The sequence below is a fragment of the Ursus arctos genome, unplaced genomic scaffold (assembly GCF_023065955.2).
Source record: "Ursus arctos isolate Adak ecotype North America unplaced genomic scaffold, UrsArc2.0 scaffold_18, whole genome shotgun sequence".
Taxonomy (NCBI): Eukaryota; Metazoa; Chordata; class Mammalia; order Carnivora; family Ursidae; genus Ursus; species Ursus arctos.
In genome coordinates, this window is record NW_026622852.1 from 33,520,630 (window position 1) to 33,664,808 (window position 144,179).

General features: G+C 37.8%; 1 protein-coding gene across 1 annotated transcript; it reads left to right on the forward strand.

Moving 5' to 3' along the window:
- Positions 1-16,499: 16,499 nt before the first annotated feature.
- On the forward strand, positions 16,500-83,776 carry SMC2 (structural maintenance of chromosomes 2). The gene is made up of 25 exons (XM_057313631.1): positions 16,500-16,693; positions 17,537-17,765; positions 18,386-18,535; positions 20,678-20,800; positions 21,853-21,891; positions 25,049-25,159; positions 25,343-25,387; positions 26,621-26,854; positions 27,065-27,214; positions 29,887-30,120; positions 31,564-31,723; positions 45,049-45,166; positions 46,080-46,218; positions 46,577-46,696; positions 48,405-48,609; positions 54,184-54,319; positions 56,685-56,809; positions 61,469-61,662; positions 62,630-62,773; positions 66,140-66,334; positions 68,383-68,583; positions 70,564-70,680; positions 73,677-73,837; positions 77,678-77,825; positions 78,831-83,776. The coding sequence occupies exons 2-25, from the start codon at positions 17,598-17,600 to the stop codon at positions 78,987-78,989; spliced, it is 3,576 nt and encodes a 1,191-aa protein (XP_057169614.1). The 5' UTR covers positions 16,500-16,693; positions 17,537-17,597; the 3' UTR covers positions 78,990-83,776.
- The last annotated feature ends 60,403 nt before the right edge of the window (positions 83,777-144,179 follow it).

Consider the following 144,179-nt stretch of genomic DNA (forward strand, 5'->3'; position numbering starts at 1 on the left):
AACATAACACCTTCGAACTTCACTGCTCTCACCACAGACATGGTGAGAATGCGTTCCTGTGAGTTTTACTTGTTGAAATAAAGCACACGTCGGGTTTAGTAGCCAAACAAATGTGCTGACTTTACTTACAATTTTAGAAGCTACCTTTTCTTGTCAAAGAGCTTGGAAACAATAATCTGAAAAAACCAATATGTCAATTTTAGAAATGGATAAATTACAGAAAATTGAAATACCTGTGCTTATATGTGTGGTAAAACTCGGAGCCGGAATATGAGTCATACAAATGGATAAAATTTCTTGCATTCAATAAGAGGATAAAATCCTCAGCAATAATGAAACCCATAATTTCCCTAATTTATCTCCTCTTACAGGTTCATATGTTTCTACAGAATCCGGAGGTGATAATTCAATGTTTGTAACATTTGATTGGCGTCTTATCTTTTATACATGTCAAAGGCAATTTTTTATACCCATTAAAAAATACACAAGTTTGAATATGCCATATATAATGTTTAAGCTTTTTAAATTAGTGTTTCAAGATTAAGTAATTTAAAAAACTCAGGCAACGAAATCGAATACCGTGATAAAGACCCTCTGCTCAGCATCTAGTTTTATCATCCTTTCACATTATTCCATATTGGCTTGTGTTATTGTTGGGGTTCTCTCTAAAATCCTTGGTATTTCCATGACCTTTGCTCCTTCTCAGAGGTAGTCTCATTAATCCAATGTTTATCAATTATGGTTAGGTGTTCTGCTATTTCTACACTCGCATTTATCTCTAAACAATACATATCATAATTTTGCAGAATCTTAAACTTTATATAAACAGTGTCATATTATGGGTATTATTTTGCAAAGTGCTTTGTTTTATGTAACATTATGTTAGCGAGCGTCATCCATATTAATACACGTGTTGCTCTGGTTTGTTTATTTTGACAGCTTTATATTTGTAGCCTTCTATTTCATGACTAAATCACACAATTTATTTTTACCCTGTTGATGGACACTTTGTTTCTAATTCTTTCCCTTTCTCAACCAGTGCTGCCATAAAATCTTGAACATATCTCTTTTTATACACATGGAAGAGTTTCTCCTAGAAAAGAAGGTGCTGAATTGTAGGGAATATACACCTTCAACAGCACTAGATATTACCCATTTACAATTCATCCACTGTGTATGAGAGTTCCACATTTTTTTCCCTAAAGTAAGTTACGTGCTTTCTTGTTATCACGTAATGTGCTGTGATCCCTTTTTCCTCTTTGACCTCAGGGTGTACTCAACTATGTAACTGTTGGACTCTTTCTTCATCAAGGTCATGGATCATCATTACGCAGTAGAGAGGAGCCGTATCAGTCCCTCCACCATGATTTGCAGTAAGGAAGAGGTTTCATTCTGTGGGAGGAAGAAATGAGGAATGCTGAGTAGGGGCTCCTCTCTTTGCTCCCATATGGAGGGAATGTTTGATTAAAGGCTGACTATCTCCAAGTGAGTCCTCTGAAAATAAGCATACAGATCTCACAGGATAAGCCTCTTGATATTATGTAGCCTGGGAATCACAACATCCTTATAATTTCCGCCCCCAGATTCTCCTAGGAAGTCTTATATTGAAAAACTCATTTTGTCTTTGGAATGAGGCACCTCTGGTATGTGTTGTGTTACTGTCCAAGAGTCTGCAGTGTTTGCCTTCCTCCCTCCACCCCCCAGAAAGTCATAAACCCCCTTTGCTTGCTGCTCTGATTCTGGTGTTCCATGCGGCATCAAGTTTGCCTGATATTACAGCAAAACATTAACTTCTTCAATTCCTGATTGCCTCACTTATGGTGGGAAAGGCAATTGGGAATCAAAGCATTTTTCCAACACAGCCAGAAAGTGGCAAATCCTGAAATGTAACTCGGTCCTGCTTCTTAGAAAAATGCTTTTCTATTATACCTTTCTTCCAAAATGATTCCCTTTACTTTCTCTAGTTTTTCCTCTGAGGGTTTTGTTTGGTTTTGTGTTTTTTTTTTTTTTGTACTTTCTAGAGAAAACTGAGTTTTATAATGTATTTCTAGAAATAATATTATTTAAACATGAACTTTAGTCTCAACATTATTTAGGTCCTCTGCATGCAATATTCTATCTCCTGTCAAGTCTTACAAGCCACAGAATTTCAGAGCAAGAAGGAACGGATCCTCAAAAAGTTGTCTCAACACTCTCAATTTCCAGATATGACAAAGACGAAAAATTAAATATAAAGAGCGTATTTGCCCAGTGTCGTGCTGCGAGGAACAGGCAGAGCCACAGTCATAGTAATTTTTCCTCATTGTAACAGTAAAGAATAAAAGTAAACTGTAAAATCCTAGCAAACATAGATAACAACTATTAAAATATCACTGTTTCCCCAATCGAAATATCCATTAACAGGAGAATAGGTAACCAAATTGGGTATTTATTTAATACCACAATAATTACTGTAATCCACTTGGTTTTTTTTTTTTTTTTTTTTTTAAGATTTTATTTATTTATTTGACAGAGAGAAAGACAGCCAGTAAGAGAGGGAACAGAAGCAGGGGGAGTGGGAGAGGAAGAAGCAGGCTCCCAGTGGAGCAGGGAGCCCAATGCGGGGCTCAATCCCAGGATCCTGGGATCATGACCTGAGCCGAAGGCAAACGCTTAACGACTGAGCCACTCAGGCACCCTTCCACTTGGGTTTAATTTCAGTCTAGGCATTTCTTAGATATGTGGCCTTGAGCAGATTATTTAATCTCCCTGAGCCTCAGTTTCCCCATCTGTAAATACTGGGAAATAGTTTTCAGGATTAGTCGTCATACATGAGAAAACTGAGAACAATATCTGCCCATTATCAGTGCTCGATAAAGCATAACTATTATTCTTAGTGAAAACATAGATGTGTGCTTCATTATAATAGGAAAGATACTTTGTATTTCATGTGTATTCTATTTGGCTATATACACACAGTTCTAGTTCTACATGGGATACTCTATATTCTTTATATGTGTGTGTGATTCTCTCTCCTTTTTTTTTTTTTTTTTTTTTAATAGGCTCCATGCCCGGTGTGGAGCCCAACATGGGGCTATAACTCATGACCCTAAGATCAGGAGTCGTACACTTAACTGACTGAGCCACTTAGGTGCCCCCTCTCTCCTTTTTTATAATGTCATCTATCAGATCAATCAGAAACTTGAGCTATGTTAACCATGATTTTACCTTAGGAGTTGGCATCCTACTGGGTCACACCCAAAAAGTAATTATGTCCTGGAACAATCATTTCAGTGGAAGCATTTGCATCACACACGCAACCACCCCTTCGTCTGGAGCAGTTAGATTTATATGTAAATTACAGATGAGAAAAAAGTGACAAGGTCTATAAAATATGACCTTAGCTATACATAAAAAATTGCATATTAATATTAAGAATATATGCACAATACACACAAATATACTTAAATTAGGAGAAAATATGCCAGGATGTTACTGTGTACTTTTCTTTATTTTCTGAATTCCCAGGATGAATTATGGTACTTTTATAATAAGAAAATTCATAAAAGAAAAATGAAGGGATGTCTTCTCCCCTCTGTAATTTGTTTATATCTGAAACATAATGCATTTTTTTAATTGAAGACAAAGACAAACCTGCAGGTGTCCACCTTAGACTGATTTAATACTTTATGTCATGAGTTAGGCTGCCTCTTCATGGCTTTACCTGTGCTTGTTCCGACTGCCTGTATCCCGTTTTCTCCTTTTGCCTCCAACACTCCATTATCACCCTAAAGAAGAAAACTTAACCACATCTCCAGATACAACTTGCTTCTCCTTCTGAATTAAGATCTTATTAATTACTAACAATCGGTCTCTCCTATCTTTGTGACCTACTGTGGCTTGAACGTGTATATATCCCTCATGAACCTGAAATATTTTTTTTGCACATTTCCAAAGATATGTCTGTACCTTGGGATTACAGACTCTAATTCATCTGTTTGCCCAGTATTTAACAGAGTAGGTGCTCTGTGAATATTTGTTAAAGGTAAGTAGGAAGGAGAAAGAGGAAGAAGGAAAGAAAGTAGGAAAGGTGGATTGTGTTAAATTGGAAGAAGGCTGTTGCAATGGACAATAGGGCTTCTGCCAAGAGAAGTCTCTTTAAGAACGGCAGGAATTAGTCTGAAAAGAGACTGGCCCATTTCAGTGTTAAGTTTTTATTTGTATCCATCCTAACCCAGCTACGATTGTGTATAGGTCCAGGGAGAATAAAAGGGGCTATGTATCAATTGAAAGGTCTGTTTCACTAGACTCAGTAATGATTTGGGACTCAAATAATCTCTGCTGTGGTATACTTCTTTTTACAACTGAACATAACATACGTCACAAATGCCGTGGTATTAGCATAGTGGCCGCAGTAATGCTGGCTGATGCCATCATAGGCCCCTGGACACGATGCCATTAAAATAAAGGCAAAACTGTTTTGGAGGCAAGCACCTGGGAAATCTTCATATTAGTGATCCTGGCTGTGACATCAGCAAATCTTGAGAGTGGCTGGTATTCCTTAAGTAGTGGTGGTAGCGATGGCCTGATTCTAAGGCCACTAAGAGCTATCTCTGCTTAGAGCAGATGTATCTTCTTGGGGAAGCATCTCTGTACAATTGTTGAGGCTTGTGGCTGTGGATTCCTGAATTAGTTAAAAGAATGTAATTAGTTAATTTCTTCACCAATTTATTTTTCATATATTTACCTAGTGCTTACTCTATGTAAAATGTAGACCTAAGTTTTTACAGGTGCTGAACACAGAATAGGGAATGTAATATATGAATTTTCCACTCTCGTGGAGCTGAAATTTGAGGAGGAAACAGGAAATAAATAGATGAGGAGATAAGTAATATAATTTCAGGTATTTACATCCAGGATGAAAAAGAAAGGAATCAAGGATGACTTCTAGCTTTTGAAGAATGGTTAAGCAATTTACTGAAATATAGAAACATAGGGTTTTCAGTGGGCAAAATCAGGTGTTTGGTTTTAGACAAGTAATTTTGGAGATGCTGACTCAATAGTAATGAAAATGTTGATTAAGCACTTGAATAAAGGAGTCTCTGGAGCTTGATGGATAGGCTGGATCACAGCAGTGACTCTCCACTGGAGCAAGCCTGGAATCAGGGATAGGAGCAAAGGTAGTGCAGCCTGGAGGAGTAAATAAAGGCTGACAGCCACTGGCCCCCTGGACTGACGTGTAGTCCATATATCCCATCTAGGGGCATTCCCATGCATAGTCAAGGATGGTTACTCTGGAAGGAAAGGAGCTGGAACTGTGGGAGGAGTATGTGGGAGCTTGAAGCGAGCAAGATTTGAGGCTAATGCTGATGTGATCTCATCGATAACTTCAAATTAGTAAGGTATGGCATGTTCTGGTAATAGATGTACGTGCAAAGTGCTATATAATTGTTAAAGTGTCCCACTGTGATTATATATTTTCACTATATAATTAATTCACAATTAACATTTATTAAAGTCTTCAGATTAGTGATGTGGCATTAGTGGAGACAGTATGGTATAATAGGAGGGTACTAGATTTGGAGCCAAAGCAAGTTAATTCTCCTTCTCAGTGGCTGGGAGTCCTGTTGGCAGATGGTCTTCAGCCGTCACCAACTTCAGGGATTGCTTCAGCCGCAGAGAACCATGTTTGCTAAGTTCATACCCCTTCCTGGGGTGGTCCACGTCTAAATTAGAAAGAGTGTGGGCAGGCCATAGAGAGAGCTAGACCTGAGAAGCCCCAGCAGTTCTCATACAGCATGTTTGAGTCTTCCCAGCCCAGGCATCAAACATGTGAGTGAAACCTTTGAGGTGACCTCAGCCCTAGTGGTCATGTGTAGTCCATGACCCCAGCGCGTGATCCCAAGTGAGGATTGACTAGCTGAGCCCAGTCAGCCCTCAGACGAGCAAAGTAAGTGAGTGCCATTGTTTTAAGCCACCATTTGAAGGTGGTTTGTTCACAGCTATAAATAACGCAACTATAATTAAATTATTTTCTTCCAGCCTCAATTTCTCTATCTATGATACGGGAATAATTTTATTAAAACTTCCCGAACCTATCTCATGAGCTTGTTGTGGAAATAACTTTAATAGTATATGTAAACTTGCTTTATAAGCTGTAAGAGGCATTAGAGGTGCAATTTATTGTAATTACCACCATAAATTATCATTAACTTGAAAGACTGTGTACAGAATACCAAAAAAAGCATGGCTCCTGATTTCAAGGGGCAACGATATTAGCTTTCAGTTCATTATAATTTATCCTAAGCACATGAAGATTTGTGGTGCTATATATGGAAAAAAATTTAAATGTAAATAGAAGGGTCTTTAAATAGCAGGGGGAAATGAAAATCAGGAAGTGGGTTTAAAAACATTAATATAACATTCACTTTTCCTTATCTAGCTCTTCTGTATAGCTCAAATCAGAAGAGTATTTTTTCCTTTTTTTTTTTTAAGATTTTATTTATTATTTGTCAGAGAGAGAAAGAGAGAGAGAGAGCACAAGCAGGGGGAGTGGCAGGCAGAGGGAGAGGGAGAAGCAGACTTTCTGCTGAACAGGGAGCCTGATGCGGGGCTCCATCCCAGGACCCTGGGATCATAATCTGAGCCAAAGGCAGACGCTTAACCAACTGAACCACCCAGGTGCCCCAGAAGAGTATTTTCAAGTGTCCTTATAGAGGGTACAGTTTTGTCCTCTCCAGCTTCAAACATAGAAACCAGGAACTTAGCACTTAACAATTTCCTCCTTTGCACTCACTTAACATTGCCCCTATCCTGTCTTTGTTCTCTCCTCCCATATACTTCAAATGGCTATATCTCCAACTAGATACAAATTTATTTAAAGAAACATTCCAGAGATACTTCATAGTTACGTTCTAAGAGTAACAATCATAGCACTTTTTAAATAGAAGGTGCCAATGGGGCGCCTGGGTGGCGCAGTTGTTAAGCATCTGCCTTCGGCTTAGGGTGTGTTCCTGGCATTCCGGGATCGAGTGCCACTCCCACATCGGGCTCCTCCGCCGGAAGCCTGCTTCTTCCTCTCCCACTCCCCTGCTGTGTTCCCTCTTTCACTGGCTGTCTCTCTGTCAAGTAAATAAATAGAATCTTTAAAATAAATAAATAAATAGGTGCCTAACACATTTATAAATGTAAAATCTAAACAATGCAAATATGATTTGAAAGATAATAAAAGATCAATGATTGCTTACTACCAAGCTGTTTAAAAATTTCATTGAAAATTGAGAATTCAACTACCACTTTAACCAGATTTTTCAATTTTTTTTTTTTTATGTTCTAGGTTCCAAGATTTTTCTCCGAGTCTTCATTAATGCAGCCTGCCAATTATTCCAGTCCCTGCTCCTTTCTTGATTTTCCAGGCACCTTTGGGATTGCACTTCCCGAGCCCCTTGTGGTAAATAGTTGTGGTAAATTGTGAGTATAAATAATATTACTTGGGGTGGAGCATTTTAAATTCTGGTTTTGGACTATTCCAGAGCTCATGTTCCCTCTGGAAGAGATCTGTAAGATTCTTTTTTTTCTTTCCTTAAGATTTTAAAATTTATTTTAGAGAGAGAGCAAGAGAGTGAGCAAGGGGGAGGGTAGAGAGAGAATTTCAAGTAGACTCTGCAATAGCTGAGCCTGACACGGAATTCGATCTCACGACCCTGAGATCATGACCTGAGCTGAAACCAAGAGTCAGATGCTTAACTGACCAAGCCACCCAAGTGCCCCAAGATCTGTAAGGTTCTAAGGGAGGGACGGACTACTCCATTAGACTGTCTCCCTCAGTGACTATGATAAGCAGCAATACCGCTTCCCCTTGCAGACCTACAGCAGATATATGGCATGAACAAGAAATAAACTACTGTTGCTTCTTTTTTTTTTTTTTTTAAAGATTTTATTTATTTATCTAACAGAGATAGCCAGCGAGAGAGGGAACACAAGCAGGGGGAGTGGGAGAGGAAGAAGCAGGCTCATAGCGGAGGAGCCTGATGTGGGGCTCGATCCCATAACGCCGGGATCACGCCCTGAGCCGAAGGCAGGCGCTTAACCGCTGTGCCACCCAGGCGCCCCACTACTGTTGCTTCTTAAGCTATGATACTCTTTGTTTGTTTTTGGTTTTGTTTTGTTTTGCCGCAGCATAACTTCCTGATACAATCTTACTGATAGAGCTCCTAACACTTAGTGGCCAGAACTGATTGGTGGGCTTGGCAAAGCTTGAGGATAGCCGAATCACAGCTCAAGTACAATTTCTCTCCTTTCCAGTTGTTGTCAGTGGAATATAAATTGGTTTAGTAATTCAGCACTTAATCTGCGATGCCAATTTATTACCACAGTGACCACAAGCCAGCACTTCAAATCATATATACGGTTTAGGCTTTCCCAATTTTGTGTTAAATGTTGTTAAAATAGCCTATAGTGTCTCAAATTATATCTGGAGTTTTCTTAGGGGATTCCCCAGAGAATACAGTGAGACCAGAGATTGCTATGCAGAAAGTCAGTTCGAGAGTGCTGACCAAGTGTAGGAAACAGAACTGGCCCTAGGGAGAAGCTGAGCTGCAATGCAATCACAAGGCTCCTGCTGACTGTAGGGGGAACTGTTCAGATGACCCTTTATATTTGTCCTGGGTGAAGCAAAGGGGATTTTGTGTCCTTGCATCAACCAGTCATTGGATGCAGCTGATCACAGAAGAGGAGGTGCAATTTCAGCCAGGAAGCTTGCCTCAGGGGAGAGCAGGGCTGGGAAGGGGCTCAGCTGTGCGCTATCAGCAGCCACCACTCCTGGCAGCCGAGGGAACTTCTGCCTCTGACCCGAAGGGCATTGTGTGGGGGCCAACACATCACCCACGACAAGAGTAATATAAATTCCTAATAACATGGTACCTGGTTATCTCCTATGGAAACCGTCACCTCTTAGTTTTTGTCTACAATGATCTGTCCACTTAGACTGTTGTTTCCTGACCTCCAGCTGTCAAAAGCATATTTACCTTTAAGGATTCAGCTCAAATGCCATCTGGGGAAACCCTACCAGGAAATGATGCTGTTTTCAGTCATAATTTTTTTCCTGGACTCTCTTGGCACTCTACACCAGTCCTGCGTTACATTTGCTTTGAATGGGGAAAAGGTCCCCTAAGTGAATGGCTATGAAGCTACTCCTCAAACCTGAGTCATAGAGAAACTAAGATGGAAGATGGTAGGGCTGTGAGGGGGCAGGGGGATAACATGAGAAATTCGGATAGGACATTCTAGTGCCATTTGTTTCTCTGGGGTCTCACACAGATGACCCTAAGCCTGGGAGTCCCAGAGTATCCACTGTCCCATGTCATGACTTGTATGCTAGGTTCTTCTTTCAGCATAGTCTATGGACCGTTTCCTATTATTCTAAAGCTTCAGTAGAAGATTGTTTAAATGTTCCATTCTTGACTTGGCCTTGTTTCAGAGACTTAAAGGGAGAGCAGGTAATTTCAAGGCCTTCTGTTCCCATTCCCCACCCCTGATCCCCTCGCATTCATGGCTGCATCATGCGTGGTGGTTGTGGTAAGTACTGAGGAATTCTGCTGAGGGTGAGGGAAATGCCAGAGAGTGAGAATCTGAGCTGTCAGGTCTAACTGTTCTTTTCCAAGCAGAATTCCTCTCTACAGAGTCAACCTCTGATTATCTGTTTTAATTTTTATTTTGTAGGGAAGTAATTTATTTATACTTTGAATTAAAATTATTCATATGCATGTTTTATTTCTTCATTAGACCTTAATTTACTTGAAATAAAGAGTAAATTTAGGAAAATCACTAGAAGATTTAATTTTCCCATTGGCAAAATGAGTGGTTATAATTCTTCAATGGCTCTTCCATCTGCAGAACTTACTAATTTTATGTGAGTCAGCCTAAAATGATAGGATGTCACAATTCTAGAAAGGTTGAGAATACCTTATCTCTGGTTTCCATATTAGTTTGCTGGCAGATATGCTGCCTACATCTCCTCGTTACTGTCTAGTGAAATAACTGCTCTGGAACGGAGGGTGAGAATAACACAAAGAAAGTAAAACAAAGAAATTTCACAACAGCCATCATCAGGAACTCAGGGGCAATTTGACTTAAAGCAGCTTGAAATTTTAAAAGAAAAACAGAAAATGCAATCTTTTCTCATCTGCTTTCTGTTTCTTCTTTAAACAAGCACATTCTACCTCCCCAAAGTTTCCCCTAAAAAGAAAACACACTGCACAGCTTGACCTGTAATTTAAATCACAATTAAGATTCCAGTTAGATTGTATCTTCATCATAAATCGGCTATAAATCCCCCAGTGTTCCGTTAAATTCCCTTATCCTCTTAAACAGCATGACCCCAGTTTTATTTTCCCTAGACATAAAATGTTGAATTATAGCTTATTTATGAGTTTCATGAATAAGACTAATCTGATTGCCATTTGTAGAGAAATTCTCACCAGGTTATTACACTCCTAGATCCCATTAACTAATAAAAAATATTCAAAATAAAAATTACTCCAAATTAGTCTAAGTAGAATTGCTGGCAACATTTCTTTGTATAAAAAGAAGATGCCACTGACCAGCACCATGAACATTTCCTCCAGTTGTCCCTGCTCCGCACTACGATCTATGCTAAATCCAACCTGCTTTTTATAAACATTTACAAATCTACCTTTCTAGCCTGTCATTTATTCTTAGTGAGATATTACTTCTTCACTAAGACTCCACTTCCTGTGAGCAGTGGTTCAAGTTGTTCCGATTTTATGTTTTTGACCTAACCCTGGGTACCCACTGTAAATCCAAACTTGACTGAGACTGTCCAGCATCTGGTGAAATAGGTCGGCTGGGGTTTCAATGACTTGATGGCTTCAGTAGTCACATGGAAAGGAAAATTACTGGAGGCATTAAAACTGCTAGCTATTTCTAGGGCAGTATAAGATTATTGCAAAAAGTTATGCTATGTAATCAATAAAATAAGAACTGATATCCACTACAATCTAAGCTCCATAAGGCAGAAATTTTTGTTGTACTGTTCACTGACATTGTAAGCACTCAAGCATTTGTTGAATAAATGGATGGACTTTAGTCCTGGCTTCTCTCTGTGATCAAAGTCTAGTTCTGTGATCCTGCTTCTTCATCTATAAAATGGAGATAATAAAAGGATTCTTGGGGTGCCTGGGTGACTCAATTGGTTAAGTGTCTGGCTCTTCATCTCAGCTCACGTTTTGATCTCAGGGTTGTGAATGCAAGCCCCAAAGTGGGCTCCATGCTGGGCACGGGTGTACTTTAAAAAATAATAAAATAAAAAAAATAATAATAAATACATAAATTAATAATTGTTGAGTTACATAAAGTAACTTAGGAAAAGTGTTTGGAACTTGGCACAGCACAAATATACATCAATATTTTAAGCAATAAAATTATTTAATAACAATAAGATGACTCAAGCTAAGTCTGAAATAAGATTATTTTAAATCCTTGAAGGGTAGTGATAGGCAAAACTGTTGTTTAAAAGTTGCAAGCCCTGTTTTTTTCCCCTAAAATGTAAAGGATTAAACTTTTAGGGATAAAAAGCCTTTGTTTTTGGAGAATCATCTGAATGGGTACTCAAGTTTATACAAATGTAGAGCAATGGTTCTCTGCTAGACTAGAAAGATTTTAGATATATAGCACCAAGAAAATAAACAGCTTTGCTTAACATTGTAACATATATTACTGTAGGCAAAATCTGTTTCATTTAAAAACATGTTCCTTTACTATATATGGATCTAGCTTATTCTATGCTGTACATTACTGCTTGTCCTTACAGAAGTCAATAAACAATTTCTTTTTTCCAAGCAGTGACCCATAGAAATTGGAAGAGGAGAAGTGGAAATGGCAGAAAAGACTGGGAGACATGATTTTCATTGCCCACTGACAAGGGATATAAAGAGAATTAGATCTGGATTGCTGAAGCCCCAAATGAGCTCTGCCATGAATTTCCCACAAATGCTGTATTTTGGAGGAAAAAACCCTCAAACTCTTAGAAATGCATTGATGTTACATTATTCTGATCTGAAGTCCCTTGGGAAACAAAGGCCAAACCCCACCCTTATGGTTAGAGGTGGGATTTGGGGAGAATGGGGTAGAAGCAGAGTGGAGACTGAAAGGGAATAGCCAGAGATACCATATTTCTGATATAGAAACATAAGTATTTTGTAGAACTTTAGAGAGGGCAGAGACTGGTACTAATATGTAATGTTGAAGTAGGAATTTAAGTCAGAATTCAAAGGATAACAAATACTTGTGACTCTAGAGGACTGAAGAATGATGTAGAAGACTAAAGAGAAAATGTTAATTTTCATAGACCCACAGACTCAATTTCCAGGAGCCCTACCAATCCATAATGATGTGGGAAACAAAGATAGAAGGGAATGTAAATAAAATAAAATTTCCTTATAATCTGCAGCCCATTGACAAGGACTAGTGATCGGCAGAGTAAAACATTCTCCAGGAAACTCCCAACTGTCTTAATGTTAATGGTTTGCTAGAGGGAAAAATGACCTTACCTTGACAATGGCACGACGATGGCACAGTCTCCAATATCTTGTAGGTCCTCTTTAGCATACAGAAGTTCTTTTGAAAACCTCCCTCCTCCTTTACCTCCCCTCAACTCCCAAGAATATAATCAGCCATTCCTCACAACCCCAGTGCCCCTACTCTTTCTGCCCACGGGTCCTGTCCCGGTGCTTTAATAAAACACCTTTTTGCACTGAGGAGGTCTCAAGAATTCAAGAATTCTTTCTTGGTCCTTGCTCCAGACCTCACCCCACCAACACCAATTCACCTACATTCAAAAACTCCCTCAAGAAGACCTCCTCTAATATGGTTGGAACTTCCCTTTATATAGTAATACTGTATAAAATATGATAATAATTATTATATAAACGATATGCCAAGCTGAATAACAAGAAAACAAAACAAAATAAATGACAGGAAATTCTCAGTGCCAGAAACAAACTGAAAAATTGCAGCCCTCCCACATTTTATTCTTGGCTACCAGGCTCAGGAGCCAGGGGCTAGGTTTCAGCACACAAGCATAAGGCCTAGAGCCTCAGGCAGAGAAGCAGGAACTAAGCCCTTAGGTAAAACTTCGAGCCTTAAACAACTGCCAGGCACTGGGACTGGAAAAATTCCACCTGCTAGTCTGGGGAAGAAGCGAAGAAGTTTGTTCTTTGCTTGGGGCTTTGGATAGGGGTTAAAAACAAAAGGTACCTGTGAGAAATAAAAACCCCAGGCCTGCAAGATATAAATTTACAATATCTGCATAATTCAGGAACCACAAACTGAGAAATAATCATTCACAAATGCCCCAGGATATTTAAGAGCCAAAAAACCCTGGCAGAAACAAATACATAACTGTTCTGAAGGGACTCTTTCACAACTCAGGGCATGAGAGACTCCCATAAACAAAACAACCCCATCCCAGAACAGTACCCGGGGAGGATATAAATCACTATGAGTAAAACTCAGCAAATGTTGTAAACAGTAGAGTTAGGAACTCAAAAGCTGGAAGTACCTGAAACAGAAGATATATTTGATTAAAGGGGCAAAATAATAGAAATTATGATGAAAGAATATAGGCAGATTTCACAAAGAACCCAACAGAACATGTAGTACTGAACAGTTTTGTCATGGAAATGAAAATGCATGGGTCTAACCAGATCCCATCGGTGAATGAATAATCACCTCCTTTGCTATTCCTTAAATTATGCTCAGCTGTATTTCTTGTCAAACGGGTTATACTTGGTGTATTCAAAATGTGCTGTGCAATAGTTTTACAATATGAACTTCCCATCATTATCAATTCATCCCTTTAAACCCCAAATTCGTCTCTCAACAAAATGAATCAACCTTTCCTTATGTCTGCAGGGAAGGTAAAGTCCTTTCATTTTTTCTTCTGTCCTAAGTTGCAGGGAGAGAGGATTCATCTAGGTCCCAAGAAGAGCTACTTTAAAACTCTAAAATTAGAAATGTGCACCCAGGGAAAGACTGTCCTTCCCAGTGCCCTGGAAGAGTAGACCAAATCTTTTTCCTAGCTCCCCCTTATGGCTTTATCGGTGCCTTTGCTGGTGCTGCTGCCTTGTACATAAGGACTAAAACTCCACCAGCCTGCCAATCTTGAACCTTTCAAAAGATTTTGATCCATGGTGATGAAACAAGAACAGTGCTTTATTTTTACTACATTTACCCTATGGTCTATCTTTACTTCCAGCCCTTCCCTCTCCAAATTAGGGGAGTATTAGTGGCTTTGTGCCTTGATCTTCTCCACTTCCCTGTGATCTCAGGGGGCAGTTGTAAGCCAGCCATTAGTTATTTCCTCAAGTCCATCTGTACTAATGGAAATTCCTTACTATTCCTGGCATGCTGGAAGACTAAAATTGATATAGATCTCTCCTTTAATAAGTAATTTTCATTTTAGTAAATACTTTCAGTGTAAGTAGATAGGCATATTCTTATAACAACTCAGAAGTGCTCATCCAGCAAAAGTGCATTTGCACCTGTTTTCATCCATCTGACTTAAATATATAAGCTAATTATTAATCTATTAAATAAGTGCAAGGTGAATAGCGTCCATTTTCACCCCCAAAGAAATGTTTATCTCACAACTTGGTAAAACCCACTTTAGGGTTTGTTGGCAAATTAAAATTCTTTACTCACAAAGTGATAAAGGGGGCATTGTTGAAAATAAATGTATATTAAAATTGAATAGACCATTTGCAATGACATGGATGGAGCTAGAGAATTATGCTAAGCTAAATAAGTCAGAGAAAAACAAATACCACATGATCTCACTCATATGTGGAATTTAAGAAACAAAACAAGCAAAGATAAAAGGAGACAGACCAAGAAACAGACTCTTAACTAGAGAAAAAACTGTTTTACCAGAGGAGAGGTGGGTGTGGGGCTGGGTTAAACAGGTGATGGGGATTAAGCGGAGCACTTGTAAGCACAGGGTGTTGAATGGAAGTGTTTAATCATTATATTGTATGCCTGAAACTAATATAACATTCTATGTTAGTGACACTGGAATTAAAATAAAAAATGGAATAAAAAATTGAATAGAACCAATATATGTGAGTTGTAGAATGTAGCGGATGCAGGAATCAAAGCCGACAAAGATAAACAACTAAAAGATGTTAGGCCAGTAACCACTGACAGAACAGAAGGGGGTGGGATAGGAGAGTAATTAATTCTTTAGTAAACAAACCAAAAGCACCCAAAACTTATTTTCTTCTTAAGAAGAATTTCAAAACATAGGCCCATTCTTGGTAATTCTTGGTAGTTCGAGAGGTGTCCAATGCTGCAAAGCCATTCCGGGGGGAAGAAAGAAAATTTGAAATATATGGTTTAAAATAGTATACCGACTGCAACATCTTTTTATACATCAGGTAGGGATAGCACCGTGGTGCACTCTGAAGCGGCCCTTCCTAAATTACTATCAGTGTGCTCAACTGTAAGTAAATTGGTCAGTTTTGTTTAAGAACAACACACACTAATAAATGCAGAATCTATTATTAGTGATCCTGGATTCTGAACATGAAGAGTAACAGTATATAGCAATTTAAAAGTACGCGCTATGGAGCTAGACTGCTTGGGAACAAATCCCAGCTTCTCCGCTTATTACTCGAAGTTCGTTCATCTATAAAATGAGAACAATGACACGGATTTCACAGAGTTGCTGCAGGATTTTAAAGCCCTTGGGACCCAGCCTGGCACACAAAACTCAATATATATTAGCTGTCGGGTTTCCAAAGAAATTCTCTGAAATGTTAGTTCTGCCATTGCTTTATTGAAGTGCAGGGAGGGCAACACCTGTTTGTCCACCTCCTGCTGCCGGCCCCACACAATTTCTCCTCTGGCATCAGCACAGCTCTCGGCAGCCGCAGCGAGTACTAACGTCCCTCCCCATAGCGAAATTTCAGATGGAAAAGCCCGCCAGGGTCCGGAGCCGGGAGGGGCGGAGCCAGAACACGCCCCATAGTCCTCCCAAGTCCCGCGCCTCCCATTTTTGATAAATCCGAGCCAAATCGGGTAAATTCTGAGGCTTCTAAAGTACAATGAAGACACCGGCAAAAAGCTCCCCGCTTCTCTACCTCCACAATTCTAAGACTACAGCAGTCCGCACCGGAGAGTCCCGCGGGGCCCGGCGGGGCGGGGCCTCCGGGAGGACCCGAGGCTGCTGGGGCCTGGCATGGGGCGGGGCCGGCGAAGCGCGAGGCCCCGAGGCTGAGGTGCGTGGCTGCCCAGGGAGTGCCGGACGCTGAGCTCAACACATGCCACTTGCTTCTTTAGTCCTCAGGCCCCACCAGTCTCATTCCCGGAGCTGCCACTGTCGTGACGCTCTTTCCTATCTCCCTGTCACTTTGATTATTCGATAGGAGGGAAAAATGGAACCTCTACGTCAGGCATCTCCTAGGCACCGGCCAATGAAACAGGCGGTGGAAGTGGGGTCCTTTGCTCGCGCCGAAATTCAAAGGTATAAATATTTCCGGCCCGGGTACCGAGCGCGGGGTCGGTGTCTTACGCGCTATGCTGGAGTTCTCTTGGTAGCGACCGAAGCCCGGCAAAGTGGGCCGGCTTTCTGCTCTTGTAACCAGGAGTAGCTTCTAGGGCGCCTCAAGCCCGGGCGGCCTGGCGCAGCGGTGAGGCGGTGCGTGCGCGCGGCTGGTTGGGCCTAGTCTGGGATTCCTTGGCTGGAGAGCAGGACAGGTGGTTTTTTTGCTGGGGCGGGGGGAGGAGAGGAGTTAGCATGAAGGGACCGCAAACTAAAATCAGTCCTAGGGGGTTTCCTGGCAGAATGGCTACTTCCTATCCAGCCTTGGCGTAGAGCGTACAAGCGTTTATAGAAACACCTGGTGGGGCGAGGAAACAGGCAGAGTGAAAACAAGCTGGAGAGTATTATGGGATTCATCTATTTAGTGAATATTTATGTCACTCCCCTTTCCTAGGGCCAGGGAGTCAGGCACTAATCGGGCACACGGCGGTGGACGTAGGCAAAGTTTCTACAGGAACTTGCATTACGATAGTCTGGATAGACGAATAAATAAATACTGTTTAGTGTCATCTTTAAGTACGATGAAGGAAAAAACAGTGAGGGGATGGGGACAGGTGCGTTTTTAAATAGGAAGTCAGGAAAGACCCCAGTAAGGTGACGTTTGAGCAAAGATTTGAATGTAGTAAGGAGAGCGAGTCATGTCAGTATTGCGGAGCAAGACATTATGGGCAAAGGGAGTGGGATATGAAATAATTAGTTTCTGTTAGAGTATGATAAAGATGGAAGGTAAGCCTAGAAAAGGAAGTCGTTGACTTCCAGGTTGAATTACTGGTTTAATTAACTTCCAGTTAATTAAGTTGGAGAAAGTGTCTTTACATCAGAGGAAGTAGTTCGGCAAGTGGCTTTATTTCTATTAAGCTATCATTCTTATTTTTTAGTCTTTTACATACATTATGATTACAGATTTCTGTCCCGCTTATGTATCTCTGTTTTGTACAGAGCTGCTTTGTGGCCTGTTTGATTACTAGCGGAAGTTTACCTGTCCAAGTCAGTAGTGAAAATGCATGTTAAGTCAATCATTCTTGAAGGATTTAAGTCCTATGCTCAGAGGACTGAAGTCAATGGTTTTGACCCCCTCTTCAATGCTATCACTGGTTTAAATGGTAGTGGGAAATCCAACATATTGGACTCCATCTGCTTTTTGCTGGGCATCTCCAACCTGTCTCAGGTAAACTTTCTGATTTACATGAATTATAAGTTTGGGGAATCTCAAGGGAATCCACATTGACCTTAGAGACTATTGCCAGTATTCTCTTCATTTGCATATTTGTTTATGTAAATTTTCTTACACCTCACCACAATCCTTTAGAGGTAAATATTGTTACTCCATTTTTCCGGTGAGAAAACAGAAACTTAGGGTTGCCTAAGGTTCATCCGTTTATGATGTTTGGAGCAACACTCAAACTCAGGCATTCTTTAAGGCAGTCTTCTTCCAGAGTCTGTATTCCTACCCACTCACCCTGCATTATAATGCCTTTCAGGATCTAAAGGAATTGGATGAACAGTGAAATTCTTAGATGCTGTCTTTCTAAATCTTTCCAATGAACTTCAGTTAAGAAATGAGTAGAAAACAATTCAGTGCAGGGGAGGAAAAGACCTGTGGAGAAAGGCACTCATTTTAGGTGGTTTCCCATTTTCCTTGCTTTCCGTGGTTCTGAATGCAACTGTCTGTCCTTGGCTACTTAATGGATACTACATGGGTGGTTTTCCAATATCAAGAAACCCATTTTTAGTGCCATTTTGTGCAGTATGGAGTTTTGTAATTGATAAACTTTTCTTTTGTTTTAGGTTCGGGCTTCTAATTTACAAGATTTAGTTTACAAAAATGGGCAGGCTGGTATTACCAAAGCCTCAGTGTCAATCACATTTGATAATTCCGACAAAAAGCAAAGCCCTTTAGGATTTGAGGTTCATGATGAAATTACAGTAACAAGGCAGGTAAGTGGCTTCGAAATATTTGGATACCTAAGAACTTTGGTCTGAGGTGTTTTTTGGCGATATGGCTTTCCTGGAGAGAGAAAGTTTGTGAGCAAAATTGATCAAATATTGACTAGATTTAAGAATGTCTTCCTTATGTTAGAAATTTGATCATGCAAATTCCACCATTTACCAAGAAGATTGAAAGAGATCTGAAAAGCCATCGATCAGTATAGGTACTCAGCCATGCTTAAATCTTGAACCATATTTGTATCTTCTCTGTGCTGGAATACCTATACTTGGAATATTGGTACCTTCTGTGGTAATCTAGTCTGTTATTGGACGGGTCTAATTAAAAAGTTATTCCTATAAAATGAGCCAAAGTATTGTCATCAACTTTTACACATTAAATCTGGTTCTTTGAGAGCATCGAAAAGCAAATCTAATGTGTTCCATATTTTAATATTTAGGTTTAATATTTAGGTATTAATATTTAATATTTAAGCTAAATCTCTCTAGGTCTTTCAACTAATAATTGTTTCTATATCCTTCACTTGTCTAATCACACTGAATACAAATTTGCTGTAGTTTTTTATGCCTTTATTATTTTTAATGCATGGCACCTTAAATTGCATTTACTAGGTTTCGTCTCCTTAGGACAGGATTAAGCAGAATTGTCATTTCTTTCATTTTAAGTGCCCTTCTGTTTTCTCCTATAGGACATTGGAGAGTTCACAATACATTATGGATTCATATCCGATTTACTTAAAATCACCCTAATTTTTAAAATATATGTTATCAATTGTGTTACAGCCATTTCTGTATGTAAGCAGGTTTTTAAAACCAGTGCAGGACCATATGTTTGTCCCTTTGTCTTATAGTCATCCAGTGTTACTTTGTCAGTTTTATTTCTTAAAATTCTGTTAAGTCCTGTTTACTCTCCATTTTTGCATTATGTAACATACAAGTCCCCTTTCTATTTTCATAAAAATCTCTAGTTAAAAAAAGGCATTGACTAGATTAGGATAAAATCCTGTTGTGTGTCATTTAGCATCCATCAAATACCTTTTAGGAATTTTCAGTAAGTCTGCTACTAATCTACCTAAAATTCCTGTCCTCATGCAGTCCATATGCCTGTTTTTTCACTGAAATTTTGTCATAAGGACTTTGTTAAAATATTTATGTATATTAGGTCTGTTGTTCAAATATATTAATATATGATCAGCTTAATACTCCTGTCAAGAAAATAAATGAATTAACACTCATTCAGTATTTTATTAAATGTTTGCTGTGTGCTGGGCATTCTTGAAGGCACTGGGAAATACAGATAGAAGAAAGAGAAACATCTTTTTAAGGACCTCAAAATACTGTGGGTGAGATGATTATGCCCATTAAGTGACAATTGCTAGAGTATGAACAAGCTGGTGTCTGGTAGAAGTTGTTCTTTGAAGCTCTATGATTACTCTTTTGCTTTCAAGATTTCACAAGTCATGTCTTTATTAACCCCTTTTAGACTCTTGTCAAGGATTGTTATCAAATTGCTTGTCTTTCGGGCACCTGGGTGGGTCAGTGGGTTAAGTGTCTGACTCTTGATTTTGGCTCAGGTCTTGATCTTGGGATTGTGAAATCAAGCCCACTTGTGGGTCTCCACGCTGGGCGTGAAACCCGCTTAAGATTCTCTCTCTCCCTTTCTCTCTTAAAAGAACAAACAAAACCCCAACAAACAACAACAAAAAACCCAAAACAAAACTGCTTGTCTTTAGTTTTTAGTATCTCACCTCTGTTCTTTGGAGATTAAAAAGTGGAAGAAAGAGGGGTTAACCTCGGAGAGTGAAAAAATTGCAGAAAGAGCGATCAGGGATACAATATGTTTTACACATACTTGGAAACATAAAGTCAAAAGTGATGTTAGAGTTCTAGTCCAGTGCAGGGGAGGTTAGGAGGATTGTGCATGGTTATATAACTAATTAGCAATAGTCTTTGGATTGAGTCAGGACAATTGACTTCTAATCTATATTCTTTTTGACTATCTCACACTTCCTCCATTATTTACTCAGGATTGGTTTTATTCAGTGTTAGTTGAACAGAACAAACAAGTGAAACATATTTGGGAATTCAAGATGTGTATGTTCATTTATATTTTTTAAAATACTTCCCTTTTAGGTGGTTATTGGTGGTAGAAATAAATATTTAATCAATGGAGTAAACGCAAACAACACCAGAGTACAAGATCTCTTCTGTTCTGTTGGCCTTAATGTTAACAACCCTCACTTTCTCATCATGCAGGTATTTTGTTTATGGTCTTTATATAATGGTTTTGACATCATTTATTTTTTAAGTTATTATAATAGGAGAAGTGCTTCTTTTTGGGTTTTCCATTTTTTGTTTTCTATTGTACTGGTATTTGGGTGCCTATTAAGAGTATAGGTTGGTTATATGTACGGATATGTTCTAACATACACATTTGAAGTTTGAAGAATGTCTACAAGTAATTTTCCTTGACTTATTTTGTTATTATAAGAATAATACATGGTCACTATAAAAATTTACAAAAATATATTGTCATAATGTATCCTTTTAAACTACTGGATTCAAGCATTTTATTATTTCAAATATATATAAAGTTTTAAGTAATTTTCTTCCTAGAGACTTATTCAAATGAAAATAAGTGCTAATATTATCTTGCCCTTATATTATCTTACTTGCCCCAACCATCTGTCCTCTTAGAAAGTCACAGCAAGGCCAATGGCAGGATTCTGATGCAACCAGAATAACATTTATTTTTACCACATCACAGCCTCAAAGCTGAAAATTTATTTCAAATAAATCTAAATCCTAAGTAATATGATGCTCTGAGTGTTGGGTAGTGGGGTTTTGTTTTGTTTTTTGGTACTGATATTCTGGTGTTGAAAGAAAAGATTTTACTATTTTATTTGAGGCCCAGAAGTGTGCAATATATTTTTAGAAATTATCTTGGAGCACAGCCATTAAAAGAAAAAAAAAATCAAGAAGTGTTCAATAATATGCCAACATGTATATGTTTATATACTTGTTGGAGACTTCTATATCATTAATATTGTCTCAGAAATATGGTCTCAGTTAACTTTGTATTATTTAGTAACAGTATATCACTGGTAAGTGAAAAGGTAAATAGCAAAATTCTGGAATTGTAAGGTACCTTTGGTCTCAAATGTAATAAAAGAAAGATCTTTTCATGTAGGTAAAAGAACTCCCAAAAGATTTGTATATTAGGATGGAACAACTTCAGTGCAGATAAACATGTATGCCTTTAAAAGACTCTAATTTATCATTGTAGTAACTGCCATTTTATTTTTCAGGGCCGAATTACGAAAGTATTGAATATGAAACCTCCAGAGGTAAGGATACTATTTACGGGCAGTAAAAATTATAATTGTAGATATTATTTTAATCTTTTAAATCAATTTTTTAAACATAATTTCTTCAATTAAAATCCTTGGAAACATTATTAAGAGTGATTAGTAAAGAAAGTCATTTTTTGTTTTTTACTATTTGGTACTATGTCACTCCACCTTTTTAAAGCTGTAAACATAACCCTTCTGAGCCTTTGTTTCCTCATCCGTAAATTAGAGTCGAAAGTCCTTACCTCAGGTCTTTTCTGAGGATTAAATGAGAATGTGTAAGAAAAGGCACAGGATGTTGTTGAGCAAATTTTTTTTAATGGAGGTGTAAGTGACATTAGTTTCAAGTGTGCAGCATGGTGATTAAATATATGTAGACATTGCAAAATGATCCTTATAAGTCTAGTTAACATCCACCACCACAGTTAACAATTTTCTTTTTCTTATGATAACTTCAAGATTTACTCTCTTAGCAACTTTAAAATATATATAGTCACCATGCCGTACATTATATCCCCAGGACTTTTATAACTGGAAGGTTGTACCTTTGATCGCCTGTATCCATTTTGCCCCCCCACTAACCGCCGTCTCTGGCAACCACTAATATGTTCTCTATGAGCTCAGTTTTTTTTTTTTCTTCTCTTTAGATTCCATATACAAGTAAGATTATATGGTATTTATTTTTCTCTGTTTGACTTATTTCGCTTAGCATAATGCCCTCAAGTTCCATCCATGTTGTCACAAATGGCAAAATTGTATTTTTTTTAATTAACATATAATGTATTATTTGTTTCAGGGGTACAGGTCTGTGATTCATTAGTCTTAAACAATACACAGAGCTCACCACAACACATACCCTCCCAAATGTCCATCACCCAGCCACCCCATCCCTCTCACCCGCTTCCACTCCAGCAACCCTCAGTTTGTTTTCCTGAGATCAAGAGTCCGTTATGGTTTGTCTCCCTCTTTGGGTTCTTGTTCCATTTTACATAGCTGAATAATATTCCAGTGTGTGTGTGTGTGTGTGTGTGTGTGTGTATGTATGTGTATGTGCGTATGTGTATGTATATATATATATCACTTTTTTTTTTTTTTAATCCATTCATCTGTCAGTGGACACTTAGATTGTTTCCATGTCTTGGTATCATAAATGAAGGTGCAGATACCTTTTCCAGTTAGTGTCTTTGTATTCTTTGGATAAATACCCAGAAGTGGAATTGCTGGATTATATATGGTAGTTTTACTTTTAATCTTTTTGAGGAAACTTCATAGTTTTCCGTAATGGCTGCACCCAATTTACATTCCTACCAACGGTATATAAGGTTTCCCTTTTCTCCATAGCATCACCAACACTTGTTATTTCTTGTCTTTGTGATAATAGCCATTCTAACAGAAGGAGTAGCTCATGGTTTTAATTTGCATTTCCCAGATGATTAGTGTTGTTGAGTACCTTTAATAGATACATTAGCCATCTGTATGTCTTTTGTGAAAAAATGTTTGTTCCCATACACACGGTCCTATGTATTTGCATATTAACCCCTTAGCAGATTTATGACTAATAACTATTTTCTCCTGTTCCGTAGGTTGCCTTTTCATTTTGTTTGGGGTTTCCTTTGCTGTGCAGGTTTTCAGTTTGATATGATCCCATTTGTTTATTTTTGCCTTTGTTGCCTTTGCTTTTGGTGTTAAATCCAAAAAAATCCTATGACCAGTGTCAAGGAGCTTAAGCTCCTGTGTTTTCTTCTAAGAGCTTTATGTGCCCAATATTAAAAGAAATTTGTATCAAGCAGCCTTTCTTAACCAGTGTTCCATGTCAGAATTAAGCCTTGCAGAAAAAGATTTGAGTGAAATTAATTGATTTCATACAGCGGGTTATTTAGGGTTTAATTTTTTTCTTGGAGCCGCCTTGAAAAGAGTTGGTATGATGGAATGAATGTTTCATATAAGAACAAAGGCTCTATAGTTATTCTTTTCTATTGAGAAGAACTAAGAAGAAAACTGATAATTGGTAACACCAGTCTGGTTTGAACATAGGTCATGCATATCTTCTTTAGATAACATCTTAAGGGAAACTTCTAATTTGAAACCTGCCAAATACATAGAAATCAAAATGGTTTCGAGAGAAATAATTCTCTTGAGATAAGGATTGATGGTGAGTAGAAGCTTCTGAAAAAAGAGTGCTGGAGAAATTGTTCTACTTATAAAATCATAATTGATTAGTGTTTGCCTTTTTCAGAGTGCTTTTCACATGAATTACTTTGTGTAATTCTCAACAGTGTTGTGAGATATTAAGTACCCTTTGGATGAAGAAACTATGGCACAAAAAATTAAGTTACTTGCTGAAGTTCTTAAAGCATGTGCCATGGTTGGAATGCATGTGTTATGTCATGCTTCATCCCGTTGGCAAAAAAAAGACTGAAATCTCTTGGAACAATTTTATTTATTTTTTATTTATTTATTATTTTAAAGATTTTATTTATCTATTTGACAGAGATAGAGACAGCCAGCGAGAGAGGGAACACAAGCAGGGGGAGTGGGAGAGGAAGAAGCAGGCTCATAGTGGAAGAGCCTGATGTGGGGCTCAATCCCATAACACCGGGATCACGCCCTGAGCCGAAGGCAGACGCTTAACCGCTGTGCCACCCAGGCGCCCCTCTTGGAACAATTTTAATTAGAAACTTCTAAAGTGACAACTGAGTGTTGTTAGTCTTTACTTTTTTTAGACTTATATTTGAAGGAAAAGAGGAGGGAGGAATTATTGGCTTCAATTTTATTATTTTTAAGTTTTTATTTTTAGGTAATTTGTATACCCAACGTGGGGCTCGAACCCACAACCCCAAGATTGAGAGTCACATGCTCAGCTGACTAAGCCAACCACACACCCCTGGCTTCAATTTTAAAAAAGATTTACTCTGCAACCTCAGTGTAGCATGAAGTTTGATTTTAGGATTGGAGTAAAGGCCAGAAATGTTTCTTGAATGTTAGGGCGATGGGTAATACATGCATTTTTATGTACTTAACTTCTCCGATCCATTTGGGACATTATTTGGTAAGATGCTTAGTGAAGTTAAGACCTTAAATTATATACTTGATGTAAACTCCAATGAAGTTCTTTTATCTTGCATTCTTAAAACATTAATATAATTCTTTTCAGATTTTGTCCATGATAGAAGAAGCAGCTGGAACGAGGATGTATGAATACAAAAAAATAGCTGCCCAGAAAACTATAGAAAAAAAAGAGGCTAAGTTGAAAGAAATTAAGACGGTAATTAAATTTATATAAAATGTTTTTAAAGATGAGAGTAATTTTATTTTCTCTCCTGTAAAGAGGAAATTCTCCCTCCCCAGTTTTCCTTAGATTTCATGCTTCTTTTCCTTTGTTTTTCTTTTTGTTTTTTTTTAATGGTACTTTATATACTGAAAAATTTGATTTTCCTTTATTTTCCAGATACTTGAAGAAGAGATTACTCCAACCATTCAAAAATTAAAAGAGGTATATACTATATAGAGGGTAGCCAGCTAGGACATCTCTCAAAGTTGGTGATGTATTCAAGATCATACAAATAGAAATGAAATGTTTACCACAACTCAGGAATTTTTCTGTGGAATGAGATAGGAGTTAAGAGTTAATACTTGATAATCAGCCTTCTGCTCGTAGAGGATGTGTTCTTCATATCTATTAATCATAATGATTTTGGAAATTTCTCTTCATAATCTCAGAAAATGATATGCCAGATTGTAATACTTTGTTGAAGTCTACATTTTCCTGGATAATTAGAATTGAGTGGAACATTTCTTGAAGATATTGCAGTCCTAGTAACCCTGTTGGTAGAGCGAATAACTTCTAGGATAATAGGGGCTATCACTGTAATTACTGCTGTCAAGACGATTGGTAAGTGAAGGGTACTGAAACAGATGTCCAGATTTTTTCTATAATCTTTGTAGTTTCTGACATCATCAATGTTTCAGTGGAAAAAATGCACTTAGAGCACACTGACTTTAAAGTTATGCATTTAGGAATTCTTAAATGCTCATTAAAATTTGATACTTCTCCAAGTTGTCTTCTGAATCCATACAGTAGTGTGGATGTTATTGGGAAAACTGAAATGATCTTGAAGGTATCCCGTTTATGTGAACGGTTAGTAGAAAACACTAGATCATGAGTTAAACCTAGGTTTTTACCTGATTTTGCTAAATTCTTTCTAAATCTGACACCATTGGAGAGGTTATTTAACCACACTGGATTCATTTCTTCACCTGCAAGTTGGAGGTTTTAATTATTCTGTCTGCCCTCTCAGATCCTTACTGGAATCAAGTTTAGTAATGTATGAGCCTATGTTTGTAAATAGTTACGTGATTGAATGTTGGGTAGGCATCTTGGTAATACTACAAAATACATGTAATAGTGTATCATTGGTGGTTGTATAAATCGTATTTATAGACTACTTACTACCCCCAGTTGATGAACCTTATAGCTATATTTCTTGTTAATCCCAACTGCCTGGTTATATATTAGATGAAATCGCCACATGGGATTCACTGGAGGTGGTATAACGCCATCTGAAAAGCCAGAGGTCTAATGTTAAGATTTCTATAATCCATGATCACTAATCTAAGACAAAATCTATTTTGTGATGGGAAATTTTATACATGTTGCTATAGTTTGAGTCTTTCTAAATTTGTTGAAAAATACGGAGTTATACTTTATTGGTGATTTCTTTTCCAGGAAAGATCTTCCTACTTGGAATACCAAAAAGTAATGAGGGAAATAGAACATTTGAGTCGTTTATATATTGCCTATCAGTTTTTGCTGGCTGAAGATACGAAAGACCGCTCAGCTGAGGAGTTAAAAGAAATGCAAGATAAAGTTGTAAAGCTTCAAGAAAAATTGTCTGAGAATGATAAAAAAATAAAAGCACTTAATCATGAAATAGAAGAGTTGGAAAAAGGAAAAGATAAGGTCAGACATATACGTAAGAATAGATAATATACTGTGAAAAAATTATATACAATAACTAATATTCACTGGACATAGTCTTCCATGTTGATTTGTTAATCTTAATGTATGATAATAGCTTATAAAAAGTAAATCTTCTAGAAGTCATAAGAGGAAATGATGATATGAGTAAAAAATAAGTACTTTGATTGAATTGGGTGCATTCGATTATAGGAACTTGGAGGTATACTCCGATCTTTAGAAGACGCTCTTGCAGAAGCTCAGCGAGTTAATACTAAATCTCAAAGTGCCTTTGATCTCAAGAAGAAAAACCTGGCAAGTGAAGAAAACAAACGCAAAGAGCTAGAAAAAAATATGATTGAGGTAAGTAAATACAAAATTCAGTTTAATTCCACTAGTGTACATTTGTCTGTTACATTAATATTTATTGAGTGTGTGCTATGGACCAAGTACAGTTGTTTTAGGCTAGGAATATAGCAGTGGACAAAATGATAAATATGGATGAATGCCTTTTGGGCTTTCCTTCCAATGAGGAAAATGATGATAAAATAGGTGAAATATATAGCATATTATATAGTGATAACTGATTTGGAGAAAAAGCTGAGGGAGGTTTTAGGAATATAAGGAGGTAGGTACAGTTTGGGATTTTAAATTGGGTAACCACTGGAGGTCTCATTGAGAGGGTGATATTTCATTAATAAGACTTGATGGAAGTCAGAGAACCATGAAAATAAATTGGCTGTGGGGGAAGATGTACCAGGCAAACAGCAATTGTCCCAGGTACCTAAGGTATTGGAAATGCAAGGAGACCAGTGTGGCTGGTTAGCACTAAGTAGTAGGAATGCAGAAAGGTGAAAGGGGTGGGATCAGGGATCAACGTGATTTTATAAGACATGTGAAGGACTTAACCTTTATTCTGAGTGACATGGAAGTTAGTGGAGTTGGTTGCTCAGAGAGAGGAACAACATTTCATATATATATATATATATATATATATATATATATATGTATGTGTATATATATGTATGTATATATATGTATGTGTATATATGTATATATATATGAACATTTTGTATGTATATATATGAAAAAAAATTTTTTTTACGATTTTATTTATTTGATGGAGAAGCAGGCTCCTTGCTGAGCCGAGAGCCCAGTACAGGGCTTGATCCCAAAACAGGGCTTGATCCAGGACTCTGGGATCATGACCTGAGCCTAAGGCAGTTATTTAACCAATAAGCCACCCAGGTGCCCCCATTTTTTTACATTTTAATAGTACTTTTTTGGTGTTTAGAGAATAACCTAAAGAAAAAGGGAAGAAGCAGGTAATTCAGGTAGTGGATGCCAGTCCGAATAATAGCTCTTGGATAAATGGGTGTATTGCGAGAAGTAGGATTTTATGAGTATTTTAAGGGTAGGTCCAATAGGGTAGACCTGACAGATTGGTTGTTGAATGTGAAAGAAGGGACTGAAGGATACTCCAGATTTTTGTCTTTGACAATTGGAAATATTGTTACCATTAGACTAGTAGAGAATAGAAAAAAGTATAGTGTGAACATAATAGGCTTGAGGTGCCTGCTAGACATCTAAGTAGAGGTGTTGATTAGGTAGTTGAATATAAGAGTACTGAATCCAGTCGAGATAGACAAATCAAAACACAAAATGTTGGCATGCCCCAGGGCTAGTGCTCAGACTTATATGCACTCATTTCTTAGGTAATCCCATCCAGCCTGGTAGCCCTGAAACACCATCTGCAGGGTGATGTTCAGATCTATAATTAACTTGACTCCTTCCCTGAATTCTAGATTTATTTGTCCAGCTATTGGATTGACGTTTTTACATAGATTATTAACAAAAAGTCTAAAACTTAATGTATCCAAAATAGAACTCTTAATTTTTCTCTACCTACCCAAACGTCTTTGAGTTGCTGAATTTTCTCCATGTTAGAAAATGGCACCACTGTTAACCTAATTGTTAGTTCAGAAATCCTGGAGTCCTCCTGCATTCCACCTTTTTTTTCAAACTCCATATCTAATCCATCACACATTCTCTTGATTTTAAAAGTACATCCTGAATACAGCCACTTTTCATCACCTCCATCACTGCTAACCTGCAGGCCATCACTGCCCATGAGGGATGCTGTAATAGTGTCCTTATCAGTTGCCCTGCTTTTACTCTTGCTGCTCTACAGTCTGCTCTTTACAGAAGCTAAAATATAAATTGGATCACATCACCCTTGTGCTTAAAATTCTTTAATGGTTTCAAAGTCATATGTGTAATTAAATCCAGCCTTTACTGTGGTCTATAAGACCTAGGACACCTGGCTCCTTTCCACTTGTTCACTGTGCTCCAACCACAGTTCCTTGAACACCCAAGCATATTCTGCAGAGCTTGTCTAGTATGTGTTCCCCTAGTATCAGCATGGTTACTCCTTTTATTTCATGTAGGTTTCTGCTCAAAGTGTCATCACAAAAAGGCCTTCCCTCATTGTTCTCCTTAAAATAGTAGTTCCCATCACGTTCTCTGCTGGTATCTTAGTGTATATGATGTTACAGTGCATATAACATAAAAGACGTTAAGTATTAGTAATTGCTGTTCCCACAGGTATTTAATATTTAAGTTTTATGGCCTTTGATAGTTTATAAATTTTCACGTACACGCTCTTAATCCTACAATCTCTACTCTGAAGTTTAGGGTAGAATGGTTATTACTTCCATTTTAAAGCTCTGGAAAGTGATTTTTAGTTTCTTCAAATGGTTGGTTTGCACTATAATATTTTAGCTAATTTATAGATTAGACTATAACATATGGAATGAAAGTATTTCTGGTAGTATAAGGGCACATATATCTTAAAAACAGGGTGAATTTAAAAATGGAAATAAAGTATTTAAAGTTATGATGGTTAAATTATCTTCCTTTTAACCATGCCCACTTCAAAATGCTATGAAATTTGATGACCGAAGGGTATAGGTATATAAGAAAAAAATGGATGTCTTTCCTAAAACATATTTTCCAATCTGAAACTCTTCCTGAAGGATTCTAGAACTTTAGCGGCAAAGGAAAAAGAGGTTAAAAAGATAACAGATGGGCTGAACGCCCTTCAAGAAGCAAGTAATAAAGACGCTGAAGCTTTGGCAGCTGCCCAGCAGCACTTCAATGCTGTTTCCGCTGGGCTGTCTAGTAATGAAGACGGAGCAGAAGCAACTCTTGCCGGTCAAATGATGGCCTGTAAAAATGACATAAGTAAAGCTCAGACAGAAGCCAAACAGGTAAATACAGACATTAACGATTGTGGGATTGCTTTTTTTTTTTTTTTTTTTTTTTTTAAGAAGCTCCTTCACATTATGCTTTGGCAGTTGTTATAAAACGTTGACAAGAATCAGATCAATGTCAAGGTATTTGTTATTTTGCCACCCTATAGCACCTAAGACAATGAAATTCAAATATGTTAACTGCTAAATATTGATGACGATAGTTACGATGCTATAAAACATTAAATAGCTTTCGTAGGTTAGTTGAAAATGTAAATGCAATAAATGCTTTTTTCTGTTTGTAGTATTGTATAGAATATTTGAGGTTAATTTCTTCTCCTTTTTTTTTGTTTTTTGTTTTTGTTAGCAATGTAAAGTTGCAGTCTTAAGCTTTAACAGGAAAAGAAACATCCTGTCTATTTCTGTGCCCACTGCACTTAGTCCTTACCTTTCGTCCTTGGGAGTACCTCTGCCTCCCTCTTACCCCCATTCTAGTCTTCCGTTTTCCTACACTGATTTCATCATCTTCAAGGCTTGTCAGTCAAGGCTTTCAAATTTGTTTAGATAGTTGTTCAGCTTTGAAAGTCCTATGGATGCAAGAGTTTCGAGGGCAGAAAGAAAAAATATATACATTTTTTCATGCATTTAAAAATTTTTTTAGAGGAGAACTCTTTAAAAATACATATAGATGGTTGTGTTTGTGTTGACATTAATCCTGTTCAACATTTTCTGTTACACATTTGCAACTTTTCAAAGATGACGGTCACAAAAAATCTGGAAGAAATCAATAGCAGAAAAACTTCAGGTCCTCTCAGTTTTTCTGTTAACTTACTGTATATTGGGAAAAGTCCACCATTATTCAGTTTTAGATGGAGGTGATATCCAGCCATATCTCAGAATACTGGTTCATGCTTTTAAGGAATAGTGTACTCAGTTATATAAAATAGCATTTGAATATCAGACTCTTAGCACTGATATTTCTCTTGTCAGTTTAGTTTCCCATTCCAGTGTAATTTTCTTATTGCTCAATACAGTTTCTCCACTGTTAATTGAACAACATTCACAAATACAGAGATACAAATGTGCATACCTAAGTGGAAAGGAAGAGAACTAGAGTTCTGATTACTAGCTTTCTGTTGTGTTTTTAATTTAACCAACTAATGGCAGTTATTCTTAGATATAATTTTTTGAACTCAGTAATGTCATCTTTTATAAATATTAAAAAATATGGACTTAAATTATAAGCTATTTGACGATTTATGTTAAGCATATATTATTTAGACTCTGAGTAGTTTTCTGAGGAGAAAATACTTGGAAATGATTCATCTCTTGACATATTAATGCAAGTGACCTAACAGTTACATTTTCAAAGCTGATGTTTCTTAAACCCCAGTCTGCATCTGTGGCCATTGAATCATTAGCACTGTCTGCCCACATAGTCTATTAAATTTTCAATAACAGGCTCAGATGAAGTTGAAACATGCCCAGCAAGAATTAAAGACTAAACAGGCCGAAGTTAAGAAGATGGATAATGGCTATAGGAAGGATCAAGAAGCTTTAGAGGCTGTGAAGAAACTTAAAGAAAAACTTGAAGCCGAAATGAAAAAGCTAAATTATGAAGGTATGCATTTAAACACTTGATATTAAATCATTAGGAGGTAGTGATTGTCGATAGAAACTAAGTAAAGGAAATAGCAAGAAGGAATTTTTTTTTACTCTATTAATGGGTGTTAGTGTAAGAAATGTTTATAAATACAGTTGATACCTGAACATAAGCTTGAACTGGATGTGTCTGCTTACTTGAGGCTTTTTTTGTTTTGATAAATACTGTTTAGTACTGTAAATGTATTTTTCTTAGGATTTTCTTTAGCTTATTTAATTGTAAGAACACAATACGTAATATAGAAAACATATAAAATATGTGTTAACCATTTATCTTCTCCATAAAGCTTGTCAACATTTGGCAATTAAATTTGAGGGTCCAAAGTTAAACACAGATTTAGGGGTGTCTGCTTCAGTGGGTAGAGCATACAAACTCTTGATCTCAGGGTCATGAGTTCAAACCCTATGCTGGGCATGGAGGTTACTTAAAAAATAAAAAAGTTAATCACGGATTTAGAACTGTGTGGGGAAGGGTGTCAGTGCCTCAACCTCCCCCCACCCAAACCATTGTTTAAGGGTCAATGAAGTATAAAACAGCTGTTTTTTTTTTTTAATCCCACTATAGTTAACATAGTGTTATTTAGTTCCAGTGTAGTGATTCAACAATTCTATACATTACTCAGTGCTCATCATGATAAGTGGACTTTTAATCCACTTTACCTGTTTCATTTCACCCATCCCCCACCACGTCCCTCATCAATTTGTTAACTATAATTAAGAGGGGTTTTTTGGTTTGTCTCTTTTTTTTTCTTTATATGTTTCTTTTGTTTCTTGTAATTCCACGAGTGAAATCATATGGTAATTGTCTTTTTCAACTTATTTCACTTGGCATTATACTCACTCGATCCATCTACATTGCAAATGGCAAGATTTCATTCCTTTTTGTGGCCGAGTAATATTCCATTGTATATCTGTACCATATTTTTATCCATTCATCTACTAATAAGACACATGGGCTGCTTCCGTAATTTGGCTATTGCAAATAATGCTGCAATAAACATAGGGGTGTATTTTTTTTTTTTTTCCAAATTGTGTTTTCATTTTCTGTGGGTAAAAATACCCAGTATTGGAATTACTGGATTGTACGGTAATTGTGTTTTTAATTTTTTGAGGAAACTCCATATTGTTTTCCACAGTGGCTGCATCAGTTCGCATTGCCACCAACAGTGCACAAGGGTTCCTTTTTCTCCACACCCTTGCCAACACTTGTCTCTTGTGTTTTTTGATTATAGCTATTTTGACAGGTGTGAAGTAATATCTCATTGTGGTTTGGATTTGCATTTCCCTGGTGATTAGTGATGTTGAGCATCTTTTCATGTGTCTGTTGGCTATCTCTGTCTTTTCAGAAATGTCTGTTCATGTCTTTGGCCCATTTTTAATTAGATTATTTGTTTTTTTAGTGTTGACTTGTATAAGTTCTTTGATATTTTGGATGCTAACCCTTAACAGATACGTCATTTGCAAATATCTTCTCCCATTCTAAAGGTTGTCTTAATTTAGTTGGTTGTTTTCTTTGCTGTGCAAAAGCTTTTGATTTTGATGTAGTCCCAGTAGTTTATTTTGCTTTTGTTTCTCATGCCTCAGGAGACCTATCTAGAAAAATGTTGGTATAGCGGATATCAGAGAAATTATTGCCTTTCCTTTCTTCTGGGATTTTCATGGTTTTAAGTCTCACGTTTAGGTCCTTAATTCATTTTGAGTTTATTTTTGTATATGGTATAAGAAAGTGTCCAGTTTCATTCTTTTGCATATAGCTGTCCAGTTTCCCAAAACCATTTGTTGAAGAGACTTTTTCCCATTGTATATTCTTTTCTGCTTTGTCAAAGATTAATTGACCATATAATCATGGATCTATTTTGGGGCGCTCTCTTCCATTGATCCGTGTGTCTACTTTTGTGCCTGTACTATACTGTTTTGATTACTGCAACTTTATAGTATATCTTGAAATATAGGATTTGTTCTTTTTTAAGATTGCTTTGGATCTTCAGGGTCTTTTGTGGTTCCATGCAGATTTTGGGATTGTTTGTTGTAGCTCTGAAAAATGAGACTGGTATTTTGATAGAGATTGCATTAAATCTGTAGATTGTTTTGGGTAGTATGGAGAGTTTAACACTATTTGTTCTTCTAGTCCATGAACCTGGACTATCTTCCCATTTGTTTATGTTATCTACGATTTTATTCATCAGTATTCATAGTTTTCACAGTGCAGGTCTCTTACCCCCTTGGTGAAGTTTATTTCTAGGTATGTTATTATTTTTGGTGCAACTGTAAATGGGAATATTTTCTTAATTTTTCTTTCTGCTGTTTCAATATTGGTGTATAGATCTTTCTGCTGTTTGATTATTGGTGCGTAGAAGGCAACAAGTTTCTGTACGTTGATTTTGTATCCTGCAACTTTACTGAATTCATTTATCAGTTCTAGCAGTTTTTTGGTGGATCTTTCGATTTTTCTATATTTAGTATCATGTTATCTGGAAATTGTGAGAGTTTTACTTCTTCCTTACCAATTTGGATGCCTTTTATTTCTTTTTGTTGGCTGATTTTTGTGGTTAGGACTTTAGTATGTTGCATACAAGTGGTGAGAGTGGGCATCCTTGTCTTCTTGTTCCTGATCTTAGGGGGAAAGCTCTGTTTTTCCCCATTGAGTATGTTGTTAGCTGGGGGTTATTCATATAGGGCCTATTATGTTGAGGTATGTGTCCTCTAAACCTAGTTTGTTGAGGGCTGTTATCATGAATGGATGTCGTACTTTGTCAAATGTTTTTTCTTAATCTATTGATATGATTGTATGGTTTTTATCCCTTATTTTGTTGATGTTGACTGCTTTGCAAATATTTAACCACCTTTGCAACCTAGGAATAAATCACACCTGATTGTGGTGAATGGTTTCTTGTAATGTATTGTTGGATTTGGTTTGCTAATATTATTTTGATGATTTTTGCATTTATATTCATCAGAGATACTGCCTTTAGTTCTCTTTTTTTTTAGTGTCTATATCTGGTTTTTTATCAGGGTAATGCTAGCTTCATAGAATGAATTTGCAAGTTTTCCTTTCTTTTCTATTTTTTGAGATAGTTTGAGAAGAATAGGTATTAGCTGTTCTTTAAATGTTTGGTAGAATTTGCCTGTGAAACTGTCTGGTTCTGGACTTTGGGTTTTGGGGAGTTTTTATATTACTGATTCAGTTTCATTTCTGGTTGTCAGTCTGTTAAACTGAAGCAAAATTTTTGTTAGGTTATATGTGTCTATGAATTTATCCATTCTAGGTTGTCCAATTTGTTGATATATATTTCTTCATAATATTCTGTTACAGTTGTTTGTATTTCTGTGGTGTTGGTTGTTATTTCTTCTCATTTCTGATTTCATTTATTGAGTTCTCTTTATTTTTTTTGCCGAGTCTAGCTAAAGGTTTATCAATTTTGTTGATCTTTTCAGAAAACCAACTCCATGATTGTTTGTGCACGAACATAATGTAATAAAAAAAATTTAAAAAAAACCTCCTAGTTTCTTTTATTCTTTTAGTTATTTCATTTATTTCTACTCTACTCTATAGAGTAGATTCTTTCTTTCTGCTGGTTTTGGGTTTTGTTTTTTCTTTTTCTAGCTTCTTTAGGTATAACGTTAGGATGTTTGAGGTATTTCTTGCTTCTTGAGGCAGGCCCGTATTGCTGTAAACTTCCCTCTTAGAACAGCTTGCTGCATCCCAAAGATTTTGGACCGCTGTGTTTTCATTTTCGTCTCCATGTATTTATTTCTGTTTTTTTTCTTGGTTGACACATTCATTCTTTAGTAGCATGTTTTTATCCTTCATGTGTTTGTGCTCTTTGCAGACTTTTTCTTGTAGTTAATTTCTTAGCATTGTGGTTAGAAAAGACGCATGGTATGAATTTGTTGAGACTTATTTTGTGGCCTAATACGTGATCTATTCTGTAAAATGTTCCATGTGCACTTGAAAAGAATGATGGCCTTGCTGGATAGAATACTCTTGGCTATAGGTTTTGTTTCTTTCAGCAATTGAATATAGCATGCCATTCCCTTCTGGCTTACAAGGTTTGCACTGAAAAATCAACTGATAGCCCATGGAGTTTCCCTTGCTTACAAGTGTTTTCTCTTGATGCTTTTAAAATTCTCTGTTTAGGGGTGCCTGGGTGGCTCAATTGGTTGGATGTCTGCCTTCGGCTCAGGTTATGGTCCCAGAGCCCTGGGATTGAGCCCCGAGTCAGGCTTCCTGCTCAGCAGGAAGCTTGCTTCTCCCTCTCCCTCTGCCTGGTGCTCCCCTTGCTTGTGTTCACTTTCACTCTCTCTCTCTGTCAAATAAATAAAAATTAAATAAAATAATATCCTCTCTTTATTACTACTTTTTGCCATTTTAATTACTATGTGTCTTGGTTTGGACCCTCTTGGGTTAATTTTCTTGGGCTATCTGCCTCCTGGATTTAGATTTGTTTCCTTCCCTAGATTCAAGAAGTTTTCAGCTGTTATTTCTTCACATTTTCTGTCCACCTTTCTCTCTCTTCTTCTGGAATCTCTGTAATGGGAAAGTTATTACACTTATTGGTAGTGCTGAGTTGCCTAAGTCTGTTTTCATTTTTTGTTATTTTTTCTATCACCTGTTCAGCTTGATTGCCTTCACTCTGTCCTCTAGGTTGCTGGTCCGTTCTTCTGCTGCCTCTAGTTTACTGTTTGTTCCATCTTGTGTATTTTTAATTTCAGTTAGTGAATTCTTCATCTCTGATTGGTTCTTATGTTTTCTGTCTCTTTGCTAAGGGTCTTACTGAAGTTCACTCTTTTCCAAGTCCAGTGAGTATCTTTATGAGCATTACTTTAAATTCTTTATCAGGCATATTACTCCTCTCTGTTTCATTTAGCTCTCTTGCTGTGATGTGGTCCTCTTCTTTCCTTTGGGATATATCCCTGTGTCTCCTCATTTTGTCTGTCTGTTTCTTCGTGTTAGGAACATTAGCTACGCCTCCTGCTCGTGAAGGTAATGGCCTTATGAAGAAGAGTTCCCGTAGTGCCCTGCAGGGCAGTGTCCCCTGTTCTCCAGAACCTGATGTTTTAGTGGTATCTCCTGTGTGATGCGTGTACCCTGCTGCTGTGGCTGAGCCGCTTTTGCCTTCAGTCTAGTCGCCTGGAATGTCCCTCTTTGCCTCTCATGGACAGGGTTTGGGCCCTGTGTTGTTAGTGGGCCAGTCTGGGGCTGCCTCGGGCTTGAGTTGAGTCACCAGGTGTTTGCCAGAGATGCGGTAGCACAGAACTGCTTGTTGTTTTCCCCTGAGAAACTCCTTGGTGGATGAGGCCTACAGTCAGACCAGATATCCGACCCCAGCCTATTGCCGAGGCCACAGTAGGACTGGTATATATAGTTATCTTCCCCTCTCTGCAGTGAGTTATTTTAGAGGGGTGCTGGTCCCTGTCGGGGCTGCTTGTACCCTGCCTGGCTTGTGGTACTGCTTTGGATGGGCTCTGACCCGGGGTGTATTGGAGGGGTAGGTCCACAGGAGAAAGAGTAGGGCAGCAGTTTTATCAAGGTTTGCACAGGGCTGTTGTGGGAAGGGACATGTCTGCAAAACTTGGGTGAGATGCACTGTTAGCAAGCTAGGTGGAGAGCTGTGCTGGTTCCTGCAAGTGTCTGTGTGTCTGGGATGGGGGGCAGAGGAGGGAAATAGTGCCTGCCAGCTCTTTTGTTCCCGGAGAAGTCTCCCAAGGATCCCTGCCCCTCCAGCACATGCTCTGAGATTGGTAAACAAATCTCCCACCAGAATATTCCGGGCAGTTTTTCAAACTGCTGCCTTTATGCTGTGTCTCTGTGGGGCTGTTTGTCGTGCTGTCTCTTTAAGGACAGGAAGTCTGTTTCCTCTCACCCTCTTGGCTCTCTTAGTGCTGAGCCTGCTGAGTTTTAAAGTTCAAGTGTTAGGCCCTGCAGGTATTAGAACTTGTGAAATTATTACCCTCTGGTTTTCGAAGGCAAATGGTTTTTTTGTTTTGTTTGTTTGTTTTTTAAGATTTTATTTATTTATTTGAGAAAGTGAGTGAGAGAGAGCACAAGCAGGCAGAGGGAGAAGCAGACTCTCTGCTGACCAGGAAGCCCGATGTGGGGCTCGATCCCAGAATCCTAGGATCATGACCTGAGCTGAAGGCAGATGCCTGACTGCCTGAGAGTCACCCAGGCGCCCCTGAATGGGGATTTGTCTTCCCCTTGCGGTTCCCTGTGCTTGGGGTGCCCGGTGTGACTGACAGTCCATTTCTCTCCCATATCTATGCCCTCGGTGTCCTTCCCTCCCATTGACAATCCCGTGAGTCTGCTTGGCTCCTGAGTGTGTATCTGCCCTTCCTCCCCTCTTTCATGTGGTGTTTTCTCTACATTTAGCTGTGGAGAGTCTGTTCTGCTGGTCTTTGGGCCATTTTCTGGGTTATTTACACTGATGTAGGTGTTATCTAGTTGAATCCATGGGACGTGGTGAGGTTAAGATTCTCCTACTTTACCATCTTCCTAGCTCTTTGAATATTTGAAAACTCACTACTGACAGTTTCCTGCTGCGGTCACCAAAGTGCCACTTGAAAACTCCTAAAATGTCATTTGTATATTTCCACATTCATATTCAATTCATATATTGTTTCTGGAATGAAAATTTTTTTTTATTTTAATGTTTTTTTTATTATGTTAGTCACCATACAGTACATCCCTGGTTTCTGATGTAAAGTTTGATGATTCATTAGTTGCGTATAACAACCAGTGCACCATGCAATACGTGCCCTCCTTACTACCCATCACCAGTCTATCCCATTCCCCCACCCCCCTCCCCTCTGAAGCCCTCAGTTCGTTTCTCAGGGTCCATAATCTCTCATGCTTCATTCCCCCTTCTGATTACCCCCCTTTCTTTATCCCTTTCTTCCCCTACCGATCTTCCTAGTTCTTATGTTTCATAAGATGAGAGAAATCATATGATAATTGTCTTTCTCTGCTTGACTTATTTCACTTAGCATTATCTCCTCCAGTGCCGTCCATGTTGCAGCAAATGTTGAAAACTCGTTCTTTCTGATAGCTGAGTAATATTCCATTGTATATATGGACCACAACTTCTTTTTTTTTTTTTTTTAGACTTTTTTTTTCTTTTTTTTATTCGACAGAGATAGAGACAGCCAGCGAGAGAGGGAACACAGGCAGGGGGAGTGGGAGAGGAAGAATTAGGCTCATAGCGGAGGAGCCTGATGTGGGGCTCGATCCCATAATGCAGGGATCACGCCCTGAGCCGAAGGCAGACGCTTAACCACTGTGCCACCCAGGCGCCCCTGGACCACAACTTCTTAATCCAGTCATCTGTTGAAGGGCATCTCAGCTCCTTCCAAGATTTAGCTATTGTGGACTATGCTGCTATGAACATTGGGGTGCATATGGCCCTTCTCTTCACTACGTCTGTATCTTTGGGGTAAATACCCAGTAGTGCAATGGCTGGATCATAGGGTAGCTCAATTTTTAACTTTTTAAGGAACCTCCACACTTTTCCAGAGTGGCTGTACCAACTTGCATTCTCACCAACAATGTAGGAGGGATCCCCTTTCTCCACATGCTCTCCAACAATTGTTGTTTCTTGCCTTGTCTATTTTTGCCATTCTAACTGGCGTAAGGTGGTATCTTAGTGTGGTTTTGATTTGAATTCCCCTGATGGCTAATGATTTTGAACATTTTTTCATGTGTCTGTTAGCCATTCGTATGTCATCATTGGAAAAGTGTCTGTTCATATCTTCTGCCCATTTTATGATTTGTTTATTTGTTTTTCGCGTATTGAGTTTGAGAAGTTCTTCGTAGATCTTGGATACCAGTCTTTTATCTGTAGCATCATTTGCAAATATCTTCTCCCATTCCGTGGGCTGCCTCTTAGTTTTTTTGACTGTTTCCTTGGCTGTGCAGAAGCTTTTTATCTTGATGAAGTCCCACAGGTTCATTTTTTCTTTTGTTTCTCTTGCCTTTGGAGATGTGTCATGAAAAAGGTTGCTTTGGCCGATGTCGTAGAGGTTGCTGCCTATGTTCTCCTCTAGGATTTGATGGATTCCTGTCTCACATCGAGGTCTTTCATCCATTTGGAGTTTATCTTTGTGTATGGTGTGAGATAGTGGTCAAGTTTCATTCTTTTGCATGTAGCTGTCCAATTTTCCCAGCACCATTAATGAAGAGACTGTCTTTTTTCCACTGGATGTTTTTTCCTCCTTTATCAAAGATTAGTTGCCCAAAGAGCCAAGGGTCCATTTCTGGGTTCTCTATTCTGTTCCATTGGTCTATGTGTCTGTTTTTGTGCCAATACCATGCTGTCTTTGTGATCACAGCTTTGTAGTACAGCTCGAAATTCGGCATTGTGATGCCCCCAGCTTTGTTCTTCCTTTTCAACAGTTCCTTGGTGATTCGGGGCCTTTTCTGGTTCCATACAAATTTAAGGACTATTTGTTCCAGTTCTTTGAAAAATGTCATTGGTATTTTGATCGGGATAGCATTGAAAGTCTAGATTGCTCTGGGTAGCATGGACATTTTAACTATGTTAATTCTTCTGATCCATGAGCATGGAATATTTTTCCATCTTTTTGTGTCTTCTTCAATGTCTTTCAAGAGTGATTTGTAGTTACTAGAATATAGATCCTTTACGTCTCTGGTTAAGTTAATTCCAAGGTAACGTATGTTTTTTGGTGCTATTGTAAATGGAATGGATTCCTTAATTTCTCTTTCTTCAGTCTCATTGTTCGTGTATAGAAATGCAACTGATTTCTGAGCATTGATTTTGTATCCCGCCACATTACTGAATTGCTCTATACCTTTTAATAGTTTGGGAGTGGATTCTTTTGGGTTTTCCATATAGAGTATCATTTCATCTGCGAAGAGAGACATTTTGACTTCTTTGCCGATTTGGATACCTTTTATCCCTTTTTGTTGTCTGATTGCTGTTGCAAGGACTTCTAGTACTATGTTGAATAATAGTGGCGAGAGTGGGCATCCTTGTCGTGGCGAGAGTGGGCATCCTTGTCGTGTTCCTGATCTTAAGGGAAAGGCTTCCAGCTTTTCCCTATTGAGAATGATATTTGCTGTAGGCTTTTCATAGATAGTTTTTATGAGATTGAGGAATGTACTCTCTATCCCTACACTCTGAAGGGTTTTAATCAGGAAAGGATGCTGTATTTTGTCAAATGCTTTTTCTGCATCTATTGAGAGAATCATATGATTTTTGAATTTTTCTTTCTGGATAAAATCTAAGACACTGATAGATTTGTGAATGTTGAACCACCCTTGCATCCCAGGGATGAATCCCACTTGGTCATGGTGGATAATCCTTTTAATGTACTGTTGGATTCTGTTAGCCAGGATCTTGTTGAGGATTTTGGCGTCCATGTTCATTAGGGAAATTGGTCTGTAATTCTCCTTTTTGATGGGGTCTTTGCCTGGTTTGGGGATCAAGGTAATATTGGTCTCATAGAATGAGTTTGGTAGCTTTCTTTCTGTTTCTGTTTTTTGAAATAGCTTTAGGAGAATAGGTATTATTTCTTCTTTGAATGATTGGTAGAATTCCCCAGGAAAACTGTCCGGGCCTGGAGTTTTGTTATTTGGAAGGTTGTTTATCACTGACTCAATCTTCATAATTAATTGGCCTGTTTAAAAAATCAGTTTCCTCCTGTTTCAGTCTTGGTAGTTCATAGGTTTCCAGGAAGGCCTCCATCTCTTCCAGATTGCTTAATTTATTGGCATAAAGCTGTTGATAAAAGTTTCTAATAATCCTTCTAATTTCATTGGTGTTGGTGGTGACGTCTCCTTTTTCATTCATAATTTTATTAATTTGGGTCCTTTCTCTATTCTTTTGGATAAGTCTTGCCAGTGGTCTGTCAATTTTATTGATTCTCTCAAAGAACCAGCTTCTAGTTCTGTTGATCTGCTCTCCTGTACTCCTGGTTTCTAATTCATTGATTTCTGTTCTAATCTTGGTCAACTGCTTCCTCGTGCGTGGGTTCGGCCTGTTCTTCTGTTGCTGTTCCAGCTTCTTGAGGTGAGAATATAAAAACTGCATTTTAGATTTTTCTATTCTTTTGAGTGAGGCTTGGATGGCTATGTATTTTCCCCTTAGGACTGCCTTTGCAGTATCCCATAGGTTTTGGACCTCGTTCATTCTCGTTGGTCTCCATAAATTGCTTAAATTGATTTTTGATTTCCTGGTTTATCGAGTCATTCCTGAGCAAGATGGTTCTTAGTCTCCAAGTGTTTGAGTTTCTTCCAAATATTTCCTTGTGGTGAATTCCAATTTCAGAGCGTTGTGGTCTGAGAATATGCAGGGAATAATTTCAGTCTTTTGGTATCAGTTGAGACCTGTTTTGTGTCCCAGAACATGGTCTATTCTTGAGAATGTTCCATGGGCATTAGAATAGAATGAGTATTCTTTGGTTCTGGGGTGTAGTGTTCTATATATATCTATGAGGTCCAACTCGTCAAGTATGGCATTCAAAGCTCTTGTTTCTTTGCTGATTTCTTGCTTAGGTGATCTGTCTATTGCTGATAGTGGAGTGTTGAGGTCTCCTACTATTAATGTATTTTTATCTATATGTCTCTTTATTATGGTTAAGAGTTGGCTTGTGTATCTTGCTGCTCCCCTGTTGGGGGCATATATATTTATAATTGTCATATCCACTTGTTGGATACATCCTTTAAGAATAATATAGTGCCCTCTGTGTTTCTAACTGTAGTCTTTAGTTTAAAATCCAATCTGTCTGATATGAGAATTGCTACCCCAGCTTTCTTTTGAGGTCCATTGGCGTGAAAGATGGTATTCCATCACTTCACTTTCAGTCTGAATGTATCTTTCGGTTTAAAAGGAGTCTCTTGTAGATAGCAAATGATGGGTCATGTTTTTTTATCCAATCTGCAACCCTGTGGTGTTTTATGGGAGCATTTAGGCCATTTACATTGAGACTGATTATTGAGAGATATGATTTTAATGAAGCCATGTTGCCAGTAAAGTCTTTGTTTCTATAGATTGTGACTTTCTGTTCTGTATCACTCTTGGGGCCGTTTTACTTTAATAGAACCCCTCTTAATATCTCCTGTAGGGCTGATTTCGTGGTTACAAAATTGGTCAATGACTGACGATTCTGGAAGGTCCTTATCTCCATCACTTCTGAATGACAGCCTTGCTGGATAAAGGATCCTTGGCTGCATGTTTTTCTCTGAAAGAGCTTTAAAAATGCTCCCCCAACCCTTTCTCTCATTCCAGGTCTGTGTAGACAGGTCTGACGTAATTCTGATAACTTTGCCTTGGTACATGAGAAATTTCTTTGCCCCGGCCGCTTTCAGTACTGTATCCTTGGATGTAATATTTGCGAACTTCACTATGACGTGACGTGGTGTAGGTTTGTCGTGGTTGAGCTTGGGAGGGATCCTCTCTGCCTCTTGGACACGAATGTTTGTTTCCCTTGCTAGATTAGGGAAGTTTTCAGCTACAATTTGTTCAAATATCTCTTCTAGACCTCTCTGTTTCTCCACCCCCTCGGGGATGCCGATGATTCTGACATTGGGACGTTTCACTGAGTCAGTAATCTCCCGTAACCTAAATTCCTGAGCGGGGATTTTTTTGAGTCCAGATTCTATTTTAGCTTTCTCCTCTACTAACCCATCGTCCAATTCGCTGATACGTTCCTCTGCCTCGTTTACCCTGGCTGTCAGAGCCTCTATTTTTGATTGCATTTGGCTCATAGAATTTTTAATTTCTGCCAGATTCGCTCTCATTTCCACCCTTAGAGATTCTATATTCTCATTAACATTTTCATTAATACTTTTTTTCAATTGTACACATCCTTTTGACCGTTGTTACTCTGAATTCCATTTCTGATAATTTAGTTATATCCATATCCATTAGTTCTGTGGCAGAGGCCACAGACTCATTGTCTTTTCTTTGCTGGGCGGGATTTCCTTCTCGTCATTCTGATAAGGAGAGGGTGCAGGGTTGTCCAGAGCCCAAATTATTGACCGGGACCCAGGCCATGCACCCTTGTTTAATAGGGATCTTAGGGATGTGGGCTTCTTCATTTTTCAGCCTGCCTTCTGGGGGAGAGGCCTGCTGCTCTGATACTCAGGTAACCCTGTTTGGGTAGAGTCTCCGTGTCCCCTGCGAGGGGGGATGGGGATGGGCACTCTCTGAGCCAGTATTTCCAGGCTTTTGTTCTCTGGCGGCTTTCCCTGGCGGTTTGCTGTGCCTCTTCTGAGACTCAGAGCAGCAGTAGCCGAATCTCAGCCTCTGTCTCAGAACAGAGGGATCGCAAACCATTCTCCTCTGATGTTCTGGCCACTTTAACTCTGTTACTGTTGGTGCTGCTCAACCCTGCAGCGTCCCAGGATGTGCGCCCCACACCCGGCGTCCCAGCCCTCACTTCCAGGGCCGGCGCATCTCTGTCCTTTGTGTTTCTCATGCCGCCAGCCGCCCGCCACCCCAGTGCGCTCCGGAAGCTCCCGGTCTCAGTCTGGATCCAGTGAGCGCACCGGAGCTCCGGTTTTTCAGTCTGGTGGTGCGCGTTCCCCGGCTCACGGTCTCAGTCTGCTCTCTCTCGCGGGTGCCGGTCCGCGAGTCTGCCCGCTCCCCCGTGCAAGTGGCTACCGCTTCCCGGCGCCCCAATGTGGCGGCTCCCTCCCCCTTCCGTTTATCTTCCGATATCTGTGCGCGGTTTCACGGCTCCTCGCTTCCTACCTCAATACTCAGCGCTGGAGATGTTCATTTGTAGAGATCCAGATGTATCTTCCTGCGTCTCAGGCTGATTCCGTGGATGTTCAGGCTGGTCTGGTACCTATCCAGCTCCACTCAGGGGACCGGCTGAAAAAGGGGTCCCCTACTCCTCCGCCATCTTAACTCAGGAATGAAAATTTCTGTTATTTGTTGGTAATAATGTCTACCTGATCTTTCATGTTAAGTGTGCTTTTTATTTAATACCAGAAATTTGTATTTTGCTTCTAGGAATGCTTTGGAAATAGAGGTTACTGATGGTTTCTTTAAAACTGTAGAATAGGGGTGCCTGGGTGGCTCAGTCGTTAAGCGGCTACCTTCGGCTGAGGGCATGATCCCAGAGTCCTAGGATCGAGCGCCACATCAGGCTCCTCTGGTGGGAGACTGCTTCTTCCTCTCCCACTCCCCCTGCTTCTGTTCCCTCTCTCGCTGGCTGTCTCTCTTTCTGTCAAATAAATAAAATCTTAAAAAAAAAAAAAAGCCCATAGAATATTTGCATTTTTAAAATTCCGTTTCAATTTACTTGTGATTTACTGTTCAGAAAACAAGGAGGAAGGACTTCTGGAAAAGCGCAGGCAGCTATCTCGTGATATCAGTAGATTGAAGGAAACATATGAAGCTCTCTTAGCCAGATTTCCTAATATTCAATTTGCCTACAGGTAAGAGATTTAAACCTTAAATTTGAACTTGGTAATAGCCAAAATATATTTTTATTTAAGCTGGAAGACAATCTGAAAATTTTATTTACATCAAGATTTCTGTATGAAAAATATCACAAGCTACTTTTCCTTAATTGGTATTTTTTCCCCTAAACACTTATCGAAATGTTAACCAAGATATATTTTCATTTAAGCTGGAAGACAATCTGAAAATTTTGTTAACATTAAGATTTTTGTATGAAAAATATTATAAGCTGCTTTTCCTTAATCGACATTTTTTTTCTTAAATGTTTATTGAAATGTTTCAAGCGTTGGCAGTGGGAATTCTTAAGACCAAAATGAGGGAAATTAAATCTCAGTCCAAAGTTTCTTTAAATATCTACATTAACATTTTACAATTTACAAATTTACATGGGTTTTTTCATGGAGTACTTAGAGTAATATGTTTATTACAAAGATTATAGCAGCCCGAAGATTATAGCAGCAGGGGCGCCTGGGTGGCTCAGTTGGTTGATGGTCCGACTGTTGGTTTCAGCTCAGGTCATGATCTTGGGCTTCTGAGATTGAGCCCTGTGTGGAGCTCTGCACTCAGGAGGTAGTCTGCTTCCCCTCTTCCTCTCCCTGATTCTTACCCCCTCTCATTCCCTCCCTCTCTCTCTCATAAATAAATAATTAAAAAAAAAAAATCATAGCATCAAAGTTATTTTTGTTTTATTGAAAACAATATGTACCAAAAGATCTTTTGATTGACTTAACAATAGTTGGCTAGTCATCTGAACATTAAATTTTTGTTTTTCTTAAAAGTGTGTATGCTTCTCTTTTAATGTGTTGGTAGGAAGAGCTCTTGACTAGTAAAATACAACTTTTTCTGTTTTATTGTTTCAGATTAATTTTGTCAACTGTTCTATTTTAGGGATCCAGAAAAGAACTGGAATAGAAATTGTGTGAAAGGACTTGTAGCTTCTCTGATTAGTGTGAAAGATACTTCTGCAACCACAGCTTTAGAATTGGTGGCTGGGGAACGGCTCTACAATGTTGTAGTAGACACAGAGGTAAATTAATTAAAATTTGCAGTTCCTCCTTAACTGGAAAAACCATGAGCTGCTAGAACTGAGTACTTTCTTGATGTTTTAAGCTATTCCTAAGGTTGCTTATCTTTACAGTACAGCTATTCAGTTAATGACTTTTTATTATATTATTGCTTATATTATATTTGATTAACTTTATTCCCAGGGAAATCTCATGCTTACTCAGGAATCTAGAATGCATATTATCAGTTTTAGACTTTCCATTGTTCAGGATACTAGGCACTAAACATTTAATTGTGGATTCCTAAACTTGTACTCTTTCCCTCTGAATGTTTTCTGTCATTAATATTTTATTTCCTTATTTCAAATCATAATTTTTTAGGTTACTGGGAAAAAGTTACTAGAAAAGGGGGAATTGAAACGTCGATACACTATAATTCCACTCAATAAAATTTCAGCCAGATGTATTGCTCCAGAAACTCTGAGGGTCGCTCAAAATCTTGTAAGTCGCCTTTATATGTTTTATCTGTATCTTACTTGTTTTTTTGTTTTTTGTTTTGTTTTGTTTTAGTTAGAGGACATTAATTTGGGGGACATAATCATACGTAATCATGTAGAAGTGCAAAATTTTGTTGTTACCATGCCTAAGCTACAAAAAAAGAGTTGGCTTTTGTGAAAATAGATGGAAGGAGAATAGAAATGGTGGAAAACTAAAACTACCTTTGATATTTCAATGTTGTAATGTTTAAATGTCTTTAAACCTTCAGTCAGGTCACATGACTATCACATGATAACATTAAATTTCCAATCTCTGAGTTACTAGAATTGCAGAGCTTATAGATACCAGAATTCTTTAGTTTTTTGCATGCTAAGCACAGTTTAACTGCCCACAGTGACAACTGTTATGGGAGGTATCTACCAGTCTTACAGACATGCTTTCTGTAGGTCGCCTTCCAACCTCTGGACATACAGCAGGGGACCAGGATAGCCAGTGAGCTGCTGAGGTGTGGATCTAAGTGGTACAGCTATTATTAAAAACAAAAACAAACCCAACAACACACACAACAAAAAAAATAAAAACAAACCCCAGAGGAGTACAAGGCAATACATTTGCAAGGCAATTATAGTTGTGTGATATTGGGTAATAACACGAAGCCAGTCCTAATACTCAGCAGTGTTACCAGTTTGTTACTGAGCAGGCATTCCAAGTGCATCAGTTGAAAAGACAGTTATATGAAACATAGAAATATATTTATAATTAAAATACTAAATGGATACTCAGTTTTCTTATAATTAAGAATCCATCAATGAAAATTATTTCAAAATACAGTTGTATTGACATGTATACTCTCAGGAGAAGGAAAATGAGTGCAGAGAAATTGAAAGGTGGTGTTTCTGGTTAGAACTTTGGTTACTTTGAAAAATCACCATTGGGTCTGGAAGGTTTTGGAAGTTACTTCAGCTTTTGGACAAGTCCCAGTGTAAGAAGTAAATTGGGGTTTCAGGTAGTAGCAAAAATACTTCTACCCAGGTCCCTTAGCCAAACCTTTTTAACGGTAGCTGCTGTGTCAGAGGGCAGTGCTGAACGTCTGTTATACAGAGCTGGCTTCACTTGGATTTCTCTTGCTGCTACTAAGCTCCTGAAAGAATGCTTAGTTATTTTAAAAAGACGGGCAGAGTGCACATCAACAAAGGTTGAGAAGATGCAATTGGATCAAAATAAAACACAGGGATTAAAATTTTTTTTTTGCCGTCGCAATGTTAGTTGTGTTTTTCTGTAACTGATAGGTGGCTGCTCTAGCGTGTTTAATTTGAATGAAAAAGTATTCACTATAGAATAAGTAGATCAATAATTGAAACAAAACATTTTATATAATTGTGTTGATACAGCGGTTGCTGTATTTTAACTTGAGAGAGTGTGTCCAAATAGTCCATTTTGGATTTAGAAACTTGGTACTGGCTCCTGCTTAATAGATACTCTCCTAATGCCTGGTACTTTAAATATTTTACTTAACCATAGAGTTTCAATGTTTAAATTTGAAATTTTTTCTAAAACTCTTGAATTTTCCATAGTATTTTAGAAAGTTCAAAAGGAATTCTAATGCTCGGTAAGTAGTACTTAAATTTCTAGTATGGCAGTACTGTTTTGTAAAATAATATTTGAAAGGAGAGGTGGTATGTACTGTGACATATCTGTTGTTTTCCCACAGGTTGGCCCTAACAATGTTCATGTGGCTCTTTCCCTCGTTGAATACAACCCAGAACTTCAGAAAGCAATGGAATTTGTCTTTGGAACAACGTTTGTTTGTAATAATATGGATAATGCAAAAAAAGTGGCCTTTGATAAAAGGATAATGACTAGAACTGTAACTCTAGGAGGTGATGTATTTGATCCTCATGGGACATTGAGTGGAGGTAGGTTGCTTTTTTGTTTGTTTGCAGGGAATAAAAATAGCTAATATTTAACTCATTCTTTGCCAGGTGCTATACATATTTGCTTTATTTTCTCATTTATTCCTTACAACTATTCTTTTTCCCTTTTTTTAGGGAATGAAATTGAAATTAGAAAAATTTAGTAATTCATTCAATAGCAAATAGTGTTAGAGCTAGTATTTTAACTCAGAGTTGGACTTCAGAGCTAATGTTGAACTGCTGCTAAGCATTCTTTCCTCTGTATGTTTATTAAGAACTTAGGCTATGCCAGGAACCATACCATTAGTTCATTTAACATTTCAATAGCTCTAGGAGACAGGTAAGATTGTAAATAGGAGAAGCAGAAAACAGAGTTATTTAAGCGTATCAGTTTACTAGTGACGTAAAAAATCTCCTACTGAAGTGGAAAGATTTATGCATTTGACTTTCTATTTATTTACTTTTAGGGCTGGTTGTGGTTTTTTTGGGCTTTACTTTTGGGTTTAAACCTAAATGATGAAAAAAAAGAGTTAAAAATAAATAATTAAAATGATACACAAGATATGAAACAAATAGCAACAAAAAGAAAGCCTAGAAGACAAGATTAATACTCAGTACTAAATGTATTAAAAGTAAAAAGAAACTGGAACTTTCTTATACCATACACTAAAACTCAAAATGGATGAAAGACCTAAATATGAGACAGGAATCCATCAAAATCCTAGAGGAAAACACAGGCAGTGATCTCTTTGACCTTGGCCACAGCAACTTACTAGACACACCGCCAAAGGCAACGGAAGCAAAAGCAAAAATGAACTATTGGGACTTCATCAGGGTAAAAAGCTTTTTCACAGCAAAGGAAACAGTTAACAAAATTAAAAGGCAACCTATGGAATGGGAGAAGTTATTTGCAAATGTCTTATCAGATAAAGGGCTAGTATCCAAAATCTATAAAGAACTTAATTAAGCTCAATACCCAAAAAACAAAAAATCCAGTCAAGAAGTGGGCAGAAGAAAGGAACAGATACTTCTGCAAAGAAGACATACAAATGGCCAACAGACAACATGAAAGAAAAAATGCTCAACATCACTTGTCATCAGGGAAATACAAATCAGAACTACAATGAGATACCGCCTCACACCGGTCAGAATGGCTAAATTTATCAACTCAGGAAACAACAGATGTTGGTGAGGATGTGGAAAAAGGGGAACCATCTTACCTGTTGGTGGGAATGCAAACTGGTGCAGCCACTCTGGAAAACAGTATGGACATTCCTCAAAAAGTTAAAAATAGATCTACCCTACAGCCCAGCAATGGCACTACTGGGTATTTACCCCAAAGATATAAACATAGTGACCTGAAGGAGCACATGCACCCCAATGTTTACAGCTGCCATGTCCACAATAGCCAAACTATGGAAAGAGCCCAGATGTCCATCGACAGATGAATGGATAAAGATCTGGTACACACACACACACACACACACACACACACACACACACACAGTGGCATATTACTCAGCCATCAAAAAGAATGAAATCTTGCCATTTGCAATGACATGGATAGAACTAGAGGGTATTATGCTAAGCGAAATAAGAGAAAAAAAATCATATGATTGCACTTGTGGAATTTAAGAAACAAACCAATGAACATAAGGGAAGGAAAAATAAGCGGAAAACAGAGGAAGGCAAACCATAAGAGACTTACCTCTAGGAAACAGGGTTGCTCAGAAGGGAGGTGGGAGACGATGGGGTAACTGGGTGATGGGCATTAAGGCGGGCACTTGATGGAATGAGCCCTGGGTATTATATGCAACTGGTGAACCACCAAGTTCTACCTCTGAAACTAATAGTACAGTATATGTTAAATTGAATTTACATAAAAATCAAACAAAACAAAGTAAAAAGAATCATGCAGTATTGATTGTATACATTTTTTCTTTTTTGTTAAATTTTAATTCCAGTAAGTTAAAATACAGTGATGTATTAATTTCAGGTATACAGTTTAGTGATTGAACAATTTCATATAATACCTAGTGCTCATCCCAACAAGTACACTCCTTAGTAATCCCTGTAACCCATTTCACCCATCACCTTACCATCCCTCCATCTGGTAACGATCAGTTTGTTCTCTATAGTTTAGAGTCTGTTTCTTGTCTCATCTCTCTTTTTCTCCTTTGTTTCTTAAATTCCACATATGAGTAAAATCATATGGTATTTCTCTGACTTATTTCACTTAGCCTTATACTTCCTAGTTCTATCCATGTCTTTGCAAATGGCAAGATTTCTTTTCTTTTAGCTGAATAATATTCCATTGTGTGTGTGTATGTGTGTATATATATATACACACACACACATATATATATATACATGTATATGTGTGTGTGTGTACCTCTTAGCCATTCTTCAGTCGGACAGGTGGACTGGTTCCATAATTTGGATATTGTAAATAATGCTGCAGTAGACATAAGGGTGCATGTGTCCCTTTGAATTAGTGTTTTTGTATTTTTTGTATAAATACCTAGTGGTGTGATTGATAGATCCATTTTTAACCTTTTGAGGAACCTCCATACTGTTTTCCACAGTGGTTGCACTAGTTTTCATTCCCACCAACAGTGCAAAAGAGTTCATATTTCTTCACATCCTCTGCCACACTTGTCTCTTGTGTTTTTTATTTTAGCCATTCTGATAGATGGGAGAGGTATCTGATAGATACCTTGTAGTTGCAGAGTGATGTTAAGCATCTTTCATGTGTCTGTTGGCCATCTATATTTCTTATTTGGAGAAATGTCTCATCATGTCTTCTGTTCATTTTTTGATTAGATTTTTTGGGTTTTGAGTGTTGAGTTTTATCAGTTTTTTATATATTTTGGGTACTAATCCTTATCAGATATGTCCCAGGTCGGGAGACATGATGTTGCCAGGGGTTTTGACCGGTCTTCTGGGGGTGGGAGCCTGCTATTCTGGGACTGAGGCAAGAGTGATTGGGAAGGGGGAATCCACCTGAGCAATGGAGTTTGGTGTAAGGATGTTACATAGCAAGTGTCTGCTGGGTTGGTTCCCACATGTGGCCCTCTGTTTATACTGAGGGGTGGGAGAGGGAAATGATGCCTGCTCGTTTCTTTGTTCTAGGAGGGGTTTCTCTGTGAACACTGCCTCTCTGGGACATGCTTCCAGATGAGCTCATGACCTCCCCACCGTGTGCCCCAGGTGCTCTTCAGAAAGCTGTTACTATGCTGTTTGTTGGTGGGCTGTTTGCCCTGCTGTCTGTCCAAAGAACAATATCCTTGGGGCTCTACCAGAGCCAAGCACACTGACCTTTAAAACCGTAGGTTTTAAGCTCTCCTGGTTGCCAAAACTCATGAAATTTGGCTCCTCTCACTTTCGAGCCAATTGTTATGGGGATTGGTCTGCCCTGTGTGGCCTCCCCTGTGTGCTAGTCCGGCTCTGACCACAGCTCCCAACCCTCATGACAGCCGTTTCTCTCCCAAGCCACGGTCTGCACACTTCCGACCTTCTTTGATGTGGTCTCTTTTCTGCCTTTACTTGTGGAGTTTGGTCTGCCAGTCTTCAGGTCGATTTCTGGGGTATTTTGGATGATTTGATAGTTATCTAGTTGTATTCATGGTATGAGGTGAGCCCAGGGTCTTTCGCTTCTGCTTCCATCTTCCTCGCAAATCTTGGATGTAGGTTTTATATCATTTTGTCCTCAAAATTCTGTGTGGCAAATAAGATGGAAATTTTTGTTTTGTTTTTAAAACCGGAAATTGTGAGTTTGGACGATTTAATCCAGAGTTTTACTCAACTTAAGGATTGGGTTTTCTTTAGAATACCTACGGTGTCGCAGCTATTTAATTAAATACTGAGAAATTATAAAGTGTCTTAGCCCTCAAGGAGCTCATAGTGTAGTAATCAGTCCTGTTGCTGTTATTTATTTTTCTCAAGTAAGTCTGTTCTTTTTCTTTTTTCTCTCTTGCATTTTGCCCTATTAGGATATTCTAGCTACTGGAATTTTTTTTTAAATTCAGTACATTTTTACCCGTGTTCAGGAAACGCTAAGTTCTAATTTGAGTATACGCCACTGCATCTGTGAAAAGTAAAATGAAAAAATTAAATCTGCCCTTGAGAATAAGATAATAATCATATTCTTCTTATTCTAATATTTGCCACATTGAGTTTCCAGATCTGTGTCGAGTGATCAAGTAGCTAACAAACACTGAATAGTACTTGGCTGTGTACCAGGCAACATTGTAAGACTGTGCCGTCCCGTACAGTAGCCATATGTCTCTTAACATTTAATTAAGATAATTAAAGTTAAATAAAAATAATTTCCTCAGTTGTCCTAGTCACATTTCAAGGACTCTGTGACCACAAATAGTTAATGGGTACCTGGGCAGTGCAGATACACAACATTTCTGTCATTTTCTGAAGACCTATTCTCAGGGCTTTAAATAATGAACTCCTTTCATCTTTCTAGCAACTATCCGGTAGGTATATTATTATCATCTGCAGTACACAGTTGTAGAAACTAATGTACAGAGCGGTTATATAATTTGCGGGTAAGTGGCAAAGCCCAGGATTTGAATTCAGGTTATCCGTTTGCACAGTTTGTGCTTTTAACCAAACCAAGAGACTATATAATGCCTGTTGAGATATCAAGGGACTTAATTTCTTTCTAGGCCAAGAAAACAATAGGCAGTGAAGTGAATTCCAGTATATACAGTAAGAGGATTAGTATCTGTAATTGGAGGATAAAGAGAGATCAAGTATTTTTAAATATATAAAATAGAAGAAACTTTTTAGATTTCATTGGTTTGAATGTTCTTGAAGTTCCTACTTTAGGGATGGCAAATATCTATCCCTGTATCATATTACCAAAGTGCTCATAATAGCATTGCTAATTGACCTTTGCATTCTCCCATCAAACCTAGAGTTTTCTTGCCAACATAACTCAACCTGTTGTTGTCAGACAATTATAGTTGCTTGTAAAGTGAAACCAGCTTCCTCTGCTGTATCAAAGTTTAGGCCAGGTTATGGTACGGTAAAAAAAATAGCCCCCAAATCTCAGTGGCTTATAGTAAGTACCACAATTACGCTACTTTACCTGTAGGTCATTTATCTCTGTTCAGTGTTATTCACATTCTGGAACCCAGGCTGAAGGAAAAATAGCCCCTACTTTGAACATGGTTTTCTAATGGGAGAGGGAAAACAAATGGTGAATTATGTGCTGCCTTTTAAAGCTTACTTTCAAAAGAGGCACATTTTCCATTTCATTGGCCAGAGCAAATCACATGGCTAGGCTGATATTAGAGAGGAAAATGGCCCTGAGAAGGATGGGCCCAGTAGGAAGGGGCAGTGATTATTTTGAATAAACAATCCATCACATCTGCTTAGAAGTATTATCAAGTATGTATGTCCTAAGATTTTAATGATAAAATGAATTCTGTACCTTTATAAGCTTACTATAAAAGATTTGCTATTGAATCTTTTCAAGTATAATTCTTACAAAGTTTTTTATTGTCTACTAAATATGTGGTAACTTAATGTCTAAGGCTTGTTACAATTTGTTTCTATCAGGTGCTCGATCCCAGGCAGCTTCTATTTTAACCAAATTTCAAGAACTCAAAGATGTTCAAGATGAGTTGAGAATCAAGGAGAATAAGCTACAGACTCTAGACGAGGAATTAGCAGGTCTTAAAAACACAGCTGAAAAGTAAGACTTCTGTCAAATTAAGTTGTATTTTTAAGTTTCTTTTTGGTCAGAGACTCACGGTAGAAAATGAAAGAATTTTCTCTAAAGAAATACAACTTCTGCCCTTTTTCATAATATCCTTGATTTTATTTGAATAAATTGTGAGTAGATAACTTGTATATCAGTTACTTTTTTCTGATAAAAATAATGTCTTTGTTATAAGAAAATAGGAAAGGTAATTAAACAAAAGGAAGAAAAAAACCATCAGCCGAATATTTTTCTTTCCCTGTTGAGATATACCGTTACTCTACTGGGATTGGTGGGGAAATCCGTAGATATTCTGGAGGTTCACACCAGAGGATACTGGAGTCCTTCATTTGAAATGATAAACAGTATAGCATCGATCAGATGCCAACATTAAGTTTAGCAGCTTGTGGCTGTCCTGTACATACAAGGATCACTGGGTTGCCTACTGAGGAAGTAAACAAGTTCATGTCAGAAAGTCATTGTTAAAGTGTTTCCTTACAGTGTTTCTTCTGTATGGGTGTGGATATGGGTATGCGTGTGTGCTTTTCAACATTATTTCTGTTTGTGTATGATATGGGGAGATATTTTTATTTTTTTTTAAATTGGGATCATGCTATTTAATGTAACCTCTTTTTGTCAGTTAATGTTATTTATTACTGAGTGCTTCCTTTGTGCCAAGTACTCTTCTAGGAGCGGGAATATAGCAGTGAACCAAACAGATAAATCTCTTCCTTCTTCTTGTTGTCATATATATAGCTGGGAAAACACAATAAAAAAAAGTTAAATTGGTAAAACATATTAGCTAATGCTAAAGTTCTAAGAGGAAACATGCCACAAACTTAAAAAGTACATTATTTGAAAGTTTCTAATTTTTTCCAGTCTCTCTGAAGATGAGAAATGGAAAGAGAGTTAAAATCAGACATTTTATTCAGAATTCACAATACTGAATAAAAGTTAATATATGTACGTAGACAAACTTCAAATATTTGTAAATTTTTAGCATTCATCTTCTGAATTATCAAAGCTTGGAATGGTGCCAAAACTTTTTTGGAATACTATACATATGGAAGAGATGGTCATAATCATTCAAAGATAGAAATTGTAACAAAATGCCCACTTTCAAACATATACATGTAGAGCCTTTTACCTTCATTAACATACATTACCAAAAAGTGAATGAACTTTTCTCTGTGAAAAAGGAAGATTTCTGAGATCTTTGGAAGATTTGGCAAGGCACTGAGTATGTAGTTGCATTTGGCTTGGAACTGTTAAATGATCCAATACTATGAATAAAGTTATTTTGCAGAATTGTCTGGTGGCCTGATTGTGGCATTGAGGTCAAGGAAAGGAAATAGATTTTTAAAAATATGAGAGTGAAGGGCACCTCGGTGCCTCAGTCAGGTAAGCATACGACTCTTGATTTCAGCTCAGGTCTTGATCTCAGGGTCATGAGTTCAAGCCCCGTGTTAGGCTCCATGCAGGGCGTGGAGCTTACTTAAAATATGAGAGTAGAAAGGTCCTAAAGCCATTCTTTTATGGACCATATTAAGAAAATAGCATTCTAAGTTTTTTCAAATTTCTGCACTCCACGTTTTTAAATGAATTGAGAAATGGCTTGAAAATTATGGTTTTAATTGCTGTCAGGAATTCTCAGGCAAGAATACTCAAGGGAGTATTTATGTTTTATAAGTTGCTTCCTTCCTTTTTCCTCAGACCTCATGAATTTCTAGTGCGAAGCTTCCTTGTGTATTTATTACAGCTTGAAATTTCACTGCAGCTGAATTAGCTAAACACCTTCCAAAGAAAGAATTTTCAGCAGCTAGAAATGGGCTAGAATTACAGGATTTGCAAGAAGAGCACACTGTAATGTTTAAGTTCAGTACTATGCCTTTTTAAACTATCGGTCTCATTACAAAAAGTAGGGAACTTTGTTTAATATTTGAAAATGGGAATCGATAACCAGATTTTTGAAATTTGGTGTGGAGGTTACATTTTAATGTGCTTTTGTGGTGGGGAGCTATTGTGGAGTTTTTCCTCTTGGTAAGGATCTGTAGGAGAGACCATTTTTAAGGGAACCTATTTATTCCAAGGTTATTTTTAGTGTTTTCTAAAATTAAGAGTATTTCCGTAAGTAGTTATTATCAGTATTGGTCATTTAGAGTCCTTTACCTTCAGTGACCAAATCAGACTTGAATTTGATGCCTCAAAAATATGAGTCATCAAAGCTATTCTTGTAACCAGTGGCATCTTACACTGTTTATATTGTGAGCTTATTTTAGGTAAGAGCCTATAGTTTAAATGCATTTCTCAAATACCAGAAAAGTTGTGATCATTTATTGTAAATTTGTCTTTTTCTCAGGTATCGCCAACTAAAACAGCAGTGGGAGATGAAAACTGAGGAGGCAGATTTATTACAAACCAAGCTCCAGCAAAGCTCATATCACAAGCAACAAGAAGAATTAGATGCTCTTAAAAAAATCATTGGTGAGATAAAAACATTTTGTGTTTAATCAATTTCTACTGATAACCTTACTTTAGATATTTTAGATCTCCTATTATATATTTGAATTGATCACTCCAGATATTTTTATGATATTGCCAAGTTCTGCCCCTTTGCAGCAGTACACATTTCCACCAGTGGCATATGAAAGTTCTCATTTCTCCAAATCCTTTCCATTCTCGAAAGACTAAGCTCTCTCTAATCTGATTTTTCTGTAGAGATAGCACATTAGTATTTTAACTTGCAGATCCTTGATTTGCTGGTGAAGCTTGGGATCCATATATGTTCCTTGGACCTTTTGGTTTCTACATCTGTGAATTTTCTATTTCTTTTCCCCATTTTTCTTTTGAGTTGTTTATGGTTTGTTTCTATTGTTCTCATACTTAAGAGTTCTGATTTCTTACGGATTATCTGCATTATGAATATCTTTTGGTTTATGTGTTTGTCTTTTGACTTTGTTGATAGTATTTTTGTTAGGCAGAAATTTTTAATGTTTGACGTGATTCAGTTTATAGCTGTCTCTACCCCTAATTTTAAGAACTTGTCTTACACTTAATTAGAATTGTATATGGTAGTTTTAGTTTTTCTCATTCCTTAGGACAATTTTCCCACTAATATATTTTCTTCCCCTTTTATAAAATTAAAAATTTGCCCATTTTGTTCACTCCCCTACCTCTGCCAACCATTAATCTGTTCTCTGTATGCATTAGCTAGGATTTTTAAAAATTGGGTAAGATTCCACATGTAAGAGATATTGTATCATATTTCTCTTTCTCTTTTTTCACTTAGCATAATGCCTTCAAGGTCCATCCATGTTGCAAATGGCAAGATTTTCTTTTTTATGGCTGAGTAATATGCCACTATGTATATACACATGCATTTTCTTTATCCATTCATCCAAGGGTGGGTGCTTAGGTCGTTTCCATATCTTGACTGTTATAAATAATGCTGCAATGAACATGGGAGTGTGCATATATGTTTTTGAGTTAGTGTTTTTGTTTTCTTCTAATACCCAGAAGTGGAACTTTTATTTAGATCATATCTATTTTTTTAATTATTTGAGGAACCTCCATACTGTTTTCCATAGTTGCTGCACCAATTTGCATTCCTACCAACAGTGTGTGGGGGTTCCTTTCTCTCCAAGTCATCTCCAACACTTGTTATTTCTTCTTCTTCTTCTTTTTTTTTTTTTTTTGATAATAGCCCCTTCTAACAGGTGTAAGATAGTATCTCATTGTAGTTACGATTTGTATTTCCCTGATGCTTAGTGATGTTGAGCATCTTTTCATGTAACTGTTGACTGTGTGTCTTCTGTAGAAAAGTATGTATTCAGATACTGTACGCATTTTTTAATGAGACTGTTTGGCTTTTTCTTTTTGAGTTTTATCGGTTCTTCATGTGTTTGGGGTATTAACCCCTTACCAGATAAATGATGTGCAGATATTTTCTCTCATTCATTAGGTTGCCTTTTGTTGATGGGTTTTTTTGCCTTAGCTTTTTATTTTTTATTCATTTATTTATTTAAATATTTTTTATTTATTTATTTTGACAGAGACAGCAAGAGAGGGAACACAAGCAGGGGGAGTTGGAGAGGGAGAAGCAGGCTCCCTGCTGAGCTCAATCCCAGGATGCTGGGATCATGACCTGAGCCAAAGGCAGATGCTTAATGACTGAGCCATCCAGGCGCCCCTTGCTCTGATATTGTCCACTTATCTTTGCTTTTGTTGCGTTTGCTTTTAGTGTGAAATCCAAAAAACAATCACTGCTAAGACCAATGTCAGGGAACTTATCACTTATGTTTTCTTCTAGGAGTTTCATGGTTTCAGGTTTTACATTCAAGTCTCTAATCTATTTTGAGTGAAATCTTATGTGTAGTATAAGGTAGTGGTCCAGTTTTCCTAGCACCATTTATTGAAGAAATTGTCCCTTCATTGTATGTTCTTGGCTCCTTTGTCATAAATTAATTGACCATACATGCATGGGTTTATTCCTGGGCTCTGTTTTGTTCCAGCGATCAGTGTGTCTATTTTTAATGCCAATTCCATACTCTTTTGATTACTATAGCTTTGTATTATAGTTTAAATCAGGGAGTATGATGCCTCCACCTTTATTCTTTCTCAAGATAGCTTTGGCTACTCAGGATCTTTTATGGTTCCATACAGATTTTAGGATTGTTTTATTTCTGAGAAAATGCCATTAGAATTTTGATAGGGATTTCAGCAAATATGCAGATTGCTTTGGGATGTATGGACATTTTAACAGTATTCTCCCCATCGATGAGTATGGCGTATCTTTCCATTTATTTGTGTCTTCTTCAGTTTCTTTTATCAGTGCTTTATAGTTTTCCGTGTACACATCTTTCTACCTTCTTGGTTAAATTTATTTCTAGGTATTTTATTCTTTTTGATGTAATTATAAATAGGATTGTTTTCTTAATTTATTTGGCAGTTCATTATTATATAGAAATGCAACAGATTTTTGTACATTGATTTTGTATCTTGCAACTTTGTTGAATTTGTTAGTTCCGACAGTTTTTTAGTGGAGTCTTTAGGATTTTCTGTATATGTCATCTGCAAATAGAAATCTTTTCTAATTTGGATGCCTTTGTTACTTTCTTTCTTTTGCCTCTTGCTCTGACTAGGACTTCCAGTACTATGTTGAGTAAAAATGGCAAGAGTCCTCCTTGTCTTGTTTCTGATCTTAGAGGAAAAACTTTCAGCTTCTCAGTTTTGAGTACAATGTTAGCGGTGGGCTTGTCTTTTATGGCTTTTTTTATGTTGGGATGCATTTCATTTATACCTATTTTGAGTTTTATCATAAATGGGTGTTGAAATTGTTCTAATGCTTTTTCTGCATCTGTTGAAAACATGCGCTTTATCCTTCATTCGGTTCATGTGGTGCAGCACATTGATTGCAGCTGTTAAACCAGCCTTGTATCTTGGACCATATCCCACTTGATCATGGTGTATCATCCTTTTAATGTATTATTTAATTCAGTTTGCTAATATTTGCTGAAGATTTTTGTGTCTGAGTTCATCAGGGTTATTAGGCTGTAATTTTTTTTTTTTTTTTTTTTTGCCTCTGGTGTCCTTGTCTGGTTTTGATATCAGGGTAATGCTAGCTTTACGAGTTTCAAAGTGTGCCCTCCTCTTCTGTTTTTTGAAAGACTTTGAGACTAGGTACTAAATCTTTGAATGTTTGGTAGAATTCACCAGTAAAGCCATCTGATCCTGGACTTTTGTTTGTTAAGAGGTTTTTGATTACTGAGTCAGTGGTCTATTCGGATTTTGTTTCTCATGATTCAGTCTTTGTAGGTTGTAGGTTTCTAGAAATATATGTTTCTTCTAGGCTGTCCTATTTCTTGGTATATAATTGTTCATAATAGTCTCTTGGGGTCCTTTGTATTTCTGGTTTCAGTTGTAATGTCTCCCTTTTTTTTCTGATTTTATTTGAGTCCTTTCTTCTTAGGCTAGCTTAAAGTGAGCCAATTCCATCTTTCTAAGAGCTACCTTTTTTTTTTTTTTTTTAAGATTTTATTTATTTGACAGAGACACAGCGAGAGAGGGAACACAAGCAGGGGGAGTGGGAGAGGGAGAAGCAGACTTCCTGCTGAGCAGGGAGCCTGATGGCGGGTTTGATCCCAGAACGCTGGGATCATGACCTGAACCGAAGGCAGACGCTTAACGAATGAGCCACCCAGGTGCCCCTAAGAGCTAGCTTTTACTTACGTTGATCTTTTCTATTATTTTTTGGTCTCTTTCATTTTACCTTTGCTCTGATCTTTATTTCATTCCTTCTACTAACGCTGGGCTTTGTTTTGTTTTTTAATTCCTGTACGTGTAAGATTGTTGAGATTTTTCTTGTTTCCTGATATATGCAGTTATTATAAACTTTACTCTTAGAACTGCTTTTGCTGCATCCCATTAAGTTTTGGTATGTTGTATTTCCATTTTCATTTGTTTTAAGGTATTTTTTAAAAATTTTCTTTGATTTCTTATAGTGTTATGCACTGAAAAGCAGTATAGGACATTGTGTAGTCATGGTCACCATTACTAAAACAGTGTATGGCAGTTGTAACAGTAATGTGCTCATTTTATCTTGCTTTTATTTTTTTCTTTGTAAATTAGAGATATTTCTTCTATGCTTCATCCTAGACATGTTCTCATAGTATTTCTCTACTTCAAGAAAAGGCATAAATGAGCAAAGAATACAATATAACCTTACTTATGAAATTACCTGCAAGCTTTTTGGCAACTAAATAATAAGGGAAAAATACTGTAGTTATACTGTTGATTCTGGTTTAGGACGCATATTAAAGCATTTAAATATATTAAAAAGATAGTCTGAGCTTTTAAATAAGTTGCAGGTAAAGTTTATGTTCCTCAAGTTCATATGCTTGGAAATACTTTCTTTGTAGATCTTTAGATAATTCAAGTATGGCTCTTAGGTAGGATCTGTGTTTCAACGTAACATTTCTGGAATAAGGTTGGAACAGTTAATTTTTTAAAATTTTAGCCTCAAATTTTTCAGACCATTTCTTCCTTAAAAGGTGAGACTATAAGGCATTTATAAAAAACCATTACCTATAACTGCTAATAGTTGGAGGACCTCATTTAGCCACATTTGCCTACCTTATGATGCAGAGGAAAGTGAGGAGACCTTAAAAAACACCGAAGAAATTCAGAAAAAAGCAGAAGAAAAATACGAAGTACTGGAGAATAAAATGAAAAATGCAGAGGCTGAAAGAGAGCGAGAACTAAAGGATGCACAGGAAAAACTGGATTTTGCCAAAACAAAAGCAGATGCTTCTAGTAAGAAAATGAAAGAAAAACAACAGGTAATAATCTTTCCTGAAGTGGAGCCAATCTTTTATTGTCAATATAGTGCTGAAGGTGGTAGAGCTGCTTTGCTGGCCTTACTCATCAGTATTCACCACATCTAAAAGCACACTATGCTTCTTCAGGAAATAAATTATTCATCTTCTAAGTCAAATTAAAACACATTTTGCTGAAAATCTTGTAATGGAGGGTCATAATTTAAGGATGGATTGCATTGTCTTGCTAATTTTAGAGAAAGAGCAAAATTGCTTTTTTGTAAATGCTTCACTCAAGAGCAGACCAAAGCTTATATTCTGCAGTAGAGCTATGTCGTATTGGCTCGAGTTGTGACATTGCTATTTGGTGATCATCTGTGTGAATGGATACTGTGAAAGAAAGCATGTTACATTTACAAAGTGCCATTCAGTTGTAGACCGATGGTGATAATGGATTTTATCTTTTGGATAGTGCCAAAGCTGGAATTTGAACGTAGCTTTTTCTGTCCACAAAGGCTGTGCTCTGAATCACTTTTCTCGACAATTTTACTTAAATCTTTCTTCATATTCTGCCACTAAATAACCTGCACAGAGTATTTTCTAATGAACTGAAGGTTATAATGGGAAAGAAGAAAATTTGAGAAACTATTTTTTTTTTACATTGAATAATTATGTTTTAAAAAAGGCTTTTCCTCTGCTAATTTTTCTCTTATGTAGAATTCTGTGTTTTTCTCTGTAGGAATAAAAGGATAAAGGAAATAGCTCATGCTAAGCTCTTTGAACCTGTAAAAACTATATATATTTGTCATTTTTTTTTAAGTGTAGGAAAATAAATTTCCTTTCTCCTTCCTTCTTCAGGGGAAACAGCTTACATGTGTTTTGGTAGTTGAATAACCAAGCTGTGGATCTTACTTGCATGAGAATCTTACTAATATATGCATTTTTCAGTAATTAATAGCCTGTTGAATGTGTAGATAATGGTTTCTTATAGGAAGTTGAAGCTATCACTCTGGAGCTGGAAGAGCTCAAGAGAGAGCACGCATCCTATAAACAACAGCTTGAAGCTGTCAATGAAGCTATAAAATCCTATGAAGTACAGATTGAAGTAATGGCATCTGAGGTGGCTAAAAATAAGGTAACGTTTACTTACCATATTGGAGAAATAGCAAATGTTAATTGAAATGTTGGCTTGAAGATGTTTGACTTTAGAGGTCTCGATATCTTCATTCTTGTCTTGATGAGAGGCAAAAACAGTGCTTAGTGATCCAGAAAGAGTTCTGAAATAATAATACTGATTGTTTTAGTCTGGCTCTCCTCTGAAGACAAAAATTATGCAGTAATTCAAACAGGCAAAGTTTAAATTAAAAATTGACTACAAGAGGAGTTTGGAATGATGTGGGATTGATCACTAGTGAGTAAAGAGAACGCTAAATGATACAGGAAAAGCAGATATGGAGAACAGCCATTACCACCTGTAGGGCTGAGGAAGGGGCATGCCCCATGAAGGGAACAAATCTGGCAAAGAGCCTCATTGCACTTGTAGGGCTGAAAACCAGATCTAGTTGGAGAAGGCATAACTGTGGCCCCATGGTGGTGAAGTTTGCTGACATGCAGGGGAAGCCATCTATAGGGAAATGCCACATGGGATGCCAGGGGAAATTGGCCATGTGAATATGCTGCAAAGTCCCGCTCCCCTCGCCGCCTCTGCTGGATGTCAGGGCAGCCATGCAAGCTGCTAGCTCTGTCACGTGACAAACTTGCCTTCGAGAAAAGCATGCCAGCACCGGGACTGTAAAGCCTCTTTCTCCAGTTTCCCAACAGCATCTTTTTCTGGTGAGGCTGACTATAGTTGCTGCTGGTGGGGGAGAAATGTTGTGATACCAGAAGCAGGGAAGTAAAGGATGGATTTAGGGCTGAGGGGATTTCACATGTTAGAAGACATTCTGTCACCTGCAAATTCATGTTGTGGTATATCTTTAGTAGAGATCATCCCTCATGAATATTGGCTACTCTCTTGTCCCTTTCTTTTTGACTTTGAATTGTTTTGTTTTCATATTGAGGTATAATTGATATATATTAGTTTCAAGCGTACAGCATAATGATTTATTTGTATATATTGCAAAATGACCATCCCAATGAGTCTAGTTAACATCTGTCACCACATATAAAAGTTACACACTTTTTTTTCTTGTGATGAGAACTCTTATGATCCACTCTCTCAGCAGCTTTTAAATATACAGTACAGTATCACTGACGACAGTCACCATGTTGAAGTTTTCTGTCATGCTGCTGTGGATACTCTTGGTAAATAATATCCTTGTTTTCCTGTTAACTGAATGTAGATAGCTTTCGAAGGGGGAGTTGCAGTCATTTGACATTCATTGTGGTTTTGCCTTACTTGTGTCATCTACTTCCACATTTTCTTTTATGTTTTTCTTTTGAAATTATGGTTTTAATTGTTGTAGTGTGTGGTATTTTGGAAACCAGGTCTTTCCTCTTGATTCTCTTCATGGCAAAACTCAAGGGGTTTTTTTTGTTTTGTTTTTAACACATTATCAAATCAATAGAATAATAATTTTTACTCTCCTTTTTGAAATTAAGAGATCAGAATGCTTCTCAGCTTTGTCTTTGGTGTTGCTGATTAAATTTTCTAGTTTCTGTTCAGTTTCTATTTTGCCTCCAAAGTAAATTTTAGTTTTTAAAAGTATCTTTAGTTTTTTTTCTGATTTATTGTCTTAATCTCATATTTTTCATTTTATCCCTCCATATTTTTTGTTTTCACGGACATCATGTTGTAGAATTTTTAAAAAAATAGATATGTGTTTCTAAAGATAAATGGGAAAATAAATAAGCTACTCCATTCTCAATCTAAAGTCAAAGTCAGAACATTTATCTATTTCCATTTCTCTTTGTGGAAAAGTATAAAATGGATCACTTAGTTTTTAAAGGTGGTTCTTTCAGGCTCTCTCTGCATTCTAAATTGTTTCCTTTTCTAGATAAGAGTATCAAAGGACACTCCCAGGAGGCTACGAAAAGAAACTGCCTACTAACTAACTAGACAAAACCAAAATTTCATTTCTGCTCAACCTTAGCGACAGATTTCCTATTATAAAAAAGATTAAAATAGTCAAAACTGCAATGCAATTTTTTTTTCAAGATTTTGAGAGAGAGTATAAGCAGAAGCAGGGGTAGCTGCAGTGGAGAGGGAGAAGCAGGCTCTCCACGGAGCGGGAAGCCCAATGCAGGGCTCGATCTCAGGACCCTGGGATCATGACCTGAGCTGAAGGCAGACTCAGCCTACTGAGCCACCCAGGAGCCCCTGCAATGCAGTTTTTAACCTGTAGGCATGAGAGAATCTTCATAAACATTATAGATATATATATAATTTTTTTTAACATGTGGTGTTAATAAACCTGTGTCTGTTATTTTTCCCTTCGGTTAATATCACCAGAGTATTTTTCACTTTCTTTTCTTGCTCTTCGAAGGTTTCAAAAAGCTAAAATATCTTCAGGTTTTTATATGAATGCCATGATTTATTTTCCTTCCTCAAAAGACCTCTCATGACACAGATTAAACATTATAAGGAAATTAAAGCACTTTGAGCCCATTCAATAACCTAACCATAATGTTAAGTATCCTCTGTTGCTCAAAACGATCATTTCCTAATGAGCATGCCTAAAAAATTGCTAAATTTTTTATCTGTGCTTTTCATAATGAAGAACCATTCTTCCTTAGAGGCTTGTAGCAGGTTGTCCTACTTAGGTTTTCCCTCTACCTAAATCTGAGTTGAACTAGATTTTTTTTGGTTTAGACATTTGTGTGAGTTCTAAGATCTAGGATGAAACAGGGGTTTGCAGGGGTTGGTGATAGACTGAATTGCAGTAATAATTAACACTTTGGAGATTGAATAGCTTCAACCTTGAGAAGTAAGGAGATAATAAAAGTCAAAGCAAGAAAGTTTTTCTGTGTGCCATAGATCGATTTATTCAAAAAAGCTTCTCTTATTTTTCTGTTTTGACCCCTGTGCTAGAACCAAACATTGTGACCTCTGTTGTCACTGGTAAATATGACTTATATCTATAGAAGGGAAAAGTAGAAAGCCCCAGCCTACATTCTACGCCTCCTGGTAAATGATATTTGGGGATCTGTCATATTATCTTCTTGTTAACTACCAAAATATGCCACTTTTCCAAGACTTCAAAAGTCAGATTCCTATAGTTCCCCCCACCCCACCAAGTTGATCCCAACTACACTGTATCCAGCAGAAACTTTATTGCTTCCAGCGTGAACACTGCATCGCATCTTTTTTCTAGTGGTAAACAGGTTTTCTCCTGTATGTAAATTAGTCATTTTAATGGGGATATAAAATGTAGAGGGTTAGGTGACCATCTGCCTGTGATCATATTCCCGTCTTGCCTAAAAGTTTGTTAGATGATCTTTTAATAAACTAAAAATATGTCCATATTACCTTGCTATATGTGGTCTTGGAATTATGTTTCAGGAGTCTGTAAATAAAGCTCAAGAAGAGGTGACCAAGCAAAAAGAAGTGATAACCGCCCAAGACAATGTAATTAAAGCTAAATATGCCGAAGTAGCAACACATAAGGAACAAAACAATGATTCTCAGCTTAAAATTAAGGAACTGGACCACAACATCAGCAAACATAAACGGGAGGCTGAAGATGCTGCTGCAAAGGCACGTGTGTGGTGTTTATTTTTACCCGTAATCAGATTTTTGCTTCTGAGTTGTTGAAATAGTCTAGTAAACTCAGTGAAGAATTCAGTAAATGGCAGAACTGCTGTGTCACATAATTTTGAGGCTTAGTTATTTTAACGGCTTCTCAGCAATGTTCATTTTTACCAAATGGCATAAATGTTTTGTTTCTAAATTTCAGGTGTTTATTCCTATCTCCAAGATGTTTTTACCAAATGATGGTCTCCCATGGAACTGACCATTTTTTTAATACCTAAATATTCATAGAACTATTAATATATTAGTAGTAATAATATATATTATTTACCTTATTTCAAAGTGATTTAGAAACTCACAGAAATATATATACAGGCAACTTCTAAAATAAGGACTTAATTGGCTTCCGGATATCCTTGTGAGGGTCAGTACAGTCAGTTTTGCAGCCTCATTTGAAATCTGATGTTTTGCTAAACAGCTAAGTTTCTTCCTTCCATGTGTCACAGTGTCTTAAGTATTTAGAATACATGCTTTTGCAGAAATTCATTGCTCGGTTAAGAGGCTGCACCCATGAAGTCTTAGTAATTCACCCATCATGTTTTCTGATGAGTGTGTAACAGTTTGGTGCCTTTTAAAAAATCTTTAGCACCTTAAAAGTAGAAGAGATTTAACTTCAAAAAAGTCAGAACATGCAAAACAGTCACCCCACCCTCTGAAAGTGCCATGTGTGCCTGTTCAGGTTCATTACTTAGTTTAAAAAAATATATATTTTTTCATAGCCACATCATTAATATCCTTTATCCATTAATTATTATTATTATTATTATCCATTAATATTATTATTGATTTCCCATTAGCCTGGTAGCCTAATATTAGTGGATTCGTGGAAATATTACCAATATTACTGTTAATAGTTTTTTGTAATTGAAAATGCCGGTAGTGGTGATTGCTGGGGGATTTCATTTACAGTTACGGAGGTGAACAGGAGACTCGCAAGTGGAACTGCTAAAAAGTCAAGGATTCTTTGAAGTATATACTTTATCCAATATTTATTGCATACCAACTAGTATCAGATAGTAGGCCAGGCACTAAAGATAAGGATAAGCAACACGTACCCAGAATGCCTTCATAGAGCTATGGATCAGCAGGGAAGGCAGACTGGAAATGATCGTCTTTGGAGCCTGGAGGTGAGACTGTACCCATGGAATTAATAAGGATGAACAAATTGACAAGGATTAGATTTTACCAGTCAGAACCAACCTTAAACAATTTTAGTAGAAGAAAGTCTTCCTTAAGCATTATAATTTAAAATTTTTAACTATTATATAAAGTACATTGTTGTGCCTTGTCAAAAGACAGTGGCTAAGGGAATGGAGTCAGCATTTAGGGAAGTTAAAAAAAATAAAAAATAAAATTAAAAAAAAATTTAATAATTCTTCTCAGAATTGTCAGTCAGGATTAGGCTTCCACAAATTTACCAAATCTATGATTAAGTATTCCTATAAGAATTTTAAATTTCACAAGTTGTTTTTGAATTAATTGATTGAGTTTTGTAAAATCTGAAGGAGCCTTATCTGACTTACATTTCATTCTAATGGAGGTGTTTTACATATACTTTGTATAAATTTGTCAGAGCTGGCTGGCTCTTCTTCTAATGCTTATGTAATAGGAAGATCTTTTTTTTTTGAGCCTATCCTCTAGGTAAAAATATTCATACTTAGTATAAGTTTACTGTTAACAGTGAACCTAATTTTTACAAATGAGTCATTGATTTAAAATTGCTAAGTATTTAAGAAACTTTTTTTTTTTTTTTAAGATTTATTTGAGAGAGCATGCGCATGATGGGGGGGGATGGGGGTGGTGAGAGGAAGAGGAGAGAATCCTCAAGCACACTCCCTGCTGAACTTGGAGTCCAGGACCCTGAGATCATGACCTGAACCAAAACCAAGAATGAGAGGCTCAATCAACTGAGCCACCCAGGCACCCCAAGAAACTGGTTTTTAAATACCTGTTTGTAAACAATGATAAATGCTTCTATTATCCTCTGTGGCTAGGTCTCCAAAATGTTGAAAGACTATGACTGGATTAATGCAGAGAAACACCTCTTTGGGCAACCTAATAGTGCCTATGATTTCAAAACCAACAACCCAAAAGAAGCTGGTCAGAGACTTCAGAAGTTGCAAGGAATGAAGGAGAAACTGGGGAGGAATGTCAACATGAGAGCTATGAATGTTCTGACAGAAGCTGAAGAGCGGGTAAGTCCTTTTCCTTTGGCCACCTGAGTAGCTTCGATGGCTCTCTGTGACACCTGCAACAATTAACTAGAGGAAATCTTGCTTGATGCCCTTGATTCTGAATTTCTTTGTTTTTCCTTTCTCCCTTTTCAGTTCTTATTTCATTGTTTTGCATCATCAATTATTTATATATTCTGTTGTACCTTGAATAACTTTTCTGTTGGCTTTGCCATGAACATATTCAACTCTTTTCTCATTCTTGGTGTAAATAAAAACTGTACTTTTTGTTCTGTTTAACTTCTTACATTTCTATCCTTTCTTTCACTTGCCTTGAAAGGGCTTTGAAAGATCAGGTGTACTCTGCTATCCGCCTCCTTACCAGTTGTTTCGTAACTATTGTCTTCTTTGATTCCAGGGTACACTAGAACCATTGCATAAGTAATGACTAATATTGTTATATGCATAACCACTCCTCTACTCATCTGTAAGTCCAGCAGCATCTTCTGTTTTAATGCTCACTTACTTGATAATGTTATCCATCTTCCCAACCCTGACAAAACTTTTATAGTCTGCCATGTTACTAGAAAAATCCACAGGGGAAGGCAATCCGTATTCTTGACAGCTCCATAGGAAATAGCTGTCTGAGTAATTTTATATTATGCCCTATACCTTCTTTAATTTTGCAAAATTCTATTCGAATTTGTATCACAGAGTTATGAGAGCTCTCTGAAAGTGGTAATACTTATGAGCTCAATTACTTTTAAGAAGTTTTGCTATAATGGGGCTTTTTGTAATTGTTATTGACATTAGTATCTACAAAGAATCTGTATTATGTTAGATACCAAATAGGCTAATAATGCTCATGTTGTGATCTAGCTATAAGATGTTCCTGCTGGTTTTTATTTCTCCGTTAAAGCTTTGCAATATATGCCATATTTGTGGAGGAAAAGCTTTGGTCTGAATTTGAACTACATATCATTGTGAAACTTATTCACTTGTTTGCTTTTATTAGATAATGATAACTGGTCTAATATTTTTTAAAAGAATTCTCCAACTCCCATTTCCTTACCAGAGGGAAAGGCTCTATTGCTAAGTAAGATGGCCTTTTGTTTTGTTGTATTTTGTGTCTGTCCAGATAAGAAACTACATGGAATTATGCAAGAAATAAGAGAAAATTGTAGAGAGGAGGTTTTAGGAGCTTGGCCATAAAGCAGAGAGACAGCAAGGAAGTCAGCAAGACTGGCTGGAATTTTTAAGGGAGAATTTGAAGCCTCCTTTGAGGAGAAATGAGTTAAGAGGATTTTTAGAAAGTTCTGCTACTACTCATGGTGTAATTATCCCTCTGCAGCCTCCCTCAAAAGTTTTTTTTTCAGTGAGTTTCTGTATTAACCAGGAAAAGACCACTCTGAAGATGTGATGTTTGAACTGAAACTTGAGGCACCAGTTATGTCAGATACAGAGAAAGAGCATTCTGGGAAGAGAGAACAATGCAGAGGCTAGAAGGCTGTAATGAGCTTATTATGTACAAGGAACTGAAAAAAAGACCATATGGCTGGAGCCTGGGGAGGAGTGGGATGCCAAAAAGTCAGATAAGTAAGGGCAAAATTATGAAGGACTTGTACCTCATGATGAGGAATTGAAATTTTGTGTCACTGCTAAGACCTTAAGAAAGCGTGCCAGGGCTACTTTTGAGTTTACATACGACACATTTTCTTTTTTGCCTTGGCTGCTGGAAAGATCAGGTGGGAGTGTTAGTGGAATCAAAATACTTCAGGAGCTTGTCCTATAAATTCTCAATAATAGCAACTAAATTTTACCTATAGGTGATATATTTATTTTCTTCATAGTTTGGTTTACATTATGACTCTTAATGCAGTATATCTCTGGTAAACAGGAGTGTATATATTATATATAAAAATTAAACCTCTATTCCTGACTGAATTCTAGAATATAAAGAAAATTATATATTTTTCCAACTAAGTATGCTTTTTGTCTTACTAGTATAATGACTTGATGAAGAAGAAGAGAATTGTAGAAAATGACAAATCCAAAATCCTTGCAACTATAGAAGACCTTGACCAGAAGAAAAACCAAGCCCTAAATATTGCTTGGCAAAAGGTATTTGAACCAAAAATATCATTTATTCTATATGAGGCAAGGATGAAGAATTTTGTCAGTAGGTTTATACACTGAGATGAATTTTAAATGGCTGATTTGTGTTTGAAAGAGGCACACACTCATGCCTTAATTAAAAACTTCTAGACTTTTAAATGCATCTGTCCTTTTGGACTTGACTACTACAGATTTGCAAAGGTAAATTTGTGTCCTTCCATCATATTCTCACAGTCAACTTCCCTAGTTCCTAAGTTATATTAAATTTCTAACTTTCTAGATTTCTTTATTTTTCATTCTTAACCTTGTTTCCACATCTGTGTTACTTTCAAAGGAGATACATTTGTCTGAAACCTTAGATTCTGTCCAATATCTGCCATGCCCCACTGCTCGAAGCTGGAAGCAGTCTCAGTTTTGCACTGGTGAAGCTCTGAGTGTTGGAAAGCACTCCCAAGGACCCCTTTGGCTCTAGCTTCCTTGGTTTCTCTTCCCCAGGCTCACAGAGTTCAAATATTCCTTCTCAGAACATTTCTCTAATAAGATTGGCATATTCCTTACTACTTAGAAGTTATTAATTGCATTTCAGAATTCATAATTATGCATTTTGTATGTTAAATTAACAATTCCATAACTGATAGTTAACCATCCATATTTTATAGATGAGGAAATCAAAGCTTAGTTGAAATAGCCTAAGATATATAGCCAAAGGTGGAAAAACTGGAATTCTCTTTTCCTAAATTAGAACCAAAGTTAAAATTGCCTTTAGTTGCTAACTGCTGTCACCTTTGTTGCCCTTAAATTGGGCAGTAAGCAAGGAAGTTTAGAATTCTCTTTCACTGGACTGTTATTCAGCAAAATCCCAAGTACCTTTTTCATTTTGTATTATGACGACTTTGGCAGATTTCAAGATTCTTTACTATTATTTCTGCTTCCCTGGCTGCATGTATTTTTCTCCTTTAGGATAATTCCTCCACCTCTCATGTGGAAGTTTTCCTGTATCTATCCTAGCAAAGGACTCTCAGCCAAAAGATTCCAAACATGTTACTGTGCTGTTTGGTGCTTTTACAATCCCATTCCGCTGGGATTTAATTGGGCACCTTGCCTCTTTTTTGCTTTTTAATTCTGTAATTATTCAGAATTCTGAAAACTTCATTTTCAGTAATGGCAGGACAATTATCCCTTTCAGTCACCTTGTTTTTACTACTCTATAACTTATCTTCAGTGCTTCGTCTCCCTGGGGTGTTTGCTTTTTAAAAATGCATGCAAAAAGTTGGTCCCATCATTCTTGTATAAACGTGGATTTAACACTGGATCTGAGAGATTTTGTCTCTTGTTTTCCCCATGGTTCCTAGATTTAATGCAAGTACAAATTTATCCTTTAAATTAATGTTCCCCCAATTTCCAAGTTTCTCTGAAAGCTGGTAAATTTATGAGTGCTTATTATATGTCAGCTGCCATTCTCATACTAATTAATTTTCTCATTTAATCCTCACAATAACCTCTTGAGAGAAGTAGTGTTATCAGCATTATATATCTCTTTCTGGCTTCCAGCACACTCGATTCAGAAACCCAGAGTATTTTCGGCATTGGGTGTTTGTTTCCTCCCTAACTGTATTGGATTTTCAGAATTCAATTGCATTTCACCTTTATATCTGTCCATGACTGTGGTGCATTTTCTATCTTGAATAGGGCTATATTCTTCTCTGCCCATTAACTGATAAGTTACTCTTTTACCCTTTGGAGGAATTTCCACATGGGATCCATGGTCATGTTCAGGGTTTAATAGTCGTCTACTGTTTTAGTGCTTTTCTCATGCCTGGCCAAAAAATTAAAGAAGAAAAAGAACCAAAGGTGTTTATAAAACACTCTGCTATCTTTATCATTCCCCAAAAAGACAGTGGTCCTCTCCATTGTGATGAACCTCACCTAGCTCCAGAAATCTATCCCAGGTAAACGAAAGCCTATTAACTCTGTGTAGGATATTACTCCGCATGTATGCAGTTGCTCTTAAAACTGTTTTCCTTTATAAATCTGCATTCGGTAGCACGGATTGATTGTATCTAGATCTCCTTATTAGTACAAATATTCATGCACTTGAATTTGGGGATTTCTCTAGAGAACATGACTGTCAGATCTTCACGGGTTTGTGCCTGTATGCACGTACACACTCAAATTTACTGAACTCTCAGATTATTAGTTGTGTATTTGAAGACAGATGACCAATTCGCTAATCATTCATCAAGTGTGTATGCACAAAAATTACCCAATTACAATTAGAATATTGACCCTAAACCTCTAGGTAGTCTGTGGCTTGATGGGGATAAGCCAAACAGCTTCTTTAGCCTTTTTCTGTTGGGGTCCCATCCTGTTCCTGTCTTTTGACAACTTCTTTGGCTGAGAAGAAGCCTACAGAAAAGGACCATTCAACACCTTGAACAGATCTGGTGGCTTGATTTCATGCCTCTTTTTTTCCTAGACTTCACCTTAATCTTTGACTTTTTAAGGTTAGCTGATAACCCCTGGCCTATCAAAGCCGTCAAAAGAAAACAGGTTTTATAAGAGAACGTTTTATGCCAAAAACAGTTTTTCATGTCTGCCTCTCCCAACTGCAACTTTAGTCTCCTTTATTATATATTTGTGTGTCTCCGAAGATTCCTATAGCTTACAAAAGTATCAGAATTTCAGGGTAGAGTTAGAAGTATAGCCTCTAGTTTCCCTTGGAAGTTAGAGCAGAGCTCAGTAAATTTTTTCTGTAAAAGGGCAGGTAATATTTTTGGCTTTGTGAGCCATATAGTCGGTTGCAATTATTAGACTTGTTTTGGCGCTATCAGCCACAGACAGTATATAAATGAATGGGCATGGCTGGATTTGTCACATGGGCCATAATATGTCACAACCTGAGTTAGTAACAGACAACAAAATGCATCTGCTAGATTGAATATACACATAGCCACATTTGATTATTCTTGGAAAGCCTTCTATATGTATTTTTTTAAATCCAGGTGAACAAGGACTTTGGCTCTATTTTTTCTACTCTTTTGCCTGGTGCTAATGCTATGCTTGCACCACCAGAGGGGCAAACTGTATTGGATGGTCTGGAGTTCAAGGTTGCTTTAGGAAATACTTGGAAAGAAAACCTAACCGAACTTAGTGGTGGTCAGAGGTGAGTAATCCCTTTGCAGTATTATAATTTTATTATAATTTATTATAATTATAATCTCATTCCTCTTGTTGTATTATAATCCATCATCTCACCGCTAAGCAAACAAAATTGAAAATTGGTAGGTAATCTTTACACGTAGAATTTAAGGAGCTTAATATGTAAGACTGCAGATTTTTTTTTATAACATTGATTAAAATAGTAGGCAACAGGGGGCAACCTGGACGGCTCAGCTGAGCGTCCAGCTCTTGATTTCGGCTCAGGTCATGATCTCAGGATCATGGGATTGAGCCTCGCGTTGGCCTCTGTGCTCAGTGGGGAGTCTGCTTGGGATTCTCTCCCTCTCCCCCTGCTTGAATGCACGCGCTGTCTCTCTCAAGTAAATAAATAAACGTTTACGATAGTAGGCAACAAGGGAGAAGTAAGGATAAGCGATTAGAAAACTAGATAAAATATATGAAAAACAAGCGTTGTCAGACTTTGGGAAATGAATAGGTCAAGAATATGATACCTGAAAGCAATGAAACCAAAGTGCTGAGCTCAGTGTTCACCCCAGCTTTCTCCATAGGAGAATTTCTGGTTTGCACGTGCAGGGAGGGGAATCCACACAAAGTCTAGTAGTCTCACTAAATTCAGGCAAGAGATTAGAATTTTGGGAGAACCCCGGCTTAGCATTCAGTCTGTACTGTCCTGGAAGTGAAAGCTACTGTACACACAGAGCAGTTCAGCGCCTGCCTTGAAGGGAGCAAGCTGATCCTCATGTAACTTGAGACTCTAACGTGACATGTGACACAATGTCTGGCATCTGATAAAAAGTACTGGACAAAAATCAAGAAAATGTGACTCATAACCCAGAGAAAAATTATTCGATGGAAACAGATGTAGAAATGACAGGTGATAAAAATAAGACACAAGGAAGTTATAGAATTACATTAATTATTTCCAAGAATTACAGGGAAAAAAGAACCTAGTGAAATTTCTGGAGATAAAAAAATATGCCTGAAAGGAAAAGTTCACTACATGACATTAACAGATTAGACAGTGTAAAAGAAACATGAATGACTTTGAAAACACAGCAAAAAAGAAACTATTAAAACTAAACTGAGAAACATAAAACTAAAAAACAGAGCTTAAGTGACCATCAAGCCATCTAACATACATGTATTTGGAGTTCCAAAAAGAGAGGAAGAGGCAAAACAGAAAAATACTTGAAATAATGGCCCCAAATTTTCCCAGTTTGATGAGTTCTATAAACCCACAGTCTTCATTTCTGTGAACCCTCGGTGGGATAAACACATCCCCTGCCCCCTCCACACACACATACAATAACACAGTAAAGCATGTTATATGAAATTGTGATTTTTTTATACGCCAGTGATTAGAAAAATCATAAAGTAGCCAAAGGTAAAAACGCAAATTATATGCCAAGGAACAAAATAAAAATGACTTCAGGCTTATTGTCAAAAACTGTACAAGCCAGAAAGTCTGGAATAACATCTAAAAAGCGCTAGAAGAAAAACATGTCAACCAAGAATTCTATGTCTAATTGAAATAGCCTTCAAATCGAAGTCAATATAAATATTTTTTTCAGAAAAACAAAAGCTGGAGGAGTTTGATCCTAGCAGAACTGTACACGTTAAAGGAAGTTTTCAGGTGAAAGGAAAAGGATACCAGAAGGAAACTTGGATCTACGTAAAGGAATAAATCTAGACAATCAGCATACTAAGGAGAAACTTAGGCGGTCATGTGGCCTAACTCCTTACCTGCTGCCAAGAACCAAATAATTAAAACCTACTGAGAGAAAATTGTGAATATTCACATAAAGATGGTTATTAATTTTGTATTTTTCCCCTTCAGGATGTGCAATCCTAGTCCTTAAATTGTTCTCATGTGCTGATGATGCCATCATGTAACTCTTACATATGTAGAAAACACTAAGACCTGTTAGCTTTCCTTGTGAAATCCTTTTTTATGATTAGAATAGTGGTCCCTTGATTTGTTTCATTATGATAAGATTCCTAAATATTTTAACAGTATAAGACACTTTCTGGTAACTGTTAAAATTGAATTCCACAGTTAAGATCCCAATATCTTATGTTTTTTGCCAAATTCCTAGAAAGTGTTTTGAGGAAAACCTAAAATGTATGTTTATTTTCTTACTGGGACCTGAAAATTATTTCCATAATTGAGATGATATAAAATTATTTTTAGATATATACCATTATTTAATTTCTTTTTATTTTTTTTTAAAGATTTTATTTATTTATGTGACAGAGACAGCCAGTGAGAGAGGGAACACAGCAGGGGAGTGGGAGAGGAAGAAGCAGGCTCACAGCAGAGGAGCCTGATGTGGGACTCGATCCCAGAACGCCGGGATCACGCCCTGAGCCGAAGGCAGATGCTTAACGACTGCGCTACCCAGGCGCCCCTATACCATTATTTTAGATGTATATCCAGCACAGTTTAACTCTGGGTGAGATTTTTTTCTTTCTGAAAGATTAAATTGAAAGAAGCTCAGTGCTGTAAGCATTTGGCACAGAGAAAGCCAATAAAAAATAATTTTAGGATCCTTGAATGACCTCAACTCCCCTCTACTGAGGTAGATGTCTCACTATTTTTTATTACACTGTTTCATACATTTCCCTTGCTAGAAATTTTGGTTTCACCTTAAAAAAAAAAAAAAAGGACTTTTAAAGTATTTAAGAAAAAATATAAAAATTATGATTCTTCATACCAGATTAGAACAAAACCAGATATAGTTACAGGGGATGGTTAGCTATAAGAGAACTGAAAAAGACCTATAGAATCTGAGATGCCTAACTACAAATTTTAAATAAGGTGTATTATTAAGGTTCTCTGGAGAAACAGAACCAGTACAGTGTGTATGTGTATGAAGAGATTCTTTTTTAATAAGGAACTGGCTCATCTTATTGTGGAGGCTGAGAAGTCCCACAGGTTGTTGTCTGCAAGTTGGAAACCTAGGAGGGCTAGTGAGGGAACTCAGCGTGGGTGTGAAGGCCTGAGAACCAGGAGCACTGAGGCAGAATATCCATGTCCCAGCCCAAGTAATGAGGCAGGAAAGAAGTTCTTTCCTCTACCCTTCTTACTGTTGAGTCCAGCAGACCGTGACGTCCACCCACATTGGAGACGGCAAACTGCTTGACTGAGTCTTCCAATTCAAATGCAAATTTCACCCAGAAATACCCTCCCAGACAAATCTAGAAATAAAGGTTAGCCAAATATTTGAGTACTCCATGATCCACTTAAGTTGACACACAAAATTAACCACCACATAATAATTGTTCGAATTTCTGACACTGGGAAGTAATGGGCCATAATCTATACAACTTACTCTTAAATGGTGCCAATAAAAAGTGTGTATTTGTGTGTGTGTGTATACTCACAGGTACGTGCATAGTAAAAGTTAGAAAGACGGCACCTAAACCAGTTATAGTTTCACCAAGACAGTAGTTGTTGTCTTAATCAGTAAGTAGCCCTCACTCACCTGCTACTTAGGCATCTAATAGCAACAGGGGAAGGAAAGAAAACACTTAACATGATCTTTCCTTAAGTGACAATTATCCTGATGATTCGATTGGAAAGAATACAAACCTGTTCAAAATAAAACTCATTGAAGAGAAAAAAGGAAAAGCTAAAATAAAAGAACCATTTTAATACAACAAAAGTGTTGAAGTTTGAAACTTGAGATTATTTACTTCTATGGCGATCTTTCAGTTAAATCTGCACTATTCCATAGTAAGAGGATAGCAGATTTGCTTCAGTATTTCGGTAAAGAGTGGTAAAATCAAGTTTTGATAACTTCTCTTTTGGTCTTTCTTGAAGGTCCTTAGTAGCTTTGTCATTAATATTGTCCATGCTCCTCTTCAAACCTGCTCCTATTTATATCCTGGACGAGGTAGACGCAGCCTTGGACCTTTCGCACACCCAGAATATCGGACAGATGCTGCGTACTCATTTCACACATTCTCAGGTAAGAACCAGGAAGATGGTCTCCATGATAGTTTTAGTATTTCTTCTTCTAAAACTATTCTTTAGTAATGGCCAATACGAAGATATTTAGGATTGAGGAATATTAAAGCTTTGTGTATCTCTTTAAATATATAGTGCATATTTACATATACTTACATTCAAATGGATATAGAAGGAAAAAAGGTTTGGTTTCCTGTTAAAGAAAGAGCCAGGCATAACCATTGTTGTACCATGAGGGAGAATCTAAGGTTTTCATAATTTGGAATTAATTTACGGTTAAGATTATTTTCTCTAACTAGCTGCCAGAGAATACTCAAAGCAAGACTGTTTCAGGAAATCAGAAAGTCATGTGGTACTTGATGGGGGTACTTGTCATTTTTCCTGGGTAGGAAATAGAGAAAAGCCCCTTTCAGAGCTGTTTTTATTGAGCTGTTGCTGCAGGACCTGGGGCTGCCACATATGGTTACATAGATAACGCAGCGGACGATTCCGGGGCTCCATTTACCATAGTCGTCACAGACTACATTATGATGGTAGTCTTTTTAGCAGGTAACAGCGAAGTGGTACCTTTTCTTAATTCTGTAAATGTTCCATTTGAGCTAGTGGTAGTGCTTGTAGGAACTTGTAGCCTTTGATATTCTTAAAATATCACAGAGAAAGCAATCTCACCAGGGCATTTAGAGCTAGCAACAAAACGGTGGTGCTAGGGCAGAGGACAGCAACCAGCACTCAACCCGCAGGAAATAGTAAACCTGGGTAATGAAGCACTCAAGGTAAAATTAAGAGACTCCTAAAACCCAAATATAGAAAGCTAGAATACATCTAGGTGCCCAATATTAGACTATTTGTTACTTGCATTTGAGGATGTGCATTTGCTTTGAGCCAAGCTTTGAAAGAAATAACAAGATCAGAATATCTCCAGACAGTTCTTAATCCCAGAATAAAAACAGGAATGGATTTCTTCAGATTATGAAAAGTATCTTATGCTTTTTTCTTTTTCCCTTAGTTCATTGTGGTGTCACTAAAGGAGGGTATGTTCAACAATGCAAATGTCCTTTTCAAAACCAAGTTTGTGGATGGTGTCTCGACAGTAGCCAGATTTACTCAATGTCAAAATGGAAAGATTCCAAAGGAAACTACATCCAAAGCAAAAGGACCCAAATGACCACATCTGGAAGTTAAAAGTACAAATTTACTCCTTCACCTTGACCTGTTTTTTTAAACAAAGAACTTGCGTTTTACTTATTTATGTAAAAATGTAATGTTTTGTTACTTAACCCATATCTTCTCTCCCTTTATGTAATCACTTACAAATGAGTATAGATTCCTCTCTTAATTAGTGTAACTGTGGTCCAATTGCTATGACTGTGATTTTATGCATGTCCTCAGATGCTTTTTTCTTACACAATTCTTTTATATATATATTGGGGACCCTGAGATACCTGGTTGGTGGTGAATTCTGTTTGCAAAATCAAAATACAAAGAGACAGATGAAATTATAGGATAGTCAGCTTTTAATTAGCTTAATTCCTAAGGTAATATTAGTGTGTTTTCTGTTAAGAAAGTCATCTAGGTAAGGAAGACTTATAAAGCAAGTATCTGGACCAACAAAGGGAACACAGAGGAAGCTGTTAGGCATGCACGAGCTGTTTGTGGTTAGTTCTGTGACGATACAATGCCAGAGCCCTGATTTAGACTCCATGATGTTTGGGTATCATGTTTCTATATGCTTAGTAATTGGTCTGTGCAATCTTAAGTTTTTAAAAAGTCTGCTGGTTTTTAGTAGAAACCTGGGAAAAGGTCTGTTGCATACTGCCCTCCACATTTATCTCATGTTTTCAAAGATTTTTGTCAGGCTTTTCATCATCTAATTAGTAACAATCCATTGGTGAATGAGAATGTATTTATTTTTCCTTCGTTCTGATACATTTATGAATAGATCGATCTGTTTTACCAAAAGAATTCAAAATTTGTTGATTATTATATTTCTTAGTGTCTTCTGCTTTCCAGTCCAAAAGGTTGACTCTCTTTTAACAACTCCAAAGCGGCACTACCAACCGCCGTGAGATTACTGTATGTAGTTCCTATTATCTCTAGGCACATCGCCAGAGCAGTGTCTCCAAACTTCGGATCTTGAAAGCTCTTACATGATCTCATCGGATCTTGAGTATGTTATTTTGGCCCCACATCCCTTCTTGATACTTGAGTCTTAGTTCCTTTATGTTATCTTTCCCCTATCTATGCTTATAGTCCTTGGACTTGGCTTTCACATTTCTCATCCTTCCTTCTCATGTCAGATAACATCCAGGTAACTGATATAATGGGACACATAGGAAAGGATTGAATCTGGAATTAGTTCTTGTTCACCGTGGGAGGAGAGGGAGACAAAGCTGTAAATGCTGAATTACAGGAAGTCTAAGACCACATGTAAGAGATATACAGGGGTTTTTTTCCTCTCAAATGTATTGCAGATTGTTTGCCAGGACATTTCTGTCAGTTCACACTTTCAGCAAGGTCACATACCTGTTGACCATAACCTAGTCAGCACTGGCTAGTAGTTCTATCACTTCTGATTTGCTAGTTATAAAATGGCACTTCATTGCTGTTTTAACTAGCACTTTATAAATAACTTGTGAGATTGAATATTTTGCCATGTGAACTAATTTTCTTTACTACAAATTTTCTATTTTTTTGCTTCCCTAATTTTTGTCATATATAATCTTGCACTCTGATGAAAGTCCTCAGACATTAAATTTTTGTGAGTCATATTCTTTCATTAGAAGAAGACATGAAGGGGAAATGGGGACATTGATTTCACACAGCTGCAATTATAGGAGTAACATTTACTGAGCTCTTTTATACATCAGATGCTATCCTCATTTGCACATGTTTTCACATTTGAGGTATGTACTGTTGATCAGCATTATATCATTGAGGAAATTGAATTGAGCAGAGAAGTTAAGAAACTTGTCCACAGTGACAATACAGTTAGTGAGAGGCAGAGCCAAGATACCAGTCTTGGTAGCTGGTCTCCAGAATCTATGATATATTACCCTTCTGACAGTTTGAACATTTGTGTTTATTGTATATAATAAATTTAAGACATACCTGGATAAGCAGTATGCACAATGTGAGAAAATTATTTTAGGAAGAATGTCAGACATTTGAAAAGGATTCCTTACCTTACCTTTTTTTGTTTGGTTTGTTTGGGCATTTCAGGTACACTAACAAAGGGAAAAGCAAAAACTTGAGAATCCCTCTTCCAGTATGGTGAAGTAATCAAATAGACCAGCCACTCCCACAATCATGTCATCTGCTGATCGGGGCAGGTTTTCTTCCTTTTTGATCTGTGTGCCTTTTATTTCTTTTTTTTAACTGCACTGGCTTGAAGTTCCAGCCTCATGTTGTATAAGTGTAATAATGAGAGCTGGCATATTTGCCTTTTCCCCAGAATTCTAAGGAAAGCATTCAGTCTTTCACCACCTAAATATAATGTTTGCTATAGGCTTTTGGTTTATATTCTTTATTAAGGAAAAGAAGTTTCCTTCTATTCTTAGCTTAATCAGTTTTGTCATGGATGGGTTATTGAATTTTCTTTTTCTGCATTGATACGATCATGTAACTTCTTTAACCTGTTAGTACTATGAATTACATTACTTAATTTTTGAATATTAAACCAGCCTGGTATTCCTAGATTAAACCCCATTTGGCCATGGTCTATACTTCTTTTTATGTACGGGCATACCTTGTTTTATTGTGATTCATGGATAACTGCGTGTTTGTTTTATACAAATTGAAGGTTTGTGGCAACCGTGCAGCAAGCACGTCTGCCAGCACCATTTTTCTGACAGCATTTGTTCTGAGTCTGTCGGTTTGGTAATTCCCCGATAATTTCAAACTTTTTCATTATTATATATGTTACGGTGATCCGTGATCAATGATTACGACTCACTGAAAGCTCAGATAGATGGCTAGCATTTTTTAGCAATAAGGTATTTTTTAATTAAGGTATATACTTTCTTTTAGTCCTATGCTGCCGCACACTTAACAGACTATTAGAAATATAACTTTTATATGCACTGGGAGACCCAGAATTTTGCTTTGTGATACTTGTTTTATTGTGGTCATATGGAACTGAACCGAAATATCTCGAGGGTATGCTTTACCACAGGATTCTGTTTGCTAATAGTTTGGTCATGACTTTTGTGTATATTCACGAAAGTCTTTGACCTGTAGGTTTTTTTTTTTTTTTTACTGGCTTTATTTGGTTTTGGGATACTACTACCTTTGTAAAATGAATTGGGAAATGTTCTTTCTTCCATTTTCTGTAGAATTATATAGAATTTGTCTTAATCTTTTAAATATTAGAATTCTCCTGTGAAACTGTCTGGGCCTAGAGATTGGGGGGTAGGATGGGGAGAATATAAAGTAAGTACAATTTCTTTAATAGTTATGGGGCTATTTAAATTATCTATTTTATAAAGAGTGACTTGTGATAGTTTTTGTGGAATTGTTCCATATAAATTGTCAAATTTGTAATTTGTGTGTAGAGGTCACGGTATTTCCTCATTATCCTTTTGATGTCTTCAAGCTGTGAAGTGGTATCACTTTTCCTGATATTGGTAATTTGTGTTTTTTTCTTTGTCAATCTTGCTGAAGTTTGTTGATTTTATTGTCTTTTCAAAGAACCAGTTTTTTGTTTCATTGACTTTATTGCCTTTCAGTTTACAATTCTTTGATTTCTGCTTTCCTTTTTTTCTGCTTGCTTTGGGCTTACTCTGTTTGCTCTTTTCTAGTTTTATGGTAGAAGTTTAGACTATTGATTTGAGACCTTTTTTCTAGCAAGCAAGACCATCTAGCTTCATCTCACAGATTTTGATATGTTGCATTTTCATCTTTAAGTTCAAAATATATCCCAATTTGCTTTGACATTTCTTCTGTTGGATTTGTATTTACTTTCCAGATATTTGGAGATTTTCCAAGGTAGTATTTTCTTAGTGATTTCTACTTCAGTCTGTTAGGAATCGTTTTTTTGTTTTGTTTTTTTGTTAAAAAAATGATAGATTTAGACAACAAAAAGAGGTGCAAATCAGTGGTTTAAGCTTCTACCCTAATCTATATTCTAGATAAATAAGAACAAAGTAAACCCAAATTAAATAGAAAGGTGGAAATAATAAAAAGTAGAAGTCAGCACATATAGGACCGAAAAACAGTGGAGGAAGAAATTAGTGAAACTGATAACTGGTTCTCAAAAGAACAACAAAATCAGTCTGTGTTTAATTAGACCAATCAGGTAAGCCAGAGAAAGTACAAGTTACTAATATGGGGAAGGAAAGAAGAGTTACTACTATGGCTCTTACCTAAATTAAATTATGATTTTTATGCCAATAAATGCAGCAACTTAGACAAAAATAAAACTCAACCAAAACCGACAAGAACAGACAAAACCAGAATAGCCTCACATCTATTAATGTAATCCAGATGATTAAATATCCTCCTGCAAGGCACACTTTAGTCCCATGTGGTTTCCACTTGTAAATTTTACCATTCAGGGCAGAAGTAACACCAATCCTACAGTCTTTCAGAAAATAGAGGGGGAGGGGAACACTTCCAACTTGTTTTATGAGGTCAGGGTTTTAATACTAAAACTTGACAAAGACATTACAAAACAAAATTACAGGACGGTAGAAAATATTAGCAGACTGAATCTAATGACATCTATAAAAGGTAATAAACCATTTTCATGTTTTTAACAGATGGTACTGACAGCTAGATATTTATGCAGAAAAACAAACACTGCCCTTCACAACATACACAAAAAGTAATAGTTTTAACACTTCTAGAAGAAACAAAATCTTTGTGACCTTAGATTAGGCAAAGATTTCCTAGAACGCACGTGCACACACACACAATATTAAATTTAAAAATATATCTTCAAAAGACTCAAGAAAATGAAAAGACAAAGCACAGAATAGAAATTATTTGCAAGGTACAGAGCTGACAGAATTGCGTGCAGAATGTATAAAGAACTTGCAGTTCCCATGTTAACATTTGCATGAAGGGTGGATAAAACTGCTGTCTCCTTAGCATAAACCAAGGCAGGGCAGCGCACTCTATTAGCAATGCTGACTGTATTTTTCACTGCCATGCATTTGAATGTTTTTTAATGGTAGACTCAAGGGTGGCTTTGATGAAGCCGTAAAAATTAATTTTTTTAATCTCCTCCTCCTCCATCTCTCATAATCTGAGGGAAAAATGGAAATTAGACAAAAGCACTTCTGCATACCAAAACAGGGTTATTTTGCAGAAATGCAGTTATTTCAGTTGGAGTCTGAAGTAACTGCTTTTTTTCATGAATACCGTTTTTACTTGAGTAGATGACTAAGACAAACTATGGTTATTTAAGTCTATGGTATTTGGCAGACATTTCTTAAAAATGAACAAAGTGAGCCTGTCATATTAACCTGACATCTGTTGCAAATAATAACATCGTAGCTTTCAAATGAAAATTAGAATTTGGGCAAACTTGTATTTGTCATTGTGAGCTGGACATCTTCTCAAAGACTTTTCTGGTAATACTGGTGGTAATATTAACAAGCAGGATTTTTTAGTATTGTATTATGAAATGTGTTAACATTTTGAAGATTTGCATAACTCAATAAATGGTATTTTCCCATGACGAATGTGTGATGCTACAAATCCTGCATGGGTAAAATAGCCCTTCTAAGTACAAGAAAGAACAATTTTAATGTTACCAAGTACAATAATTTTGATAGGGTTTTATTTTTTTTTTTATTTTTTTTTTTAAAGATTTTATTTATTTATTAGACAGAGATAGAGACAGCCAGCGAGAGAGGGAACACAAGCAGGGGGAGTGGGAGAGGAAGAAGCAGGCTCATAGCGGAGGAGCCTGATGTGGGGCTCGATCCCATAACGCCGGGATCACGCCCTGAGCCGAAGGCAGACGCTTAACCGCTATGCCACCCAGGTGCCCCTTGATAGGGTTTTAGATTCCACATGGCAACAAACTATTAAGAAGGAATCACTTGTTGTGTTGTGTTGTGTCAAGAAAGAATATCTACGTTATCTAACACTCCTCCCTTTCCAGCTACATATTTATTCTCAACTCTAGGTATGAAACTTGAATAACTTGTCCAGTGTTACACACCTAGAAAGTGAGTGGGGGGAGATAGGGGAGCCAGGATTTAAACTCGGACTATCCCCCTCCATACTGCTAGCCATTATAATACAACAAACTATGAGCTAGGTATCCTCCTGCGTTTGTGCCTAGAGCTGAGCTAACATAGACAAGATTCTCGTTACTTGCCATGCGTGTGGGTGGGAGCAAGGAGGGGTACATTTAAATCCATCACAGAACAAAGATTGCAGTTTAATACTAAAGCTCATGCCACTGGTCATTTTATACCAATCTAGTGAGATAATGTGGCTACTATTGCTTAACTGTATGACAGAATGGTACACATAAGCTGCCCCTTTTCTTGCCACCAGTTAAGGACCAGAGTTTTCTTTGATGGGTTGAGGGTTTACATATTACCCAAGACAACTTTTCTTATGTGGTTTGGAGGATGGGCTCTGTTACTCAATGGTCCTAAGTATCTTCCCAAGTTTACCTCAAGCCTCTTGGCCCCTTTCTGCATGTTGTTCCTCATGCACATTACACCCTGTTTAACAGTTGGCATTCTGCACCTCTAACTGCCCACTTTATGGAGTTCCAGCCTATCCTAACCTAACTGCCTTTGTGAACCCCACATGCCACCCGAGCTGCACTAGTTGCCACTCCTGGACACAGCTTGCTGCTTTGTCTGTTTGGCTCCTGCTCTTGTCACTGTGGAACAGTCATTCTATACCATTCCTGTCAACAGCATACCCATCTTTCAAGGTTCTACTCAGAAAGCACCACCTCTGTGGATCATCCTCTGTTCCCATCTTCCTTTCATAAGGTATCAGAAAATATTGCCTAATAGTAGTAACTGAACACACCTTAATTCTAGTAGATTGTAAACTGCTAAGTGCAACTCCTTAGAGCCCATAACCTATTAAATGACTTGATCTCAAAGATGATTTCCTTAATGAAAGAGTATAAGAACTCTTAAAGATGAAATAGTGTGGTCCACACTATGGATTAGCAAACTGAGATTGTTTGACCCATAGTCACTATGAAAAATTACCATTAGAGTCTTGACATACAATCATACGTGTAATGAAGTCTCACAGTAAAATTTTATAAGCAAAGATTTCATGCTAGAGACTTTTTCCTCCAAGGAATTCAAAGAATCTATAGTATCAGCCCTTTTTTTATGTTGTATCTATTACTTCCTATTCTATTTTTTGTAGGTGTGGGAAGTATACAAATTGTCTATTGTGTTTCAGAGTTGAAAGGTTTTAATTTCACATCTGTCAGCTTTCACGAAAAAACTGAAGATGACACACACAAATGGAAATAGGTTCTGTGTTTATGGATTGGAAGAATTTTGTTAAAACGTCCATAGTCCCCAGAGCATCTACAGATTCAGTGCAATCCCTATCATACCAACAGCATTTTCCACAAAACTAGAAAAAATGATACTAAAGTTTGTGGAGCCACAAAACAGCCAAAGCAACCTTAAAGAACAAAGCTGGAGGTACCACAATCCCCAGTACCAAGCTACACCACAAAGCTGCAGTAATCAGAATAGTGTGATACTGGCACAAAGGTCGACCCTATAGATCAATGGAACAGGACAGAGTGCTCAGAAATAAAGCTGCTTATCTGGTCATTAATGTGCCACAAAGGAAGCAAGAATATACAAAACTTTAAATCGCTTAGTAATGTAGATCTAGGAGTTTGCTTTTGTGCTAATTAGGATTAACAATTCAAGGCATGTTAATTTGAAGAGGAGGGGGAAAAAAAATCTAAAAAAATGTTTATCCTGAGATTGCTTCTAGGTCAGCATAAGGAAGCAGGTAGTAAACACCTCTGCTTTGGGGGACCAGAAAAAGCATGAGTTTACTTTTATAAATCGTTCTAATACTGTAAGCCATCTTTTCCACTCCCTCTCTCAATTTCTGTCAGGGCTAAATGGACCAAAAATGCACTGTGCTGCTACTCTATGGCCATGCTATTACCTGGTTGCCGAAAAATGTAGATGGCAAAATGCAGATTTAGGATAAAGAGAAAGGAAGAAAAGCATACAGTGACTGCGCCTAGTTTCATCTATGACCTGATTTTAACAGCTCAACAAAGTTGCCGTTATCATTTTCACAGCTGAGAAAACACAGGCTCAGAGAAGTTACTTTCCTTGCTCAGTTAAGGTGCAGCCAATCAGAATTTGATTATGTCTCTTTAATTCCAAAGTTCATGATCTTTCAACTACACAGTTGTTTCCAACACATTATTTAGTAATGTAAAAACTATTTAAAGGGGAAAACGTTTCACAAGAGATTTAAATATGTATGAGTATAAACTTTGAAATGAACTCCTTTTGCCTCCAGTTTCATAAAACTAAAATAACAACAACAAAAACATGAAATAATTACAAACCACCAGAGAAACAAAAGTTTAGCTCAGCATTTATCTAATTATGCTGATGAAGGGTGAAATAAAGTTGTTGCTTAGAATGAGACTATGATGCTATCTGCTGCAGAGCAAATTCTTTTAATTTTCACACGTTAATGTGAACCATGACTAATTTTTCCCACCACTGCCCTCACCTTGCGCTACAATAAAACCTTGCACAGTGTGCCATAATGGCATTTGGTCATCACCTACCAGGAGTAAACACGTACAGATGAAGAATAACTCTGTTCTCCCCTTGGGCAAGGGAAACAAAAGCAAAAATAAACAATTGAGACAACACCAAAATAAAAAGCTTTTGCACAGAGAATGAAACCATCAGCAAAACAAAAAGGCAATCCACTGAGTGGGAGAAGATATTTGCAAATGATATATCCAATAAGGAGTTAATACCCAATATATATAAAAAGCCTAGGCAACTCAACACAAAAAAACAAATAAAAAATAACAATCCTATTAAAAAATGGGCAGAGGACCTGAACAGGCATTTCTTCAAAGAAGACATACAGTTGGCCAAAAGACACATGAAAAGATGCTCAACATCACCCATCATCTGGGAAATACAAACCAAAACAATGAATCACCTTACTCCTGTCAGAATGGCTAAAATCAAAAAGAAATAAAAAGTGTTCGTGAGTATATGGAGAAAAAGGAACCCTCGTGCACGGCTGGTGGGAATGCAGACTGGTGCAGCCACTGTGGCAAATAGCATGGAGGTTCCTCAAAGAATTAAAAATAGAATTACTATTACTATTACTGCTATATGATCCAGCAATTCTACTTGTAGGTATTTATCTGAAGACAACAAAACCACTACCTTGAAAAGATACCTGCACCCCCATGTTCACTGCAGCTTTATTTAGAATATCCAAAATATGAAAATGGCCTGTGCATCCATTGATGGATGAATGGATAAAGAAAATGTGGTGTGTTATATACAGCGGAATATTATCCAGCCATAAAAAAAAAAAAGGAAATCTTGCCATTTGTGACAATATGGATGGAGTTTGAGGGCATTTTGCAAAGTGAAATAAATCAGAGAACAAATATTGTATGATCTCACTTACATGTGGAATGTAAAATAAACCAACAAAAAACCCCCAAGCTCATAAATACAGAGAACAGATTGGTGGTTGCCAGAGGTGGGGGGTGTGTAAAATGGGTGAAGGGGGTCAAAAGGTACAAATATCTAGTCATGGGCACATACAGCATGGGGACTATAGTTAACAATACTGTATTGTATATTTGAAAGTTCTTAAAGGTATCTTAAAAGTTCCCATCACAAGAAAAGAATTTGTAACAACGTTTGGTGACGGATATTAACTAGACTTATTGTGATCGTTTTGCAATATATACAAATATTGAATCATGTTGTACACCAGAAACTAATAAAATGTTACAGGTCAGTAAAAACGAAACTGGAAAAGCAGTCAAGGACTCGACTGAGAAAACTATTTGACTTTAAACTGTCCTCTCAACAAGTCTGATATGAATGGAAAATTGATGCTAGAAATTCTAATCAGAAAACAGAAAAATAAAAATGGAAACTCCTCCTAAAATATAAAAGGAAAATGGTCAGGGACGCCCAGGTGGCTCAGCTGGTTAAGCGTCCAACTCCTGGTTTCAACTCAGGTCATGGTCTCAGGGTCCTGGGATCTAGCCCTGCATCGGGCTCTGCGCTCAGCACAGTCTGCTGGAGATTGTCTCCCTTTCCCACTCCCTCTGCTCCTCCCCTGCTTGCTCTCTCTAAAATAGATAAAACATTTTAAAAAATTAATGTAAAAATTTTTTTAAAAAGGAAAATGGTCAAACAGGAGAAAAACAGTATGACAAAAGATCACTAATACGTGGATATGGACCCAAGATCCAACCTTGAAAATTTAGCACAATTCTAACAAATGCAGTAACCAGACATGATTAAAATCTTGAATGGGGAGAAAAACACTGTAGAGACAGGTAAAAGATATTCATGTATTTTTGGCAAAATCAGTGGAAAAGAAAACACACCAGAAATTATCCACTTCTGATTTGCTTTTTGTCACAAAGGCATCATCCATAACTAAACTGAAGTTTGATATAGTCAAACTTGAATTCATGATGTGTCAATTGTCGATTCACTAACTCTTCAACTCCAGGCACACTATGAAAATCTACTACACTTTTTTTTTGCTGCCACTTGCTTTGTCTAAACTACAGGCACGAAGACAGACCTAATTCAGTAATAAGGATGGGAATCAGGTTTGACCGATATTAGGTGCTTAATCCTTAGAGAGAGTCTATATGACAGAGTATCAGAATCAAGTGTCTTTAACCCTCCTCAGGTACCCCCCTCTCTCCTTCCTTTGTCCTGAACCTACCCAGTCAAGTCTTGCTGACAAATCTGATCTCACATTTTCACCCAGCCTCCTTTTGGTCTTTAATCACTGGCAAGCTCTTGTAGGTCCTGTGCCAGAATTTCTGCAGGACATTTCCCCCCCTCAAATCACAGGTTTTTCCCAAAGCCCTGTTCCTACCAGACTCCTAGGTCCAGCCTTAGCTTCTAGAACCATAGCCCAAGCTAGGCTAACCCTTGGATCCCCTGCTTGTCTGGGAAGGAAATTTGGACCCTTGTAATATTTTTAGCTAAAAATATTCTAAAGAGCAACCTGAGTCATTACATTTTTTTCTTTCTCTAAAAGAACATCAAAAGTTTGAGAGTGGGGCCCCTGGGTGGCTCAGTCGGTTAAGCATCTGCCTTTGGCTCAGGTCATGATCCCAAGGTCCTGGAATTGAGCCCTGCATCGTGCTCCCTGCTCATTGGGGAGCCTGCTTCTCCCTCTCCCTCTGCTGCTCCCCCTGCTCGTGCTGTCAATAATAAAATCTTAAAAAAAAAAAAAAACACCAGAAAACACCAGTTTGAGAGTAATGCCAACTAATCTAAGCAAACCTAGTTATTGCAGAATCCCTTAAGTCAATGATGTCCTTTAACATATCACTGGAAACATTAGCAAATAATCCAGATAAGAAGTCCTGTTGTACATGAAGTTTATACATGCAGCTACTGCCACAGGAAGAAGTTCTTAGTGCTGCATCATTCAGGCTGAAAAATCAGATTAACGTGTTCGTACAAAAGCCTGTTTCAGGCATGTGCAGTTTGTTACAGATTCCACTGAAACTGCAATTTGTTTTTACGTCTTTCCTGAGAACACATGCTCATAGCTTTTCAGTCCTAGTTTTTAACCTCTCAACCAAATTGCCATTCTTTTTTTTTTTTTAAAGATTTTATTTATTTATTTGACAGAGACAGCCAGCGAGAGAGGGAACACAAGCAGAGGGAGTGGGAGAGGAAGAAGCAGGCTCCTAGCGGAGGAGCCTGATGTGGGGCTCGATCCCAGAACGCTGGGATCATGCCCTGAGCCGAAGGCAGACGCTTAACGACTGCACCACCCAGGCGCCCCCCCCAAATTGCCATTCTTAACCCAAATTCCCGTTTGCAGAAAACACTCCATTTCAATTAGTATGTTCTTACAGCATGTATAGATTACTCAATGTTAAAAGGTTTCAAAAAAATGAGTTTTCTTTTTTTAATTAAAACCTACATCTTTTTGATTAATATGATTCAGGATATAAAATAAGTAGGCAGCAATTATTTTGAGAGAAAATAAAATGGAGGCAGGCTATATGCTGAACACTTCTGCTATCTGAATTTCTTAAAGCAAAACAGCCTCAAACAACATACAGGTTTTCCATTCCCTATGCGTTTGGAACAAAATTAAAATGTTCTAATAGTGCTAGGATTTTAGAATTACTCTGGGGTATTCCTACTCTTTTCAAACTTTAAATTACATCATTAAAATCATTAAATTTTTAAAAATTTATTCTTAGTTATAAGAAAAATGGATGTGCACAGCAAAAGTACAAAATTGATATCTGTAAATTAAAAACAAAATTATTTCTCTCCCCTCCACCCACATTCCTATTTCCAGACTAACCCCTTTAAATCACTTCTGTTTTAGTCTTTCTTTTCTAATTAATATTCCCATCCCACTGCATTAGTATCACGTGTCAGTATCACAAAGTTCCAAGGTTTTATTTGAGCAAGTTTCTTTTTGACCTAGGAGATATGTAAGTGACCTTCCTATTTAATTGGCTTTGAGCAGAAATTCCAGCATGCGTTCTACTTTATTTTTAATTAAGATTTTTTTTTTTTTTAATTTAACAGCACAAACAGGGGGAACAGCAGGCAGAGGGGGAAGTAGGCTCCCCGCTGAGCAAGGAGCCCAATGTGGGGCCTCATCCCAGGACCCTGGGATCATGACCTGAGCTGAAGGCAGACGCTTAACCAACTGAGCCACCCCGGGGCTCATGCATTCTACTTGTTTGCATTCTCAATTAAATATTGTCATCTGACTAGTCCTTGTAGGGTATTGGACTTCTCACAAACTAGACATGGCAGATTAACTCTAGCCTACGAGAAGACTCAGATTTGAGTGCTATAACATTCGTTCACTCTTACTCTAAACATAGAACATGAGTTTATCTCTGACCTCATTCAGTTATTTTTACAAAAAAATTCAAGACAATGTTTTGTGTCAGGTGTTCTGCTGCTGCTCATGTGTCTAGTTAGTTATGTTTCAGCAGTGAATGGTATAGTTTGTGTATAGTTTGAACTTTGTTTAGATAATTTTAAATCAATTTTACCATGGTCCACTGACCTTCCTCACTCCCCTCTGGGTAGAAAGAAAATTATATCCTGAGGGAGTAACAAACTCTCTAGGCCCCAGTGCCTTATAAAGCTTTTCCCGGTCCAAACAAATATGAATTTTTCCTTATTTATTCCTAATTTTTCCTTATTTATAAATGTGATTGCTTTTAGGAGAATACTACATATATTTATTTATTTTTCCTTATTAAATCAAGTGGTAAAAGATTACATAAAAGTTTTAGAAGATGGTATGCAAAAAAATGTGAAATCACAGGATAGTGATATTATGAATTCTTTATATATGAATAATTCATTCATATTATTGTTACAGTAGTATACTTTGTGTTTAAAATGTTTTTCAGGATAACATTGTGAAAAAGGCTAGAAACAACCATAGTTTGTATCTGAATTGGATGCTGGCACACAAAGGAAGTTAAAAATGGATTCAGTGTAGAAGCCTGGTGACTAATATGAAATTTCCCTGTTTGAACTTTCCTTAACTGTATTATGTTTCCAAATCAGCCTAGTCTGAGCTGATCATACACACTTATAGCCATCATCTGAAGAATGGAAGATTCTAACAGCAGTGAAAGTGGATAGAGTCTAAGAAATAATGATCTACATATGAGTGAGAACCAGGCTGTCAGAAGCTTCTAGTAGTCAAAAAAAAAAAAAAAAAAAAATCACCTAGAATATTGCATATGACATATTCTGCAATATAAAGCATAAAGTACTCCCAATACAGAGAAAATATGCTTTACAACTTTTAAAACTATAAATACTCAAAAAATTAGGGGGAATTAGGCAATTCCTTTTCCTAGTATTTATGAAACAAGATAAAATATATAAAACAATATTTGATAAATGAAACAAAAGCCTGAAATAAAATAGTGCTGAGAGGCAGCCAAATTAAAAGAAACTGAGTAAGATGAAAAAATTTGTGGTGATATGAAAAAGCAAATAGAATTAAAATTTACATTACCAGTAGTTAAGATCAGTCTGAAAAAATCAAATCGATATTATGGAAAAAAATGTAATGTACTCTTTCAGTTACAGATAAAGAAAGAACAGAGAAAAAGAATTAAAATAACAACTTAGAGTTTAGCCCAAAGAGACAAAACACAATAATTACTGCTTGAAGAAGAGTCCAGAACAAATGAACCAAAAATAAATAAATAAATAAATAAAGATAGAAGAATATTTTCCCAAGGTGAAGAAAGATTTGAGTTGAAAAGAGCTCACTGAGTGTTTCATGCTTAATAAAAACACATGGATAAATCCTTTAAATATATAAATATATATGTAGTTTAAATATAAGTAGATAATAAATTAATATTACTTCATTTAAAATATATATGATTTCATAAGCATTTTGGCAAAGATGCTGTACCAAGGGAAAAACTCTGGTTGGTCTTGAGATTTCCTTTAAAAAATTATATATCAGAAGATATTTAGAATCTGCATGGGAAAAAATTGTAACAGATAAATTCTATATTCAGCCAATTTGTTAAATCAGGTGAGGAAGCAATAGAGTAGCATCTCAGATATGCAAAAAATTAGGAAAAAAAAAAAAGTATCACCTACTTAGTCTTCCTGGGAAAGCAAAAATACCCTCCAGTAAATAGTCCAGCTACACAAGGGATGAATCAAAATACAGAATCAAATAGGGAAGGTGCAGTTTAAGATGTTTAGTGGTGACCACTGGAATCGGCATTGTTGAAATTATTTTTAAATAAGCTTATAAAATAATGCAAACGTAAAAATAATTACTGAAAGAAAACAATTGACCACGAGATGTACCTGACCAAAAAATGGAGCACTGTAGGCAAAATCAATCTTTGAGGTGCGCCAAAATGTCACATACTTTTATTAAATAATTATCAGGAATGTCAGCTGGATGTTACAGGGAAAAAGGCTTTAATCCTGCGTCCATAGATGTACACTGACAAGTACTGATGTCCTATTTGTCCATAGGACATGGGATAAAGTGGATAGAAAACAATTGTTTTAGTTCATATTTGTGTAATATCTCTACTAGGCACTTTACTGTCTCGACTGGGTGCTATTATCACATGCTTAATTCTTATAACCTGTTGAAAGGTAGTATCATCAAGTCTATTATACAGATGTGGACGATAAGAATCAGGTTGTTTAAGTAATGTGTCCAAGGTTGTACGGATAATAAATGATAGAGCTGAGATTTGAATACAGGTCCTGTCATTCCAAAGCCTGGGTATTCTCTGTCCACATTATACCATTCCCATCAATGTCCAGGTAAATGGTTTGACCAATCATTAAAACAAACTTTTTATCTTCATCTTATCCTAGGCTAAGCTTAGCAGTCTAACATTGAGTGGCCTCCCTTTTATCAGTAGAAAATGTGTAATGTATAAATTATGCTAAGATTACAACTGTTTGTCCTGTTTTAAAATCCATGATGATTGTTCTCATGAATCATCACAGAGAACCATATACCATATATATCACCTTCTAAAACAGGAAAACCCCACAATAAACATGTCCTAATTGTGATTTCACACAGCAAAATAATTCCAAAGCAATGTTTCCATGTAAAATTGCATATAGTCCACAATCTACAGATGTAATACAATCCCTATCAAAATACCAACAGCATTTTTCACAGAACTAGAACAAATAATCCTAAAATTTGTATGGAGCCACAAAAGACCCCAAATAGCCAAACTAATCTTGAAAAAAGAACAAAACTGGAGGTATCACAATCCCAGATTTCAACATATACTACAAAGCTGTAGTAATCAAAACAGTATGGTACTGTTACAAAAACAGACATTGATCAATAGAACAGAACAACGAGCTCAGAAATAGACTCATGGTTATATGGAAAATTCATCTTTGATAAAGGAGGCAAGGCTATGCAATGGGAAAAAGACAGTCTGTTCAGCAGTGTTGAGAAAACTGGATAGCTACATGCAAAAGAATGAAACTGAGCCACTTTTTTACCTCACACACACAAAAATAAACTCAAAATGGATCAAAGATCTAAATGTGAGACCTGAAACCAAAAAAGTTCTAGAAGAGAGCACAGGCATTACTTTCTCTGACATCAGCCACAGTAACATTTTCTAGATATGTTTCCTGAGGTAAGGAAAACAAAAGCAAAAATAAAGTACATCAAAATAAAAATTTCTAGGGGCCATTTCAAGGAGCTTTCCTGGTATCTCCCATATACACAGGAGGTATATATATGTTATTTAACTTCTGTTTGTTTGTTTCTGTTAATCTAGCACACTAAAACTGCAATAGGTGACAGATATCAGCCTTCTGTGATCCTTTCAAGTGACCTCAAGGAGACATCAAAAACAAGAACTGGAAAACCAGCTGGTCCCCTGAATCGAGCTGGATATCTACCAGACCATCCTGAACACCCACGAAATCAGCCTGAGACGCAGGAAGATGCATCTGGATCTCTACAAACGAACATCTCCAGCGCTGAGTATTGAGGTATGAAGCAGGAAGCCATGAATCCATGCACAGATATCGGAGGATAAATGGAAGGGGGAGGGAGCTGACCTACTCGGGCGCCGGGAAGCAGTAGCCACCTGCACGGGGGAGCAGGTGGACTCGTGGACCGGCACCTGCAGGAAAGCAGACCGAGACCGGGAGCCCGGGAACACACGCGACCAGACTGAAAACCAGAGCTCCGGAGCGCTCACTGGAACCAGACTGATACCGGGAGCTCGGGAGCGCACATGCGTCCAAACTGAAAACCGGCGCTCTGGAGCGCGCGCGAACCACACTGAAACAGGGAGCTTGGGAGCACACGCGGGAACCGGGGGCGGCTGGTGGTGTTGGAAGCACAAAGGACAGAGACGTGCCGGCCCTGGAAGTGAGGGCTGACACAGGCTGTGGGGTGCACAATCTGAGATGCTGCCGAGTTTTTAGCAGCACTGACAGAAACAGAGTTAAAGTGGCCAGGAGAGCTCAGTGGAGAGCAGACTGCAATCTCTCTGTTCTGAGACAGGCTAGGATACCGCCACTGCTGCTCTGACTCTCAGAAGAGGCACAGAAAACCACCAGGAAAAGCTGCCAGAGAACAAAAGCCCAGAAATACTGGTTCGCATTGTGCCCATCCCCATTCCCCCCTCGCAGGGGATGGGGTGACTCTACCCAAACAGGGCTGCCTGAGTATCAGCGTGGCAGGCCCCTTCCCCAGAAAGCAGGCTAAAAAATAAAGAAGCCCACATCCCTAAAGTCCCTATAAAACACATGCACACTGCCTGGGTTCTGGTCAATAATTTGGGCTCTAGGCATCCCTGCAACCTCTCCTCAGCAGAATGATGAGGAGGAGAAATCCCCCCCAACAAAGAAAAGATATAGAGTCTGTGGCCTCTGCCACAGAACTGATGGATATGGATATAACCAAATTGTCAGAAATGGAGTTCAGAGTAACAATGGTCAAGATGATGTGTAGGCTTAAAAAATATATATTAATGAAAATATTAATGAGAATATAGAATCTCTAAGGGTGGAAATGAGAGCAAATCTGGCAGAAATTAAAGATGGTATGAATCAACTGCAGTCTAAACTAGGTGCTCTGATGGCCAGGGTAAATGAGGCAGAGAATGAATTAGTGAATTGGAGGATGGGATGGTAGAAGAGAAAGTTAAAACAGAAACTTGGCTCAAAAAAATCCAATCTCAAAAATGTAGACCATGGGAGATTACAGACTCAACGAAACTTTTTAATGTCAGAATCATCGGCATCCCTGAGGGGGTGAAGAGAGCTCTAGAAGAGATATTTGAACAAATTGTAGCTGAGAACATCCCTAATCTGGCAAAGGAAACAAGCACTCGTGTCCAAGAGGCAGAGAGGACCCCTCCTAAGGTCAATGACAACAGACCTACACCATGTCATGTCATAGTGCAATTTGCAAATATTAGATCCCAGGATACAGTCTTGAAAGCAGCCAAGGGGAAGAAAATCCTCACGTACAGAGGGAGGGCCATCAGAATAACATCAGACCTGTCTACAGAAACTTGGCAGGCTAGGAAGGATTGGCAGGGTATTTTCAAGGCTTTATCTGAGAAAAACATGCAGCCAAAGATCCTTTATCCAGCAACGCTGTCATTCAGAATTGATGGAGAGATAAGAACCTTCCAGGATTGGCAGAAACTGAAGGAATTCATAACCACCAAACCAGCCCAACATGAGGTATTAAGGGGGGTTCTATAAAAAGTCCCCAAGAGCGATACAGAACAGAAATCTACACTCTATAAAAACAAAGACTTCACAAGCAACATGACATCATTAAAATCATCTCTCTCAATAATCAGTCTCAATGTGAATGGCCTAAATGCTCCCATAAAACACCACAGGGTTGCACATTGGATAAAAAGACATGACCCATCCATTTGCTGGCTATAAGAGACTCATTTTGAACCTAAAGATACATCCAAACTGAAAGTGAAGGGATGGAAAACCATTTTTCATGCCAATGGACCTCAAAAGAAAGCTGGGGTAGCAATTCTCATATCAGACAGATTAGATTTTAAACTAAAGACTGTAGTGAGAGATACGGAAGGACACTATATTATTCTTAAAGGATGTATCCAACAAGTGGATATTACAATTATAAATATCTATGCCCCCAACAGGGGAGCAGCTAGATACACAAGCCAACTCTTAACCAGAAAAAAGAGACATTTAGATAATAATACGTTAATAGTAGGGGAACTCAACACTCTGCTCTCAGCAATAGACAGACCATCTAAGCATAAAATCAACAAAGAAACAAGAGCTTTGAATGACACACTGGACCAGATGGACCTCATAGATACATACAGAACACTACACCCCAGAACAACAGAATACTCATTCTTTTCAAATGCACATGGAACTTTCTCCAGAATAGACCATATACTGGGTCACAAAACAGCTCTCAACCAATACCAAAAGACTGAGATTATTCCCTGCATATTCTCAGACCACAATGCTTTGAAACTGGAAGTCAATCACAAGGAAAAATTTGGAGGAAACTCAAACACTTGGAAACTAAGAACCATCCTGCTCAAGAATGATTGGGTAAATCAGGAAATTAAAAATCAGATTAAACAATTTTTGGAGACCAATGAGAATGAAAACACATCAGTCCAAAACCTATGGGACACTGCAAAGGCAGTCCTAAGGGGAAAATACATAGCCATCCAAGCCTCACTCAAAAGAATAGAAAAATCTAAAAATGCAGTTTGTATGTTCTCACCTCAAGAAACTGGAGCTGGAACAAAAGAACAGTACTAACCCACACATGAGAAGGCATTTGATCAAGATTACAGCAGATATCAATGAATTAGTAACCAGGAGCACAGTAGAGCAGATCAACAGATCTAGAAGCTGGTTCTTTGAAAGAATAAATAAGATCGATAAGCCACTGGCCAGACTTATTCAAAAGAATAGAGAAAAGACCCAAAATAATAAAATTATGAATGAAAGGGGAGAGATCACAACCAACATCAATGAAATAGGAAAGATCATTAGAAACTTTTATCAACAGCTTTATGCCAATAAAACTACCTGGAAGAAATGGATGCCTTCCTGGAAACCTATAAACTACCAAGACTGAAACAGGAAGAAATTGATTATTTAAGCAGACCCATTAATTATGAAGAGATTGAAGCAGTGTTCAAAAACCTCCCCCAAAACAAGAGTCCAGGGCCTGACAGATTCCCCGGGGAATTCTACCAAACATTCAAAGAAAAAAGAATACCTATTCTCCTGAAGCTGTTTCAAAAAATAGAAACAGAAGGAAAACTACCAAACTCATTCTACGAGGCCAGTATTACCTTGATCCCCAAACCAGGCAAAGACTCCATCAAAAAGGAGAATTACAGACCAATATTCCTGATGAATATGGATGCCAAAATTCTCAACAAGATCCTAGCTAATAGGATCCTACAGTACATTAAAAGGATTATCCATCATGACCAAGTGGGATTCATCCCTGGGATGCAGGGTGGTTCAACATTCGCACATCGATCAGTGTGATAGATCTTATCAACAACAAAATAGTTAAGAACCATATGACCCTCTCAATTGATGCAGAAAAAGCATTTGACAAAATATAGCATCCTTTCCTAATTAAAACCCTTCAGAGTGTAGGGATAGAGGGTACATTCCTCTTCCATTTCATAAAAACCATCTATGAAAAGCCTACAGCAAATATCATTCTCAATGGGTAAAAGCTGAAAGCCTTTCCCTTAAGATCAGGAACACGACAAGGATGCCCACTCTTGCCATTATTATTCAACATAGTACTAGAAGTCCTTGCAACAGCAACAAGACAACAAAAAGGGATAAAAGGTATCCATATCGGTAAAGAAGAAGTCAAACTCTCTTCTCAGATGACATGAGACTCTATATGGAAAACCCAAAAGACTCCACCCTGAAACTACTAAAACTTATAGAGCAATTCAGTAATGTGGCGGGACACAAAATCAATGCTCAGAAATCAGTTGCATTTCTATACACAAACAATGAGACTGAAGAAAGAGAAATTAGGGAATCCATTCCATTTACAATAGCACCAAAAATCATACATTATCTCGGAATTAACTTAACCAGAGATGTAAAGGAACTATATTCTAGTAACTCCAAATCACTCTTGAAAGACATTGAAGAAGACACAAAAAGATGGAAAGATATTCCATGCTTATGGGTCGGAAGAATAAACATAGTTAAAATGTCTATGCTACCCAGAGAAATCTACACTTTCAATGCCATCCCAATCAAAATACCAATGACGTTTTTCAAAGAAGTGGAACAAACAGCCCTTAAATTTGTGTGGAACCAGAAAAGGCCCCAAATTGCCGAGGAATTGTTGAAAAGGAAAAACAAAGCTGGGGGCATCACGATGCCGGATTTCAAGCTATACTACAAAGCTGTGATCACCAAGACAGCATGGTACTGGCACAAAAACAGACACATAGACCAATGGAACAGAATAGAGAACCCAGAAATGGACCCTTGGCTCTTTGGGCAACTAATCTTTGACAAAGCAGGAAAAAACATGCAGTGGAAAAAAGACAGTCTCTTCAATAAATGGTGCTGGGAAAACTGGACAGCCACATGCAAAAGAATGAAACTTGACCACTCTCTCACACCATACACAAAGATAAACTCCAAATGGATGAAAGACCTCAATGTGAGACAGGAATCCATCAAAATCCTAGAGGAGAACATAGGCTGCAACCTCTTTGACATCAGCCACAGCAACATTTTTCATGACACATCTCCAAAGGCAAGAGAAACAAAAGAAAAAAAATGAACTTGTGGGACTTCATCAAGATTAAAAGCTTCTGCACAGCCAAGGAAACAGTCAAAAAAACTAAGAGGCAGCCCACGGAATGGGAGAAGATATTTGCAAATGACACTACAGATAAAAGACTAGTATCCAAGATCTACAAAGAACTTCTCAAACTCAATACACGGGAAACAAATAAACAAATCATAAAATGGGCAGAAGAGATGAACAGACACTTTTCCAATTAAGACATACAAATGGCTAACAGACACATGAAAAAATGTTCAAAATCATTAGCCATTAGGGAAATCCAAATCAAAACCACCTTGAAATACCATCTTACACCAGTTAGAATGGCAAAAATGGACAAGGCAAGAAACAACAACTGCTGGAGAGGATGTGGAGAAAGGGGATCCCTTCTACATTGTTGGTGGGAATGCAAGTTGGTAGAGCCACTTTGGAAAACAGTGTGGAGGTCCCTTAGAAAGTTTAAAATAGAGGTACCCTATGACCAGCAATTGCACTACTGGGTATTTACCCCATAAATACAGACATAATGAAGAGAAGGGCCATATGCACCCCAATGTTCATAGCAGCATTGTCCACAATAGCTAAATCGTGGAATGAGTCGAGATGCCCTTCAACAGATGACTGGATTAAGAAGATGTGGTCCATATATACAATGGAATATAACTCAGCCATCAGAAAGAACGATTCCACAACATTTGCTACAACATGGACGGGACTGGAGGAGATTATGCTAAGTGAAATAAGGCAAGCAGAGAAAGACAATTATCATATGGTTTCACTCATTTATGGAACATAAGAAATAGCAGGGAGATCGGTAGGAGAAGGAAGGGAACAATGAAGGGGGGGTAAAAGAAGGGTGGATGAACCACAAGAGACTATGGACTCTGGGAAACAAACTGTGGGCTTCAGAGGGGACGGGGTGGGGGATTGGGATAGGCCGGTGATGGGTATTAAGGAGGGCACATATTGCACTGTGCACTGGGTGTTATATGCAAATAATGAATCATGGAACATTACATCAAAAACTAAGGATATACGGTATGGTGACTAACATTAAAAAATTATTATTAAAAAATAAATAAATAAAAAGCTTCTTCAACAGCAAAGGAAACAGTCAACAAAACTAAAAGACAACCTACTGAATAGGAGGAGATATTTGTAAATGACATATCCAATAAAGGATTAGTATCCAAAACATATGATGAACTTATAAACTCAACATCAAAATACAAATAATCCAATTAAAAATGGGCAGAAGACATGAACAGACATTTATACAAAGAAGACATACAGATGGCCAACAGAGACATGAAAAGATGTTCAACATCACTCATCATCAGGGAAATGCAAATCAGAAGCACAATGAGATCACCTCACACTTGTCAAAAAGGCTAAAATAAAAAACACAAGAGACAGCAAGTGTCGACGACAATGCAGAGAAAAAGGAACCTTTGTGCACCATTGGTGGTAATGCAAGCTGGTGTAGCCACTATGGAAAATAGTATGGAGGTTCCTCAAAAAATTAAAAAATAGAACTGTCATATGATCCAGTAATTCCACTACTTGGTATTTACCCAAAGATTATAAAAACACTAATTTGAAAAGATATGCCCCCTATCTTTATTGCGGCATTATTTACAATAATCAAATTATAGAAGCAGCCCAAGTGTCCGTTGATAGATGAATGGATAAAGATGTCACACACACACGCACACACACACACACCGGAATATTACTCAACCATAAAAAAGAATGAAATCTTGCTATTTGGAACAACATGGATGGAGCTAGAGAGTATAATGCTAAGTGAAATAAGTCAGAGAAAGACAAATAACACATGGTTTCAGTCCTGTAATTTAAGACACAAACAAGCAGAAGAAAAATGACAAACCAAAAAACAGACTCTTAACTCTAGAGAACAAATCGATGGTCACCAGAGAAGAGGCAGGTGGGCGGATGGGTGAAAGAGGTGAAGGGGATTAAGAGGACACTTATCATGATGAGCACTGAGTCATGTATAGAAATGTTGAATCACTGTATTGTATACCTGAAATTCATATAGCCCTGCATGTTGACTATACCAGAATTAAAATTTTTTTGATTGCCTGTCATCTTTATTAGATCCCTGTGGTGCCCAACTTAAATGCTTTTCCTTCTGATTTGTAAATTTAACAAACTGCCTGAACAGAATTCAGATAGGTTAGGTATACAGTGTACAACTGAGTTTCATAAAACAGAGAAGCTGTACAGCATAGTAATGTTTACTACATTTCCATTAGAAGTCTACATTCTAATTATTAAGTGGTCACAAATCTGTATTTCATGAAAATAAAAATTTGTTATAACCATAATGTATTCTAATTATGCCGTCTTAAATTTATTGGGGCTTTAAATTTTATTAGAAGCATTAAAATGAAATTAGAAACAATTTAGCTCCCAATATACTGACATACTGTTAAAGAAAAAGTCAACTTCACAGGCCAAATTAACTCCATGTGTGCTTTTAAACATTAATTAAGTGCACGTGGTTCAGATTGGTGCCCATGGATCTGGATTTAGGATGAGTACTTCTGTGCCATGAACTTGGAGACAGTCATTGTCTGGTATAAAACACTCTGGTCTAAAGTTAAGGTAACACTCAGAAATACAGGAAAAGCATGACAGAACTAAGACTCAGATATTGATACTTAAGTTCAAAAGATTTATAAGTAACCATCATGTACAGTCACCAATTCAAACACAGGCAAACATTCACCTTTCATCTTGCATGCATAGGTCATAAAATAGATGGTACAAATTTTCATTGGCCTTCACAACCTCCTAAAAAGGACAAGTTTTGACTATATTTTAACAAATTTTTTCTCTTTACAAAAATGTGCTTCACTATTGAAAACACATGAAAGACAATAAAAATCACTTGCAGTGGTCACGTTTTGGTACTTCTATTATATGTAAGGCATATACTTTTTTTAAAGGTGTATGTTTTACATTATTTTTTCTTTAACATATGAACAAAACTTGCATATCTTTAAATGTTTTACTACATAACTTAAAATGATCTGTGTAAGTGCATTCCATCAGTTATAGCATTTGTTTTTATATGTGACGTCTTACCATATACATGTACTCACAGTCTACATCTATGCTTTAACTATTATAACAGCGCTCCAACTGGTCTTAAAGGTTAACTTGCTTTAAGTTTATGCACTCCTTGCTTATTGACCTGTCTCTTGATCTGTAGCGTAACTTACTTTCCTTGAGATTTGCAGACCACTGGCCTTAGAGGAGTGGAGGACCAAACTTTCCCAGAAGATAAGGCCTGACACCATTCTCAAACAGCTGCTGCGGATGTCAGCAAGTCTGTTCAGGGTCACGTCCACATTCCACTCACTGCCTGGGCACCTGCTTGTCCTGCATGTAGCCCCCTCCCTTTTCCCCATGTCTTCCCCTTTAAAACCCTCTAGCTTTGCCTGGACGGGGAAGATGGCCTTTGAGACATTAGTTCACCATTCCTAAGTTGCCAATTTCCTGAATAAAGCAAACTTTTCTTTCCCACCATCACTTGTTTCTTGAGTATTAATTTTCAAGCAGTAAGCAGCTGAACCTGAGTTTGGAACCAATTCTCTATCTGGTAACACTATGATGGAATGTGTTTACATTTAAATGACAAATAATTATGGAAATTGTTCATATTTTGTAAAAAAAAATGTACAAAACTCATATGCCTTTTATTTATTTTTAAAGATTTTATTTATTTATTCGACAGAGAGAGAGACAGCCAGCGAGAGAGGGAACACAAGCAGGGGGAGTGGGAGAGGAAGAAGCAGGCTCATAGCGGAGGAGCCTGATGTGGGGCTCTATCCCATAACGCCGGGATCACGCCCTGAGCCGAAGGCAGACGCTTAACCACTGTGCCACCCAGGCGCCCCAAAACTCATATGCCTTTTAAAAAAAGAAATTGTACACATATATACACTATATATACACAGTGTGTATATATAAAATAGAAAAATAGATATTTTAGGCAATCTAATAATTGTGGGTCCTTTGATTATTTGCAGATCTTTAAGTTGTAAGTAACTTTGCAATGAACAGTGCTAGAATTAAATCTTTGCACACACCCTATATATCTGCATTTTCAATGCTTGATACATGACAGGTATCTAACAAGCGTTTATTAATTTTCAAAGCCTTTATAGATATAATTTCAAACATATAATTATGCCTCTGATAAGATCTTCCCAACACTGAAAATATGTTAAATATGATAATAGTTTTATTCCTGAGATTTTTGCCAGGGCCTTGTAACAGGTCTCGTCTTTTGTTTGTTTCTTCGTGAGTCCATTGCTCACACTACTTCCAGTATCCTTCCAAAATGCAGATCTGATCATCTCATTTTCTTAGAACTCTCTGTATATTCCCCACCAGCCACAAACTCAGTATGCAAGGGCAGTCATATTTAAACTGTGGTCTGCGCTGCCAGGCCAGCCTCCACCCTGGGACTCCTTGGCTCCTGCTAGCTTGCTCAGTGCAGCGTGAGGCCCCCACACACATTCTCGCCCCACACCTCAGGCAGCATCTCTTCCTGAGGAACACTCATTCTTGAAAGCCCAATGTAAGCATGACTTTCTTTGCGTCATGCATTTCTCCACACCTAGGCTTCCAAGAAGCTAGTTCTTCCATCATAGCCCTCACGCCTCTGAACTGTATCTATTTGTTTCTATTTCTATATCCTAAATTAGACCATCAACTGCTTGAGTTCAAGAATAGTATTTTCACCTGTTTCCCTAGCACTTCAGTGAGTAATCTGTTTTCCTCAGTGTGGGTTCAGAACAAAGGGAGTAACTACAATGCTTCACACACTTCTGATGATTTTTAGCACCTTGCTTTCAGTATTCAAAGTGACCAAATCCTGTCACACTGTACAGAGCAGAACTGGTAGTCTCAGGAATTTGGCATTTATAAAGTCCACTTTTTTGGCAAAGAGAGATACTGCAACTGACTTCCGGAGTTCGCCTAGCTCCAATTTCAAACTAAAGGAATTTAAAATATAACCTCTATGATACGGTTTCATTTTTTCTTTGCTCAAGCTCCGTATTCCTCTTTGTGTGACTGGGAGAGAAGTCCACAAATGAATAAAACTCCACAACATTTAGGAAGTAGGGCCTATAGCAACCTCAGAGTGTCCTAAAGGAAAAAGAATTTAAGTTTTATCCAAGGTAGCATAGTTTAGGTAGATTAGGGTTATTTGGTCTTGTCATGATATAACTTATCTATAGACCATTTTTACTCTTGTCCTCCAGATTTATCACTTAAATGAACTTTCCTGATTCATGGAAACGAGTAACCTTTTCAAACTCTGAATTTTCTCACCCCAGTCAACCAGGGAGGCAGGTCAAGATGAACTTTAAATAACAGTGAATATGTTTTATGACTTGCCTCACATTAGAGAACAGAAACATTTATATTATGTGTGAAAACATGTGACATGGCTATAAAAGGCTGCTGATGTGGGCATATTGGGGTCACTACAAGACGCGTGTTCATGAGGGCACAGGAAGTGGGGCAGGGTCTACAGAAACGGGCTGATTCTTGAGAAGGCACTGGGGTGGAAGAGTCCTGATTCTGTCACCTGGAGATGCCACTTAGGCATTTATGGACATAGCAAGGAGAATCCAGGAAGACCCGAGTCGCCAAGGAGCTCTGGAAACAACTCAGCAGAGAAGCACGGGGCAGCCGTTTTATAAAAAGCATTGCTGGGTTTAACTAAAAGGCAAGACTCCCCAGTCTTTGGGGGCTTTTCTAGTGGCTTGCCTTCTTTGAGCGCGCGCGTGCGCACGCACACACACACCCCTCTCCAGGCCAAACAGAGATCACTTTATCCACCCACCCTGAGCAGCTTTTATCAGACCCCTCAGCTACGCAGACTTTCTCTTCCCAAATCTTATTTCCTCTAAGATATATAACCACTTTTCCCACATCCTTGGCATTTCGTACTGAGCCCTCTTGTTTTCTGTTTATATTTTTTACTTTAATAAGCATCTTGTTAAATACAACATGGTATAGAAAAGTATACAAATCATAAGAGCCCGATGAATTAGAACGGATACATCTACCCAAGTGGCGGGGGTCCTGTACAGGACCAGTTAGGACTGGAAATATCGGAAAGGGAGGTAGTCCTGAGGACATGACTTGAAGTTGAATTTATATAGCTCCATTCCCAGGAAAGCAGAACATGAATAGTAAATAAGAAAGAAACACAGTCCTAAAATCTGGGCCAAGGAGGGAGTGAATAAGGAGTTTTATGTCACCTAAGGTACCACCAGGTTTTATCCCTGATGTACTAAAGTATTCTGGCTACCAGTGAAGCCCCAGAGAAGACCAATGCTAGTAGTTGTTAGGAGGTGGGATGTGGAGGGGGGAATCAATGGTGGAGAAGGAGGTTCTGGAATGTGGAGATTGAAGGGACAGAGGAACAAAGAGAAAAGGAAGTGCTCAAATGAATTACAAAACAAATAACAAGCTTTCTCTATTTCTACACTGGTCTTATTACCAGTCATGGAAGAGAATAAAAAGATTAGAACACTTATTTTTCCAGGCTTATTGAGATATAATTGGCATCCAACACTATAAGTTTAATGTATACAACATGATGATTTGATATATATTGCAAAATGATTACCACAGTAAGGTTAGCTAACAAACCATCATACCGTTTCTGTGGGTGTGGTGAGAACATTTAAAATCTACGTTCTTAGCAGCTATCGAGTCCACAATACAGTATTTGTTAACTGTAGTCACCATGCTATACGTTAGATCCCCAGAACTTACTCGCTGTAGCTAGAAGTTTGCACCCTTTGAACAACACCTTACTGCATTTAAGGTTATGATCTCCACCAGCTTTTACAGGTTTGCTTTGGCAGGGAAAGACCTTCCCTGGGGTGTTGGGTGGGACAGCTGGTAGCGTCCATAAATAGGCAGGGCTTGCTGTTGGGGTCTCTAGTCAGGTGAGGATACTGCCCATGTTCTGAGCTAGGGGGCCGGGGGGAACAGCCACTTGCTGGGCTCCTTGGCCAGTGGGCCTGCTGGCTGGGCTCTGAGTTCAAGCAGGGCTGCTAGCTGGGCTCTGCAGTCAGCCAGGGACCGTCACTGGACTCCTCAATCACAGCGGATGGGTGGGAATGGCAGACAGTGTTCCCTGGCCTGGTGGTGCCCTCAGTGTAATTCCAAAATTGGGTAGGGCTCCCCAATGACCCCTGGTTGGGTGGGACCTCAGGCTGTGCTCCCCAGCTTATTCAGATGGGGCCTCTAGCTATACCATGCAGTTTAGTGGGGATGGAACCTATGCTTTATAGTTGGGTGGGGGCAGTGGCTGGGCTCCCTGCCTCACAGAGGCCATAGGCTGGGCTTTGCGTTTGGGCAGGGCCTTGGCCTGGACTGGTTACTGGGGGGAGCTGCAGGCTGGGCTTTCTGAACAGTGGGTTTTTGTAATATTGTGATTACAGGCATCTATAGTTGGCCTTGCCTGGGTTGTCAGCAAGGAACTCCTAAAACTCCTGGAATTTGCTAAGTGATGAGAATGATAAAGACGTCCTTTGTTATGATAATGCACGACTTTTGAACCACTCTCAGGTAACCTAAATTTTGGGGCTGGTTGTTAGGAGAACCAACAGCCTCATTAGATGGTTGGAACTTTCAGCCCTCACACCTCTATCCCTCCTCAACCTCTTTGGAAGGGAGAGAGGCTGGAGATTAATTAAATCATTGGCCAATGGTAACCGAATCAATCAGGAAGCCTCCATAAAAACCCAAAAGCCTGGGCTTGGGCAGGCTTCCAGGTTGGTGAATTGTGGAGGTGCTGGGAGAGTGACACAAAGGGAGGGGGCATGAGAGCTCTGAGACCCTTCCCCACACCTCGTCCTACAGGTCTCTCCGTGTGGCTGTTCATTCATAGCCTTTAATACCCTTTGTAACAAACCCATAATCTAATAAGTAAACTGGTTTCCTGAGTTTGGTGAGCTGCTGTAGCAAATTAATGAAACCCAAGGAAAAGCTTGTGGGATCTTTAGAGCCAGTGGTCAGAAACACAGGTAACAATCTGGACCTGAAATTGATATCCGAGGTGGGGGCAGGCTTCTGGGACTGAGCCCTTAACCTGCGGAATCTGACACCATCCCCAGGCAGATAATGTCAGAATGGAGTTAAAATTGTGGCACATGGAGTCAGTGTCTGCCGAGAATTGAGTTAATTGCTTGGTGGTGTTGGGGAAAATACACATTGAAGTCTGGGCCCCATGGCTGCCTGGAGTCATTCATCGGTCTCCCCTGTTCAGGTGGAGCTGGAGCCTATGCTGCACAGGGGGGCCGGGCTCGGGCCCTAGTTCACGCAGCAGCTCGGCTGCAGGGCAGACGTGTCAGCCTGCGGTCTCGGACCAGGCTTGCTGGTCAGGCAGGGGTGGAGGCTAAGCTCAGCAGTTTATAACACATTCAAATACGTAATATATTTTAATCGACATTCTTAATTCAAACTCAATTATTTCTCACCATCCCCTTAGAAACGGGCTTAACTTGCTCTCACTCTATATTTGTATTTGTGCCTATAGAGCACTTAGAGATGAGAATTCGGAGCTATATGGATTAAAACGAGGAACTGGAGAGAGAACAGATGTGACTGGGACTTACACTATCTCACTGAAACACACTTACAGAAACCAGAAGTAAGCTGACAGGCTTAGGCAAATCTGCCATAGAAGCCCGTCCTTCCCTGTGGTCTACGAGACTTTGTAGGAGCCGCTAGGACTACAAGCGCTTTCAGGGCGGAGAGCATCCTTCATTCTTCTGTTCCATGGCAGGCCTCTGACTCTCACTATTTTAATGAAAATGTAACAAAGAATAGAATTTGTGATTTTTGCTCAGTGCAATGATAGTGCGTTGTTCCGGCAAGATTTTTACATAACAGAACGAGAGGCACAGAGCAAGGACTGCATCGCACAAACACCACTCAGAGAAGCTGCAGCGCAGACAGATGAAGTAACTTGCTTAGAAAGGCTGTTAGAGGCGGAACAGAAAAAAGTTTTTTTTTTTTAAATTAAAATTCATGACCAAGGCTAAAATATTTATGGGAATTTGATAAGGTAGGAATTTCTAGGAGTCATGGCAATTATTAGAAGCTAAGTTGTTCCTTTTTACTATGAAAACTACTTAATTTAGTGCATCACCAAGGCATAGTATTATGGTCAACGTTCTTGCTGGTTATGCTGCATTTAAAGAAATTTTAGTTGCGCAAAGAGCACAGAGGTGCTATTATATAATTTATTGTGATACAGACGTTAAAATCATTTTTGCAATAAAAGCAATTTATTCTCAAAAATCCTTAACATTTAAGAAGTCATTTCACTTAGGAAGAAAAAGACAAAAATTAAGAGATCCTTACTCTTTGTAGTAGAAATGTCAAACAACTGCATTCAGTCATAAATAGGTCAAATGAGCCATTTGTCAAACAAACACTTAGTCTTTATTATGTCAAGGAGTGGTGACATCATTTAACGCATGAGAAGACTGAAGCTACAGGATAATTCAAAACCAACTAAGTAAAAATGGTCTAATAAGAAAAAACTACTGAATGTTCCTTACTGTTACTTTTTTTTAGATTTCTTTAATGTCATGACCCTAATTTATCAGAATAGTAATGACTTAGTAATGCTTAACATTCTTTTGTGAGGTTCACAATAATCTATTTCTAAAATTTTTAGACTGGTTTTTGGGGTTCAAATTCCAATTAGGATGGAGTAAACACACTCCACCCTATTTCTCACACTTATTAAGACCTACTAAAAACTCTAGACCAAATACATGAAGGCACCGAGAAGTCTGAAAAGTAAATAACTGCAAGGAGATTTCAGAGAAATTAAAACTCAAAGAATAACCAATACAGCCTTGAGTTTCCTGTTTGGTTTTTTTCCCCATGACTCTTACCTTAGGTTTAAGGGCACACCAAATCTGTGGGTATGGACAGAAAAAATCACCAAGAAATTCTCTCCTTTTCTGGCCAAAGGTTGAAGAAAGGGAGCCCTGCCCAATCGTTGTAAAGGAAATTCCAGTTAAACAAAACAAAACAAAACAAAACAAAACAAAACAAAACATACTCTCCCATGGCAGCCTATGCAAAGCCCCAGCCCCGAAGCTGCTCTTGCTGAGCAAGGGCAACAGTGATGACCACTCAGGCACCTAAAACGGAAATAAAATCCTTCTTTCAGACTGAAAGAATCCAGAAAAGAAGTGTCCATGCTCCAAAGAGTATGGGATTCAGGTTATTTTTCTCTTTTTCCTCACACCATTTTGCTGCTGGTTAGAACCAATCCTAGGAAGTAAATGATAGCACAAGACACTAAAACTTCAGCTTAATGGCCAGAGGATCAACAAAAAGGATCTCCTGAAGACCCAGTGTGGGTGTGGTGGGAGCAGGGAGAATCAGAGAGGAACAATTTATAGTAAGAGATCTCTAAGTCTGTGTATAATGTCCGGCACTCAGCCTCTGAACCGCACAAGCAAAAGACTGACCAGTGGTGTGCTGTCACACTATAGCGTGAACCACTGACGAGTTCCCACATTGGCACAAACAGCACTGCGTAAACGCTGAAAACTAAACTGATATCTAAACTACGGCCCACAAAAGACAGGGTAAGACTTGCATTTGAACCTAATAGGGTTGGTTGCAGCTAAAATAAAATATCAACATTCTCTGAAGAATTTAACACGCTCACAGCATAACATCTAAAAAGTCTGGGATACGGTTGAAAAGTACTGGACACGGAGTACCAGTAAAATCTAAACAAAGCTCACAGACGCTAAAAAATTCACAGATGCTAACTCTGAAATGACCCGGATGCTGGAATTACCAAACAACTTAAAGCAGAAATAACCATGTTTTATGAAGTAAGGGCAAATATTCTTGAAATGATGGGAAGATAGAAGTTCTCAGCAAAGAAGTAGAAGCTTTATAGAAAAAAATATGGAAATTTCAGAATTAAAAACACAATAATGAAATTTTAAAATATTGCTTAAATAGCTCACTCGCAAATTGGATATGACAGAGGAAAGTTGAACTTTGAAGACAAGCCAATTGAAATTTTCCAATCTGAAAAAAGAAACAGACTGGAAAAAATGAACAAAGCCTCAAGGACCTTGTGAGACACTATTAAAAATATTAAAAAATAAATATTCATGTCCCTGGAGTCCCAGAGAGACAAAATCAATGCAGAAAATTTTAAGAAACAATGACTTAAAATTCCCAAAATTTGGTGAAAGAATTGAGCAGATTTAAGAAATTTGGCGACATCTAACCAGGATAAATGCAAAAACAGAAACAAAAAAATAGAGACAAGCTACATCTCAATATGTAACAAACTACTAAAAACTGAAAATGAGGGGGGAAAAAAGTCTTGAAATCAGCCAGGGGAAAACAACACCCGATATACAGGCAAACACCAATTTGAATGACCTCAGATTTCTTATCAGAAACCACGAGGGGGGGGGGGCGCCTGGGTGGCACAGTGGTTAAGCGTCTGCCTTCGGCTCAGGGCGTGATCCCGGCGTTATGGGATCGAGCCCCACATCAGGCTCCTCTGCTGTGAGTCTGCTTCTTCCTCTCCCACTCCCCCTGCTTGTGTTCCCTCTCTAGCTGGCTGTCTCTATCTCTGTCGAATAAAATAAAATAAAATCTTTAAAAAGAAAAAGAAAGAAAGAAACCACGAGGGGGAGAAAACAGTGCGAAAGTATTTTTGAAGTGCTAAGAGAAAAAACTGTCTTTTCAGAATGCTCTACCCAGAGAAAACAGCCTTCAGAAATGAAGGAAAGGGGCACCCGGATGGCTTACTCATTTAAGTGGCTGATTTCAGCTCAGGTCATGACCTCAGAGTTCTGTGGGTAAGCCCTGTCAGACTCCTCACTGGGGCGGGGGGTGGGGGGGTGGTGTCTGCTTCTCCCTCTCCCTCTGCCCTCCCCCTGCTCATGCTTTCTTTCTCTCTTGCTCTCTAGTTCTCTCAAATAAATAAAAATCTTAAAAAAAAAAGAAAAAAGAAAAAAGAAAGAAAGAAAGAAAGAGAAAGGAAGAAAGAAAGAAAAATAAGGACATTGTAGATGAAATAAAATGAAGAGAATTTGTTTCAATCTTCTCCAAAAGAAGGAAGTTGTGTAGGCAGAAGGATGATACTAGAGGGAAACATGAAACTTCAGAACGAAGGAAGAAACATAGAAACAAAAACAAACTTTATTCCTTTTGCAGTTCTTTAAACTATGTATGACTGTAGGAAGCAAAAGTTTATAAATTTGTCTGACAGGGTTGTCAATGGGTCTTTCTGATCTTAAACATACATCTCTTCTCCAAAGTACCACTTCTGCCCCACCTTGGCAGCCTCCAAGCCTCTCTTAGCCATGGCCAAATTATAAAAGAGGCATATTGACAAATGAAATAAGGAGCATGTTTAGCTGGGATATTGTTACCTTTGACAGGAAGAATGAAAAGAAGAATTCTTAATGTCAATTAAAGTTTCAGTATTTAAAAAAATAACTAAGAGTTGAATTTGTCTTTTAGTAGAATGTGTAAATATTAAGAGGCTAGGTACTTTTTCACAGCTGCTTTTGCATAGTCTTTCTTCTTTAGTTCATTACTTTCTGATTCATGTCCTCTGCCCTCTTCCCCTTCTTTCTCTCCTCACACACGTGTGTGTGTGTGTGTGTGTGTGTGTGTCTGTATAGATCCCTATAGCAATCACTAACAAAACTAAAGACATAAAATCAAACAGCTATGTAGATAAGTTAAAATGAAATACTAAAACATACTCAAATAACCTACAACAAATCAGGCAAGAGAAACAGAAAAATGAAAAACAAAAGGACGAAGGGAAAACAATAAGAGTGTGTTAGGCCAAAATCTAAGTATATTAATAATTACATTAATGAAAATGATGCAAACACATAAATTAAAAAGACAGATTTTCAGATTAAATTAACAAAGATGACCCAGTTATATGCTAGGATAATTTGTGACCTAAGGAAAAGTAAATACCCAAACACTTTATGGAATAATGAGTAAAGAATCAGAGTTAAACTGATACCAGGAGGCCTGGAGTTTCATCATGATCTGTTAGAGTGGGGGCATATGGAGACAAGATAATAAATGAATACTGGCTCACAGGGGGACACTGAGTGCATGGACCCACCTAGTGGTCATTTTCCTATTCCAAGTGTAGTCAGAATAGACACAGTTCATAATGGCACACCACCTACATTGGGTCCTTGGCCTATGGGGTAAACTCCATTCTAGTGTGAAATTCTAAGTGGAAGCTTCTACCATTGCCAAACTCCCTTCCCAAACAGCAAATCGAAAATACCATATCCCATGGGATTGGTAGCAATTAGTGCCAGTCTTAAGATACAGAATGTAGGGTTGGTGGTCCAGCCCTTTCTCCGCTTATTTCACTACTCTGGCTCTTGAAAAAACCAGATGGATCCTAGAAACTGGCATTAGACTATGGCAAACTCAACCAAAGAATAGTCCTAATTACAGCCAGGTGGAATATCGAGCAAATTAAAACAGCCCTGGTTACATGAAATGTAGCCACTGATTTATCAAATGCATTTTTTTCCATCACTATCAGATTAGGGGATCGGAAATGGTTTGAATTCAGATAATAGGCAACGGAATATATTTACAGGTTAGTTCCAGGATTATGTTACGTTTTCCTTCTGCTATCATAATATATTGTGAAGAGGTCTGGACCACCTAAACATCTCGTAAAATACCACGTCGATCTACTGTACCAATGGCATTATGTGTATTATGCTAGAGGAGCAAGAAGGGCTAACGTGGTAGGGAACTTGTTACGATACATGTACTCCAGAGCATGGAATATAAACCCTAGGATGACTCCAGTATGCCACATCAGTAAAATTTAGTGGTTTAGTGGTCACAGGTATTCCAGGACATCCCATACAAAGTAAAGGATAAACTAATGCATCTTCACCTTCTAATACAAGGAAAAACAATGACTAATAGGCCTCCTCAGATTCTGAAGGCAGTATGTTCAACAACTGGGAATAATGTGCTGACCCATTTACCAAGTGACATAGATGCTTTGAGTGGGGTCCCAAACAGGAAAAGCTCTTTAGCAAGGCCAGGCTATGGTGGAAGCAGCTTTGCCACTTGGAACATATAACCAGACAGACCCTGTGGTATTATCAGCTATAAGAAAAAACAGCATGTTGGAACTCCCCACAAGCTCCAGTGAGATATTCACAACACAGAGGGCAGGGCCAAGCCACCTGCAGCTGAAACTCCAATATCTTCTGAAAAACAACCCCTGGTGTGCTACTGAGCCCTTGTAGAGGTAAAGTACCGACCCGTGGGGGTACCAAGTGACCACACAGCCCCAAGTGCTGATCATTAGCTTGATTCTTCCAGATTTACCACGCCATAAAATTAGGTGCGCCCAACAACAATCCATCTTAAGATAAAATTGCAACATCAAGAATCAAGCACAAGTCCCTTATCAGCTAGGCCACGACCCCCATGCAATTTACCACTGTTACACTACCGTCCTTGTACATATCGAGTCAATCTCGTCCTCACCCATTCAATACTGGGAGACTGCATCAAGTGATCTCCATACACCAAACTTCCCCTAACCCAGTGGTCAGAGTCACACTGTAACGGTGTCTCATCCCAGGGGCTGGCAAGGAGTGAGGGACACAAGCAAGTACCCAGAGTTTATCACCTTTCAGGATGCCCAGGTCCCTGGCGGCCAAAGTCCCAGGATACAGCACAGGCTCTAGGGGTGAAAAGCTTACCTCCAGCAAGGTCAAAGTCTGTAGCAACATGATCGCTCGGCACACCATCCTCAGGGGCAGTTTTTCCTCCCAGCAGCTGCAGGAGGTCTTGAATTCAACGCAGGAGTGGTCTGCCCCTCTGGCCTTCCCCAGAACAGCATCAGCACATTGCTCCCTCTTTCTACCCAGCCCAAGTTCCAACACCCAGAGATGGGGGAGCAGGGCCCTCCACCCAAGCCCCTCCAACAGGAAAGGTTCTCTTTTGAACACCATGAGTGACACCGGAGAGCCAGAACCAGGGAAGGGAAGGGAATGTGACGCTTCCCAGGAAGGCAAACGGGAGCCCAAAGGGTGGACCAGGTGGTTTAGGGCATGTGGGGGAGTAAGTGTGGGTCCAGTGGAGATACCCGGAGAGGATGGGCTGGCATGCGCTGAGCATTAGCTCAGAGAATGGTGGAATCCGACACGAGGTGCTGTTGCTGTGACCATTCTTCACAGAGGAAGCCCAATCTTGTGGAATCTTGGGAAATATAAGGGAGTTAGGAAAGCGTGGTAAGGGAATCCTAGGATGAGAAACACCTGGGTGCCCCAGGTGCCAGAGATCCGTTGTCCCAGACTCCTTCCCCAATTGTTGGGAGGGCTGCTGATTGACAGCTGAAGGCTATCTCAGGGTCTGGCTCAGCGGCAGGGAGTCACCTTGCCCAAGGTTGCAGCCCTTCCTGGGGGAGTCTACATCTAGTGAATGATTGCTAAAAGTAAATAAAGACCTGGCCATCTTGAACCAACTCAGGACGACTGTTAAGGGGTGTTCTAGCTCCAGAGCAACTCTGGGAGTAGGCTGAGGCTGCCATTGGTCCTGGCTACTTCATAGTGTGACTTCCCTCTCTGCTCAGTCCTACTTCCTTCTCCTCTCTTCCACAGGGATGTCTCTAAGGGAGCTTCTTAATAAGCATTCAGCAAACTACGTCTTAGAGTCAGCTTCGGGAGGAATCCAACCTGTGACAATATTCTACACTCAATTTGAATTTTTCTTTTTTATATTTGTTAATTTCTGTCATTTTTCTTTTAAAATGTATTTGGGTAATTTCTTCTCTGTGTCTTATTTTCTAGACCAGAGGAATTTAGGACTGAAAGAAACATTACTGGCCATCTATCTAGTTTTCTTCTGTGTGTATACATTTTCCCCCTATAATGTTCTCAACCTCAATCTGTTGAATATTTTCAGTGGTTTCCAGATTAAACAGTAACGCACAGCTGTAATGTTTACAGTCTCCTCCTATGATGAGTAGAAATCTGCCTTCTTGTGTCTACTACTTATTCGCCTTTGTTTTGTTTATTAATCAACTTCCATATGACAGTTTCAAATAAATGAAAACATCTAGCATGTTCTTTGCTGAATCTTCTTGAGGCTAAATAAGTCCAGTTTCCTCAACCACTCCTCATTTGTTCCCATCATAGCGCCACCTCTTCCGCAGACTTTGTAAATTACTCATTCTTTAGCATAGAGACAACTCAACTTTTTGTACTGTTCTGTCATCCCCTGATCAGAATCGTCTTGTCCAGGGTGGATATTCACATAAACAAACGAGCAAAACAAATGTAGATTGACTGGACAGATAATACTTCAAGTGATTTAATCCTTTTCAAGTACTAATATACTTAAAGAAATATCCAAACCTTTTGATTGAATCCTTCTTTTTTTTTTTTTTAAGATTTTATTTATTTGACAGAGAGAGAGAGACAGCTAGCAAGAGAGGGAACACAAGCAGGGGGAGTGGGAGAGGAAGAAGCAGGCTCCCAGCAGGGAACCTGATGTGGGGCTAGATCCCAGAGTCCTGGGATCACGCCCTGAGCCGAAGGCAGACGCTTGACGACTGAGCCACCCAGGCACCCCTGATTGAATCCTTCTAATCCATAAATATAATGGCTCACCCATAAATGTTATGGTGGGACTTCTGGTCCATTTGTAGGACTAATATGATTTATTAATAGTATCCTTACTCCATGGAATGATTTGACAAATCAGAGGTAATTCAATTTTTCATTCTTCTAGTTAAAAGTGAGTGACTGATTCTTATTCTGATTGGCATCACTAATGATAGTGTGAGATTCAGCATTCTGTGCTCTGTTTCAAGGACAGCAAAAGGGTGAACTAGCTGCCAACTTGACTGACATTTTATGCAAGTGACATGAACCAATATATCTCTTGTACGTGGCTCATTGAAGATTATAATTGTGTATTTAAAAATGTATACAAGCCATATTTTATATCGGCAGCATGTGTTTTGTGGAGCAGGTAACACATGACAAGAAAAAAACATCCTTAAGTTGTTAAGGAAAGTAGGCTACGATCTATGTTAACACAAGTTTTGTTTGTTTGTTTTGAGAATGAGAAGCGTCCACTTCAATGAGAAATTCTAGTTATTAAATTCTGTTTTTAACCCTGAGTCCCATAAAGGGCTGATATCCATAGCTTTTGATAACTTAAATGGCAATTTGCTTTGGAAACTACAATGATATGAGGCTTATGTCATTAGGAAGAAAAACTCATTAAATTAATTCCCAGTTCCTAATTTACTTTAGGAAATTATAAAAAAAAGTCAACTGATTTATCATTTTTATACTGTGTACTTCCTATCTTAATGAACAAGTTGACATTTTGTTCACTCAATTTTTATTATTTCATAGTTCACTAAGAGAATAAGCTTTCTAAGAGTTTCCATCTTTGACAAGGAGATGTATGGCATAACAGATATAAGCACAGGCTTTAGAGTCAGACAGAAGTTTAAATCCCAACTATGCTGCTTATTAGCTATGTGACCTTGGTCCAGGTTTATTTTACCTTTATCAGCCAATTTTTTCTCATCTGTAAAGTTAGAATGGCAGTAATAATCACTTAATAAAATTGTAAGCATTAAATGAGACAGTACACCTATACACCGTAAGTATTCTCAAATGGTCATTATATTTTGGATGGAGTAAGATTCAGGAGCTTTGGTACAATTAATGCTTCCTATTATTTAATTTAATGAATTATTTTCTACATTAATAAGAGAAAAATGACTCTAGAACAAACGTTCATTAATACTTGGAGAATGGTTAAAGAGGAAAAACCCAGGTATTCTGACTCCAAAGGCCATGGTTCTCCACATCTTAGCACAAAACATAAGAGTGCCTTATGGAGAAAAGATTAGTGGTAACTCTTGAAAGACACAGTAATTCTTCTTTAAGGCACCAGGGAGAAAAGCTACAGGTAGACTACACTATAAATATTTGACATAAAGAAATCTCGAGAACGAAGGAAAACGAATATTAATTTTTTACTGTGTGCCGAACTCTGTGATAAGTGCTTGTTTAAAAATCAGTACCAGGGATGCCTGGGTAACTCAGTTGGTTAAGTGTCTGCTTTCGGCTCTGGTCATGATCCCAGAGTCCTGGGATCAAGTCCCACATCGGACTCCTTGCTCAGCAGGGAGCCTGCTTCTCCCTCTGCCTGCTCTGCCTGGGGCTCCCCTGCTTGTACTCTCTATCTCTGACAAATAAATAAATAAAGTCTTTTAAAAAAATAAATAAAATAAATAAATAAAAATAAAAATCAGTACCACCATCATCATCTCATCATCAGCCTAACAGTAAAGACAGCTGCCATTAACTAACGACCTACTATACAGCAAGGACCTTACACACACTATTAAATTTGATCCCTACAATGACCTTATAAGGTATACATTATTTTGTCTAAGTTATTGATGAGGAAGGCAAGGCTTAGAAAGTTAAAGGAATTTGTCCCAAATCATATTGCTGGTGCATGTTGGCACTAGAACTGGAACCTACTTCTATCCAACGAGGACCAAAAAGGAGCCGCGACTATTCTGTTTCAGTTTGCTTTACTTCGGGTTGCAAGATCCTCTCATACATTTTGTATTATCTCTTAAAGGTATGACCTTTGGGTAGCATTGCAGGGAGTACAGTGAGGGACTGGGTGAGCCCCAGGCTCAATACCAACAGTTGTCAGGACCACCTCCATGATTTCACAATCCCCTTGAATTTTGTTCAGCATCTGTTGGACATCACTCACCAACCACATAGACATGTCTTCACTTAGGCCTGCACTTAGTACTTCTGTTGCTGTAGACTAAGGCACCAAGTTTGTCCCAATCACTGCTGCAACCTCAGCCGCTTCCAGGGGGGTCCCCGGTCTTGTTGAGCACTCTGGTCTTCACAAAAATCTTCCTCGGCTAGCGAGAGCTCTGCCCCCAAACAACTGGAGAGTGCTTATATATATAGCAGAAGCTATACCTTACGATTTATTCAGGTGCCTGTCCCTCAAGTGGTAGTTCAGCTGTCTTGGATTTCTTCTCTTAAAATACATACCACGCAAGCTTCCCCCAAAATGAGAAGTTTCAAGCTGTTCCGTGGTTTACACGGGGGTTTCTCTGACGGAGACTCTGTAGAACCCATAGAAACTGGATCCAACCTATAGCTCAAAGCCTAATAGATTATTTCCTCCTTACCAAGTTGCCTCTTAAGTGAATTACAGAAATTCTTTTGTGAACTAAATATTGAAAAGAAAATAGTGGCCTCATAGTGAAAAGGTAACATTTTACACATTTTAGGTACGAGTTAAATTTACATACATGGTCTTTAAAGCAATTTGGGCTTTTGGTACAGACTATCAGTATCACATGTTGTATTAAATCTATAACGCTGCTATTCAAGATCAGGAATAATTAGAGGCCGCAAGAGAGATACAGGGATCTCAGAAGGGAAATTCTGTTGAAAAAAACTAACACAATATATTATGGCAATAAGAGCTTTTCAAGGTACAGAAAAATGGCCCAAGATACCTTAACTGGTTTCTTATCTGAGGCTCTGAGATCTCAATTGTGAGAGATATTTTACCGTGGAGGATAAAAAGAGAACATCTCAGAAGCTCCAGTGAGTGAAAGGGAAAGGTCACTAAGGCAATCAAGGTGAATGATGCCTACGTGATGCCCAAGGTCCAGACTGAGAACAAGAGGGACCCAAGGTTTATGGACTTCAAGGCAAACCTAACAGCTTAGGCAGTGAGCTGGAAGGTCAGTGGAGACGTGGTAAATCAAATGCAGTTAGTTCCGACGCCCGACTGCGATACTAACGAGAGCAAGTTCTCTTTGTCAGTGGCTTCTTTCATTGGTAATTAAAGTTAAGCTTGTATCGCAACATTCCCGGTCTCTCTTTGAACCTTTATTACATTCTCACGGCTGAGCTGGGACTACAATATTTAAAGCTACTTGGAAAGGGATGCTGTTTTGTGGGAAATGGGAGAACCAGAAGGGCTCAAGCTTGATTCACAAGGAAAGTTTGTATGGGAAAATTGAAAAAACAAGAACATATAATTTTGCAACTTGCAAGGACCTTAAAGAGTCATCCTGCCTTGTATTAGTTACAGTCATTGTAATCCAGAGTGTTCCTCCAGATCACAGGTTCAGAGCTTGGACTGAAACCCAAGTCTTTTTTATTTCTACTGCAACATTTTTTTCCAGTCAAGGAAATGCTAGAGAAAATCCAAAAAAAAAAAAAAAAAGGGGGGGGGGGCGTCATTGTAAAGGAAAATGGCCAGGAGCTCACTGGACGTGCTGGAGAATTTTCGTGGTCAGGTATAATTTTTGCTAGCATATTCTTATTTTAGCAAATATTTACTATGAGCCAGGCACTTTCTTATTTAATCCTCACAATATTCTTGTGAGGTAGGAATTATTGAATTTTTGAATAATGATACTTCGGCTCCAAGAGGTTAAATAACTTTGCTCAAAATGATAAGGTAATGACCCAGCCAGGTTCAGCCCTCATGTCTTTTGATAACCAAGTCCAGTGTGCTTTCCCTGAATATTTAAAAATTGGGTTTTGCGAGTAGGTATGAGCTGGTTCCAGCATACTGCTGCCCCAGTCAGTTTCACAGGGAACTCTAGAGTTTAAATAGCAATTTGGAGATTTTTACAAATTGAGGCAAGTGTTTCAGACATTTGTCAGCAAATGTCTGTCATCAACCACCTATTGGGTGTCAGCTACGGCCTTTGGCCAGGATTATTCCCTGGAACATTAATACATAGAAGCAATATTTCTATATTTGCACTGCTATTGAGGCGTTTTCAATAATTCAAACTAAACCAGGGGGCAGATGACTTATAACTGTAGAAGAAAACAAATACAGACTATTAAACTAAAGAGCTAAAAAAAGGACTTTAGCAGAAATTGCTTCAGATAGTTCAAATGGGAAGTGATTTTTTTCAAAAACCTGCTTATGGCAATGTGGGTAAATGGCCCTCCTTTTACTTCCTGAATGTTGACTTTGACCACACCCTCCCTCTGATTCTAGAGGGAAAATCTTACATGAAAGGTGAAATTATTCATGTCAGTCATCTCAGTCTGCCAATTGCCTGTAGGCAAGGCCTATCCTCAGATCAGAAACTGGAATTCTTATGTCTGATTAAATTTTTATGATAGGAAAAATTAAATAAATAAATAAAACTTTCAAGAAGAAAATAAAAGACATAATCACACTACCTTGAAATAAAAGCTGTTGATTGCTTTTCCAGGAACATCATAATTTTATAATAAGCATTCTTTTAAGTAAACTTTGCACACATCCATTATTATTTCATTAGGATAAATTATTAGAAGTAAAAATTTGGAATCAGAGTTTATGCAGAAATTTAACATTTTGGATACGTTGCAAGACTGCCCTCCCAAAGACTTTGGGAACTAAATATTACTACCAGCTCTATCAAAGTATTAATGATGCAGTCTTTTGCATTTCTTCAGGAAAATACCAGATAGCTCCTTTGTGGTGGAGATAAATTGGGTCCCAGGAGTAAAGGAAACAAAAGGGCCTCAACTTTGGGAATATAAAGACATTATTTTGGATTATTTGTGAGAACTATACTTAAGGAGAACCTGAATCTAAAGATCTGGGAGGACAAAATGAGGACTTCGGTGAGCCACTCAGCCCTACCTGGAGGGTTATGTGTGCATACGTGTGTTTGTGTGTGTGTGTGCAAAATGTTGTTTACTCAAAACATGGAGGGTTTGATGATTTGAACAGGGAAGTATTCCTTTTATTTTTCTAAGTTTCCTTTCCTAAATTTTAGGTAAAGTAAGATATTATTACAATTTGGCATAATTCATTGACAAATTGATTTTATAATTGTTTATTGAACACCAAGTGAAAAGATTAGTGTTCAAGATTTTAAATCAATTAATATGAAAAAAGCACTCATAGTTTTCTTTCTTTCCAATTTATTAAAGCATTGTATGAGAAGTTAACTGCTGTGCAGAAATGCCATGTGCTTTGAATAGAAAAACTGGATGTGCATTTCTGGAAATGAGTCATGTGGCTTCAATAGTGGATAGAAAGGGCATAGAAAGGAAGTGTTTGAATGATTTTGGCTTTGAGAAAAGAGACAACAGAACAGACCCAAGATCATATTAAATAAACAAGAATATCGCATTGCTGAGCGTGAGCTGATGGCACACATTAGCTGAAGCAGGAGTTTTGAAAATGAACTAGGAGTGGGCTTCTCTATAATTTTTGCCAGTGCGAATGCAGTTTGGTATTTCATAGACCTACCGAGCTTATTTATAACAAGAATTTCTGTTCTCAGAGAAGCTTTCAATGATAGAGGCAGTAAAGGGGTAATAAATGGTAAATATGATATGATCCCTGTCTTTAAAGAAACTTCAGTTCAAGGCTGTGAATGAGGAAGTGTGGGTGGGTGGATAGTATTGAGTAGAGGTGGGATCAAAATGCCAAAGTGTTTGAATTTATATATGTTGAATAATGCATTTCTTTGATTGTAAAAATAATGCAGTTTATTATTATATTTTGAAAAAAAGCAAAGTGTAAAGAAGATAATACAAATTATCCATAATCTCACAAGCCTTTTGATTCAAATGCTTATACATGCATATATTGAATATGCATATAAATATTATCTTTATATCTTAATTTGGAAACATGTACAGGAGAGAGAATGACTCAAATAATTACTGTCTTAGTTTCACCAGAAGTTTGGAGGATAAAGTTTTTCATATCTTTTTTTTTTTTTTTTTAAAGATTTATTTATTTATTTATTTATTTGACAGAGAGAGACAGAGAAAGAGGGAACACAAGCAGGGGGCACTAGTGGGAGAGGAAGAAGCAGGCTCCCAGCAGAGGAGCCTGATGTGGGGCTCGATCCCAGAACGCTGGGATCACGCCCTGAGCCGAAGGCAGACGCTTAACGACTGCGCCACCCAGGCGCCCCAAGTTTTTCATATCTTATTATCAGTCTCTATGCCCTATGATTCTCACAAATTATTGGAGGTGTCATTCTCACCTCTGAGCTAAGAATTTATTAATATAAAATCCTTTGTTGTGGATTTGTTAATATGCACTTGAGCATTATCTAAAATAATATTTTTAAAAAGAGCTTATTAAAAATGCATGTACGAATTGAATGGTTTACCTCAATATCAGCCTTCTTTTGTTTAGAATCATTTGCTAATTGGAAATTTGAGGTTAATACCTCTGGAGATAGAAAGGTAATTGATCTAATGTTAGACTAGGTTCAACACAGTTAAGAGGTTTCTCTGACCCACTCTCAGAAAGAATCTTTAATCTTTCCAGAGCTAATGTTGCTATCTCTATTTTCCTGATAAATAGCCTACACATAAAAAAATGATATGTTTATTCCTTCAATATATGTAAAAATTTAAAGCATTGTTGTAAGTTAGTTTTCATTTTTTGGACATGTTGAACTCTGTGAGAGATGGTGTTTCTCCTTTTTTCTTGATCACAGGGAAGCTCAAATCAAATTTGTATCATACCTTTAGTACCTAGAAGACACAATTAATGGTTTGCACTTTGCGTTTAATCTTATCCTGTCTTATTTCTCTATCTTTATGTCCCTTTCCCTCATTTCCTTGTCTATGTTATTATTTAACTTGGTTATGCATAAGGTTACCCAGATTTACAGCTGAAATCCCAGTGGTTTTCCACAACAATGGTTTATTTCTTATTTGTGCCCATTATGGGTAGTGTTGGGGTCTGCTCCATATGTCACTCAGCAACCCATGCTAAAGTTTTATCTTCTGTAGCTGCACCATCTGGAAACGGCAGACTGGTCATTGTAGCAAGAGAAGAATCTGGAAAGATGTACATGCTATTTTCACTGTTTCAACCAGCAAGTAACATACTTCTGTTCACCTTTTGGTGCTTTATTGACTGTACTTGGCTGCACGGCCCAACCCAATGGTAGAAGTGTCAGGAAAAGTAAGGGTTCGGCTGCAATACTTGTTGAGCAGACTGCCTCTGTCTCAGTGTATTTTTGACAGGATTTTGAAAAGTAGCTTGAGAATGAAGTAGATTATAAATAATATAAGTATTGTCATTTTTGTAGGTCAAAAATGGTTAAGTATCAGCAGTTTTATGTAGTTCACCTAATAAATACATGCATAATGTCATAAGCATTTTACTGAGTTAACACTGTCCTTGCCCTCAAAAGAGAGACTGCCTATCAGCAGGAGCAAGTCTGCATACAAATAACTGCAATTCATTCAGAGAAGAACTGTGACAGAGATTGTGCAAAGCGTCCTGGCAAAAGAGAAGAAAGCACGACTAGTTATATAAGAATTTGTTAAAGGAGGCGTCAGCTGTTAATTGTTAATGGTCATTGCAAGGAGAAAGTAACTAAAGTCTAGACTGAAGGAATGACATGCAAAGAAGCATAAAAATGAGGAGGGGAGCCTTGTTTAGAAAAGTCTAGTAAGAGAAACAGTAAGAGAAAGGCTAGCTTGAAATGAGGTCATAAATACAGATGGGAACAGGCTGGAGATGACTTTGTATGTCATGCTAATCAACTGTCACTTTTTTGCTGATGGCAATTTGAAGCTACTGAAGGCCTGGCGTGATGGGATCACATCTCTGTCTTTAGGGGATGAGGAAGGAATTACGCTGTAGGAAATACTGGACGTTTTAAAGAAGAGAGATTCTTAGGTACTTTTGTGTTTCTTTTCAATGTGGACACATTCTTTAAACTGTGCAGTAAAACCTCCCAAACTTATAGTAATAAAATATCACAAAAATTTAGGCAAGAAAGGAGATTGATGGGCATGGTACAGACCAGTATCTGGTTAATATTGGGGAAGAAAGTGGCTGATGAAATATTTACTGTGGTTCTAGTTTATCACCTGAACCTGGTACACTGGCACCCTCCAAGTTTTCTGCAGTATTAAAAAAAAAAAAACAAAAAAACGCTGCTTTTGAAATCTTAAGAGTTAGAGGAGACCTTAGGGGTTTCAAGGTCTACACTTGTTTTCTATGTGAGAATTTTCCTTATATTTAATAAAACTTGAAAGTGGCCATTGAGTCTTATGCTTGAACAGGCCCTTGAGAATCTAATTTATTCTCAAGACAGATAATTCCATTAAAGAACAGTGAAAGCGTTTTGCTGTTGTTTGCCATTACAAGAACGATACTTGAAAAATGGGAAGAAAAGTAAGAGTCTGGCTAGCAGCCCCAAATAGAGCCTTTTCAATTTTAAACTAAAATACCTCTAATGATACATGACTCACCTTAATGGGAAAAAAAGTCACTTAAAACTATAATGAACAATAACCACTTCAACCTTTTAATATCTTTGTGTATTGGGGAGACAATTCATATCAGAAAGAAAACAAGTCTCTACACTGTCCTCTTCTATGGAAAAGTTTAATAGGAGGAGTGAGAATGAACAAATGATATTTCAAAGTCTTTGCCAGTTCAGAATAACAGCCTTAGTGAAGATAATGCCAATAATGATATGAAGGTGCTAGAGATGCAGAATCCGGAAGAGCCAAACGCCCATGCAATAAAGTTGGCGGGGGGAGGGGCAGGGGGAGAATTGTGTTGGGTGGGAAAGTCTGAGTACGGGCAGCCCTAATCTTTCATTAAAGGCTGCTACCCACTCAAATGCCTGTGTGACTGATGATTTAGAGCTTTTCAGAAAAGTTCCATTAGCTTTGTAAAAATGTGGGAATTCTCCTCTGTATCTGGCAGTGGCTTTTGTTGTTATTCATGATGTGACTTAGATGTCAACTGGGATAACCTAATATTTGAGATTGAAATGAAAATGACTCCGAGTGAAATATGCCTGCCATAGGACTGCTAAATGATTGTCTACTTTCTCATGAGATTCCAAGTGCCATGGGGAAGCTGGAGAACCATTCACATTATGGTCTGTATTAAAGTTGTCCATTGCAACACAAATGGGTACCTCTCCTCCATCATACATTCTCAACACAGATGATTTCACTTCCAAGAGGGTGGACATTTGTTCTTATCGGTAGGGGGTGGGTAAGGGAAGGAACAAAACCGCTTGCTCTTTTATGTATGAAGCACAGATATACATAAAGTACATAAACAGACATACAGTATATCCGTGGTATTAAAATTTCATGAGAAAGCGATAAGGGAAAAAATATCTAAAAAGACTGCTTATGACTCCCTACTGTTTCACATTTACCTAGACTATGGTGTACATGGCATCTCATGTTGTACAACATGGTGGTCCTGGGTGGGAAGGGATTTATGACTTTCCTGAGTCATGTAAGGTTCTGAGCTTCTGCTTACCCTGAATTGGATAATTTTATAGATCATCCCTCCATGGCATGCATGCTGCCCCTCTTTCTTCTAGTGTCACTCTCACTACAGAATGCCATTTCTTATCTCTTTAGAAGAGATAGGATAAAATCTTCATCATTCTCCTATCTGCTCCTTTGTTTATAAACATAGGTCTATTGTACTTTGAAAACTGGGTAACGATAAAAATACGTTTGATTCTTCATGAAGCCCTTCCAATTCTGCTTATTAGAAATGAGTTCTCTCATCTCTCTACCCCCTAGCAATTATTTCTGCACCTCAAAACTTCTACTCTTGAGAGTACTGTGCATTTTTCTTACTCTTTCTACTATAGCTTAAACTCCCTAGCATCAGAAACCATATTCTTATTCATTTTCATAGGCTCTCCATGTCTTGTATGATGCCTTAACTAATACCACAGCAATCAACTTCATCATATAAATCTGGGAAGGGAGGGAATGGGTGGACTGGGGAGCAAGAGAAACTTTTAATAATCGGTTTCAAGACGAATCAAATTTGAGAAGAATAATGACTAATGTGAAGAGATTCTATTAAAATGTAGTCTTTCTGTTAGGGAAGGAATACTGTACGTTTATTTGTGAACAAAATGATTCAAGTCCATTTAGCTGTCTGTCATAAAAGAAAGGAGAAAATGTCAAAGTGAGAAAGGTAATGAGATACATGCGCATAATTCTATGAAGAGAAACGAAGAAACACAGAGGGAGGCTTTGAGTGGGAGACTGAGCAGACGTCCTCACGGCGTTGCAGACAATTGCAGGGGGATACCATCTGGTTCTAGATGTGCTTAAACTGTATTGATGGCTCTTTATTTTATATCTCTTTGGTCAACCTCTAATACCTATCCTCTTTCAGGCCTATGTCCCTCTACATTTCTTCCCCCAAAGCCTACAATCTTCAGAACGCATTTTCTCCTCAGTTTGATTAACTTGAACACGTGCACTGAGTGCCTTATGTTTTGGGCTCTTTGTAAGGCATGAGGAATACCTGGAGGTGTAAGACCCTCCCCTGCCTTCAGGAGGACTTCACAGAGGAAAAGGCTTTGAAAGGTAAGTTGGATAATTAAATCAGGAGAAGGGAGGAGAGGAATTTCAGGCCCAGGGAACAGCTCAGAGTCAGGGCATGGGCTGTGCGCGCAGACGCTGGATTGACGAGTTTTGCCTGAATCTCACAGGAGGCCTGAGGAGAAATGTTTTCGGGGGAACTCAGCTAGTTTATGCTCTGTTGGCTGCCTGAGGAAAACCTGCCACGTAGAGTTCTTCACTAGTAGTGAATCTCTGCTCCTTCTGCCTTTCAACTCTAATCCTGAATGTTCCTTCAGTTGTGCTTAATCCTAATTAAGTGGCATTTGGTAACTCGGGGGAGAAAAGTCATCTCTTTTTTACAGGCCAATAATTACTGTAGTTAATTAGCTTACATTTATAAAGACAATGCATGCCTAATTACATCAAATATAGCCCCCATTCAACCAATTAATTATCAAAACAAATGTTTTGGGGCACATACTCTGCATCCCGAATAGTTCCATCGTTTAGCCTTTGGACTCAGGAACGGAACAACTTATTTTTACCATCTCTAAATCTCACTTTCTTCTTCTTCTTCTTCTTCTTCTTCTTCTTCTTCTTCTTCTTCTTTTTCCTCTTCTTCTTCTTCTTCTTCCTCCTCCTCCTCCTCCTCCTCCTCCTCCTCCTCCTCCTCCTCCTCCTCTTCTTCTTCTTCTTCTTCTTCTTCTTCTTCTTCTTCAAGATTTTATTTATTTGAAAGAGAAAGCGAGAGAGGGAGAACACAGAGGGAGAAGCAGACTCCTCGTTGAGCAGAGAGCCCTATGCAGGTTCCATCCCAGGGCCCTGAGATCATGACCTGAGCCAAAGGCAGATGCCTAACCAACTGAGCCACCCAGGCACCCCTAAATCTCACCTTTTTCACTTTTAAAATGAGAATAACTATATCTCACAAGATAGTTTTGAAAATTAAAAGATAATTCTATATTGCATTTGTGTTGGTTGCTTTCTTCCTCCCTGTTCTGTCCATCTTTTCTATCGTTCTCCACCCTCTTCTGTGCCCCAAGGCTGATCCCTACACAGTGCATTGCCCAGACTCCCTGGGCTGGCTGGTTTTGGTTGCTTCTGGCCAATGCAAGGCACTGATAGGAGACAGGAGAGAAGAAGGAAGTTGGTCTTTCTTTTTTGCTTTCTTGCTCCTTACGTGTCCTGGTACTGGCACATTATGGTGAAAGATTCCACGCTCCTCCTGTCCCATGGCCCCTCTTCCACAGCACCAGCTTTTACTTCGCGATACTCTTCTTCCTCTTGTCCTTCAGGCCTGAGGGCCATAATTAATGGCTTTCACCTGTTTGTAGCTCCTGGGCCCTTCAGCATCTGTTGGCATTATCTCTGACCAGTCCTCTGTAAAGAGTACCTTCTTTAAAGGCCCTTGAGTTGAAATTATCTGGGTGGAATTTTGTTTCTTGCAGGACCTTCTAACGTGGCCTGTTTCCAATTGAGTGTCATCTGGCATGTAGTTTATCCTCATTAAATATTAACTGTTCTTGTCTTCATTCATTCTTTCATCAGGCTTTTTTGGTACATGTGTCTTTCCCGTGCTAAGTTCAGTAAATGTTACTTAAATTCATAAAATGTTACCTCCTTCTTTCTCACACACCCACATTACTCAGTGGCTTGTGGATCAGAGACACATCCATCTACCAGAAACTTAAACCAAGAAGACAGTGAACATTTCTATAAGAACTTTCTCCCTTATACTTCTGGAACAATTGAGAAATAGAAAGTCAGTGGCCTTTCTCCTGGTGATTCCTTCCATTCAGTGAAGGCCTTCCTTCACTGGTGAGCCTGAGTGACAAGGAGGAGACAGACAATTTCTGCTTATACTTTCAAGAGGATAGTGGTTCCTATTTTAGGGTCAGATGCAGGGACCATAGGGTGAGGGAGAAGATTGTCCTCCCTACAATCAAGAATTGCAAGAAAAAATACTTCTAGTATATATATTGTCTCAATAAGAAAATGCTTTTTGGAAATCTGTGTCCATGAAACTATATACCAGTGAGATGGCAGCCATCCAGACTATCTTGGAATTCCTCCATTGGGCATCAGCAGAGACCTAAAATTTTGTACCATGGTTTTATACCGCAATCCTTATATAGCATATAGGATGTTCTCCCCGACCACTCTTGCTCTGCCTCTGCCTCTGAAGCATTTTTGCTGCACTACTTCATGCTCAAGGGCACAAAGGCTATATTCTTTGCAGAATAGCAAGGAGAGTAGATTCTTGGGAGACTGTGTTCTACTTTGCAGCTAGGCTGGGAAAAGAAGCCCACATGTTGGTGACAAAAATGTTCAAGATGACAATAATACAGGAAGGGGCTCTAACACCTGAGGCAAAAGTTGAAGGCAAAACTTGGAAAAAGAAGAGGCCTCAAGCGCAACCCTGAGAAAGTCCTTAAGGCTTTCTGATCGGATGCTCCTCGTTGAGAACCTGAAGTTGTCTAGCACCTGTGCCTACTCTCGGTGAGAAAGCACACGCTGTCAAATACTGTAAGGAGCTTGGAATTCGTGAGGTTCCCTCTGACCTACATTTTATGATAATTCTTTCAGGAAACCTTGGGTTGCATTTCTGCAATCATCTTTTCTGTTTGAATTTGCAGTTACATAAAGGACATATACCTTCTGACCCCATTGATCCAAGAGCCTATAAAAATAAACAAAACTCTTTTTGTTTGTTTGCTTGCTTGTTTTTCAGACATTCAGAAAATGTTGCAGAGCAGGTCAAATGTATAAATGTAATGCATACAATTGTGCTTGGTTGTAAAAGCTTCTGAAGTCTTGTCTCTGTTCATTATCAATTACAACACTGCTGAATAAAATAGAAAACTCTCAAATATCTTTATCGGGATAAAAAGTCAATATTTCAGGCCTTAAAACTCATGACAATAACAAAACTTATTTCCTTGAAAGAGCAAAAATGTGTGTTTTCCCCCTAGTGCTTCCAACATCAAAAATTTATTCTTGTCTAACAGTTTCAGTTCAAGGGCTGGAAATTACTTAATCTCTACATATAACTTCCCTATTTGCACCATATATTGATTCTGGTAAACTTTCACACCGATTTGATAATTTAATTTTCTAAATTAATTTGCAACATAGCAAAGAAAGGCATCAGCAAACAACAAAATGCTTATTTTTAAATTACACAAAAAAACCCTGAATATGCACACAGAAGTAAAAATCTTATCTCTAACAAAAGTAAATAAAATAAAAACTAAAGCCTCCCATCACCCAATTCCCAATTTTCACAGCATTATTTCCTTCCCTGGCTATAACTATTGTTAATAGTTTCCTCTGTAGGTGCTCAGAACTACACACATGCACACAGGGATACCCATGTGTATACATGTAGGTGTATTTATACTCACACATAAATAAATATTTATAAAAATATTACTGTAATTAATGCACTGTTAGACAACCTGCTTCTTTCATTTAACAATAGTACATAGAAATTCGTCATTCTCTTCAACAACTGAACGGTGTTTTATAAGAAAACAATTTTTCTATTGATGGACATGTAGGTTATATTTAATCCTGGTTTTTATTCACTCAATCATTCAATAAATTTCTATTGATTTCCTATTATGTGCCATATTTCTGCTAGGTGTTCAGCTAATAGTGAACAAATCAAATACAGTCCCAGCCTTTCAAGAATGTAGATTCCAGTGAGGGGAACAGAAAAAAAAAGTGAATCAACCATTAAATGACATAATTACAAATTGTGTTCAATGCCATGAAGTCAACAAAGATGAAAAAGAGATAGAGGATAATGGGAGGACCCATGTTAAATAAAGTATGCAGGAGAGACTTCTGTGAAGAAGTCATATGTGACATCCTAAGGACAAAGAAGCACCCATTTGAAAAGCGGAGAAAAGAGCCTTTTAAGCATAGGGGTAGCATGTGCATACGATCTGTGGCAAGAGGTTGGCATGTTCAAACAGTGAAAGAATGCCTGTGGCCTGGGAGTGCTGAGAGGCAGAGTTCTACAAGCTGTTGCAAAGGGACCAGGTGGCGCAGCACCTCGTCTGCCTCAGTAAGGCGTTTAGATCTTATCCTAAATGAAATGGGAAGCCATTAGATAGTGGATTGACATGACAGGTCTTTTTTTCTAGCTTTACTGATATATAACTGACATATTATGGAAATTTAAGGTGTACAACATGATAATTTGATACATGAATGTATTGAAAAATGATACCAAATAAGGTTAATATCTCCAACACTTCACATAATTACCTTTCTTGTGTGTGTGGTGAGAACATTGAAGATCTACTCTCTCTCTCTTTTTTTAAGATTTTATTTATTTATTTGACAGAGATAGAGACAGCCAGTGAGAGAGGGAACACAAGCAGGGGGAGTGGGAGAGGAAGAAGCAGGCTCATAGCGGAGGAGCCTGATGTGGGGCTCGATCCCAGAACGCCGGGATCACGCCCTGAGCTGAAGGTAGACACTTAATGACTGAGCCACCAGGTGCCCCTGAAGATCTACTCTCTTAGCAACTTTCAAGAAATATGTAATAATATGTGACTGTTAACTGCAGTCACTATGCTAAACATTAGATCCCCCCAAACTTATTCATCTCATAACTGGAATTTTTTCCCATTTGACTAACATCTTTCCATTTCCCCCAATGCTCAGCCCGTGGCAACCATCATTCTCATCATTCTACTCACTGCTTCTGAGTTCAGCTTTTTTAGATCCCACATGTAAGTGAGATCATAGAGAATTTGTCTTTCTCTGCCTTTTTTCACTTAGCATAATGCTATAATGTATTTTTAAAGAAGATATTTGGCTGCTATGTAGAGAACGAACTAAGAGTCAAGAGGGAAAAACAGGAAGGGTGATTACAGTTAAAAATTATGGTAAAATTGACCAAATACAGTAGTTAATTCTTCCAAGTCAGCAAGGCTCCAAATTATGAGTTTCTCAGTCAGAGTGCAAGCCTCAGGCAGAGAACATCTCGTGTTCTCTATATTTCATTCCACCTCTGTTTGCAGATAGGTTCACTTAGCCTGAGTTTAGTGCTAGAGGGTTCTATCATGTCTCAGAAGCACATTTTGAGAATGGTGACAAAGTAAATACTTGACACTTTGGGTTTCTTTTGTAATAAGCTCACGCATGTTTCCTAGGTTTCCAAGTTTCCAAATAAATATAAAGAGCACATTAAAAACCTCATTTTAAAATTTTAAATTGTAGTAAAATATGCACTTTGTTGTGCAACCATCACCAACATCCATCTCCAGAACTCTTTTTATCCTGCAAAGATGAAAATCTGTACCCATTAAATGATACGTCTCTATTCTCCTGTCCCCCAAGTACCTGGAAAACATCTTTGCTTTCTATCTTTATAAATTTGATGATTCTAGGGGCCTCACATAAGTGGAATGAATCATACAATACTTTTCCCTTTGTGACTGGCTTATTTCACTTAGCATAATGTCCTCAGGGTTCATCCATGACGTAGCATGTGTCAGAATACCCTTCCATTTTAAGGTTGAATAATATTCCATTTTGTGTATATACAGCAATTTGTTTATCCATTCACCCATCAATAGACAACTTCAGTTGCTTCTGTCTTTTAGCTATTGTGAAAAATACTGCTATGAACATTGGTGTAAAATATCTCTTTGAATTCCTGCTTTCAATTCTTTTGGGTAAAAACCTCATATGTTTTGATAATGATTTTTCCATAGGCAGAGCTCCAAATTCTTGCACTGCCTAATGCATGTTATCAAATTAGAGATCATGAAAATGAGGGACCTAAGGTATAGCCAGAGAGAGAGACAGTGTGATATCGTAGAAAACTGCACAGAATACAAAGTCAGCATAGCATGAGTGAAAATCTCGATCCAACTCCTTGTAGCTTTCTGATCCTGGGCAAGTTAACTTTTCTAAGTCTTTGTTTTCTTATCTATAAAATGGCATAAAAATGCCCACACAATGCACCACAAAACTGTTATGAGAATCAAATGGGAAAATGTAATTAAAATACTTTAAAAATCGAAAAAGCAAAACATAAATATGTAATATTAGGTGATAGTTCAGCAACTATGTGTCTTCAAAAGCTTTTTAGTGTCCATTATTAATACTTCTTTTTGTCTTGTTTTTAACAGATTTACCAATTATTTGTCAATATAATCTTTGCATAATAACGGCACATGTTTAACGTGTACAATTTATTAAGTTTTGGCATGTGTGTACTCCTACAAAACCATCATTACCATCAAGATGATAAGCATATCCAATCCCCTCCAACAGCTTCCTCATTGCCCTCATAATCTCTGCCCTGCTGTTCCCACCCCACTACTGTCACCAGCAGATGAGGACAGGCTTTCTGTCTCAGATTTGTCTGCATTTTTTAGAAGTTTATATAAGTGGAATTGTTCAGTGTGTAGTCACTGGTCTCACAGGATGGGTTTGCAATGCCCTAGTTTCCTTTTCACTTGTTAAATGATGTTTTATGGGCCCATCTGACCCCACTGACTTCCTCATAAAAGAAAACCAAGGGGAGAAGTAGGGACCCAGAACACCCTGGGAGAGAGAGATCATTAACATCATATGTATTTACAGCCACATCATTTAAACTGCAAAACACCTGAATCATATTCCAAGCGAATAGTACTTTGAGATTAAGGTGGAAAAGGAAATAAACTGACAAGAGTGCAAATGTGAAGGTACAGAAATGTTCGCTGCAACTTGAAACAGAAAAAAATAATTGAGAAGGACTTAGGTGCTCATTAATAAGTGGTTGATTAAATAATAACTTAAAACTATGTAAGGGCATATTCTGCATTCACTGACATTCAAAGATACCATGACTTAATTTTTTTTTAAAAAGAAGCAAGCTGAAGAATAGTATGGGTGAAATGATTTCATTTATATAAAGTTATCCACAGCAAACTCCCTCCTAACATAAACGAACCACAAATGCAGAATGCATTCTGGAAGGATAACCGCCCAAATGTTGATAGTGGCTCTTTTCATATATGGGTGATGAGACTGGTAGTGGTGATGATGAGGGGGCTCTTTTTACTCCATAGCACTTCAATTTTCTACAAAAACTATTTCCTTTGAAAGCAGATAAATAGAAAAGCATGAGGTGAAAAGCATGAGGTGCTGCTGTACCAGCCAGATCTGCTCTCAGCTAGGCATTAACTTTAAAGATATAAGCATAGAAAATGTTTGCAAGGGGTTATATATAAAAATATTAATAATAATTATTTTTGGATAGTGGGATCATGGATTTCTTTTACTTTTAAAATTTCTGTATGATCATTTTTTAAAAAAATCCCAACCCTGCCTCACTGATAATAGTAAATACCTTCTACTTTGAAAGTAGAATAGCATGAAAAGACATTCTAACCTGTTCTTCCAGTCAATAAGGTAAAGAACAGTTCTGTATCTTTGGATACAGTAAAGGGAACAAATTTTTTAACTACTTCTGCTATGATAATGGATGTATTTATGCTTCAAACTTCTTTTTCTATCCAGTATTTGAAGGATCCTCTAAATATAATGGTTATTTTTGTCATAGAAATGCCAGCAATTGTCATAGCATGGGAAATCAATACCAAACTCTCTAATTATTGCACAAAGAAACTCATTCATTATAATGAATTCTCTGCTGTTATTGAAGAACTAGAAATTTAATAAGAGTATCTATTCATAGTCAGTTATTGACCCCAAACTGCCAAGTCATTTAGGACAAGAATATAGGCCAAATAAAGTCACTTGTTAAAGAAGTTATGAGTATGAATAGCCACCCTCTCCTTTATTTAAGCCCATAAAAAGATTTTTTAATATATTGAAAATGTAAAGGACATTATAAAATGAATGAAAACACTGCCAGGGTGAAGAATTTAAAAAGGTGTATGATTAAATCAGGTCTTAGCTTCCTTCCTTACTGAGTAAAGCATCAGGGAGGTGTATAATTTTAAATCATATTTTGTTAGATACAAAACTGAATGACTACATTAGGAAAATTCCCAGAACTGAATAATATATTTCTGAGAGTTTCTGAGATATCTAAAAAATAGTATCTTTAAGGAAAGAAACCATCCCTTAATTACTTGAAAATCTTAGCTTTTAGCTAGGCAGAACTGTTAAATGATTGAATAAATAAACTGGGAATTTATTGATTACATATCTAATCTGCTGAATAGGTATGATGGTAGAGTACTGATAGTGCCAATATCGTTAAGGTGTTCCTTCATTAACCTACTCTCATTAAGCTTCCATTCTTTCTATTCCACCAAAACTACTTTTGCCATGATACCAATGGTCTCCAGCTTGCAAGATATGGTGGTCCTTATTTTACTCTGTTTTACAGTTTTTGGTAGGCTAGATTGCTCTTTCTTTCCTGAAATTATTCTCTTTGCTTCTATGACAAAACATTATCGTGTTTGCTCTCAATCTCCATTGCTGGCTTCTTTTCTTCCAATTAATCTGTAAATGTTAGTGGGCTTGGCAACCAACCCTTTGTCCCTTTTTTCCGTTTTTTCTCTTCTCACACCCCCTTGATCTCAACTGATTATAAATACTGATTGCTCTTTTATGTATCCTCACAGTGCTATCTCTCCCCTGTATTCTAAACTCAGCTATCTAACTGTCTACTGGACATTTCCAGCTAGAGTTCTAGTAAGCATTATCAAAATTAATATGCCCCAAAGAAAACTTTTGATTTCAGACTCTGTCTCCAATCAAAACTGCTCTTACTGCCAATACATAATCCCACCTTCCACCCACTGTCTTGAACCAAAAATGTAGTAGGAGTCATCTTTGATTCCTTTTTTTCTTCATGCTCTCACAACCAATTCAAATCATGTTAGAATGGAAAATATGGACTAAGTCTTCTCTTGTTTCTCTGCCTCCAAACTATCACTTTAGTTCAAGCCACTATATTTTTCCTACACTTAAGCAGTTGTCTCCTAACTGGTACATTTGTTTCCACTCTTTCCATCCACCTTCATTCCCCAATCTATTTTCCACAAGGAATGGTATTTTTAAGGTGTGGATCAAATATTGTTGCTTTGTTTAAAACTTCCCATGATCTTCCACTTCACTTACAATAAAGTAAAATATTCTTATCAAAGCTCACAAGGTCCTTTATGATTTTGTTTCTGCCTACCTTCCCAGCCTCATCTTATTTTTTAAAGATTTTATTTATTTATTTATTTATTTATTTATTTATTTATTTATGATAGAGATAGAGGGAGACAGAGAGAGAGAGAGAGGGAGGGAGACCAGGGGAAAGAGCGGAGGGAGAGGGAGAAGCAGACTCTCCACTGAGCAGGGAGCCTGATGCAGGGCTCGATCCCAGGACCCTGGGATCAGGACCTGAGCCGAAGGCAGATGCTTAACCCACTGAGCCCCCCAGGTGCCCTTCAGCCTCATCTTCTATAATTACCTTTTTACTATGCTTGATAGACCTATTGGATACCTCTCTGTTCACCCTATTTGCCAAACCTAATTCCACCATGAAATCCCTGCATTTGCTCCCATCTTTGTATATAACAGGCTACCCTCCCTCATTCCCCTTTTCAGGGCAGGCCTCTATCTAATAATTAAAAAGTTAGCTTAGATGTTACATTCTTAGAGAGGCTCCATGACCAGAATGAAAGCTCCATGAAAACCAGAATTCTAATGAGTTTGTCTTTCATTTGCATTAAATTGGCAGACTTTAATCGTATTTATTTATAAGAAAGCTTCATACAAAGGAGAAAAGAAAAACATCTTTAAACATTCATTCATTCATTCATTCATTCATTCATTCATTCATCATATACTTATTGCCAGGCACTGTGCTAGGCACTGAATATATGATGGTGAACAAAACAGATTTGGTGATCACAGTTCTCATGATGCTCTGATAAAGATATAGAAGGGTACAGATATAAAACAACTATACACACAAATATAATTATCAAGTGTGACCATTATTATGAAAGAAAATAACAAGGGCTGTGAAAGACAGAATAACTCTGGATGAGTTGGGGATGGAATAATTTAAATTGAATCAGAAAAGTCTTCTATCACAAAATGACATTTCAGGTTAGATTTGAGAAATAAGTAGGAGTCAGATGAATAGGTAGACATGTAGATTGGGATTCTAATAAAGACACTATTAGGACTACAAAATCTTACGACAAACTTTCATATTAAAAGCTATCTAAAAAGATAGTCGTGATTCACATAATTCATACCCTATGTGATCTGCCATAGAGTCTTCCGGATTTTACTGCCCTCATGGAAGGACTTCTTGAACCATAATCTGGTCCGGTTGCAGACTTTCTTATTCTGGGTCCCACTCAAATTGATAAGTTTTGTTTGTTTTTTGCTTTTGTCTTTATATTTGTAGTACAGAGGTCTGTGTGGTATTCACACTGTGAAATATGCTACTTCCAGAACCCAGAATGGCTCGCTACACATTGGGCTTCCTCCTTTGCAGCAGAAGATGCACTGTGCAATAATTTGGTTTCATATATATATATATATATATATATATATATATCATAGATATGATATATATGAAATACATATTTGGTTTCATATATATTTCATAAATATACATTTCATACATAAATATATATTTCATATATATCATATATATGAAATATATATTTGGTTTCATATATATGAATATTTCATATATATATGAAATATATATTTGGTTATATATATATATATATATATATATATATATATATATATATATATATATATGAGAGAGTGGGGAAGGGGTAGAGGGAGAGGGTAAGAGAATCACAAGCAGTCTCCATACCTAGCATGGAGCCTGACGCGGGGCTCAATCTCACAACCCTGAGATCAGGACCTGAGCTGAAATCAAGACAGACACTTAACCAAACAAGCCACCCAGGTGTCCCTGAGTTTACTTTTTGAGGGGATGTCCCACTGTGCTCCTGATAACTGTCCTAAAAATTTTATAGATGTGGTAAGCCATGAATATTTGTAAGATTTACCTCCTATGCTTTGGAGAGCTATAAAATAAAAAAGTATTGAGAAAAAAAATAATAACATTAAAAACTATTTAGTCATATGGAAAACTTGCTATGTTAGCACAGTATTTGAGTTGCCATATAAAATGGTAGTTATACTGATTACAACTCTAAAATATGATGTAAGAAGACAACTACTAGATGGTAAAATATGATAAATTGATTATTTGGAAAGGGTAACTGTGGTTCATTTTCTCCTAATATTTTAAAAAATTTCTCTTCAAACCAAAGAGGAAAGTAACTTCTTGTATGTCTTTGGCAAAAAAAAGCAGCAAGGACCTCACACACTAAGTTTGGTGAATTATGTTCTTGCTAAGCTAGTCCATTTTTTAAAAAAAATATTTCTTTACCAATTCACAGTACTTGTGCTTCCTCTGTTAATCTGTAGTATTATAGTAACACTTTACTTGTCCTATGACTTTTCTGATTGGCTATTGGCTTCTTTTGTGAAAATTGTAACATGTCCTTTTTGGGAGTTGGTTAAGATTTTGAGGAGGTGGGGAAACAAAGACTCCTTCACTTCCTATCTATCTGGCTTTTGTAAATGTCCTAAATCTCTATAAAATGCCTGCATCCAAGTGTTAAAGTCACTTCATCATCACTGATTCGCTGGAGTTTTCTTTTTGCACCTGATACCAATGGTCTAATAAATTGGCTATACTTTGTAACTCCAGGTGATAAAGATACTGTGGTTGTTTTGGATTTTTTTTTAATTGACCCTGTACCTTTGCCCTGGAAGGATCCTTTCAGAAAGTCTGGAACCATGTAGCTAGGCTGGGGCACATGTTGAAGGAATTAACTCTTAAATGACCCCAATGGTGTTCATCAATGAAATGAGCCCTTTAGTCAGGTTGTTAGAAACCTAGCTCACCACCTGTGGTGATGATGATGATTGATGATGATGATGATGATGATGATGATGATGATGTTACAAGAATTATAAGACTGCACAGCAAGTGCTGAATAATGACCTGGAACCTCCTGGCTATGAGACATGTGGAATTTACCTTAATGCTTACAACCTCAAAACTTGACCCAATGAATTTCATAAATGGTAAGAAATCTTAAATTCCCAGATTATCCCAGAATCAGGTCCTTTCCTTGACTAAGCACAGAATCAGCTGTAGACCTCAGGGAAATGGAAAGGGGAGGTTGGAGGTGTTGGCCTAACATTTGAAGCTGAGTTGAGTCTGCTTGTTGTTGATTCTACTCTGAGCATAGGTACCTCAGTTTCCCAGATCTCATCTTAACTTCCCTACACATGAAGAGAAAAGGAAAAGTTTTAAAAAATGTTGAGCACCTATCATGTTACAGTGACTACAAAGCACATATTTTAAATGATGGTATTTCATTTTCATCATGTTCCTTCCACCTGGCTTCATAACATCCATAATAGTGGTGAAAATGTAACACAAAAGTAGAGTTTTCCCAGCAAGTGCAGAGCTGGAATATGAACCCAGAGCTCTCTGACTCTAAAATTGCTCATTTGACATGATGTGTCTTTTTTCATAGCAAGTATCCAGTGACAAAACCTCTCCCCATTTTCCCTGTGCCCCAGTGACTTCCTGCCTGCCATGTTCTCCAATTCCTATTAGAGGTTAGATTTCTTACCTTTTACTCAGTTCTTGGATGTTCTTCCTCTAAACCTGGATCTCTCTATTACTACTCAGAGCTGACTGTTGGCTTTCACCTTGGATCATTACCAATCGTTTGCTTCATTTGTTCTTAGACAGCTGAGATCTGTGGTTTACCATGTGTGATGGTTAATTTTATGTGTTAACTTGGCTAGGCTATAGTACCCAGCCATTTAATCAAACACTAATCTAGGTGCTACTGCAAAAGTATTTTGCAGATATGGCTAACATCTACAGTCATTTGACTTTAAAAGAGATTGCCCTTGGAAATGTAGGTGGGCCTCATCCAATCAACTAAAGGCCTTGAGAGCAAAAACAGGTTTGTAGGAGAAATTCTGCCTCAAGACTACAGTTTCAATACCTCACATCAACAAGAGAAAGGATAAAAACAATATGATCATTTCAATAAATGCAGAAAAAGCATTTGACAAAGTACAACATCCATTCATGATAAAAACCCTCAACAAAGTAGATTTTGAGGAAACATACCTCAACATAATAAAGGCCACCTATGAAAAACCCACAGCTAACATCATACCCAATGGCAAAAACTGAGAGCTTTTACTCTAAGGTTTGGAACAAGACAAGAATGTCCACTTTCACCACTTTTATTCTACATAGGGCTGGGAACCCTAACCACAGCAATCAGACAACAAAAACAAATAAAAGGAATCCAAATTGGTAAGGAAGAAGTACAACATTCACTATTTGCAGAAGAATGATACTATATATAGAAAACCCTAAAGATCCATCAAAAAACTACTAGAACTCATAAATGAATTCAGTAAAGTCACAGGATACAAAATTAATGTACAGAAATCTGTTGCTTTTCTATACACTAATAATGAAGTAGTAGAAATAAAAATTAAGAAAACATTCCTATTTACAATTGCACCAAAAATAATAAACTACCTATGAATAGCCTTAGCCAAAGAAGTGAAAGACCTGTATTCTAAAAAATATAAAACTTCGATGAAAGAAATTGAAGATGACACAAACAAATGGAAAGACATTCCATACTCATGGACTGAAAGAACAAAGATTGCCAAAGCAATCTACACATTTAATGCAATCCCTATCAAAACATCAACAGCATTTTTCACAGAACTAGAACAAATAATCCTAAAATTTGTGTGGAATCACAAAAGACCCCAATAGCCAAAGCAATCCTGAAAAAGAAGAATAAAACTGGAGGTATCACAATCCCAGATTTCAACATATACTACAAAGATGTAGTAATCAAAACAGTATGGTACTGGCACAAAACTAGACACATATCAATGGAATAGAACAGACATAAATAAACCCACAATTATGTGGTCAATTAATCTTTTACAAAGGAGGAAACAATATCCAATGGGAAAAACAGTCCCTTCAACAAATGGTGGTGGAAAACTGGATAGGTACATGCAAACAATGAAACTAGACCAGTTTCTTATACCATACACAAAAATAAACTCAAAATGGATTAAGGATCTAAATGTGAGACCTGAAACCGAAAAAGTCCTAGAATAGAACACAAGGAGTAACTTCTTTGACATTGGCTATGGCAACTTCTTTCTAGATATGTCTCCTGAGCCAAGGAAGACAAAAGCAAAAATAAACTATTGGGATGACATCAAAATAAAAACTTCTGTACAGCAAGGGAAACAAAACTAAAAGGCAACCTTCAGAGTGGGAGAAGATATTTTCAAATGACATATCTGATAAAGGGTTAATATCCAAAATATATAAAGAACTTATCAAACTCAACACCCAAAAGATAAATAATCCAATTAAAAATGGGCAGAAGACATGAACAGGCATTTTTCCAAAGAAGATATCCAGATGGCCAATAGACATTGAAAAGATGCTCAACATCACTCATCATCAGGGAAATGCAAATTGAACCTACAAGGAGATATCTCCTCACACTTATCAAAATGGCTAAAATCAATAACACAAGAAACAAGTGTGGCAGAAGATGTGAAGAAATAGGAAGACTCTTGCACTATTGGTGGGAATGCAAACTGGTGCAGCCACTCTGAAAAGCAGTATGGACGTTCCTCAAAAAGTTAAAAATAGAGCTATGCTATGACCCAGCAATTGCACTACTAGGTATTTACCCAAAGAATACAAAAATGCTAATTCAAAGGGATACATACACCTCAATGTTTATAGCAGCATTATCTAGAATAGCCAAATTATGGAAACAGCTCAAGTGTCCATCAACTGATGAACAGATAAAGAGGATGTGGTATATATGACAAAGGAATATTACTCAGCCATAAAAAAGAATGAAATCTTGCCATTGGAACAACATGGATGGAGGTAGAGAGTACTATGCTAAGCAAAATAAGTCAGAGAAAAACAAATACCATATGATTCCACTCATCTATAGAATTTAAGAAACAAATGAACAAAGAAAAAAAAAACAGAGAGAGAGAGAGGCAAACCAAAGAAACAGTCTTTTAACTATAGAGAACAAACTGATGGTTACCAGAGGGGAGGTTGGTAGGAGGATGGGTTAAATAGGTGATGTGGACTAAGGAGGGCACTTGTGATGAGCACTGGGTGTTGTGTAGAAGCGCTGAATCACTATATTGTATACCTGAGACTAATATTACACTGTATGTTAACTAACTGGAATTTAAATAAAAACTTACAGAAAAAAAATCAATGTGCTGACTCGGTTAATAGACAATCTGTTGCTAATCCAATATTTGAAAAATTTTGGCAAAGTAAAAAGTTGATAAATCTATAAAATTTATGGATCATATCTATGTGGCATTGATTTGTTCATGCACAAAGAAAGCACTTAACAAATTTAAGAGTTTTAATTGAAGCTATTATTCTTCCTCATTTATCAGTTTCTATGAAAATTCAAAAATAATGCATAATACAACATGCAATTAAAAAGGTTAATTAATCTGGATTAACAGGAAAATATTGTCATGATATTGAGTTGTTTACTGAGAATTATCCATTATATTTTTAGCCTTTATAACCACCAGATCCTGGTATGTTTTAACTGAACATTCCTTTTCTGTAAATTGATATGCCAATGTGCCTTGTGGCTTGATTGATCCTTCAATCATACATTTACTTATCAAATGTTTATTGGGAAGTTTTATTATAGGTATTGTGCTATGCTCTAAGGACTACAACAGTGAGAACAGGGACCCTTCCTCTCTTCCATGGACCCAGCTAAATAAGATATATCCCAGCAATCAGACAGTGAAGTGAGTGTTACAGGGGAGGATAAATTGCTTTGGTAACACTTGGGAAGGCAGCTAATCCATACCTTGGGGATCAAAAAAGGCCAAGAGCAAGTAAGAATTAACTAGGAACTGATCGATGAGTGAGAGCTTGGTGAAGAGGAACAGGGGGAAGGAGGATGTTTGCTTTAGAAAGAGAGACATTGACTGATAAAGACCAAGGGATGAGAGAGTTCCTAGGGTGCTCAACAAATGAATATATCTGGAGCTTATAAAGTAAGGGGGGGTTGGAGGTGGAGAGAGTGGTGGTAAGAAAAGAAGCTGAAGACATAATCAGGGACAAGGCTGTAAATGTCACATAAAGGAGTCTGGACTTGAACCTGATGGTGATCTAGACT

Excerpts from the sequence above, each read along its gene's own strand:
- SMC2 (XM_057313631.1), top strand. The coding sequence starts at position 17,598 with ATGCATGTTAAGTCAATCATTCTTGAAGGATTTAAGTCCTATGCTCAG. Across the intron at positions 30,121-31,563 it reads CTCAGACAGAAGCCAAACAG|GCTCAGATGAAGTTGAAACA; the intron begins GTAAATACAGAC and ends TTTCAATAACAG. Across the intron at positions 77,826-78,830 it reads CTCATTTCACACATTCTCAG|TTCATTGTGGTGTCACTAAA; the intron begins GTAAGAACCAGG and ends TTTTTCCCTTAG.